Here is a 144179-nt window from a genome sequence, read left to right on the forward strand (position 1 = left end):
CTCAATCCTTTGGGTGAGAGAGGAGCTGTAAAGCAATTCCCCAATGTGGGTGGCAACTACATATTACTTTTCAAATTTTAAGTATTTTTGAATAAACATTACATTCTTTTTTTTTTCTTTTTTTTTTTTTAATTCTTGAGAGAAGCAGAGACATAATGTGGGTGGGGGGGGAGAAGCAGGCTCCCTGTGGGGAGCCTGATGTGGGACGTGATCACAGGACCCCAGGATCATGACCTGAGCCAAAGGCAGACACTTAACCAACTGAGCCACCCAGGCATGCCTGTCATTAACTTTCTTTTGTTTTTGTATTTTTAAAAGATTTTTATTTACTTATTCATGAGAGACACACACAGAGAGAGAGAGAGAGAGAGGCAGAGACACAGGCAGAGGGAGAAGCAGGCTCCATGCAGGGAGCCCCAAGTGGGACTTGATCCTGTCTCTAGGATCAGGCCCTGGGTTGAAGGCAGCGTTAAACCACTGAGCCACACGGGCTACTCCTTTCTTTTGTTTTTCCAGGGATAGTGAAGTTGTACATGAGCAAACACATGTATATGTTATATTTTGTAGTCCTTTTAAAATTTGTCTTTTCCTACTCGACAATGACTCCTTGAGTTCACTCATATCAGCTCATAAAGAATGTCCTCCCAGGGTGCCAAGCTGGCTCAGTCAGTAGAGCATCTGACTCTTGATCTTAAGGTTTTGAGTTCGAGCCTTAAAGATTACTTTAAAAAAGAGTATTGGGGATCCCTGGGTGGCACAGCGGTTTGGCGCCTGCCTTTGGCCCAGGGCACGATCCTGGAGACCCGGGATCGAATCCCACGTCGGGCTCCCGGTGCATGGAGCCTGCTTCTCCCTCTGCCTGTGTCTCTGCCTCTCTCTCTCTCTCTCTCTCTCTCTCTCTGTGTGACTATCATAAATAAATAAAAAATAAAAAAGAGTATCTTGGGGCAGCCTGGGTGGCTCAGTGTTTTAGCACCGCCTTCGACCCAGGATCCAGGCCCACGTCAGGCTCCCTGCATGGAGCCTGCTTCTCCCTCTGCCTGTGTCTCTGCCTCTCTCTCAGTGTTTCTCATGAATAAATAAGTAAAATCTTAAAAAAAATAAAAATAAAAAAGAGTATCTTCATGCTTTTGATAGCTGCACAATTTTCTATTGAGTATAAGGACAACTTCTATTTTCAAACCTTGCCCAGAAGCCTGGTGCCTTTTATTCCCTGCCAGACTTCTCTCTGCCCCCAGCTGGCACACCCCCTAGGTGGGCTGGGTGGGAAGCAGGGCTTTGAGAATTGGCCTTGGCCTGATGGGGGAGTCAAGGAGGCTGGTTCCTGGAGGCCCCTGGGAGACATCCAGTGGCCCTGAGGCTGTTCCCATTCTGTTGTTTCAAGAAGCTGCCCTGGCTCATTTATAGTCCTTTCCTCCTTGTTCTTATGTTTAAGTGGGTCAGCAATTGACCTCAGTGCCTTCTTGCCCACACTGATCCCCCTTCCATGTGAGCATCCAGTGGTCCCATGGGTGTCTCAGAGCCCCCAGGCCTGTGCCCACATATTCTGGCAGATAAGATCACCCTTGGTCATGGACGAAAGTACTCATTTAATGAGTACCTACTATGTGCCAGGCTGTCTGGTAGCCTTTGCAAGTTAATTCTCGTAACAATCATGCCAAATATGTACTGTCATTCCCATTTTAAGGATGAGGAAACAGTGTCTGATAGGGAAAGCCAGAGCTGGGTAATGATACAGCCTGGATTTGAACCCACTGATGCCAGACATCTTGGTTATCCTTGTTTATGTTTGGTTATTCATTAAGAAGTAATCCCTCAATGTATATGTGCTGACTGAATAAATGAGTGAATTTGGGAGATGCTTCCTGAGTAGATCCTGTACGGGTATTGTCTAGGGGCTAAGGATTGAACAATGAATCAGACAGCCTTCTCGGAGCTAAAATTCTAGTGGGGAAGACAATCTAAACAAATAAGTAGGCAAACAAAGATAAGATAGTATTTGATAGTAATAGGAATTTTGGAAGAAATAGGAGATACTGGGCAGTGCCTGGGGAGAGTGAAGGTGGGCGGGTCAACTTTGGATAGAGACTATAAAGAAGTGAACTTTGGACTAGATCTGAATGGCAAGGAGAAGTAAGGTATACAAATATGTGGTAGGGAGGAGAGGACTCCAGGCAGAGGAAACAGTATATGCAAAGGCCCTGGGGTTGGGTCCATCTTGGTGTGTTTAGGGAATAGAAAGAATACCAATGTGGCTAGAGCAGAATTACAAAGGAGAGTAGTTGGAAGTGAAGTTCAAGACACAGATAGGGGCCAGATAATCCTGTGGCTTGTCAACAACATAAAGCCTTGGAGAGTTTAAGTAGAGGAATAATATTTTCTCAGGTTACTGTGTGGAAAATAGACTGTGAGGTGGTAAGAGGAATCAGGGGGCATATCGAGGAGGCTGCTACAGTCACCTGGCCTGAGAAGGTGATGACCTGGACCAAGGTGGAAGCCAAGGAAACAGAGTGGAGATGCATTTTGGAAGGAAAGCCAACAAAGATCGCTGATGAATTATAGTTGGGTGATGGGAGAAAAAAGAAGAATCAAGGATAACTCCTTGGTTTCTGGTTCCAGCAGCTAGGTGAATGGTGATGGAGCCATTTCTTGAGATGGGAGGACGGGGATAAGTAGGTTTCAGTGGGGGTGGGGAGAAAGAAAAGAAATGGAATTCTACTTTGGACCTAGGAAGTGTGCTCTGCCCATTAGACATCCCAGTGGACATATTGGTTAGCAGCTGGTTAATGAGTCTGGGACTCAGGGGAGAAGGCAGGGCAGGAGACTGATGAATCATCACGTTGGTGGTATTAAAAGCCACAAGACTGGATGAGATTGTGTGGGAGTGAGTGAAGACAGATCCCTCTTCAAGAGACAGGAGAGTGATGATGCACGTCATCCAGGGTGGGGGACCAGCTTCTAGAATGGTGGTGGAACACCCAGCGAGCCACTCAGCCTCAAACACAGAGGTGCCCCTAGGGGCTCTGGCTGGGGTGGCTGGGGTGTTCTGGAAGTAGATCTTAGATGCCATCCACAGGGCCTTTGACCCTATGTTTCAACACCCTCATTCTGAAGGCCCTCAGACAGCATTACCTGGATTTGCTGTTTACTTAACGCCTTCTTCCAAGAACTTCAAAAGCCTGGCTGGGGTCCCCAGAGAGCTGCTCTTCTTCCCTTAGGGCCTTTGGCAGAATGCAGGCCAGGAAACTAGGACAGCAAGTACCTCATTCAAGGTCACAGGGGTGGAGCTGCCTGCAGAACCATGGAGGCAAATCCCTTATCCACCCACATCCACATTGGTTTGGTTTCTCACAAGGCTTCTGTTTTGCCAAGTGGGATATGAAAATAAGACAGAACTTCCCAGAATAATTAAGATGTTTAGCAGTGGTAGAGTGGGAGAAGACTTTCCAAATAATTGAACTTGAGGAGAGAGAAGTTTAATATAGAAGTTTGGTAAAATTTGGCTTGTAATATGTAATATAATACTCTCCTTAGTCTCTATGGGGAACTTCCGCAAAATCTGTTGTGTATTAGGCTTTGGGTCTGAATTTATGGCTTGGGAGTGGAACAATGTGGTGCTAAAACGGGTTTCTGGAAAGTCTTGGGGTCTGAACCATATGTGAGTTACATTTGGGAGTAGTCTTAAGGGGGCTGAGGAAAACCACGGAATGCTTCCTGCTCCAGACTGGAGCTCCTGGAGGTCAGGGGACACACACCAGCCACTTCTGTGTCCCCATCAACCAGTACAGAGTAGGGGATCAGGAACCGTTTATGGGAAGAATGAATCAAGAGAGGAGTAGGTGAGTGGCTGAGTGAAGTGTAAAGAAGGTTGTGAATAGAAAAAATAGGGAAGAAAAGTGGATGACACCACTTTCTTGTGATAGGCAAAAAAATCAAAAGTCTGACCATGTGGAGTTTTGGTAGTCAGTCCCGAGGACAAGCCCCAATAATTCTCACCTCCTGATATTCACTCTGATACTAATTTTCTATTGCTGTGTAGCTAATTGCCATAAATTCAGTGCTTAAAACAACACTTGTTTATTGTTAGGTTTCATGGGTGAGGAGTTCTTTGTTCAGGGTCTCCCAAGGCCAAAATCAAGGTGTCAGTGGGGATTGTGATCTCCTAGGTCTCAGAGATCTCTTCCAAGCACATGAGTGGTTGGCTGCACTCCTTTCCTTCTGGCTATGTGATGGAGTGCCTTGTTTTCCTGCCAGTTATCCACAGGGCAACACTCTCAGCTCCTGGTGGCTATTCTCGGGCCCTGGCCACATAGCCTTCTTTACAGGGAGCTCAAACATAGCTATTTGCTTCTTCAAAAATCAGTCTGATCTCTTTGAAGACCTCACCTGATTAGGTCAGCACCATTCCCAGAGTATTTCCCCTTTGATTAACTCAAAATCAACTGATTATGGACCTTAATTACGTCTGCAAAATGTCTTCTGGCCTATAACGTAACATAATCATGAGTGACTTCCATTGTATTCACAAGTCCCAGTCACACTCAAGGGGAGGAGATTCCACAGTGCAGCCCTGAATATCACAAACATACACACACAAAGGAAGAATTTATTAAAAATACATGGGATGGGGTGCCCAGGTGGCTCAGTCAGTTAAGCATCTGCCTTTAGCTCAGGTCATGATCCCAGGGTCCTGGGATCAAGCCCTGCATCTGACTCCCTGCTCAGCAGGGAGCCTACTTCTCCCTCTCCCTCTGCCACTCCACCTGCTTGTGCTCTCTCACTTTCTTTCTCTCAAATAAAGAAATAAATAAAATCTTTTAAAAAATCCGCATTAAAAATACACGTGGGGTTTCTGTCACTCAGACTCTGGCATTCAGAGCTCTCACAGACCAGCTTTGTAATCCTAAACATCCATTCTCCTGATTAACACCATTCAGGCCCCAGGGAAAAGCTTCTCCACATCTCTTAGGTGATGACCTCAAAATAACAGTTGTGTCTGAATGCAATGTCATGGGTTGTGCTGCTGCCAAATTGAAGATGGGCATTCCAGTTCTGGTTCTAGTGCAGGGATAATGGAGAGTTGCAAGCACTTAGATAGGAACAAAGACAAATGAATTAACTTACAAGATCCTTCCTCTCCGACAGCATAAATGCCTAAGGAACTCAGGATGCTTTTTTGTGTTCCATTTTGTGGTTCCAGAGGTATTCCCAAATCAGCGCAATCTTTGTAAAAACCACACACAGCAACTCTAGCTAGCAGATTCTAAAATGTCCCACATAATTCTCACCTTCTGGAATTCAGACTCCTGTGTAGTCTTCTCCCCTTGAGTGTGGATGGTCCCCGTGACTGCTTTTAACCAGTAGAATACAGCAACAGTGATAAGATTTTACATCTGTGATTGCCTTGCATCAGGTGTAACTGCTGTTTTGCTTACAGATTTTCCCTATTAATGCTCTCCTTCACTAGCTTTGAAAACTGAGGTCAACCTCCAGCCAATAGCCAGCAAGGAGCTGAGGCTCTGGAGTCAGCATCTATAAAGAATTGAATACTAGACTACCACCTGGAAGCAGATCCTTTCCCAGCTGAATGTCTAATGAGATCTCAGCTTTGGCCCACACCTTGCCTGAAACCTTACAGGAGACTCAGAAGCAGAGGGTTCAGCTCAACCATGCCTGGATTCTTGACCACAGAAACTGAGATAGCAAATCTGGCTTGCTTTAAACTGCTATGTTTATGGTAATTTGTTACACAACAATATATAACCAACACAGCAACAGAGGATCATTTTGAAATATTAAATGATTCATATTACCCCTAGATTTGAACATATGTAGATCTGGATTTAAAAGGCTTGAAGCAAAAAAAAAAAAAAAAAAAAAAGGCTTGAAGCATAATACATTTCTTTACGTTGCTTGAAATCTAGGAATATTAGTTTCATTTTTGTTTATCTTTATTTATTAGAGAGAGGTGGGGGAGGGGCAGAGAGAGAACGAGAGAGAATCTTAAGCAGGCTCCATGCCCAGTGAAGAGGCTGACATGAGGCTCAGTCTCACCAGCCTGAGATCATGACCTGAGCTGAAATTAAGAGTCAGAAGCTCAACCATCTGAGCCACCCAGGTGCCCCATTAGTTTTATTTTTAAATATTTATTAGGACTTAATTAAAATTTGAAAATTAACATTTAAAGCTTTATTTAAATATTTTATTTAAAAATGTTATTTTAGTTTTATATTCATGTTTTGCTTCTTGACTTTAAAAGATAATTTGAATTTAAAAGAGAATTTCATTTTAACAGAAAAAATGAAATATTTTAGGAGAAAAATAACAAAAACAAAATATTTTAATTTGTTAATTTTTTTACTTTAATTTACATTTCTGATGAAAATGTATTCAACCACCGTATGCTTTGATAGAATTTCATTATATATATATATATATATATTTTAAGATTCTATTTATTGATTTGACAGAGATTGAGAGAGCACAAGCAGGCAGAGTGGCAGGCAGAGGGAGAGGGAGAAGCAGACTCCCTGCGGAGCAGGGAGTCAGATGCAGGGCTTGATCCCAGGACCCTGGGATCATGACATGAGCTAAAGGCAGATATTTGACTGAGCCACCCAGGTGTCCCTCATTTTATATTTTATTCCTTTAGATTCATCACTATCAAGAACACACAAATTCTGTTAAAGTCTTTATAATAACAACATGATGAGCAATTTTGCTAAAATGAAAGCAAGAAAAATATACGTAGTAAACATACATTTATTTTTTAATTTATTAATTATGTATGTCTTTTAAAATTATTTATTTAGACAACATTGGTACATCAATACAACATAAAGTCATGCATAATCACAATTTAATCCACTCATCATTGATATTTTACCAATTTTAGGACATATAAAAACCATAGCTTTACACATATTCTTTCACTTTGTTATAATAAAGGTATATTTGTTAAAAGAAGATGTTAGATTGTATTTTATTTGACAATTTGGAAGCTTGATTTATACCATGAAGAGTTTTAGACACTGCAAGTCTCCATTTGTACTCTTGTCCTGGGTCCTGTGGATGTCAGATCAGGCTAGTTCAAGGTTGCTCAACTGGTAAATGGAGCCAAGTTTCAAACTCCTATCTCCTTGGACTCCAAGGCCTGGGTTGTGTAAGTTGTGACCTTCTCTGAGTCAGCACCCAGACCAGGGGAGAAGCTGTCACCTCAGGAAGCCACAGAAGTGGGGATATTCAGTGATCATGGGCAGGAGAGACTACAGAATTTGTCCCAGGGCAAAATGAAAATACATAGTAATTCTAATTACCAAATTATTAAGAGTTTCCAAATGCTTATAGTTGAGTACTGAATGTAAGCAAGAGGTCCTTATAAATGCAAGGTCCTGGGATCCCTGGGTGGCTCAGCGGTTAAGTGCCTGCCTTCAGCCCAGGGCGTGATCCTGGAGACCCAGGATCAAATCCCACATCAGGCTCACTGCATGGAGCCTGCTTCTCCCTCTGCCTGTGTCTCTGCCTCTCTCTCTCTCTCTCTCTCTCTCTCTCTCTCTCTCTCCCTCACACATGAATAAATAAATAAAATCTTTAAAAAATAAATAAATAAATGCAAGGTCCTGTGCATCTGCATGTTGCATGCCATTGGTTGGGGAGCTTCCTGGAGGAGCTCACACTGGATTACCCTCACTCCCACTTGTCATGGGTATGGTTGAGTGTGGCCGAAAGAAGAGGCATGAGCAAATGGGAATGATGAGGACCATCTATTTATAGCACTTTCCTTTAAAAACAAATTTATTTAAACAAAAATGTTAGTCATTTAAAGAAAACAAGGACATAAAAGCATATGTTATGTGTAGATATGAAAAGAATTGTGATGAGTCATTTAAATAACTGGAGCTTGGGATATTGCTATCTGGGTGTGTGTTTGTCTATAAGCATGTAATTGTGAGTGTGTACAAATGAGTCTTGTGTATGAATCTTTGTATCAGTGAAGATGAATGTGAGTCTTTGAGTGTAGGTGTGTGATGTATTTTTTAAAGATTTTTAAAATTTTTATTTATTAATGAGAGATACAGAGAGAGAGGGAGAGGGAGGCAGAGACACAGGCAGAGGGAGAAGCAGGCTCCATGCAGGGAGCCCAACGTGGGACTCGATCCCGGGTCTCCAGGATCAGGCCCTGGGCTGAAGGCGGCACTAAACCACTGAGCCACCGGGGCTGTGTGTGATATATTTAAATGTGCGAAAGTGGATGTGTGTCTGAGCATGTGTATTGTGTGAACGTGTATTAGGAGGTCTGCGTGGATGTGTGCAAGTAAAACTTTCTTATCTTGAACATCTACAAGGAGGATATACAACTGTGGACTTGTTGGGGTGCCTGGCTGGCTCAGTCAGCAGAGAAAGTGACTTATGATCTCTAGGTGGTGAGTTCAAGCCCCAAGTTGGGCATAGAGATTACTTGAAAGAATTTTGTAAAAAATATTTTATTTATTTGAGAGAGAGAGAGAGAGCACAAGTAGTGGGAGCAGCAGAAGGAGAGGGAGGAACAGGCTCCCCACTGAGCAGGGAGTCAGACTCGGGCTTGATCCCAGGAGTCTGGGATCATGACCTGAGCCAAAGGCAGATGCTTAACTGGCTGGGCCACCCAGACACTATGGTAGAATTTTTTTAATTAAAAAATTTGTAGACTTGTTTACACTGGATGCATTTCTGATACCTGATACCAATGTGTCACCTATTGTCCCAATAACACTGTGTCCCAACAACAAATAGGGAAATGGGAAAACACCACTGATGCAATGGATAGGAGTTTCCTTTTGGGAGGATGAAAAATGTTCTACAACTGATCATGGTGATGGTTGCACAACTGTGAATATACTAAAAAAATTTTTTTGAATTGTACTATTTAAATGGGTGAATTTTCTTGTACGTGAATGATGTCTCAATTCAGCTGTTCAACAAACACAACAAACGTTAATTTTCTTGCTCATTGGTCTAACAGGTGAACGGGGTTTGGCTCCTGGCTACCGTTGAGTTCGGGTGAATGTTCCACATGTTTTATCCATGTGTCTTCATCCTGTTTGGTTAGCAACTGCTCAGGCACGTTCCTTTCATGGTGAAGAGCAGAAGTGCAAAGGGGTGAGTAGACATACATAAAGTTTCTTAACATCTTGGCTCAGAACTGGCACTAGAACTAATCACTTCTGCCCACATTCCATTGGCTAGGAAAAAAAATCATATGGCCAAGTCCAACATTGACAGGACAGGGAAAAATATTTGCCTCACTATCACATACTTCAAGACCAAATGAGGGAAGAGAGTGAAGCATCGAGAATGATAATCCAATCCACCACACATGTGTAACATGCTGCTCTTGCCCCGTTAGAGATTTGGTTAAATGTGCCATAGACCCAGGTGTGAGGCAGCCTAAGATCTCCCCACAATTTCTGCCTGTTCCTATATTTTATTTCTTCTTGCTTCCCTCTTTCCCATGAGTCTCCCTGTCTCAGAGCTCTTGTTCCTGTGCGAGCTATCTTGCTTCCACCCTAGGCAGAGGTGAGAAGCACAGCCTCATCACTAATTTTGAGAAGAAATGCAATCACGCTCAGCATGTAGTACTTTTAGGAACTTTGCTGAAGATTTTAAGGCTTATGGAGAAGGATCACATAGCACATTGCATAAACATCCGTTGTATTTATGGCTCTACCATTTTCCCATCTCTGCCTGGACGCTTCAGGGAAGACTTCCTAGAAGAAGTGACATTTGACCAGATCTTAAAGGCTAAAGAGGAGTTGGGCCCAAGACAAGGACAGGAAAAAACATTCCAGGGAGAGGGAATAACACAGATAATGTGAGGAAACGTCCTTGAATGATTCCATGGAGCAGAGACTCTCCCCTCTCCTGCTTGCATACGGTTTTGACTTGAGAAATAGGACTTTACCGGGTTAAGCCAGTAAGACTTGGGATTGTTTGCTACAGTGGGTATCCGAAGTTAACAGGAGCAACCAACTCACCATCTTAGCCATAACCTTTTACCACTTGTACCATTGTTGCTTTAATCACTTAAAAGAAACACAATTTACTCTTTGTATGGTCTTACATGTATTTAAAAAGAGAACTTTGTGTTACTATCCATGAACAGAAAAGAAGCATTACTCGCGGTAGAGAGAAGGTGATAGTGAAAAATAAATACACAGAAAATCAAACAATGATATAAAATTCTTGCTGTTTCCTATTCCTACCAAGGGCTCTGGAACCTGAGACCTGCTCTCACTTTGTCATAAAGAGAGATTAATGTGTGTTTGATAGGTATTAAAGACAGGCTTGTACCAAAATGAGACTTTCTCTTTAATGTGCATGAACCACCAGGGATAATCACACACGCTCTATGAAACTATTCGAACAAAAGAAAGCGGGACAATTTTAAAACATATCTTCTTATGGAAAATTGCAAACACACACACATGAATGCAATGAGAATAGTAGGGATCCCTGGGTGGCGCAGCGGTTTGGCGCCTGCCTTTGGCCCAGGGCGCGATCCTGGAGACCCGGGATCGAATCCCACATCAGGCTCCCGGTGCATGGAGCCTGCTTCTCCCTCCGCCTGTGTCTCTGCCTCTCTCTCTCTCTCTGTGACTATCATAAATAAATAAAAAATTAAAAAAAAATGAGAATAGTAGTATAACCCCCATGTGTGCATTACTCAGCTTCAACAGCTATCAACCTTTTGCCATTCTTATACATCCACTATCCCAAACGCACTCTTCTATTTTTCTCTGGTATATTTAAAAATAAAATCCAAACATTATATAATTTCACCTACTAATATTTTAATACATAGTTCTAACAATAATGACACATTTAAAAAGTATGTTTACAGAGCGATATACGATGTTGTACTTAAAATTCCGTGTGTTCAATTTTCCCTAATGACCACAAAAATGAAGTTTTATACTTGATTTGTCTAAATCTGGATCTGAACACAGCACACATTGCATTTGGTTGATAGGTACATAGTCTCTTTGAGCTCTCTGTTGGACTGATGTGCCTCTCTGCATATCTACCACCTTAGCAATGTGGCTTTGCAGTTTCTTCTACTGGGAGGTAGAGTCAGTCTATTTCCCCTCCTAGGAATCTGGGCTTGACTATGGGACTTGCTTTGGCCAATAGAGTGCAGAAGTGATGCTGCATGACTCCTGGGTCTGGCCAGTGAGATATCTTGCATGACCCCACTTATTCTCTTTGACCCCTGCCTCAACCAGAGAACAAGCTCAGGCAGCTTGCTGTGGGGTAAGAGAACTTGTGGAGGAGGACTTTCTCAGATGAGGCCATTCCAGACCAGCTAGTCTTCATTTGACTTGCCAGCTGACCATAGATACATGGACAAACCTAGCCCAGATCAGCTCAGTCTGGCCCACACCAAAAGAACTGCCCATCTGACCACAGACCCTTGAGAAATAATAGTTATTTTAAATCACTATGTTCTAGTGTGGTTTATTATTTAGCATTATTGTGGCAAACAAATAACTGATACAAATCTACAAAATTTCCCCTCCTTTTAAAAATGTTATTTACTTGCTTAAGACACTACTAGGTCATTGGTTCTTTAGTTTTTGACATTATAAGACTTTTTCTAATTGTATCCCGTTTGTCATTTAATGTTAGTTCCTGTGTTTCTTGTAAACTGGTAGTTAAACTTGAGTATGAATGCAATTCACATTGGTTTTTGGCAAGAATACTTTCTAGGGATATGTCCTTTGCATTATGCCAGTAGGCACACAATATCTGGTTATCCCACTTTAAGTAATGCTAAGATCTATCAGTGGGTTCAATAAATAATTTGAAGGTGGGGATACCCACATTGGGATACCCTGTGGTATGCAGGATTGGGATACTCAGGGAGACTTCCTGGAGGAGTAAGGCTTGAGTTGGACCCCTTTGGAGGACAATGGGATTTATAAAGGCCAACAGAAGTTGGCCAAGTAAGGAGGGAAATGTGGATAGCATGAGTCAGAGAGTGTTCTGAAAATGTAGAGCAAAGACTGGTTAATCCTCCCTCATATCAACTTCCATTGTTACCCTCTGGTTTAGAGGCCAGAGCAAGAACCAGATTTTATCTCAGATTTTAATTCTAAAAAGTTGGTAATGGGTGCATGGAGTACTTTGTTCAGACACATTATGAAATCTCATTCTTACTTAGTAGAAAAGATTGGTGGGATCAACTACTACTGTCTGTCATGGGTCTGGGATGCTGAGTAGTGGTATGATTGCTGTGAATCTGCCCTAGATCAATGACTCTGCCCTCATTTCAGTATCTTTGATATTGGACCCTAGAAAAAAATAAAGGCTATATGGTATACCTGATGTGACTTGTGGTAGACTTTGTTTGGTTGCTTACCGACCTTCATTCACCTTTTTGTCTTTTCAATGGAATCTTATATATTGGTTGGCAGGGACCAATTAAGACAAACAGTGACCTAGTTCTGCCCCAGGAGAAACAGGGGGCATCTGCTCCTTGGCTTCCTGTAGAATTTTTTTTTCTTCCTGAATTAAAAGAAATGTGTGAAGAGATGATTCCCACCCCAAGTTCTTTGGAGATGATTGTATGAGGACATGATGCCTGGAGCAGTGGCAGCCATCTTGTGACTATGGAGACACATGACCAACATGTTAGGGACAGTGGGACAAAAATTGAACAGAATCAGGTTCTTTTATGAAGTTGTTGAGTTATGAACAAACTCTGGAACCACTCATTGCTAAATCTGTTGTTATGTAAAAAAGTAAACCTCTATTATTTATTTAATCTGCATTTACTCAGGCATTCTTTTACTCACAGCCAAAGACAGCTCAAAGGACACATTGCCCATATCCATGCTTCATGGGCATTGTTCAGGCTAGCATTTGCAAACTGGGTGTAGCCCAGGCTAGCATTTTCATGACTGAGTCATGAAATCAATTTAGTGGGTCATGACCAACATTTAAAAAATGAAACAGAACAGATAATATGAGAATGCACAGCACAGAGAGAGGATAAATATTGTTTTCACAGAACTCTTGCTTTAATTATGTGCGTGCCAGGTCAGGTTCTTCAAGGAAACAGGTCCTGAGACAGAATTTAGTGTTTGGGAGGTTTATTAGGGAGTATTGTTGAGACCAATGCCTGTGGAAGGGAGAGGGAGGAAGCAGGAGTGAGCAGTGGAGAGAAGTCAAGTCAGGATGGAGGCCCTGCAATGACTTTGACTAACCCTACAGGGAATGTGGAGTGGAAATGACTCTTGGGAATTGGCCTGAGCTTGGCCAAGAGAGCCAGGCCTATACCCTCACCACTCTGCAATCAATCACTGGACTTTAGCATCGCCTGGAAGAGGGTGTGACCTTGGGCAAGGTGGCCAGGTGGCCCCGTTCAGGTGAGGGAGGCAGGGAGGGACTCAGTCCAAGAGCCTGACAGCTGGAGGCTTTCTGCTTTCTGTAGACAGGCTCCCAGAAGTTAACAAAACCCTCCTAAGGTGGCGCATTTCCTGTCCATCAGCGTGTGTGTGTGTGTGTGTGTGTGTGTGTGTGTGTGTGTGTGAGAGAGAGAGAGAGAGAGAGAGAGAGAGAGAGAGAGAGAGAGTAAACCAGACTGCAATGTAAATGTATTCTTTACCCTAGGTCCTGGTCAAAGTGGTTTGCAGGCCTCTGCCCAGGTTGTGTCTCCCTTCCACCTGAGTTGTTTTCCTCCTAATTACCTTCTAGGGTGTAGTCACTTTTCCCGAGGCTCTGTTTGTAAAAGGCAGCCCTGTCTCGGTGAGACAGCCCCCTGGCATATTTGAATGCCAATGTTGAGCTGAGCTGCTGCCAATGTCCCCAAATGAAAACAACTAAGGAGGATTAAAGCCAAGCAATGTCATTACCCTGATGAAGCACACACGCAGGAGCCCTCTGCTCCTCTAGCCCCCCTTTATCCTGCCTTGGCAGTCTCCTTTACCCTTCATTCATTTCTATCTCCCTTCCCCAGCAGCTTGTCTTTAGCAAATTGTATTTTTTATTATTGTTTTTTAGCAAATTGTATTTTAAGTCATGAAATTATAAGTGGGTTCGAGCTCAGAGCAAGCCCTGCTCTGAGTCTGGAGGAAACTTTCATGCTGTTGGTTTGCAAAGCCCCCCCATGAGTGGCTCTTCGGTTGTTGCCTGGAACAGGGGGAAAGGAGGGTAAAAACCATAGAAGGCTGTGCTTCTGTCTTGGGATTCAGAAAGAAGGCCCCAGCTTTTTACAGAGCTGGGATTATAGTCAGGCTTCCTGTGTGCCAGAATCCTGGGTGGTGGTTTGTGTGTGTGCATGTGTGTGTGTGTGTGCACATGCACATATGTGTGCACTGAAATGCAGATTCCTGGGCCCTCCTTAAGATCCAGGAGTTGGGCTTTCCAGGAGGATGTGACTCAGAAATTTGCATTTTAAAGATATTTTATTTATAAAGATTTTATTTATTTGAGAGACAATGACAGTGGAAGAGCAAGGGGGAGGAGCAGAGGGAGGGGTCAAAGGGAGAAGGCGATAATCTCAAGTAGGCTCCACGCTGAGTGTGGAGCCCCATGCCAGGCTCCATCCCTGGACCCTAAACAGAAACCAAGAGTGGGTGCTTAACAGTCTGAGCCACCCAGATGCCCCTCAGAAATCTGCATTTTAAAAACTTTTCACTTTGAAACAATTCCACTCTTACAGAAAAGTTATGAAACGAGTGCAAAGGATTCACATATCCCCCTTACCCCAATTTTCATCACTTTCTTCTATCATTCCTCTTTCCATATAGAAGTATGCACATTATTTCCTTCAGAACCAATTGAGAAGTTGCAAACGTGATGCCTTTTACCTTTGCTTATCTTCTAAGAATACTGAAGTTGTCTTAGGTAACTGCAGCATAATTATCAAATTCAAGATATTTAGCATTGATATAATACTATAATCTACAGTACATAGCAAATTTCTTGAATCATTCCCCCCTTTTTAATAATCCAGAATCACAGAGTGCTTTTAGTTGTCATTTCTTTATGTCCCTTTTAATCTGAAATTTTCTCAGACTTTTTTTCCCTTTTTTTTTGTCGTTCATGACCTTGACATTTTTGAAGTGTCCAGACCAGTTGTTTGGCAGAAGGTCCCTTGGTTTGTGTTTGTCTGGGGAAGCTGTATTGTTAACACCTTCGTTGACCTTGAGCCCTCTGAAAAGATTGGGCAGCTCCCTCTAAGACGCAGATGCTCAAAACTCTTACCTCCCAATAATGCCCAGGTCCAGAGGATTTTGAAACACTAGCTTTGTAGGACACCAGATTTAGCTCCTCAAGTAGGGTTTTGAGTTTGGGATTTTTTTTTTTTTTTAAGATCCGATTTTCTCAGAACTCAAATCTGAGAGATTTCTTTAATTGCTTGCATTGTTAAGCTGGGGAGTCTGAAGGGATCCCGCTGGGCTTTTAATTTCTCTGACTTTGATCCGCTGGAGGTGGGAGGGTTCTGGCAAGGGCAGCGAGGAGGCTGCTGGTTTGTGGTGGGAGGTGGGTTGGTGGGAAGCAGCAAGAGGAGAGACTGGTCAAGACTGGTGGGAAGAAAAACAGCAACCCTAGGCTCCACGTGCAGATGTGCAGCGACCTGCAGGTGCTTGGCTGGATTTTCCCACCGGGTTCTCCCAACCCGCCTGGGGTGGAACTTCATTTGCTCCATTTTGCAGACGAGCGACTCAGGCTCCCAAAGGTGGCTTCACATACCCCTCAGTGCTAAGTTAGGCAGTGGCCGAGCTGGGATTAGAACCCGAGTCTGTCTGACTCCAAAGCCTGTGTGTACTGTGTACCTAACCCTTCAGACCCCCAGGGAACAATACAAATGAGATTGAGAGAGCTTTGAAAGACACCCCAAGTCTGACGCCCAGGCGCATGCTATTTGACCCAGCCACTGGCATAGCTGAGGCTATCGTTGGTTCGTGCTGGGTCTCTGTCCCGGTGTTAGGTGGTCTTTAGACTTCACCATCAGTAGCTGTCTGGATATGAGCTGGAGGCAGAGAGCCTGCGTTCCAGTTCTGACTGCTGTTAACTCATGGTGCACCCTTGGGCAATGACAATTGTCTCTTGGTTGCCTCTCCGGATCTATTCCTCCCTCCCATCACCTGCTTTCTGCACCCAGGAGGCAGTAGGCTCCCTTGCCCTCTGCTTCTGCTTGAGTTTGGCCAGTGGGAGCCTGAGAGGAGGTGGTATTTATTTTCTTAACTTCTGGTGGGGACACCTTGCCTTCTTCTACTTAAGGCCACCGTTTCAACCAGGCATCTCTCACGGCCAGGACAGCTGCCTTGTCCAGGTTCTGTAGCTTCCTCTTCCCCCTTGGCTCAGGACTAGGGTAGAAGGGGCTCCTCCTGTTGCTATGCCCAGGTTATTGCCTTGGTCTTTACAAGTGTCCCAACCCCTGCCCACACCTGTGCCAATGGACCCTTTATCAAACTCTTCCATTTTACTAATTTCTCTCGGAAGAAGACAGAGGCAGGCAAAGACTTCCCAAAGGAGGTGCTTCTGACCAGACCTGGAAAGATGGGTGGGCTTAAGACAGGCAAAGAAGGGGGAAAGGTATTCTAGGGAGAGGGAATAGCATGTGTGGAGCCACTCTCAGGCTAAAAGCTACTTTCATTGAGGGCTTACTGCTAGCTAAGGTGTGTGCTAAGCCCCTGGCATGTACCAACTCCTCATAATGATCTTATGAGGTTGATAGGAAACTAAGGTACAGAGAGCTTAAGCAACTTGTTACATAGCTGGAGAGACAATGAGACTCTGGGACCCAGGCTGGAGCCACTATCCTGTCTCTGGGGCACGAAGACAACTTTGTAGTCTGAATGGGAATTCATGAAACAAGAGGGCAGGACTGAGTGGGTCCGCCCAATCCTGATCTTGCGATGAGAAGCCTTTGGGGCTTTGGCTGGCTGGGTGGCAGGATACTAGCAAGAAGCTCGCTCTGACACAATGCCCAGGATCACCTGCTCCTATCCCTGCTCAACCACTTCTGTGCCTTGTCACCTTGTCAGGTTGCCTAACCTCTCTGTGCCTTGATTTTCTCTTCTATAAAATAGGGGTAACCACATTACCTGTCTCATAGGATGGTTGTAAAGATTAAATGGGTTAATGTAGTAGAAGCACTCAGAACAGCATCTGGTAAACTGCATGAATTACGTCATGTTTGCTATCACATCATCACTTTCTTATCATCTGTTGCAAACCCATGGGTGTGCGGAGCTGAAAGAATTGAGCACTTTTGGCGAATTCACTCTTCCCCCTGCTGCCTGGGTCTGAGCTTGTCTCTGCTAAGTCATTTTATGTCTCTGTCCTTCTCTTACCCCAACTCTCTGGCCTTCGGAACCTCTCAGAAGGAGGTCAACCCTGTCTAGCCTTGAGAATTCTGAGTTCTTATATTTCAGGATTGAAGGGAGAGCTCTTGTTAACTGCCATCATCTCCAGGAGGGAAGGCTGGATCCAGTTCACTGCCATAAGCAGTCGTAACATCGCAACTTCTCCTTCACTCACACACTCATTCAGTGCTTTTATTGAGCACCTATTGTGTGCCCATCACTTTGAAGGATACAGGGGCAGGACTGTAGCAAGGAAAATAGGAGACAAGGTTCCAGCTCTTATGAAGCTGACATGCTAGAGGTGGTGAGAGCAGGGAAATAAATAACAAATAAATAGCAGAGAGAAATAAATAATGGCAATGAAAATTAAAAGCAAGCAGGGAAAGGTGCTAGAGAGCCACTGGCAGGGGGTGGGAGGAGTGGTGTATGAGTATTTTAGATTCAAGGAAGAGCTTCTTTCCAGGATGCCCTGGGATATTCTGGGATACCTGAGATGTCTAAATAAAGCTCCTCTGGGAATTTGTTGCTGATACTGCCATCATTCCTAAGTGGTCTCCTGTCAGTGACTCTCGCCCCCGCCAATCTATCCTCTACACTGTGGCCAATGTGGTCTTTCCAAATTTGATCACATCACCCACTTGCTTCTCACTGTGCCTAGGAGGACTCAAATCCCCACTCAGCCCATCAGACCTGTCTTGTCTTGTCTTTTCTATCTCCAGCCTCAATTTTAGTCATGCTCCCTCCCATGGTGGGGCCCAGCCATTTAGGCTGTCTTCCTCCCACCTGACGGAATATCCTTCCTTCGGTTTGCCTCAGGAACACTCACTCCTTCATCTTGAATGTTTCTTCCTCCAGGAAGCCTACCATATCCACATCAGACCCCCCAGTTATAAACTGCCACCACCTCCTGGAACTTTCCACTAGAAACTCACCACAGTTGGTAATTCTATATCTGTATGTCATTTTATGAATATCTGACTTCCCGTTAGAATATAAACCCTCTGAGGACAAGGAACTGGTCGGTTGTATTCATAGCTATATCCCCAGCATGTAGGATAGTGCCTGAGATTTAGTAGGAGCCTTATAGATGTTTTCAAATGAAAGACTGGAGCTACAAAGAGGAATCAAGGAACCATCATGCAATCACCAGCAAACAGGGGAGATAAGAGAATAGTTCTGGTACAGTCTGATAAGTATGAAAATAAAGGTACAGTATGCCAGGTGCTGAGTAGGGATCCAGAAGAGGTAACAAATAACTCTGCTTGGCAGAGGATGGCATTGGGCATTCGATAGGAATCATGTGATTCATCCTGTTTTCACCTTGCCTGCCTGGAGATGTCTGCCCATTCTTCTCAGTTCACTCATCTTTCTTTTATCTTTTTATTGAAAGTTGCCTCTGAGCCCTGATCAAAGATAATAGGGGCTCAAATGAAATGGAAACATGCATAAGGATTTCTCTTGAGGGAGCTACTATACTCCATACCTACCCCTCTGGAAACACTCGCATGAGCGTATAGAGACGGATGTATAAAGATGTTCACTGCATCACTGTTTATAAATACAAATAAGTGAAAACAGCTGTCCATCAGTAGAAGCTGGTTAATAAGGGTGTATCTGGCATAAAAAAGACTCAAGTAGATGTACTCCCACAGTTCTTAAATTTTAGTGTATAAAAGCTTTACCTGTAGGTGTCTATAAATGCAGATTGCCTCTCCCTTGAGTTCTGACTTGGAACTTTCGGATGGGGCCTAGGAACATGCATTTTAAATGAACATTCTAGGGGATGTGATGTGGAGAGACAGCAGCCCAATCCTGAGCTGCTGATATTGATATGGAAAGTGGCTCAAGACATGCCATTGAGTGGAAAATCAAGTGTCAGCCTGTTTATATATATATAAACATATATATATATATATATATGCAGGGAAATTTTGATTGAGCCTTACATAGGCCAGCCCTTTGCTAGATTTTTCTATTCCAATGGCTCACCTAGGAAGTCGGAACTATTATTATCCTCATCTTACAGATGAGAAATGAGGCTCAGAGAGGTGACATTCCTAGCCCATGGCCTGCAGCTGGTTAGTGACAAAACTGTGATTTGAACCCAGGTATATCTGATTCCAGATACAGTGTGCAGACCCCCACCTAGATTTACCACCTTCAGACTCTTCCCTGTTTCAAAGAGGCCAAATCCTGCCTCACCCAGGCTCCCAGGAACAGGCTGGAGAAATCACGGATTGTGCAAGTTAATTCAAGGGCCGCCTTGATCTTTGGCCTCCTAGGAGCACAGATTGGTCCTGAGGAGTTTGGCTCACTTCCTGGAGACAAAAGGAGACACTAATTTACCTCTGACTGCTCTTTGGGTGTTAAAACAGGTCCCAGTGTTCTCTGGCGGCAGGTGCCTGTCATTTACCGAGTCAGTGAACCTGACTGTGAATCTGGGCACAGCCCTCCTTGGCACAGAAAACACTGGCTTCTTTTTCTTCCCGTTTATTTGCTACCAGGATTTTTTATTTTATATCACAATCTCGCTAACAGTTATTGCCAATTTACCAAGCTCTTTATCCCCAATAATGGGGATAAAGGACCTGAGGGGCAGAACCATTGTTACCCCCAATGCACAGAAGAGCAAACTGAGGCCTGACTGCTGTGTGTCTCCCAACGTCCTTTGCAAAGCAGAAGAAATCCAGCTGTTAGCAGGGAACATGGCCACCTGGAATCTCCTAGCCTCCTTTGTGGGTAGGTGGGGACGTGCAACTGAATTACGGCTAAAGAAAGTGAGGGTTCTAGAGAACTCTGAGAGATAGTGGATGTGCTCCCTTTCCTGTTGCTTCTTTGTCTCTTCTTTTACCTGCTGTCTGGAACACAAATGCCACCATCTTGGACCATCAGGTGGGGCCCCCCGTGGAAGTGCATCTGGCTGGGAAGACCTTGCATCCCTGACCCTGCTGAACACTATCACCGGGCCTGGCCTGGGCTTTTTCTTTTTCTTTTTTAAAGTTTTTTGTTTTTTTGTTTTTTTGTTTTTTTGTTTTTTGAGAGCACAAAAGTGAGTGAGATCACAGAGGGAGAGGAAGAAGTAGACTCCTTGCTGAGGAAGGAGTCCAATGTGGGCCTCAATCCCAGGACCATGGGATCATGGGCCTGAGCCAAAGACAGATGTTTCACTGACTTAGCAACCCAGGCACCGCTGGACTTATTCATCAGAGAGAAATAAGCTCCTTTCTTCTTTAAACTTTTTCATTTATTGACCCAATCTCAATATGAAACACAGTGGCTGAGCTGGGATTTGAGCCTTTATCTGCCTGACTCTTAGCTAACAGAATCACAGTTGTGGGGGTCCATTGTATAACCATGCAAAACAGGTACCACCTTGGTAGGGGGAAATCAGGAACCAAATTCCACATCATCTCCTATAGGCCCTCTCTGCCTGGCCCATGTGATGTGGAATCTGGGTGAGGATTTGAGGCCATAGGCAGTGGAGGCTAAGGGGATCTACTCCCTTATTTCACAGATGTTTATGAGAGCACACTGTGAGCCAGCCCGTGTTCAACGCTGGAGCCTTCTGGGTAAGGGGCTTGGGGATTGCAGTGTGGTGCCCAGTCTTTTCCATCCCTATATCCTTGGCATCGTGGCATTGCTGTCCATCCTGTCAAGAAGTGGAGTCTGGGCAGCCCAGGTGGCTCAGTGGTTTAGCACCGCCTTCAGCCCAGGGCGTGATCCTGGAGGCCCAGGATCGAGATCGAATCCCATGTCGGCCTCCCTGAATGGAGCCTGCTTCTCCCTCTGCCTGTGTGTCTGTCTCTCTCTGTCTCTCTCTATCTCTCTCTCTGTCTCTCATGAATAAATAAATAAAATCTTAAAAAAAAAAAAAAAAAGAAGTGGAGTCCATTTCTCCTGCCCTCCGGTCTGAACTTGGCCATGTGGGTTGCTTGGGCCCATCAGGACATTAGTGAACATGAGTCAAGCAGAGGCTTGGAAAGCAGTTGTGCTTTGGGGATTGTCTCTTGTGCTGTGAACCCTGTAATCGCCACTGTGCGAAGGAGCTGGGCTATGGCTAGCCTGCTGGCTGAGGGATGCATGGTCATTGAGCTCACTGCTGAGCATGTGAGTGAGGACCTCCTGGATCCTCCAGTCCCTGTAAGCCACCCCAGGCCACAGCTACCCAGAGTCATGAGACGTAGTAAATGTTTGTTGTTTTAAGCCACTAAATTTTGGGGTGTTTTATTATTCAGCAAAAGCTAACTGGTTTAAGGAGTTTCAGTGGGCATGCTCTGGTTACAAGTTATGATAGGATTCATCATCTCACAGATCCAGAAGTTGGAGGTGGATTGGGCAGTGCCGATACAGCAGCGCGATGATGCAATAAAGGGCTTATGTTTTCTCTGTCTAGCCGGTCATCTTCAGTGGATTCCCTTACACCCTAACTTGGCCCCTCATGTTGTCAAGGTGGCTGCCAAGTGCCCCACACCTCATGTCCTCACAAGACAACATCCCAAGCGTGACGTTGTGACTCAGTGGGTGAAAGCCTTCTTTTTGTGCAGCTCTTATTGGATCTAAAAATATTTTCTAGAAGTTTTCACCTTTAGTTCATTGGCTAAGACACGTATCTGCACCTAGAACAATCATTGGCAGTGAGAAATAGGATTGGCACATTGACACTAAGCACAATTTGTCCCCTGAGATTGGATATATTGCTACCTAAACAAAAACCAAGTTTCTTCTAGCAAGTAAGTTGTAGGGAGTGGCTTCTAGGGACAGTTACTGACACACTGGAGACATGATATGAACAGGGTTCCTGTGGCTAAAATGTGCAATGTGCATCCAAGAAAGTGGCAAGCAGGCCAGTGTGGTCAGAGGGAGGAGAATCAGGACCTGGAAAGCATCCCAGAGTCACTGTCATGGGGGTTCCATGATGTTAAAACAGGGTTCTGTGGTCAGGTGATTTTAAGAAAGGTTGAGTGGTACAACCCAGTTTGTGTTGCTGTCACTGTCTCAGGCCTTCTGGAAGCCTTGAAAATGCTAATAGATACCCTGAATTTCCAGGGACAGGAGCAAAGGAAGTGGACTGTACGTCATTCCTAACCTGGCCTGTCCATAGAAGGTTGTTTTCTTCAGAGCATCTTCTGGTACTTCCGCTCAGGGAACAAGCTTTGGGAACTGCTAAGGGCTAGTGAGTATGGTGGTTCTCCACCAGGTGATGGTGTCCCTCGTGGGGCACTGGGCAATGTCTGCAGACATTCTGGGTTGGCATTGCTTCAGGTCGTGGAGGGCGAGGGCAGGGATGCTCCTGAGCATCCTTCAATGTACAGAACAACCTACCACCCTTCCCCTGCCAAACAAAGAATTATTTGGTTCAGAATGTCAATAGTCCACACAAAAACTTGTTCATGTTTATGGCAGCATTATTCATTTTTCAAAACGTAGAAACAACCCACATGCCCATCAACCGATGAGAGGACAAACAAAATGTGGTCTATCTCTACGATGGAATATGGTTCAGCCATAAAAAAGAATGAAGTATTGATCCATGCTCCAAAATGAATGAACCTTGAAATCATTATGTTAAGTGAAAGAAGCCAGACACAAAAACCACAGACTATATAATTCCATTGATGTGCAGTGGCCAGAATAGGCAAGCCCATGGAGATAGAAAGTAGATAGTGGCTGCCAGCAGCTGAGGAAAGGGGGGATGGGAAGTGACTGCTAAGGGGGCCTGGGGCTTCTTTTGGGGTGATGAAAATGTTCTAAAACTGTGGTCATTATTACCCAACTCCAAATATACGAAAAAGCACTGAATTGTATACTTAAATGGGTGAATGATAAGATATGAGAATTATATACGAATAGAACTGGGTTTTTTTTTAAGTCAGTAGTGAGAAGGTTGACAGACCCTCAACTAGTAGGTAATTAGGTAGACAGAATAAGGTTGGGGATCAGGTGGGGACCATGAAAAGCAAGCTAAAGAGTTTGAACTTCATTGCCACTGATGGGTGACAAGATTGGTGGAGTCATCCCTGAACAAACATCCATATTTCAAAATCCTTTGAGTGCCTACTCGGTGCAGGCATTTTCATGTACATCATCATCCCACGTAATGTCCATGATGAGTTTGTACTTAGGTCTGCATCCCACTGTAGAGATGAGTAAGCTGAGGCTCAGAGAGCCTTGACAGACTGCACAGCTGGTCAGTTGTAGAGCTGAGGTTTGAACGGATTTGGATTTGCCCTTGAGCCCAGGGGCTTTCCATTGCTCTGTGAGGACTCTTGGGGAGGGCAATGACCCAGGGGGTGGCACGTGGGTCATCTGCTTTGGCTCTCTCTTGCCACAGCCCTGGCTGGAGCATGAGGTCTTGGGGGCACCCCAGGAGGCCCTCCCTGGAGTGCTGACGATCCTCTCTTCCCATCCCTCTGCCCATGCTAAGGCTGGCATCTGGATGAGGGTTGGTTGCTTAGCAACATGGATAGAGATTCTGCCCTGAGCCAAGGGAACCATCTTCTCAGTCTTGGCTGTGGGAACTTCAGGGAGAACAGCCCCAGGAGAGCCCCCAGGAATGAGTGGGGAGGGCAAGGATAGCTATGTCACTGGGAGGTCCTGGGGAAAAGGACACTTCTTAAGGAAAAGACCCAGCTTCAGGGGTCAGTGAAAGAGAATCAGGAGACTTGAGTCAATCATAACAATAGTATTGTAACCACAGCTACTCTTCTTGAGCATTACCTGTGTGCCAGGCACTATGGTAAGTGCTTTACATTCCACAGTCCTCCCCAAACACCATGCAATAGGCTACTATTCTTATGTCCTCTTTGCAAATGAAGATCTGGGACCCATAGAGGCTAATCAACTTGTCATGCAGCCAGACAGTGGGGAAGTTGGGATCTGCACCCAGGTGTCTCTGATACCTGTCTCAGCCCCCATTATAGCTCTGGCTGGGAACTTGAGAGAATCCACCATGTGGCTCCCAAGACCCTGTGTGACCTGTTCCACTCTCCTTGTCACTCTGTTTGTCCCAGATATATTTTCCTTGCTTCATTTCCTCAACACTCCAACCTCTAGCCAGCCATAGGGCCTTTGCCCTTGCCGTTCCTTGTGCCTGGGATGCTTTTCCATCTATTCTCTTCACTTGGTTTACTCCTTCTCATCTATCTGGTCTCCAGTGGAACATCATTCATTCATCCATTGATCCCAACATAGTTATTGAATTCCTCCTGGTGCCAGTTAAACATTAGTGAATAAAGCATACATGACCCCAGTCCTCTTGGAGCTTTATAAACTAGTAGAAGAGACAATTAATGGACGAGTCACAATTGCATGGGAAACATTCCCTGACTCCTCGGACCTTTGACAATAACCATTAATTGTCAGTAAAATTACTTATTTAGTGCTTGTCTCCCTTCCCAGGCTATAGGTTCTGTGAGGCCAGGAACTGTGAGGCTGTGTTGTGAGGATCAGTATTACTATTATCCACATTTTATAGATGAAGAAAGTGAGAGAATTTAAGCAACGTGCCCAAAGTCCCACAGCTGGTAACTGGTGGAGCTGGGATTTGAACCCATGGCTCCAGGGCCCAAGTTTTCTAACAGTAGGCTATGAGGAAGGAAGGAAGGGAATAAGTAAGAGGGGGAGGGAAGGGAGATGGGGAGGAAGGGAGGAAAAAATAGGCAGATAGGAAGGAAGACAGACCTCACCAGTAGTCATGCATTTCGTGGCCAGCCTGATCCTGCAGGAAGTTATCTGTTTCTGAGCCAGGCCCAGCCTCCTGGGTCCCAGCCTTCCCAGCAGCTGTGCAGCAGCCTAGGGTTGCACAACACGCTGGGAAGCTCCTTATATAACATACCACCCACCAGCTTGTTTTGGGCCACAGGGAGGGGGCAGGAGAAGACAGCTTCGAATGTCAGAAGAACGTTTTGGTATCTGCATTCCAACCTTTGCTTCGTAGTTGGGCAAACTGGGGTCTCAAGAGTACAATCTTCTAGCTCTTGAATCTAGTCCAGCGTTCTAGAAAATACTCAGTTACTCTATCCGTTTTCCAGAAGGTGCATTTTCAGCATCTATGAGCCAGTAACCTGGGCTTTCTGGGGCCTTCTATGTTCACATATCAAGGAAAGATTCTAGCCAGAGAGACAGAGAATAGTTTTATACAAGGCTGGGGCCGGGGAACAGAGCCAAGCCCTATTTATACAAAAGAAGCCTGATGTTTTTGAGTTTGAACCATGTGTCAAGCAGTGTGCTAAGAATTTCACGTGGATCCCTGCCTCCACTAGCATATAGCGAAGGAGAACTCGCTGTTTCTGTTTGACATAATCTTGTTCCCTTACCAGCTGTGTGACCTTGCGCAAGTCCCTTCATTCTCCTGAGCTTCCATTTCTGTTGGACATTGGCAAGATCAAGGGATTCATTCAAAATCCCTTGCTAGTAAGAAGGAAAGCCAGATTTCTCCAACCACCAAAAATTGCCGATGTATGAAAACTTGCTACTATTTTGAGGCAGAGAGTAGGCAGGGCCGGTGAAGGCTGCACTTCTGCTCTCAATGAGATTACAGTCTTGAGAAGGAACAGCAAGCGTGGTTTTTTCCTTGACAGATTGCTTGAATCAGTAATGCCTGCAGACCTGGGCTGCGGCTTGCTGGATCTGGAGGACCATGTGCCCGGATGGATAGTACTGTCTGCCTCGGGACCAGCGGCGAGGAACTAAGTGTCCGCATTTGGGAGGCAGCACAGGTACAGGTTGGAAGGAGACTGCTAAAAACCAAGTGAGGGTCTCTATGAAGCTCTGCAGGGGTGGGGGGTGGAAGGAGTTTGCACTTCAGGGAAAACTCTGGAGATGATGACAGATGCAGGGAAAGACGCGGACGTGGCTGTGAAGACGGGTGGTGTAGCAGCTTTTCAAACTGGAGGTCTTCAGACAGGACAGCAGCCTCAATAGCTCACAGGCTCTGGACAAGAAGAAACTCTGAATTCAAATCCTGGCTCGGTCGCTTGTTTAATGTGTGGCCTGTGACTTATCATTTAACTGCTCTGAACCTCAGTTTCTTGTTCTGGAAATCGGAGGGTGGGGAGGTTATTGGGATGATTGCTGAGTGCTCATTCTTGCTGGGTGCACCCGGACAGCAATGATCCAGGGAGATGGTGTCAGCTGCACTCCCTGCAGGACTCCGCGGGTGACACTCACTCTATTGTCTGTGTAAATGGCGCCCCCTGGTGCACCAACGTGAATGATGTGTCCTGGAGTTAGGCGACCTGGCAGCCTGGGTCAGGAAACAGGCCCAGAGAGGTTATATCACTTGCCCAAGTCACACAGCTAGCACATGGCACATGGTGGGGATTTGGGCTCGTCTGACTCCACAGCCCAAGCCTATAACGCCATGCCTTCCTGCCCACCACTGGTTTGTCAAATATGGAAAACAGTTCAGTGTCCATGACTGAACTTTGGGAGATTGCATGAGCTGTGGATCTTCCCCACGTGGGATTTTCTCACAGGGATACATAGCAAATGAGCTCATGCCCGCAAAAATCCTGAGCACAGCACCTGGTGGGCAGTGAAAAGTAACTCAGAGTGGGGCACCTCTGTTGCTCAGTCCACAGAGCATCCAAATCTTAATCTCAGGGTCATGAGTTCAAGCCCTGCATTGGGTGTGGAGCCTAGTCAAAAAAAGAAGAAGGAGAAGGAGAAAAGAAAAGTAACTCAGAGTAGTGAACAAAAGGCTTGCTGGGGAATTAAACCCCTGTGCCCCCTCTGCTTGCAGCTATGTGTCCAGGGGCAACCTGAAAGCAAAAGGGTGGCAGCAGTGTTTTCAATGAAAGGGAAGCAGATGAGTCCCTTGGACTCAAGGCAAAGAGATAGAGGCGGCTGAGAAAACAGATTTGAGCATGGGAGGGGAGCTTAGATCCCAAAAGAGCCACTGGCATACCATTTCCAGGTACAGCCAGCAGTTAGGGTCTCACAGGGGACAGGAGCTGGGCTGGAGGTAGAGGAATGCCCCATGAACCAAGCCACCTGCATCCAGGCAGCATGGGGCAGCCCCCCACCCCCAGCCTCACATGCTGAGTGGGAACAGGGAAATTGGGATGCTCTTCCCAGAAGGAAGCAGGAAAACTCAAATACGTTCATCACATGGATGATTTGAGAACATTCTGGTCATGCTCAGATTTTTTAGTTTGAGGACTTTTGACTCGATCAGCTTTTGTTTTCTGGGTCTTTAAATGATGTGGAATTTGGTGGGATTTTCAAATGATGCCAATTTAGGGTGGGGAGCTGAGAGGCTGGGGATGAGGGGTGAAGAGATGCGTGTTTAACTATAGCCCTATCTTAGGTGGCCTCTGGGTTCAGGCCATAGACAGTCCCAGAAGGTGAAAAACACGTCATCCCCAACTCCCTGCTGTTATTAATCAGCAAATGTCTCAGGAACAGGTGTGCCTGAGTGAATTTTGGGGTCATGGCAGGTAATCCGGTCTGGCTAGGCTGAAGCAGGTGACCTGATTGTCCGCCTGATCCTGAGCCACCGAATAAGGGGATTAATCTAAATCTCTCCGAGGAGAGGACGATTTTTGAGAAAGCCTGGGACCCAGAAAATGAAAGTTGGACACAGTGGCCTGAGGCTTGCTTACTGGGGTCATTTAGAAAAGCTGCCACTGCAATGGAGACACCCCAGAATGTGGGGGCAGAAAACCCAGAGCTCAAAGGGGTCTGGGAAAAACAAAAATAGAAAGTTGCTGGGAAAAAAAAAAAAAAAAGTTGCTGGGGAGCAGCCTGGGTGGCTCAGCGGTTTAGCGCCATCTTCAGCCCAGGGCATGTTCCTGGAGACCCAGGATGGAGATCGAGTCCCACATCGGGCTCCCTGCATGGAGCCTGCTTCTCCCTCTGCCTGTGTCTCTGTGTGTCTCTCATGAATAAATAAATAAAATAAAATCTTAAAAAGAAAAAAAGAAAATTGCTGGGGGGAGGGCGGGTCGTGCAGCCTGCGTGAGCTGGGAGTTCACACTTTCCTCAAGGAGTCCGTTAGGACCAGTGCTAGCTGATGGTCACCCAGACCAGGGGGATTTGAATGCTGGCTCTACTTTTTCTTCATTGTTTGACGTTGGGCAGGTCATTTCCCCTCCCTGTACCCCAGGTTTCCTTATCTGTAAAGATGAATAGTAATAGTACCCACCCAGGGGTGCCTGGGTGGTTCAGTCCATTGAACATCTGCCTTCGGCTCAGGTCATGATCCTGAGGTCCTGGGATCAGGCCCCACGTTTGGCTCCCTGCTCAGTGGAGAGCCTGCTTCTCCCTCTCCCTCTGTGCTCTCTCTCAAATAAATAAATAAGATTTTAAAAAAATAATAGTACCTACCTCATAGAGATGTTTGAATGAATGTTTGCAAATGCCTAGCACGGTGTCTAGCATGTAGTAAAAAGCACTATATATAAATGTAAATATGTAAATTCAAAAGACTTTAGAAACTGTGTTCAGGAACCAATCTCCCAAATGGTAGAACAAAAGATGCTCCTGGTGCTCTTATCACTTAGGAAATTCCAGGGGTTAGGAGTTCTGTGCCAGAAACTGGGGGCTAAGACCAACACAGCTGTCTACTGAACAATGTTGGGGTAAGGAGCACTGATCCTCCCCCAATCAAAAATCCCCATATATGGGGGATCCCTGGGTGGCGCAGCGGTTTGGCGCCTGCCTTTGGCCCAGGGCGCGATCCTGGAGACCCGGATCGAATCCCACGTCGGGCTCCCGGTGCATGGAGCCTGCTTCTCCCTCCGCCTGTGTCTCTGCCTCTCTCTCTCTCTCTCTCTGTGACTATCATAAATAAAAATAAAAATTAAAAAAAATCCCCGTATAACTTTTGTCTTCCCCAAAACATAACTACTAATAGTCTTTTGTTGACCAGAAGCCTTGCTGATAATATAAACAGTTGATTAATACAATTTTATATATGTATTATATACTGCATTCTTACAACAAAGCAAGCCAGAGATAAAATGTTAAGTCATCAGAAAACACTTGAATAGTACTGTACAGCCACTTATTTAAAAAAAAAATCCACGTATATGTGGACTCCTGCAATTTAAACTCGTGTTGTTCAAGGGTCCACTGCATGTATATTTTTTATTACTTCACAGGAGGCCACATGGGGAAGCACCAGGATCAGGCAGGAGGTAGAGGGAGTGAGGGAGAAACGTGGGCAAGAATCTTTATTGTGATTTCTGCAGGAAGGAATGGGCAAGCTGAAAAGCTTTAAGATTGGCTCATTTGAATGATTACCAAAGGCTCTGGGGTGCAGGTTCTGTCCCTGGTTGGTTGTCGCTGCCTGGCCCTGGGGTGACTAGGGCAGGGGCAAAGTAGCTGGCCACTAAGAGCTTGATAAAGTAGGCATTGGAACTGGTGGGTTTGCATGTGAAAGGTGCGCTCACTGGTGGGTAGTTAGCTCCCTCTGGGCAGGGGCTAACCTTGGGAAAGGCGGTTCTTTCCAGCGTCAGCAAGGCCCCAGGATGCCAAAGCATCAGAATTAAAAGACGTGCTTACTGCAGTGACTACAAGCATCCGCTCACCCCACATCTGTAACCAATCTGCTATACTCATTGGAGTGACCTCGGCAGCTAGCACCAGAAGAACTGATTAATAGAGGCTTAAGAAATAAGATGCTTAATTCAATCTGACATAACAAGAGGTCTTGAGGTGGAGGCTCCCCGCTTTAGCTTGTCAACTCAACGGTATCATCCAGGACACAGACTGTTTCTCTCCTTCACCTTTTTTTTCTGCCCAGCACGTTGGTGATGTCTCTCCCTATGGTCCCAAGAAGGAAACAGGCTTCAGTTACTGTTGCTATGTGACCATGCCAGAACTTAGTCCTGTAAAATGATACAATTATTTTTTGCACTCTGCAGGTTGACCCAAGTACAGCTGGATGGTGTTTCTGTTCTGCACAGTGTTAACCAGGGCTGTCCACTGAGCTGCCTTCAGCTGACGGCTGTGCTAGGCCGGAAGGTCCAAGAAGGCTTCGTTCACGTGTCTAGGGCTTGGGTGCTTTTCTGGGTGCTCCTATCCCATGGCTAGCTCAGGCTTCCACACAACAAGGGGGTCTCAGAGTGATCAGATGCTCACTTCTACTGCATTCTTTTGGTCAAAGCAAGTCACAGGCCAAATCTAATTCGAGGGGAGTTTTTAGAGCTGGGCACCTGCCACTCCCAGTAAAAAATAAGAAAAGAAAGAAAGAAAGGAGAGAGTGGATTTGGTGAGACAACTGGTGGTATCTGCCACACTCAAACTTCAATGTCCCTTAAAGAGGAGGCCAGCCAGAGGTGATCTTTCCTGAGAGCAGCTGAGTGGTATGGCAGGTATTCATGCTTCTTGGAGCACCAGGCTAACTTAGTGCATCCAGAGTCTTCTCTTTCCCTCTCTCCTTCCCTAGTTCAGCGCATTCTACCTGTCATAGCCTCACCTGAACATAGTAAGACCACAAGTGGGAGAGGATGATAACACGTATGCAAAGGGGGGAAGGCCCAGTTATTTCAAAAAGACAGAAGCATTTGGCCGCCAAATTGAAATTAATGCTGGCTTCAGTCCCAGGCTGGTCTGCATTCCCTCCAGAGGGCAAAATCTCTGCAGCATTGAACCCAGGAATGTCACTTGCTTGTCACAGGGGGAGGGACCCCAGAAGAAAACTGATGCCGACTCAGGTGGGTCAAGGGACTTCTAAAAAGAGACTTCTCTCAGAGTGTGGACAGGGTTAGGGGTAGGAGAAGGGAGATTGATGCATAGAGATTGGCAACAGAGGGAAACGAAACCATTGCTACCCTTAATAAATGCTTATGAAATAAGATGCTTAATTCAATCTGACATAACAAGAAGTCTTGAGCTGGAAGCTCCCAGCTTTAGTTTGCCAGCTCCATAGTTGGTAGGAAGATAGGAAGGAACCCGAGCGATTGAAGCCCAAAGAGGGCTGGGGCTGGGGAGATAGCTATCCAGACATAAGCTGTAGCCAGATGTAACTCAGTTGGTTAAGCATCACCTTTGGCTCAGGCCATGGTCCCGCAGTCCTGGGATCAAGTCCCACGTTGGGGTCCCTGCTCCGCATGAGCCTGCTTCTCCCTCTTTCCCTCCCCCACTCATGCACCTGCACACACACTCTCTCAAATAAAATCTAAAAAAAAAAAAAAAATTATGGCAGAAGTCAGAATTCCATCAGACTGTCTGACCCTTATCTTATGGATTACTACTGTTTTTATTTTGAATCCATAGGTGGTGTGAAATATTTTACAATCTTTTTAGGCTTCTAGGTTCTCAATTTGGTCCTGGCAGTCTCAAGAAAGTATGGATCAGAGAGGTCAACTGACTTTCCTAAGGGCACACAGCAAATCAGTGGCTGAGCCAGGACTAGAACCTAAGTATTTTAACAATTTGTCTAGTGTCCTCTCCACTATAATACTGCACCTTCCCTGCCTGGTCCCTCTGTTTGTGAGAGTTACTTTCACAGTTCCTACAAAGGAATACAATAACCCCGGTATTCATATAATTTAGCATGATTTTGCCTGCAGTAAGAAAATTTGTTAATTCTTATAACAAGAAATACAGAGCAAGGTGGATATCAGGCACGGTATAATCCTGTCCAGCTCTATGTCACTGCAAGTCTTTCTAAGCTCCTCCCTCCATCCATCATGTTCCCTCCATGATGTGTTGGCTTTGATCTCACACTGGCTTCTGTCATGGTTAGAAGAGGGCTGCTGTTAACAACAGGGGCAACCGGCCTCCTTGTTCCCATCCGTGGAGCTAGAAAAAGCATTTCCATTCCAACCCTGGGCTATAAATACTTCCTTTCTGCCTGATTAGGCCACTGTCAGTTCTGTACCGATTCTTTTTTTTTTTTTTAAGATTTTATTTATTTATTCACAATAGACAGAGAGAGAGAGAGAGAGGCAGAGGGAGAAGCAGGCTCCATGCCAGGAGCCCGATGTGGCACTAGATCCCGAGACTCCAGGATCATGCCCTGGGCCAAAGGCAGGCGCCAAACCGCTGAGCCCCCCGGGGATCCCTGTACCGATTCTTGAATGGGTTGCAGGTTCCAGGAGAAGGTTCTGCACTGATTGGCTTGCATTTATATTCCTGGCCCAATCATTGGTAAGGAGGATGGAAAGGACTGGCTAACGGTAATCCAGATCTACCCTGGAGATACATGTGCAAATCAACGTCGGTTCCTTAGGCTGCATGGGAGAAAGCTGGTTACCTGAACAAATTGGGATCTGCTAGGAAGGAAATAGGGGGAACAGATGCTGGAGATGGGGGAAAAATAATTTTGAGCTATTTCGAATGGATTTCTGATCCTTGCAGCCATAGAGTCATTTGGACAATCAACTTCCTGGTCTGTAGCCAAATGCCTTTGCCCAGCTCCTCTGCAGCTTGATTCTAATTTCCTCCTCCATCCTGTAGACTCTGCTATCGCCAGCATTTCTCACCGCTGGCTCATTGCTTTGGCAAGCTGGCATCTCACTCTGCTCCAAGCCCTACTGATGGAGCTGAAGATCCCTTTAAGCAGAATCAATTCTGGCGTGTTCTAATTTAAAAAGCCTAGCACTTCTCTGCATGGGGCTGCTGAGATCTGTGCCCATAAAGGCAGGGAGAGTAAATCCTTCTGAGGAGAGCCTATTTTTAACAAGTCATGAATCTAATTGAACTTAATTTTTCAGTCATTGACACTCGAAATGTGTGAGTCACTAGGCTAGGTTTGGAGCTGAAGGCTACAGTGGTCCTTTAAATATCAAAGAGATGGTAGCTATCAGCTTCCAGAAGAGTTGCTAGGGTCTGGGGCTGTGGTTTCACTCAGGGTTGCCCTAGAGACAGACAGACCTGGATTCAAATCCTGGCTTCTCAACAGTCACTCTCTTTCTTCAAGCCTGGTTCCTCATCTGTAAAATGAGGATGGGAACACTTGTCCCAAAACACTTCATATGAATCAAGGCCTAACATAAGGCTACTCAAAATCTTTATTTTACTTGGCATGAATATTCATGTTTCCTTGCAGAAATGTTAATGTGTCTGATTATGACATGCTGCCCAAACCCCATACATGATATACCGTTACACTAACTTTCCCCATGGTTACAGTGTGGCTGCCAGGAACATCACAGACAACATGTTTCCTTGTGCACCATATTACCTTTCTGAAACCAAAAATGTGATAAGTTCTAAAGCACATCCTGTCCCAAGAGTTTAGGTATAAAAAGGTGGAGATCTTAGTATGGCTGAGCTACAATTATTCCACGGCCTTATGGGTGAGGCGGAAATCCCATGGAATCAAGATTACCCTAGAAAACCAGTACACCCCAATCATTTGCCTTGAGCAATGCGGCTGCTTCTTGAGTTTAGCTCCCACAAGAAGTAGTCGGCTTGTGTTTTGGGGCCATTTGTAGGAGAAATGTTTATCTTTAAACTACCAGACTCCATTCGGCCTGTGAAAAATGCTCATGCCAGGAGTGGGGGGTGACCTGGGTCAGACCAGGGTTCCGGGTGTCATGCTTACAGACAGCCAGTCTTAGAAGAGCATGAATGGAGATGCCAGCCAGGAGGGAGCACCGCAGTGGCAACCGACTGGCAGGGTTAGTGGCTGTGACTCGGTGTCCTGAGGGTGCGGCTAGCCCGGGCAGGGGTCGCTGACAGGTGTGTCGCGCCCCCGCCCTCCACCTGGCCATTCGCCTGGGTCCTCTTCCAGCGCCTTCCAGGGGAGAACGCCCCTCCGTGCGGGTCACAAAGGCGCCGGTTCCAGGGGTCCGAGGATTCCCAGACGCGGCGCTGGGGGTCGGCGCAGCGGGGCAGCGCAGCGAGCACTCCTGGGGCGCCCGCACGCCGCGGCCGCAGGTGGGACACGGCGGGGCCCGGCGGCCCCCGGTAAGGAAGCCTCACCCCGCAGGCAGCCGCGCCTGCTGCTCCGCAGCTCCCCCTGCTGGTGGCTGCCCCAGCCCGGTCCTTGAGGCTGCCCCCAACCTGGAAAATACCATAATTATGCCCCCGCAACTAAACGTGACTTACAATGTGGGCAATCACTTCAAGAAAGTCCAACAAACTTCCATTTCCCCCTAGAACGATCCCGATTTTTTAAGATTGTTATGTTTCTGTACCCCTACTTGGCTAGTGCCCCCAAGCATATCTTTAACTTACTACCAGGTTAGGCAGCCCTGGGTCAGGTTTTACAGGCTCCTCTTTCAGACCTGGCATTGTATAACCCATGTAGTCATGGGTCTGGTTTCTCCTTTAATGACAGATTGTAAAAATTCGGCAGCAGGGGTGGAGCCTGCCTCCCCCTACACCAGGTAATTAAATGTTCGTTGGTAAAGATGATCTCTTCCTTCATTCAAACACTATTTGCTAAGAGCTTATCATATGCCCAGGACTATAGATATTGTAGTGGATGGACTGAGGCCCAGGGAACCGGAGGGCATGTGCCTGAGGGCAAGCTTTGAGTTTATCCTCAGGAATTGCGAAATCAAATTCCTGCCAGCTCCAGGCAGTTTCAGGGAGTGTGGAACTTGGAGAGAGGAGGCAGGTAGGCACTAGGGAGTGAAGTTGGTAGCCAGGAGAGTGAGTACACTACCCACAGGCATGTTTTATTTATTTATTTTTTAAAAAAAGATTTTATTCATTCATGAGAGACACAGAGAGGCAGAGACATAGGCAGAGGGAGAAGCAGACTCCCTGCAGGGAGCCAGATGCAGGACTCAATCCCAGGACCCCAGGATCACGCCCTGAGCAAAAGACAGATGCTCAACCCCTGAGCCAGGCAGGTGTCCCCACATGCATGTTCTAAAACACTGATTGCTAAACAGGACTGAAGGTAGCTTGAACCTACCTGTGGGCCTCAAGTTTGAGGCCTGGGAATGAGAGGGTATTGAGCCAGGGCTATGATACAGGTGGGGCTCTGAAGGCCCAGCTGTGAGAATGGGGGTAAATCTCTCTGGAGGGAACAGAGTGGGCCCGGACCAGTGGGCACAGACAGGGAAAGGCCTATGTTGGCATCTGGAAGCTGGAGAGAACCAGGGGAGCCTGGCTCTGTGTGTGAGTGAATATCAGCAAAAAGGTGGGAAGTTGATGGTGCCTCCAGCTCCTAGGGAAAAACACTGGAATTTACACAACCAAATAACTCAAGGGCAAGATACACTGATACTTGACAATCCTGATTCACAGACAAGGTATATTCATCACTGTTATGTGCTAGGCACTGTGCTGAGAGCTTTATAAAAGTTTATGTTAAAAGGTGAGTGTGGGTATCCCCATTCTACAGATGAGGGGACTGAGGTTCAGAGAGGTAGAATCAGGCTATCAGTGAGTGTCTGGTTTACCTGAGCCCTGCTTTTAAAAAGGCGTATCACAGGTTCACTTAGGTTCAAAAAAGCCCTTGAACATAGAAAAAGCTCCTTGGCAATACGAAATTAGAGCTGCATAAAACTCCTGAGTAGAGTGATGCCTGGGTGGCTCAGCAGTTGAGCATCTGCCTTCAGCTCAGGGTGTGATCCCAGGATCTGGGATCGAATCCCACATTGGGTTCCTTGCACGGAGCCTGCTTCTCCCTCTCCCTGTGTTTCTGCCTCTCTCTGTGTGTCTCATGAATAAATAAAATCTTAAAAAAAATAAGAAACTCCTGAGTACAAAGATGTCCTTTGTCTAAACCTCATCAGTCAAATAAATCCCGCTACAGCCTTTACCCCCACCTTGAGATCTCTTATACACTGATCTTATTACATTATTGCTTTTAAGGAACATCCAGGCTTTTCCAGACTTCTTTGTCAGTCACTTCCTGCTGGATGCTGCCACCTATACTAGATCACACATCATTCTCTGAATACTCCTTTCGTCCACTTTCCTCTCAAACTTTGCCCAGGCAGTTCTCTCTACCCAAAATTCCTTCTCCACTTTTCTTCTCTGCTTGTTGAACTCCTATTCATGCTTCAAAACCCAAAATAAAACTCACCTCCTTTGTGGAGTCTTTTCCACTATTTCACCCTGGACAGAATTCATACCGCCTTGAAGGCTGACTTACCACTGAATTCAGTAAAATGTTTAGCACCCAGTAGGGGCTTAGTCTGTGTGCTAAATGGATCCAAACACCTTGGGCATGAGAACTCATTTAGTTAAAAGTGACAGAAGACTTCTCTCAGATTGTTTTAAGGGAATATGTTGATTCATGTAATTGGACATGACCCAGAGGTATATTCAACTTGGTTGAATTCAGGGGTTTGGATGGTATCACCAAGTTTCATCTCTCACCATTTTGTCTTCTCCATCTTAGCTTTTTTCTCAGGCTCCCTGCAGAGGCAAGATCGTTGCCAGCCACTCCCTACCTCATTCAGTAGGCTCCAGAGCAGCAGGACGCAAAGTCCCTCTCTTCTGAGTGCTCAAGCTTAAACCCCATTATTCATCCCACTGGGATGAGTCAGGGTCAAGCTCCCATCCCTGAACAGATCACACTGGGGTGGGGAGGATGGAGTGGGGGATATTACGCAGATTAGCTAGGGATCTGGCACTCTGGTTGGCCCTTCCAGAGTCATATGCTCCAATCTGATAGGGAGGCGCAGGGTCAGCCCCAGGGAACAAAAAATGATCAGGAGTGAAGGCAGAGGCAGTTTTCCAAAGCAAATCAAGGCATTGTTACCTGGAGATAGAGGAATGCCGCACACTCCTCAAGCCCTCACAATCAGTTATTACTCATAAATAGTATGAAACAACCTATGCGATACCGTATCATATTGACCTGCTTACTGAGCACTTACTATGTGCCAGGCTCAGTGAGGTGCCTGACGGCTTCCCAACCTGTGAGGTGTCTTCTAGAACTTCTCTTGTTTTCCAAAGGAGGAAAATGAGGCTCAGAGAACGGAAGTGACTTGCCCAAGGTTAGTAAGTGGAGGAGGAGGAATTTTTGCTGAGATCTGATGATTGACACAACCCATGCTTTAAACCACTGGACTGCAGGACCCCTCAGTGGTTGGCAAATCTAGAAGTTTCTGCTTTAGGAATCTAGCCCGTGACATCTGCAAGTCGGGGTGCAGTGGCTCTCATAACCCTCTGGGGTTTGTGGGGCTAACACAGGCATCCCCTCCTCTGAATATACAGGCCGGATGAAGTTCAAGTTATGATTTGATCAAAGTGCCTCTTGGTACCACTGGCTCTTGCTTTGAAAGGCAGGTGTGTGTTCTATCCTTAGCTGAAACCGAAGGTAGACTAATTGCATTTTAACCCCATCAGAGGACACATTGCCCTGAATGCCATTTGCCCCCTCTTCTCTGGGAACACGGGGGGCAGGAGGGTAACTGACATGCCAGAACTATCTGCCTGGCTCCTAATAATAAATTGTGAGAGGAACAGGTTTCAGGCAACCATTGCTTATTTAAAAAAAAAAAAAAAATTAAAAAAAAAAAAAAAGGCGGCTCTTCTCACACCCGGGCAGCCATCTGCTGTGTCCTCCACATGTGCCAAGTGGTGGGAGGAGGAAGTGACTGCAGGGGAGTGAGGGGGGAGAAGGTGCCTCTGGGTCCCACCCTGCCAGCCGGGGGGGACGGGGTGGGGGCCTCACACATTTTCTTCCTTTTGCCGCTGTGGACAGGACATTGCAGAGAGAAGAGAGAGAGAGGAGCACTCACTGGCTTTGACCTCCCTGGTGTCTGAGCATAGGGAAAGCACAATTCCTTCAAGATGCCGATGGTAGGTACTAGCTGCTGTGTCTGGAATGCTTGCGTGGGTCAGGCACTGTGCTAGCTGCTGTACACACATCAGCTCATCTAATCCCAACAGCAAACCTATATGCATCCATTTAACAGATGAGAGACTGGAGGCTCAGAGACCTTAAGTGATTCACCCAAGATCACACAGAAAGGCTGCCTCTGCAGTATGCAATAATGAGGCCCGGCCCCCTCTCTACCCTGACACCCCAGCAGGTTTTCCACGTAACAGATGAGCAGTTGACATCACCAAGGGTGGTCTCCCACCTGCAGCCCTGCCCCCACCCCTCCCACCCTCCCACCCTCGGTCCTTGAGCTGCAACGTGAGCTTCTCTGGTCACCTAACCCGTGGCTCAGTGCCTCTCTCCGTCTCACCCAAAGAAGCACAGGAGAAAAAGCTCGGCAAGAATCCAGGAACTTTCGGAGAAGGTCAAAGAGCAGCGGGCTGAGGCTGAGCTTCGGAAGCTGAGGCCGCAGTTCAGGAAGAGGGTGGAAAGTCCGAAGTCCTTTAACTTCCGCTCCCAGCAGAAAATCTCAAACCAGCAGTAAGTGATGGTCAGAGTTCTGTGCTGAGTGAACGTGGGCAAAACTATGGATTTGGTTTCACCCTGTGGCCTCGGGGCGGGGACCCCATTCTGAACCCGATCTGGGTACCTAGGTGGGATAGCTTCGGGTAGCAGGGCGTCCGTGTTCTCAGAATCCAGGGTGTCCTCAGGACCCCAAGGGGCAGAGGACACCCATGTCTCAGGGAAGCGTCCAAATGAAAAATTCTGGTTGCTGTTTCTTTGCGTACTTGGGTTTTGTTCTTCCGTGTCCGCATCTCAGCGTGGGCTGGTGGGAGACGGCTGCCCCAGCTCGCGAGCCACCAAGGACCACACCGAGAATCCACTGGGAATCCGGTCCAAGCCCAAACTCCCAGGGAAGGGGAGATCTGATTGGCTCAGCTTGGGTCAGGTGTCCGCTCCTGGTCCAATCAGCTGTGGCCAGGGGGCGAGGTCTGGGCCATAAGCCACGGAAGGGCTCGGAGTGTGGAGCGCATGGTTCTAGCAACCCGGGTCGGGGAGTTCCCAGAGTAGGGGCAATCATCGGGCTGCGGCGGCCCCAAAAGATGTTTCCTGCTCTGCGTCCTTATGGGATCTGCGAGAGCAAATATTTGAAATGGGGTTGTCCTAGAAATTATGATGTGGATTGCTTCTTTAGACAATAGAACAACGTTCCCTGGGGTTGAATAAACAAATATCCTTAGATTCCCTCCAAGGGAATGTAATTCCTTAGCTGTATGCATAACGTTTATACAGGCAGAAACTACCCATTATTAGAAAGAAAATCTTCCACTGTTTGATGATGTGTGAAGTTCAAAGGATAGGGGAAGCAGGGTGGTTCAGATTTTCTATGGATTTAACTCACACCGACCTAGTTCGTTCGTATGGGATCTTTGTGGGAATTAGAAAAAGGCACCCTTTCCCAGGACACTTGACTGCCATCTGTTGGAAACATTGTCACTATGTAGGGATTTTGTTAGAACAAGGTGAAGCCTTAGGAAAGTGTAAATCAAGAAAATCAATGATTGTTTTTCAAGCGGATAGAGCTCCCGTGGGCAGTGCAGTCCACAGCCTGGACATCTGTGCCTGGCAGCCCTGATTCACAGCCTACCCCTGATGGACATCAGGAAAAACCTCCTTCCTGGTGGATCTCTGACAGTTTTTCTGGACTCTTACCCTTCATCCTACTTTTACCCCAGTCCATTTCATTTGGTTTCACTGTGATGGACCTGAAGGGGAGGAGGAAGGGAAAGCAGAGATCTGAGATTCTTCAAGTGAAACACCTGTAAATAGAGGCCAGGACTGAGTTGAGCTGAGTGAGATGCCCCGGGTGTAATAGTTAAGGAGTGCTTGTCCTATACCTGTTCCCTCCTGAGAGGGAAGGCCTCCTTAAATTTGGGGCCATCTCACTCCCAGTCCCAGCCTTGCCCATGAGACTACCTTTTGCTTTTACTGAGCCCTCTGAATACCCAAGTCTGGTGGACTGTTGGGCTCTTTTTCCTCTCCACCTTAACAAAGACCCTCCCCTCCCAAGACAGACTAAAGTGGGGGAGAAAGGTCCCAGTGGCCAGGGATAGAAGACAAGCTGCTCTAGAATTAGGGGTTCAGGGCAGCCCGGGTGGCTCAGCGGTTTAGCGCCGCCTGCAGCCCAGGGTGTGATCCTGGAGACCCGGGATCCAGTCCCACATCGGGCTCTCCGCATGGTCCCTGCTTCTCCCTCCGCCTGTGTCTCTGCCCCTCTCTCTCTCTGAATAAATAAAATATATATATATTTAAAAAAATAGAATTAGGGGTTCACTCCCACATGTGGCTATTGACATTTGTAGTTGATGAGATAACATTAAAATTTCAGTCCTTCAGTTACACTAGCCACATTTCAAGTGCTCAATAGCCTTGGTGCCTGGTGCATGCTACCGGACAATGCAGAGAACATTCTCATCATTACAGAAATTCTGTCAGACTTGTTGCTTTAGAACAGGGGTCTGCAAACCATGGCCAGTGGGCCATTCTAGTTAGCTGCCTGTTTTTGTAAATAAAGTTTTATTGGAGCATGGCCACCCCTATTTGTTTATGCATCTCCTGTGGTTACTTGTTGAATAGTTGCAGTAGAGACCATCTGGCCTGCAAAGCCTAAAAATACCCTTTTGACCCTTTATAGAAAAGAGTTTGGAGACCCCCACCCTAGAACATTTTCTGTTCTAGAGCAATGCTTCCAAAACTTGAATGTACATATGAGTTATTCAAGGATCTTGTTACAAAGCAGATTTGGATTCAATAGGTCCTGGGTTGGGGCCTGAGCTTCTGCATTTCTCCAAGCTTCCAAAGGATGTCAAGGCAGCTCGTTTGCAGACTGCACTGTGCTGCCCTATGGGGTGCCCAGACTTGGCCAGAAACTCAGCCTCTGTGCCATTTCCGGTTGTTCAATTGTTGTGTCGTCACCCGAGCCATTTTCTCCCCTCAAAATCCCTGTTTGCCCACACTCCTTCTCTCCAAAGCAGGGAGAGGGGGAGAGAGGAGGAGACTCATGTCAGCCGATTTAATAAATCATTAGGACCCTGCGCAGAGACACTGGGGGAGGTTGGAGGTTACTGCGCATCTCTGTGTTGATGGGAAATTGAAAATGCCTGCCTGATGGGCTTGCCTCTCATTACCCGAGATAATTGGCTGTAAAGTCAAGTCTGGAAGGAAAGTCAGCAAAATCAGATGCCCATGAGCCGCTGGCAAAAGAGAGAATCTGGGCGCCCCCACCACGACTAGGTAATGGGTTTTGACAGGCACAGCTGCATATTGCTCCCTACGAAGAAAGGGCCGCCTGGAGAGGGGCAGGGCTGTGGCGTTGAAGCCGGTCAGAGTTCTAGACCTGGACCTGAGACCCGAGACCTGAGACCAGCCCCCGCCTGCCAGGGTGGGAAGTACCTGGCTGCGTCTCCTTTTCGCACTAAGGAGCCTGGAGCTTCAGAGCAAGGTAAACTCGGGGGTGCTTAGGGTTAATCACATGCTGCTTTCCCAACAGCAAAGAAATCAAGGCCCTGCAGGGAGAGCAGAATGAGGTCACTCTGCTTTCGAGTCTCAAGTCCTCAAAGAACTTGGCTCTGAATGAGAAAAACTATATGGAGCTGTGTTTCCTGCTGCAGACCAAGGAGTATGAGGCCCTGATTAAATCAATGAAAGTGCTGTTGGCCGAACTGAATGAGAAGGTGTGGTCTTTCCCTTAGAGGGTTAACCGGAGCACTGAGCAAGGGGAGGAGGAGGTGGGGAGGAAAACGCAGAGGAGGGGGGGAGGGGAATACCCATGATGCCTTAGGGTCAGATCTGACACCCCATACTCTGAAGGTGACTGGCATGCTCTGCAATCTTGTGACACCCCCCCCCCCTCCAGTGCTACTGGTCCGTTCCTCCATTGTGTTTTCCAGCACCTTCCCACCAAGAGTAAATTCTCAAACCCTTATTGTGCCAGTCAGGATCGGTTAGGCTATGCTGTAGTAACACCACCGAGTGGCCCCTTCAACGCAGTGGTTTAAAACGATAAATATTTCTTCCTTGTTCATGCTGTGTCCCTCATGGATTGGCTATGGGCTCTTAATATCTTCTCATCCTGAGGCCAGGCTGATGGGATGTTTACCATCTTGAATATTGCCAGGTGTTGTGCAGAGACAGAGTTCTGGAAAGTCTCACACTGGCAATTGAATGCTGCAGCCTGGAAGTGGCATGTCACTTCTGCCCATGAGCCATAGGCTCAAAATAGTTTACCAAATCCATATGTACCCCAACTGCCCAACCACCACCAGTCAACTCTACTCATCCACAAAAAGGTTTGGGAAGTACACGGTATCCAGAAGGCAAAGAGCTAGAGACATTTGCTGCACAGTGTTAATGGTCATATCCCTTACTATGGCTCGAAAGTCCCTCCATGTCTAACCCCTGCCTGCCCCTCTGTCTTCATCACATGTCATTCCTTCCTTAACTCATCTCACCTAGCTGCAGACTTTTTTTTTTTAAGACTTTATTTATTCATGAGAGACACACAGAGAGAGAGGCAGAGACACAGGCAGAGGGAGAAGCAGGCTCCCTGCAAGGAGCCCAATGTGGGACTCGGTCCCAGGTCCCACGATCACGCCCTGAGCCAAAGGCAGATGCTCAACTGCTGAGCCACCCAGGCATCCCTAGCTGCAGACTTTTTTTTTTTTTCAAATATGTGAAAACGGTTCTTACCTCAGAGCCTTTGGACATGTTCTGATCCCTGCTGCTTGTCCTTTATATCTCAGCCTAAATGTGACTTTCTCAGGGAGGCCTTTTCTTTTCTTCTTTTTTTTTTTTTTTTAAAGATTTTATTTATTTATTCATGAGAGACACACACAGAGAGAGGCAGAGACACAGGCAGAGGGAGAAGCAGGCTCCATGCAGGGAGCCCAACGTGGGACTCGATCCCGGATCTCCAGGATCAGGCCCTGGGCTGAAGGCAGATGCTCAACCACTGAGCCACCCAGGTGTCCCAGGGAGGTCTTTTCTATGCCCTTTCTCCTGTTGAAAATATATCCCCTTGCATTAATTAGCTTCCTTGACAAAAACAAATAGTACACTCAATGAAGTACTTTGAGATGAGTTGTGTTTGTTTTTTTTTTATTTTTGTTTTTGTTTTTAGATTTTATTTATTTGAGACAAAGAGCATAAGCAGGGCCACAGAGAGAGAGAAAAAGAAGCAGACTCCCCGCTGAGCTCCGTCCCAGGACCCTGGGACCATGACCTGAGCCAAACGTAGATGCTTAACCAATTGGGCCACCCAGGCACCCCTGAGAAGAGTTTTATGAGGCACTGTTTACAAGGGTGTGAGCATAGAGTAGGGACATTGAAGCACTGTGGGGTTAGCCACCATGGGCAGGGCAGGCACTGTGGAACCTGAAGACAGGGAACAAGCCAAGGGGAATAAATACTCCAACCCTCTCTTCTCACTCATGGACCCCCAGTGCAAGGGACCCATTGCAGGCTCCTTCCAGGTCAGCGTCCCAGGGCACAGAGCAGGGAGGGTGGAGCAGAGTGGAGAATAACCTCAGGGGGCAAACAGGAGATCTCAGCACCACCACCCCTTAACTCCTTTATGACGCCCCACGGCACCTCCCTCATAGCACTTCTCATGGTAGTAATTATACTTTAACACAGGTGTCATCCGTCTAAAACCTGTCACCTCCAGGAGGGCAAGGACCATATTTTGTTTCGTTCCCTACCCATCCCATGTCTATCTCAGTGCCTGGCACACAGTAGGTATGTGAAAGAATCTGGAGTCTCATTCCATCTTTCCTCTGCTCCAAACCCTTTAGTAATTTCCTATTGTTCTTTAGATAAGGGCCAAGCTCCCAGGGGTGGTTTGTTAACTTGGCTGCACTATGTGCCTCCAGCCCCTCCCACCTTCTCTCCTGCTACTCCCCCCTCTGGTGTTCCATCCACACTGGCCACCTTCATGAGCCCACAGTGCTCTCTTGCTTGCAGGCCTTTGCACCTGCTGTTCCCTCTGCCTGGATTGCCCTTCCCCATCTTCTCTGCTTGAGGAGCTCCTATTTATCCTTCAGGTCTCAGCCCAAATGCTATTTCTGCCAGATGGTTATCCCTACATTTCCTCTCCAGATGCCCCTACTGTACATTTCCAAAAAATCATGTATCTTTTCCCAGGACTGTGTTTCGTAGCTTGTTTCTAGTTCTAGATTATAAGTTGGTGTCGAAGGCAGGAACCATCATACTGTCTTGATTACCATCATGCCCTTGTTGTCTGGAACAGAGCAGGTGTTTAATAATCATTGATGAACAAACGAATGAATATACAAATGCATGAGGAAGGCAATAACAGTGAAGAAAGAGGAGAATTGGAGAAAAGATGGGGATGTGGGTCCTCAGAAACAACTGGAAAAGGCAGGTTACTTGGGAATCCTCAAAAGAATATGGCACTGACTGCCCTGTACAAAAACCTTCTTTCCTCAGTTCCACCCCAGGGCAGGTAGGTCCCAGAATCCCCTGCTGCTGTGCCCACCATACAACGTCCAGAGCTCCTTCCTTGCAAGAGGTCACTGGAGGCAGGGACCTCACACTAGCCCTGCTTGGCCTCAAAAAGCCAATAAGCCTGTGCCTTCATGCTGAAGAGAGCACCTCAAGTAAGCAATCCATTCCTCTGTTGGCGCAGCCATGGCTGTGTCTCCCATCGGGCTGAGGCTTAATTACTCTCAGTGTCACAAAAGCAATGTCTGACATGAAGGTGCCAAAGGGAAAAGGAGGCTGAATTTAATCACAAGAGCCATGGGGAAGTGCTGACACATACCTGCCTTTGACAAGGAGCTGGATGGAGCCTGATGTGTCTCTCGGTCAACTCGGGCAGGGGCGGGCCTCCTGCAGTCCAGGCAGTACTGCGGTCTGGAGAGGCTGCCCTCCTGGGTATCGAAACAAGTTTGTGTTAAGGGTGCTGACTATGCATAGCACAAGAGCGGAACACCAAGTAGGACAGGGGTCTGACTCGACCTGAACCAAAGCCGAGCTGCTAGTATCACTCATAGACAGCATTCACGTGCCTTACAAGTTTGTGTGAGACCCGGCGGCTCCCTTGATGCCTGATGGTCTGAGCTGTCCTCTTTCTTGATGTACCAGTGAGGATATGTTGGGCTGCAAGTAATGCAATTCTTGACTAGAAGTGGCTAGGAGAATAGGATTTTGTTTTTCTCACGTAATAAGATGTCTATCTGGAAAAAGGTCATCCTAGGGATGGTTTAGTAGCTCTGCAAGGTTGGGTTGGCCTTTTTCTCTCTGACCCTCTTGGTTGGCCACCTCTCATGGTCCCAAGATGGCTGCCAAAGCTTAGCTGGTATAGCTTCTCACATCATCACATTCAGAGATATGAAGAAGGGATGAGGGGCTTATTCTTACATGATCTCCTCTCCTGTGAGGGGGAGAATACTTCACAAAATGTCTCTAGCTGATTTTCCCTCATTGGCCAGGGCTAAGGCATATACCTACTTCTAGGCCAATCACTGGTAAACGGAAATGAAATTCTTATCATTGGTTTGGGATAGACCAGGGGCAGCAAACTGTAGTGTAAGGATCAAATCTGGTCTGTTTATGGCCCTTCAACAAAGAATGATTCTTACAGAGAAAACAGACTATCTCCTCCTAGGACACTTTTTTTTTTTTTAGGATACGAGGAAACTTTTTCCAGAAGCTTCTCTAGCAATCACACCTTCTCAATTCAGAGGCCCCAACTGGTTTAGTCCAGCCCATCCCTGAATGAATAAATCATAGGCAGAGGGGCTAGAGTTACCATGGTTGGCTTGGATTAGTCTTCTTGGGTGAAATGGGTGTTGGGGTTCAACCACCCACCATGTCTACCATAGTTTCGGTTGTTGTTACCTCTTCCAGCACCTGGCTCTGGATCCCTCTTCTGTCTTCTGCTTGGCATCTCTTGCTGCCTAAAACCATCTTTCATCAGTCTACTGTGGTCCCTTCAAGGCCTTAAAATGTGGATGTAGACCAAATTGGTGGTCTTTAGGACAGATGAAACCTGACAACATGAAGGCTTGGCCCATTGAGTGATTACATTTATTTTAATTAGTTAACATGTTCACAATTGAGAGATTTCATGTAATAATATAGATATCTGGCTTCTCTTAAAAAAAGACTGAGGGATGCCTGGGTGGCTCAGCAGTTGAGCATCTGCCTTTGGCCCAGGGCGCGATCCTGGAGACCCGGGATCGAATCCCACGTCGGGCTCCCTGCATGGAGCCTGCTTCTCCCTCTGCCTGTGTCTCTGCCCCTCTCTGTGTGTCTCTCATGAATAAATAAATAAAATCTTAAAAAAAAAAAAAAAGGACTGAAAGATCTGGCAACATGGGGCCTGAATTTCCACAGGGCAACTGTATTTAAATAGTGTTGTGGTGACACTACAGCTATTTATCCACTCTACTCCTTCCTCTCTAACAGAGACTCCTAAAGAGCTATGTTTCCCATCCTCCCTTGCAGCTAGAGGGGGACAATAAAATTTAAGGGGGAGTCTGTTGAGGGTGTCCGAGAAAGTTTTGCTTTCTAGATTAGATTCTACCCCTTTATCCATATTGCTTTTTCTATCTTCCTCCCTGGAATATGACTGTGAAAGCTGGCACTATGGCAGCCATTTTTTGACCATCAGGGAAAGGCCAGGTGAATGACAGAGATCTTGTGTTTATTTCCTTGGGTTACTAGACTTTAAGCCAGCAATGTTTATGGAGAGAAAGATAAACCATAATTTTTTTTAAGCCATGAGGCATCTGGGCAGGTCAGTCAGTTAAGCATCCAACTCTTTTTTTAAAAAACATTTTTTAAAAGATTTATTTATTTATTCATGATAGACATAGAGAGAGAGAGAGAGAGAGAAATTAGCAGGCTCCATACCGGGAGCCCGACGCGGGACTCGATCCCAGGACTCCAGGACCGCGCCCTGGGCCAAAGGCAGGCGCTAAACCACTGAGCCACCCAGGGATCCCCAGCATCCAACTCTTGATTTCAGCCCAGGTCATGATCTCAGTGGGGGCTCTCTGCTCTTCTGGGAATATGCTTGAGGATTCTCTCTTTCCTTCTTCCCCTCTCCTTGCTTGTCCTCTCTCTAAAATAAATCTTTGAAAAATCTACAGTTTAGTTGCACTTTCTATAATTTGTAGTTGCATGATATCTATATACTCCACCATCTTGTATTATCTTATAATAGGCCCACATTACTCTTTTATGCCACCTGCTTGGCCATAGCTGGTAACCTCTAGTATAGATTTTTCTCTCAATGTCCCATGGTCATAGCTGAGACTGTACTATATAGACTTCCTGAAGGTTTGGAGATAACCAAAGAAACTAAATCTTAGGGATGCTAACACAGGACCCCAGATGAGATTGCTCCCAGAATTCATCAGCTCAAGCTCAGCATACGGATACTTTCCCCTCAGCTAGAAGCCAGCTTCCATGTAGCTGACAAACTGTATATTTCATTAAACCAAGCATTTAACCTGCCTCATGTAGAACTTCTCACTCTCATAACAGGAGCTGGGCTTTAGATTGTGAATTCAAGCTACCACTTCCAGGCAAACAGGGACATATCAAATTACTTAAAATGACGGTGTACCCACCCTTTATGCACCAGGGTTCCAAAAATAGTCTTAGAGATTAGTCTTAGCCCAAATCCTAAGAAAATAAAGTATCTCTGACACATTAGGACCTGGCACTCACCAAGATTTATGGGTACTTGTCTTCAGGTAATAGTTCTATATCTATAAACTTCTCTAGAACCTGCTAGGATTTAGCACTAGCTAGCTGCTTCTAGATGGGGCCAACTATTGGACAGGTAATATGGATGGATATCTGCCTGGAATGAATGACTTCATCCATACAGCAGGTTGGTTATGCACACTGTTGGCAGTGTGAAGAAATGGCATGATCTGCTGGTACTTGTATGAAAACTATAGAGTGAGCTCTGTGGGAAGGTGATAGCAGGGGTGGCAGGTATATTTGGGTTTGGAGAACTTGGCTGGAGCTACCAGCATAGAGAGAAACACCAAAATTCTTTCCTACCAACCATGGCAAGAGCGTATTTAACTTACTGGAAGTCAGAATCAATTACCTGGTGCATAAATTGCATGATGTGTTAGGAATGCTTTTGGCCACAGGTGATGTGATACCCAACCAAAAGAAGCTTGGGCCAAAAGGTGAGTGAAATTCACCTGCAAAAACTCTAAATTGCCTCATTTTACCCCAAACTGGCTAAGATTAAGTTGAGTTGAGCATGTATTCAAGAGAGAAATTAGAATTCTATTTATAGGAAAAGAAAGAACGTCGCAGTTTTTATTTTAGCACACTTAAGTTAGTGAACTGTAGAATTTTTACCCATGTTCATTTAACACAGCTGGGGGTTTCTGTCTTCCTCTCTCTCTCTCTCTCTCCTTTTCTTTTCCCAGATTGTTCAGATGGAAAAGAAAATTATAAACCAAAAACAGATCTTCGCAAAGATACAGGAAGCCAATAATCCCCGGAAACTGCAAAAACAGATCCATGTTTTGGAAACCCATTTGAATCTCGTACGTAAGGTGTTCTGTGCAGCTTTGCAAACAGCTCTGCCTTCCCTTGCTCAGAGTATAGAGTGATGTCTGTGGAGCCATTAACAGAACATAACAATCTTGTTGCTTGACTCAGGAGAAGGTGAACTAACGCTGTTCACACAAGCCAGGCAGCCTTTTGGACTTACTGCCCACTCTGTTCCACCCACTCGGTTCCACCTACTCTGTTCCATCTACTTGGTTCATTGTTACCCAAGGTGCCTTTCTCCTTGCTCTGTGCACTTTATGCACCATGCTTTTGCCCCCACCCCATCCCAATCCCCCACCCTCCCCCCAGGATGCCTATTTTTAGTGTCTTAACTTACAAACTCTTGCTCATTTTTTTTTTTTTTAAGTTTTTATTTTTTTTTTATTTTTTATTTTTTATTTTTTTTTATTTATGATAGTCACAGAGAGAGAGAGAGAGGCAGAGACACAGGCAGAGGGAGAAGCAGGCTCCATGCACCGGGAGCCCGATGTGGGACTCGATCCCGGGTCTCCAGGATCGCGCCCTGGGCCAAAGGCAGGCGCCAAACCGCTGCGCCACCCAGGGATCCCAATTCTTGCTCATTTTTAAGATACAGCTCAAATAGTGCCCTTCAGCAAGCAGAATTAGTTAGACCTTCTTTCTCCATTTCAATCTGCTCATGCTTCTATTAGACCTAGTGCTTTTTGGTTGTTGTTGATAATGTCTCTAGGAAATATTCCGCACAGACACACATAACTTGATAAAGAGAAAAGTGATGTTTCCTGATCACTTTCAATTTATAGTGACTTTTGCACTAAGCAGGATTCTCTAAATTGCAAACTGGGTTAAGCAAAAAAAGAGAATGGATTGGCCACAGAATTGAAAATTCTGGGGGCAAAGGTGGGGCCTTCAGGCATAGTTGGATCCAGGTGCTCCAAACGTGTCTTTAGGATACCTTCTCTGCCCATCTCTCCTTTGGATGGAAATTACTTCATTCTTGGACAGCCCCCAATGTGAACAAATACCAGCAGAAAAGGACTCTCTCTTTCCTAAGAGTTCAACTGTAAGTCCTAGGGAGGGTTCCCATTGGCCATCTTGGGTCAAGTGCCCATCCCTAACCCAATCACTGTGGGCAGATGAATGGAATAGATGGACTTGAGCCACATGACTGCCCTTGGATCATTCCCCCCACCCCCAAGTCAAGAGAGGACAGCCCTATCCAACAATATGGATCAAGAGCTGAGAAATGGTTCTCCTGGAAAAGCAAAAAGAAAGGAAGAAGGAATGCTGAGCACATGCAAACACATTCCAGTCTGATTTGTGAATTTACAGTCCTCACAACATAAGCCAAGAGAGGGGAAAGTGAATTAAATTGATTTGAAGGGAAGCCTGTCAGTGCCTCACTATTCAATGCTCTTAGCTTCCCCCAAAATCTGACCATGAGGTTTTAATCAGGCGTGGTTGAATTTAATTGGATCTGATCTCTGTCTCCCAGTAACCTGGAAGTGGACTGAAGGCAGGGCAATGCCTTTTTAATATCCATGCACAGTGATTTGTACCCATGCCTCAGAAGGCTTAGGATGTGTGTTAAAATGCAGATTCCTGCTTTTGAATCAAGACCTGTAATTCTCCAGATTCACTGGTTTTGAATCATAACCCATAAAGCTTAGACCCAGGCATTTGCACTATTATCCCAGTGAAACTGAAGGTCCCCTTGGTTAAAAATCATTACTGCTCAGCATAGTGTGAGGCTAGGAATAGGTACTTAGCAAACATCTGTTGATTGATTGATTGATTGATTGATTGAACACACGCATGATTTAATGATGATTTGTCTATAGAGGTCTGCTTTTTTTGTAATAGGTCTATTCAGAGTTGCTATTTCTTCCTGAGTCAATTCAGTAGTTTATTCCTTTCTAGGGATTTGTCCATTTCATCTAAGTTATCTTAATTTGTTGGTATGCAGTTGTTCTTAGTACCTTGCCTTATAATTATTTTTATTTATGTAAGGTCTATAGTAAAGTTCCCTCTCTCATTTCTGAGAGCTCTGCTCCTTTGCTTCTCAAACCTGTCCCCTTTTCCCTTCCTCCCCTGACCAAGTCTGCCTATGCCTTTTAGTAGATTTGATAGCTATCTCTAAAGGTTATTTCAGGGTCCCAGGATACCCCATAACCCTAAAGCCACCTTCACTTACTCAGTGGAGCCTGAGAGTCCTCCCATTTTTATCCCACAATGAGAAGATGGGTAGCATGTCGACCGTCCTGGAGTAAAATTCATACTAAAGTGCAAATGACTGATAACCAGTATCTTCTTAAGGGTAAGTAGAAGACACAGAAAGAATGTGAATGAGAATGATTCTGTTCCTGGATTTCCTTCCCTTGTATGGTGGCTACTGACATATCCTACAGAGGAACCTAGGGAGGGCCAGGACTAGCCTGAGGCAAGTGAAGAACCCAGTGTGCAAAATTTAGGGGGCACTCACCGTCAAGCTCATGGAAATGCAGGGTTGACCCTGGGAGAGGGAATACCTTCTTAAATTTTGCATCCTGGTGGTCTCCCTTGCCTTCCTCCTACTTAGCCTTGTAGAAACCTAAAATTTCTTAGAATCTGCTTTGAAAACCTCTGATCAAATCTACTTTATATTTATTAGGAATATTTTCTATAATTGTTTCTTTTCAGTGTTTATGGGAGCACTTTGTATAAAAAAATTCTTTATTAAGATAAATTTATTAAGACTTGCAGAAAAATGGAGGGAATAAATAATGATCACCCACATACCTATCATTTAGATTTAATAATTGTTAACATTTTACTATATATATATATATATTTTTTTTTTTTATTTATTTATGATAGTCACACAGAGAGAGAGAGAGAGGCAGAGACACAGGCAGAGGGAGAAGCAGGCTCCATGCACCAGGAGCCTGATGTGGGATTCGATCCCAGGTCTCCAGGATCACGCCCTGGGCCAAAGGCAGGCGCCAAACCGCTGCGCCACCCAGGGATCCCACATTTTACTATATTTGTTTTACCCTTCTTTCCCCTGAAGTATTTTAAGGCAAATTACAGACATCACAATATTTCACCCCTAAATACTTCTATTTGCATCTCTAAAGATCAAATGTTTCATAGCCATGAAACTACATCACACCTTACAAAATTAATACTATTTCCTTAACATTGCCCACGCTAAAATTTCTCTGGCTGGCTCCAAAATATCTTTCAAAGTTGGGGCCAATCAAGGTTCACCTGATCGTTAGGTCACTTAAATTTCTTTAGTCGACAGCAGTCGTTCTCAAGCAGAGATGATTTTGACCCCAAAGGGACATTGTTTCCAAAAAGAGACATTTTTGCTTGTCACAGCTGGGTTAGGGGCTGTGCTACTGGCATTCAGTGGGTAAGAGTAGAGATGCTTCTTTTTTTTTTTTTTTTAAGATTTTATTTATTTATTCATGAGAGAGAGAGAGAGAGAGAGGCAGAGACACAGGCAGAGGGAGAAGCAGGCTCCCATGCAGGGAGCCCAATATGGGACTCAATCCTGGGACTCAATCCTGGGACTCCAGGATCACTCCCCTAGCCAAAGGCAGATGCTCAACCACTGAGCCACTGAGGCGTCCCAGATGCTTCTTTAATACCACAAAACACAGGATAACTCTCCACCTCAAAGAATCATCTAGCCCAGAACAGTGTGGAGAAGCCCTGCTCTACAACATCCCCATCCCAACTTTTCCAGATATCCACTTACTGAGGAATCTGGCTCAGCTGTCCCATAGAAAGTTCTGCCTTCTGGATTCTGTTGATTGTTTCCTCATGGTGTCATTTACCTTCTCCCCCTCTCCCCTGTCATTGCTGAAAACTGGAAGTTAGATATAAAAAGCAGCTGAGAAATTTAAAATCAGGAGTGGGACAGAAACTTGCCTAAGACCATTTAGCCATTTAGTGGCCAACTCAAGCCCTTCACCCAGTGCTTCAACCACTGTGTTGTAGACCTGTGGCCGGAGGTGGGGAAAGATCTTCCCACCCTCCAGCCGCCTTCTGGAAGTCTGTCTCATGCCCGGAGGGAGCTCGCTTTTGAAGCACAGCCCCGCCCACAGGTCACCGTGCACTTTGATAAGAAGCTGACCGCCAATGCCAAGCTCCGGAGGGAGATTGAGGACCTGCGTTATGAGAAGGCTGCTTATGACAATGCTTATCAGAAGCTCCAGCGACTGCTGGAGCGACAGAAGCTCTGCTTGCTGATGCAAAAGAAAACCAGGAATGTGGCCATCGAGCAGTCTGCCCAGGCCAATGAGCAGAGGTGGGCTGGGGGGAGACCCTAGGGGCAGGGACGTCTCTTCGCTTCCTGCTGAGCACCTCTGCCCCCCGGCTTAGGTATTGAGGGATCTTAAATCATCATCATAACTCTGAGCACTGACTGCTTGCCAAGCATGATGCTGGGGGCCCTGGGTATTATTTCAACCCTCACAACTGCCCCTGGGGTCGTTATCCCTATTATATTACAGACCAGGATCCGAAGGCTTAGAGATGCTGAAATACTTAAGCTGACACCGAGGTAAATGGTGGATGTGGTAGGGCTGAGATTCAAACCTCTCTGCTGTGTCATCTCCTCTGGGTGCCTCTGCCTTTAGTCCTGGGGGGTCTCAGTCTGGGTCATCTCCTGGCCTCATACTCACAGGGGCAAGAGGCATATAGTTGGGCTGCGAAGAGCATAGGTTTGGGATTCAGAGAGATCGGAGTTTGAATCCTGGTTCCATTGCTATTATTGTAGGTCCGCTTCAGGGGTTGGGGGTAGTGAGGATTAAATAGTATATGTATATAGGGACCGGCCACGCAACAGTAACCGACTAGTGGTGGTGATGATGATGGTGATGGTGGTGAAGTTGGGGGTGATGACCATAACAGAAAAATCATTTCCTGGGGGTAGTCCTAGAGCTGGCAGTTCCCGTCATTTAGGTAAGAAGGGCTGTCCCTCCACTCCCAGAAGCCTCCCTGATATAAAGAAGTGATGGTCACTGGCAGCAGGTCCCTCTGGCCTGGTAGGGGGAGGGGAGGGAGGGAGCCTTGGGACACTCAGACCCCGCCCCTGCCTCGCTCAGGCTGGAGGCCGTGGCTCGCTTGAAGGACCGCCAGCAGAAGGACATTGCTCAGTACAACCTGGAGATCCGAGAGCTGGAGCGTGTCTATGCCCACGAGACCAAGCTCAAATCCTTCTTGCTGATCAAGCTGAATGATCGTCTGGAGTTCGAGGAGCAGGCCAAAAAGGAGGAAGGTACGCTCTGCAGGCACTTTCCCTCTCCCTCTCAACTGAGGGGGTCCCAGTCCTTCTGGAGTGGGGTTGCCAAATTTAGCAAATAACATTGCAAGATGTCTCATTAAATTCAAATCTTAGGAAAACGGTGAAGAAATTTTTAAATGAAATAAAAAGTTATTTGTTGGCTATCTACAATTAGGACATAATTATACTTGAAAAAATATATTGTTTGTCTGAAATTCAAATTTAACCGAGCATCCTGTATTTTATCTGCCAACCCCCAACCTCTTACTCTGAGGTTTTCCTTCCGTTATTTTAGGGGGAGGAAACTTGGGTGTCCACCCCCGGGTTTGGTGATTTGCTAGGAGGAGTCACAAGATACAGCAGATAGTTACCTCTGTGGCCAGGCCTAAGTCAGGACACAAAGCACACTCAAGCATAGAGGAAACCAGGCACAAGCTTCCAGAGTCTTCTCCCAGGGCAGTCACACAGAACATGCTAATTCCCCCAGCATCTCACTGTGACACCTATGAAGGGTTATCTCCTAGGGGATCTCATCACAGCCTCTGTGCCCCAAGATCTTACTGGGGGCTGGTCACATAGGTGTCCTCTCCCTCGTGCGTACCACAATTCTAGCCTCCCGGAAGAACAGCGGGTGTTCAGCATAAACTACACACTCACACACACACACCATCTGCACAGCCTAGGTGCAACGAGCCACTCCCAGCATTTAAGGACAATTTGATATTTGTGTAGAGAACTGTTTACCATTTAGGTGCCCAGGTGCACACTTGATGGGATGAGCACTGGGTGTTATTATACTATATGTTGGCAAATTGAATTTAAATTAAAAAAAAAAAGTGCCCAGGTACAGCCACTGGCCGACCTTGCAAGAAGAGCCCTTTCTGAGGAGAACAGTGTCAGTGCTGTTATTTTTTCACTCTCTCAAACAGATTGAAAAATCTGAGCTCTTCAAAGAGCCCCGGGGCAGCTGCATTTGTTCTTTGTTCTTTTGGCATCTCCTGTCTCTTCCTGCCTTTTTCATTTGGGACTGTGTTGCAAAAAAGTGTGTGTTTGGGAGAAACTCCACGTCTCACTCTCTAAAATAAGACGTAAAGGAGTCACACGGCCAGAATGTGCATAGGAAAATCTAGGAAGATCTTTGTGGTGGCCATTTGGAGGCTAAATCGGAGATGAGACTGAGTTCAGGAAAGGTGGAGCTGTTGCAGGCATCAGGCTGGAGAGAACAAAACTTGGAGAATTTTCTTGGTTCTAGTTCCTTGAATTTGCCAAGGTCTGAGCCTACCAACAGGATTCCCTTGACCTTCACCCTGCTCAAATGCCACCTCCTTTGAGAGGCCTTCCTTGGCCACCCAGCTCCCCCTGGCCACCACCTGATGCTCCTCCATCACTGAGCCACGGTGATCATGTATTTCTTCTTCTGTTTACGTGGATATCTCCTTCTCTCCTTCTGTCTGATTCTTCCGATGGGGCCGGGATTTTGTGTCTGCAGAGCCCAGCCCAGTGTCTGGCACATAGTAGATGCTCAGTTAGGTAGCTGTGAAGGGACTCAGGAGTAAAGCTCTTGCGCCCTCTCCTGGAAGAATCTAGCCTCCTCCCTAGGGTGTGATAACATCACTGCCCAGCTCTCTCCCTACCTGGCACTGCTCTGACTGGCTTCCTTTCAGACTCACAGTTGCCAGCTTCTCCTTTCTAGCTCTCAAGGCAAAGAAGCACAGGAAGACGGGCAAGGGTGAGAATTTCGAGAGCTACGAGGTGGCCCACCTCCGGCTGCTGAAGTTGACCAAAGATGGGAACCTGAATCAGCTCATTGATGACTTTCTGGCCAAAGAGGAGAAGAACTTTGCTCGGTTCACGTATGTCACGGAGCTCAACAATGACATGGAGACCATGCACAAGAAGACCCAGAGAATCCAGGTCAGGGCAGCTCTCCTTTCCTAGGCCTGGGACCGGCACACTCTCACAGCAGCCTTTCTCAAAGTGGGTCCCCCAAAACACTCCTTGAGATGCTCTATAGAGTGTGCCTCAAGGTCTCATTGGTTTGGGAAACACTATTTTCTTCCAGGGCTCCCCCCCACCTACATTTTAACCTTTCTGAAATTGATAACTGTTTTCCAGTTGATGCAGACACATAATGTGGTCCCGTTCCCACCCCACCCCCCATGGTGACATTTATAATCCATGGCATGTTCTATAATCAAGGGTTCAGTAAACTATACCCATGGCCAGATACAGCCTGTGGTCCGTTTTTGTACAGGCCATGAGCTAAGAATGGTTTTTACATTTTTAAAGGGCTATAAGGAAAAAAAAAAGGATAGATCATATGTGGCCTGCAATGCCTAAAATATCTACTATCTGGCCCTTTGCCTTAAGAGCCTGCTGACCCCTATTAATCAACAGCTTCACAGAATGGAGGAGAGATTGTCAATCCATCTTGAAGAGAATTGATGTGCTTAGCATAGTAAAGGCTCTGACAAGTCCTGCAGTAAAGAAATCTATTTACTTTTTTGTTAAGCCTGTAAGTTCCCAAACTTAATTGGCTCCTTGGGCTACTTACTTCCCAAACACACATAAACAGCCTTTGGAATTGTCTGCATAGCATAGAATCTAAATTCCTTGGTGTGACACTCCGCCTCTTTGAAAATTTGGCTTTAACCTGCCTTGACAAGTTCAGTTCCCCTCATGACCCCGAAGGTGCCCTCCTCAGCTATCCTGTGCATTTCCCTCTGCTGAGTCTTCCCTTATGCCATTTTCTCTCCCACCTCCTGCTTTGCTTCTGATGAAATACTGCTCATTGGTCCTGACCCTGAACAGAGGTCACCACCACTGGGAATTCGTCATTCCTCCCTCTGAGGTCTTTGTGCTGTTTGTATGTTGAAGGGAGCCACTTAATTGTGCAATGTCACTGCTTCCTGAATATGGAGCAGGTGCGCTGGCCATGAACAAGTGACTAGTAGCTGGAATATAGATAAAAACATTGTAGCTTACCAGTGATGAGTTCATTTTTATGAGGATTCGGACAAATATAGCTAGCAAACTTGTGATTTAATGGATATCATTACTTAGGGTGATAAATCATAGTAACAGTAAACAAATAATGGTACACATAATAAAATGAACACAATTTGGCTGATTTCAGGAAAACGATTAATAGACATTCATAGGTAGTGATAGATAATACAGGCGGTATGTGAACATGATGGGAATGAAGGTGGTGGTATCAGTGGTCAGAGGAAACAGATGGCATGCCCCAAGAGGGTGAATCAAGGTGAGTTTTTTTTTTAAAAGGGATTATTTACAAAGGTTTAAGGAAATTATAAGGAGAGAGTGCAGGAGCAGCATGGGAGGACTCCAGAGCAGGTGAGGGAGCTGTTTCTGGAATCAGGATGAGGTGTGTGGAGGAAGATGTGTCTGTGTCTCTCCTGAAGGGATTGTGGCCAAGCTAGTGACCTTCCCAGGTGGTGAGGGGCTGGTGGGCAAGTACCCCCAACCTCTTTCCAACCACTAATCTCCAGCTGGTGCATCCCATTGTCAGGGAACAACCCAAGCCAGGAGACAAGGGAGCCCAGAGCCCTAGCCCCTGGGGTCTGAGGCAGAGGGTGTGGAAGTGGGGCAAGTGGATTTGTGGGGAAAATGGAGAATATCCAGCTCAGTGTGTCGTGGGGGTAAGGTGGGAGGGATGAACTTGAACAACCCTCTGTCTCCCTTCTGGAAAGTGATTTTTCCAGGGGACTGCAATACCCAAGAGTGTATTCCCTCTGCTTTCCCAGTGCCCAGGCTGGCCCGCACACAATAGGAGGCACCAGGAAATGGCTCTGAAACCATAACTGACCTCGATCTTGCCATTGACCACGATGATAGTGTCCTTTTGTCCTTTGACCATGCAGACTGTCTCTGTCAGGAAGGTGTATCTGATGACAGATGGCCACTCCTGTCTGGGCCTCACTCTCCACATCTGTAGAATGACACACTAGGATGAGAGCAGTACTTTCCAAACTCTTGTAAAACAAAACAAAACAAAACAAAAAAAAACTACAGAACATTTTCATTTAAACACAGGTTGTAAGGAAACACAGTATAGAAAACAGGTAAAACGGAGCAGTTTGGGGTGAAGGGGGTGGGAATTGGGAGGAGGGGCTGGCGGGGTTGCCTGGACCCTTACCTTTTTGTCTTTTTGTGGAACTTCTGCTCAAAACTATGGTTCAGGTAAGAAAAATGCATAAATCCATTGGGATTCAAAGAACTGACTTCACCCTTCTGGAGGACACCGGGGTCAGAGGTTGTAACTGGTTGAATCCTGCTCTCATATTTCTTTTGCTTAGTCTCCCCTACCCCCCAAATTTAGAAATTATTAGTTGCCAACATTTAAAAATCAAGATATTCCACATGAAAACCTGGATTTCTGGTTTCTTTTGGAAAATCTGATCTGACGACTATGGCCCACCGCCCTGCTCTTAGCTGAAGGCTGCTGGCCCTCATCCACCCACACCAGCGGGGTCCGATCTGCTGTCCTGTCCCAGGCGCGCTGGGACCCTGGAGGGCCTTTGAGGTTTCTGTCTCCGACGTAGGCGCTTCGCCACTGCCCTCAGGTGGCCACCCTGCAGCATTGCATGGAAAGGTTTTGGACGCAGACATCCGAAGGCCTGAAAGCTTAAGGATGGAAGGATGGATGGATGGTTCATTTGGGACCTGGGAAGTGGACAGGAGCCTGATTCCCATTTTCTAGGAGACAGCACCTTAATAGTCCCAGTGGGATGGCAGGGACAGACCATAGCAGAGGCATGTGAGGATGCTAGTTGGAAACTGAACGGATCAAGAAATGGTTACTAAACAAAATTGCCCTTCATCTTTCCCTTTACGTGATGGTACCGCCTCTCTAGGCTACACAGCCTGTCTCTGACCTTAGCAGGAGGGTGTCTGATGAAGCATAGGCAGGTCCATGATCTCCCTGGGCTTCAGGCTCCCTGTTTGTAGAATGATGTTTGGACCAGAACAGTAGCTTCTGAGTTTTTCTTTGAAGTTACAGAACTGTGCCTTTTGAGGCTTAACAGAGCTGCAAATGCCTGCTGAATAAGTCCTGAAAACACTCGTTTCTAGTGAAAATGCTTAATATTTAAAAAATCTTAGAAGGATATGCTCATTATAGAAAATTTGGAAACTACCTAAGGATTAAGTTTTTAAAATCACCTATTATCTCATTCCTTAGAGATAATCATTGTTGATATTTTGATCTATTTCCTTCTGATTTCTTTTTTTGGGGGGTGATGCTTTTAAAACTTAACATAGTCATTACCATATAGTTATATAGGGACTTACATATTCTGATTTTTTTAAAAAGTTCTTTTGGTTTTGTTTATCAAGCAGATATTATTGAGCACCTACTATGTGCCATGCACTATTCTAGACACTGATTATGAGACAGAGTACAAAATGACGAAAAGTTCTGCCCTCATGGACAGAACTTCTGTTCTGGTAGAAAGAAACAAACAATTAGCAGTAAGCCTAATAAATACATAAATTATAGAGTATATTAGAAAGTGAGAAGTGGTGTAGATAAGAAAGATGAAATATAGAAATATAGAAGGTCTGAAGTCAAGAGAGGGCACGGGAACTTGAGAAGCTAAGATTTGAGCAGATTTGTAGGTGAGGGAATAAGCTATGTAGGTCTCTGGGAGGTTAATGTTCCAGGCAGAAAACAGCAAGTACAAAGGTCTTGAGGCAGGAAAAGTGCCCATTTATAGTCCTGGGATCATTCTAGGCTGTTTTTAAACTCTCCCTCCCCGCAAATTCATCATACACCTCCCAACATCTTCTATGTTCCTTTTATGGCTTCTGGAGACTCTGAATGCTCTGTAGCAGAATCATAAGATACTTAAAATGCAGATTCCCCAAGTGCTATCCCATAATTTACAAAGCCAGATTCTCTGAGAATAGGCTAGGAATCTGCATTTTTAACCATATTTTTACTTAAAACCCATTCCTCTCATGATATGAATGTACCATCATTGATTTAACTGGTCCGCTATCAGTGGACATTTCGGTTGTGTCTACCTGGGGGCGATTATAAGCAATAACATGACAGATAGCCTTGAGCAGCCCCTTTGCCCACTTGTCCTACTGTTTCCTTGGGATAGGTTCCTAGAGATGAAATTACTCAAAGACTAGCCTTTTCTATTTGTTCTATCCCCAGGGTTTCTCAAGTCTGGTCCCTGGGTCAACGGGAGCAGCAGCTTTTGGGAAATTTTGAGAAGCGCACATTCTCGGGCCCCACCCAGACCTACTGGACCAGAACCTCTGGGAGAGGGGCCGAGCAATCTGTGTTTCACAAACCTCTAGATGATTCTGATTCATGCTAGAGTTGATAAACCCTGCTCCAGGGGCACCTGGGTGGTGCAGACGGTTAAGTATCTGACTGTTAATTTTGGCTCAGGTCCTGATCTCAGGGTCTTGAGACTGAAACCCATGTTGGGCTCCGTGCTCAGGGAGGAGTCTGTTTGGGATTCTCTCTCTCTCTCCCTCCCTCTCGCCCTCTCCCCCATTGCCCCTCCTCTCTCTCCCTCTCTCAAATAAAAATAAATGAAGCTTTTAAAAAACCCTAAACATCAGAAAGATCCTCCATGGGCATAAGGGGGGCCCAGGGACTCAGAGGCTCCTTGAAACAGATCATTTAAATCCTCATCATCTCCTCAAGGCACAGGCTTAGTTTTAGGTATGGTGGGGAGTACCCACTTTTCCTTATGGTCTGGTTCTCTCATGTGCAGGATGAGATCATCTTCCTGCGATCCCAGCAGAAATCATCCCATGATGACAACCGCTCCGCCCTGAAACAGTTGGAGGTAAGACCAGGGTTGGGAGAGACATGGGAGTCTTTGTCAGGCGGCCTGTCTGGTGGTTCTCAGGAGGAGTACAATATCTGTCCTATGAGACTCCCCTGGCTTGGCTTGTGTCTCGGCATGTCCTGAGCCTTTGTCTCAGGCCACCTCTGTTACAGATATTTATTTGCTGTAGAATTTTGTCCCTATAATCTCTATGTCCCTTTTAAAGACTCCCTGACTTCAGGGAGCCTAGCCCAGGCACTTGCACCTATAATTTCATCCAGACTGGCACAACCCAGAGCTCTCTGCCTGAGAATTTTTTTCTCTCCCCCTTGTCCTGGCTGTGGCCTGCTTGCAGTCAATTACAGTTATTATGAACATTATTTGAGCAATTACTACCTACCAGACACTGGGCTAAGTGCTGTTCTTGTACTATCTCATTTAATTCTCACAACAGCCCTATGAGGCAGATACTGTGATCTTTATATTGTATAGATGAGGAAACTGAGGGATCCCTGGGTGGCGCAGCGGTTTGGCGCCTGCCTTTGGCCCAGGGCGCGATCCTGGAGACCCGGGATCAAATCCCACGTCGGGCTCCCGGTGCATGGAGCCTGCTTCTCCCTCTGCCTGTGTCTCTGCCTCTCTCTCTCTCTCTCTCTGTGACTATCATAAATAAATTAAAAAAAAAATTTAAAAAAGATGAGGAAACTGAGGCTCAGAGAGGTAAAGTCACTTGGCCAACATTGTGGAGCTGGGATGCTATATAAAAGCTTTGCTTTGTATTTAGTTGCTAGTCACAAGGAACCAAAGTAATAATGGCCTAAATGAGGTAAAATTATTTACTTTGTTAAGAAATGTTTGGAGATAGGTCCTTCAGGCCTGGTCATGATTTCATCGGTGACCTAGGCCACTCCCATTTGCCATCTCTAGCATGTGGCTTACATTCCCAAGGATGCCTCAGGGTTGTATTGTGGCTGCCAATGATCCAGCCATCAGATATATGTTCCAGGCAGGAAAAAAAGTGGGGGGAGGCAAGAACAAACATAACAACTTTGCTGATTGTTAGGCAGCTTAAAGTTTCTTTCTGTGAAGACTCAGCCAGTGCCTTTTGTGTTTACATCTCACTGGCCATCTTTATTGCAGAGGAGGATTGGAAAATATAACTTTCAGCTGGGCACATTGCTGTCCCAAATACAATCAGGAATTTGTTATTAAGGCGAAAGGGGAGAATGGATAGCAAACTTCTGACAAAGGTATGAACCCAGAGAGTTTGACCGCACAGCCCTGCTCTATCCAGTAGTTCCCTGCGCAAGGAACTGGGCTCCTGGGTCATTTTCCTTTCCTTCTCTGTGGCCACTTGCTGGCAAGCATCTAGTTGGACTGGGATGGCGGTGCCATTCTCCAGTGGGCCACTAGGGGGCAACAAAGCACAAGACACTCATTTTGGGGCTCAGGCTCAGGGAGGCCTCTCCCAGGAGCCTAGATATGGTGAATTAAACTCCCAGGTAGGGCCCAAGTGCAAGGAGACCCTCCTCAAGCTAAGCACATGCTTGGGATCCCATGCCCTTGGTTCAGGGCCACCCAGTGTCCAGATGCTTCCTTGGGCTTGGGGCTGGTGCTATTCTGTATGTTGGGGTTTTGAAGGCCGAGGGTATCCCAGGGAGGCTGACAGGGCAACCTCCAGCGTTTCTCCCCCTCTGAAGCCCTTCCATCCCCTCTTCGTTCCTTTGGTTGCAGCGTGCCTTCTGGAGGCCTCTCTTCAAATGCAAATACTCAAAAAAAATGCAAATACTCCCAAGCAGGAGAATTTGTCATAAAAGCAATGCGGTCACAAGAGCCCTTTTTTCTTTCCCTTGCTAAAGATCAGTTTCCTTTGCTCTATTCTTGGAACCTTCCCACACATCTTCCATTACATCATCTCCTGCCCCTCTGGGAGTAGTGGTGGCATCTGTCCCTTAACAGGAGGGTTTTGCAAGGAGTTAGGCAGCCAGGCCCTAACAAAAGCTTGGGAACAAAAGCTTGCATATGACTCTCAGAAAAGTCACTTCCTAGCTGTGTGACTTTGAGAAAGTGACCTAACCTCTCTGAGCCTCTGTTTTCTCACCTGTAAAATGAAGATGATCATCATCACTGCAATGGGCTGTGAGGGCTGGGTCAAGTTATCTATGCACATGCTAGGCCTGCTGCCGGGCAGACAATTCTAGACATAGCTATCATTGTGGATATCGTGTGAGTCAATAAAACCTCAAAATCACTATCACCTTGATACTAAATAGAGAGGAGGAACCCCAGGTAGGGTACTTAGACTACTCAATAGATAGAAGCTAAACATGAGTTTGCTTTACTTGTCTGACCTCAGTATTCCTCATCTAGAAACTGAAGCCATTGTGAGGAGGTGGAGGTGACATGTGTGAGGTGCTGGACTTGTGCTGTCACCATCACATTAGGCTGTTTAGCTGTGGGATCTCTTAATGTGGCTGTAGAACCAGAGGGAGCTGGGGGCAGAGGAAGCTGACTGGTTCAATGGTTGAGAGACAGCTTAGACCTTAGACCTCTCCTGACTGAGTGCTTTGGATCCATCCTTGGAAAGTGGGGATGTGGATCGGACTGACCCTTTGGGACTGTCATTTGGGATGATGCATATAGAGCCACGCGGAATGGGGGTGGTCCTCACAGGGCCTGGTTCACCTCAGCTAGCTGAGAACTCAGAGGGAGAGATGGGAAATGACTGGAAGCTCCCACCCCAGAGCAGGGATTCTCGGCCTAGGGCTGCAAATCAGATTCACCTGGGAGGCTTTAAAAGTCCTGATCCCCAGGTGCACCCCAGACCAAATCATCTGAATCTGGGGCTGGGGTCAGGGCCACAAGTGTTTTGAAGCTCCCAGATGATAGCAATGTGAAGCCAAGATTGTGATCCAGTGGACTTGCAGGATTTTTCTAACTTTACTGTGCATCAGCATCACCTGGAGGTTCATCAAAAGCACATTGCCAGGCCTATCCCCAGAGCCTGATTCAGGGCCTGGACTGGAGCCCAAGAATTTGCATTTCTAACAAGCTTCCCCATGGAGCTGATGCTCCTAGTCCTGGGGCCCCATGTTGAGAACCACTGGGCTAGAGTGATCTGTTTCCTTTTTTTTAAGATTTTATTTATTTATTCATGAGAGAGAGGCGAGACATAGGCAGAGGGAGAAGCAGGCTCCCTGTGGGGAGCCTGATGCCAGACTCTAACCCAGGATCCTGGGATCATGACTTGAGCCAAAGGCAGACTCTTAACCACTGAGCCACCCAGGTGCCCTGAGTGATGTGTTTTAAACTGCAAATGGTAAAATCAGTCTGTTGGATCAAACAGCATTTAAAAATAATGAAACAGAACAAAATTTTAAAACACACAAAGTATTGATTTGTGGAACTTTCACTTCATTTGATAAGATAATACATATAAACACACACCAATATGCACAAGTATGTATGTATGTATGTATGCATGTGTTGGGCTGCACTGTAAAATGTATTCCTTTCTGTGGGCCACAGTTTTAAAAATATAAGTCATCAGCTTTTAAAGGATGTTATAATTCTGAGGTACCTAGGTGGTTCAGTCAATTGACCAAGTTGGCTCTTGGTCTCAGCTCAGGTCTTTATCTCAGGGTTGTGAGTTCAAGCCCCACTTTGGCCTCCATGCTGGATATGAAGCCTATTTTTTTAAATTAAATATATTATAATCCAGTACACATATAGACACACACATGTATATGTGAGGGAAACAAAATGTACATTTAACAATATTTACCCTGCAATATTTACCAGCAATGCATACTAGTATTTTCTCTTCCTTTTTTTTTCTGTTCTGTTTACTTTTTTAAAAGATCTTATTTATTTATTTGATAAGGGAGGGGGGCACAAATAGCCAGAGTGGCAGGCAGAGGGAGAGAGAGAGAAGCAGGCTCCCTGCTGAGCAGGGAGCCCAGATGTGGGGCTTGATCTCAGGACACTGGGATCATGACCTGAGCAGAAGGAACACACTTAACCCACTGAGATATACTTTCTTTCTTTAAAATGCTGATTAAGGGGGAGCCTGGGTGGCTTAGTCAGTTAAGCATCTGCCTTGGGCTCAGGTCATGATCCCAGCACTTGATTCCTGGGATCAAATTGAGCTGTGCTCAGCAGGGAGCCTGCTTCTCTCTCTCCCTCTCCCTCTCTCCCTGCTCATTCTCACTCTCTCAAATAAATAAAATCTTTAAAAAATAAAAAATAAAATACTGATTAAGGCTTAGAAAATTGATTTTGAACCCCCTCAGAGGTTTGAAAACCTGTGGTTCAGAGACCCTGTTTCCAGAGAGTCCCGAACTCCCATCTACATTCAAAGTTCTCACGGGTGGGCTGAGCCTAGGGTGGCAGTCTGGCTGACCTGGGATGGGAATTGGGGTCTGTCACCAGGAGAAACTGAAGAAAACCACAGAGGAGGCGGATATGTATGAGAACAGCTACAAGGAAATCAACAAGACCTTGGAGTATCTCAAGAACTCAGTGGAGAATCTGTTTAAAAAGATTAATTGTGATGCCACCGAGATCCTGGGGCATTTAGGGGAGACAGGGAAAATCACTGACAACAACCTCCCACAGTACTTTGGTGAGTTACGCTGGGGCCTGTTGGACCCTTAGGAACCATTTCCAGAGCTTTCTATGAGCAGGCATGAGCACTTGTTCTTTGGGTGGTGGTGAGGCTGGTGGTGAAGCATGTGGGCACTAAAGCCAGCCTGCCTGGGTTCAAATCCTGGTTCTATTCTTACTAGCTGTGTGCCATTGGGCAACTTTCTGAACCTCTCGGTAGTTTAATTTTTTCATCTAAAAAAATGAGGAGTAAACCCAATATCTACCTCATAAGGTTGTTAGGAAGATAATATTTAATTTTAGAGTAAAACTATATGATCATATCAATGGAGAGTAGAAGCAGCATTTGACCAATTCAACATCCATTACGATAAAGGCTCTTGACAAACTAGAACTGGAAGGAAACTTTCTTAACCTCCAAGGGTGCCACTACTGAGGGCACCTGGGTAGCTCAGTCGGTTAAGCATCTGCCTTTGGCTCAGGTCATGATCTCAGGGTCCTGAGATCAAGCCCCATGTTAGGCTCCCTGTTTAGTGGGGAGTCTGCTTCTCCCTCTCCCTCTGCCCCTACCCACCCCACTTGTGCTTGCTCCCTCTCTCTCAAATAAATAAATAATTAAGAAAAGAAACCCACCTACTATACTTAACCTATACTTAAGGGCAAAAACCAGAATGTTTTTCCTCTTGAGATCAGGAACAAGGCAAGAATATCTGCTCTCATTGCTCCTAAGCAATGCAATAAGGCAAGAAAAAGAAATGAAAAGCAAACAGATTGGAAAGGAAGTAATAAAGTGTACAGAGCAGTGCCTGGCATGTAGCAAATTCCTAATGAACGAAAACACATTTCTAACCATAGGCCTGAGCTCAGGATAGAGAAAGAGGGATGCACCTCCGTGGATCATGACAACTTGGAATGAACAGCTTGCATTGCTCTGAGAATAAAACCTATGGTTCTTAATACAATCTGTTTGGGGGCTTCCCAAGATGCTCCCTCCTGCCAAGTTCAGTGATTTGCTAGGAGGGCTCACAGACTCAGCATATGGTGTTACTTGTGGCTCTGATTTGTTTCAGCAAAAGGGGAAAGGGTCATGAGGTGAAGTGGAGGACTACTGAGCTGCTATTAGTAAATGATGATGCTATTAGGAACCTTCCGGAGATCCAAGTTCCTTGATGCCAGCTTGGGGCCATGCTGGGAAGCAGGCGTTTCAAAGAATAGCAGTCAGGACTGCTGTGTTAACTCTTTCCTGCACACAGCCTATCAGGGTTCTGCACAGCCTGGTCCCTGCTTCCATTTCTCATCTCCTCTTGTCCTGCTCTCTGTCTTTGTCTGCCACCTCAAGTCACACTGTCCTGTGTATTCTTGCAACCCTCCCTTCAATTCATTCCCACCTCAGGGCCTTTGCACAAGCTGTTCCTGGAATCCTTATCTCAATTCCTCCTCAAACTCAGATCTCAGTCTAATGTCCTTTCTCTGCAAGGCTTCCCTCCACTGCCCCACCTGAAGCTGGCTTCCCCTCCACACTTTTATTCCCTTTCATGGCAATTCGTTTATGTACTGGGTGAATCTATGAGGCTTTTGAGATCTGATAGTTCCAGATGCAAATATTTTTGGTCCCTGATTTTTATTTTTATTTTATTTATTTTTATTTTATTTTATTTTTGTCCATGATTTTTAGAAAGAAAAGCCACAGTACAGGTAGTGTGAGGTTTGTTTAAAACATTATCCAAATCCAGGAGTTACAGAATCTAGATAACGAGCATCTGGATAGCAAGGGATATGTGTACTTATTTGTTTCCTTGTTGAATTTGTCTTTCTCTCCATCTTCCTCACATATACTGAAGCTTATGAGCTTAATAAGGTCAGGGATTGCATCTTTGTTGTTACAGTTATTGTCATTTTGTTTTTCCTCCATGCATCCATGGCATCCAGCTCTGAGCCTGGCATGGCAGGTATCCGATAACCATTTGTAGGGTGAGTGAATGAACACACGACTCTGGTGACTACAGGAGCTATGAAACACAGAGGGAGACCTCCTTCCCCTAGGCAGGTCAGAGGAATACTCCCGTAGGGTGCGGAGCCCTGATCCAAGTCTTAAAGCACCAGCAGTCATGATTCAGGGAAGGGTGCACGGAAAGGCATTCTAGGCAGAAGGATCAGCATGAGCAAAGGCCCAGAAGCCTGAAACAGAGAGCACACAGGGGAAAAATCAGTAGTTTAAAAGGCTGCCTGGGGCTCCCAGTTTTTGGTGAAACCCAGTGTTTCTCAACCTCCTTTTCTTTCTTTTTTTTTTTTCCATCCTCCTTTTCATTATTGCCTCCTAAGGAACCTTTTCAGACATTCTTTTCCTAATTGTCCTTATGCAATTTTCACACTATATACACTATGTAGTTGCTTATGTTCTGCACGTTTATCTGTTTTATGTTATAAAGTCAGATTTTGTTTGTTTGTTTTCCTTTTGCTAACCAACGACCAAATTTTGCCCTCTGAGTGATACTGCCCCCTGGAGAATGCATGGTATAACTCTCGAGAGAGGCTTGGTCCTGTTCCTTCCCTTCCTCTCCAGCAGGGGGCGTCACTCCCAATCCCTCCCTGTCTCCCCCACCCCCGCCCGCCTCCGCACGTCCAACCCTGGGAACCAGGTCTCTCTGCTGCTGTCTTGGCTCTGATCGATTTTTTTCCAGCCATCGTTGAGAAGAAGACCAACGATCTGCTGCTGTTGGAGTCCTACAAGCGGATCTTGGAGCTGGAAAGGGCAGAGACAGACATCCCGCCGCCCTTCGTCAACCCTTTCTGGGGTAGCTCCGCCCTCCTCAAGCCTGCAGAACCGGTCAAGGTCATCCCCCCAGTGCTCGGGGCTGACCCCTTCAGCGACAAGTTGGATGAAGGTGAGTTCTCATTCTCCCGTGATCTGCCGTCTGCGCTGGTTGCTAGGAGACCTGTGCTGGAATGTGCGGTATAGAGCCTCAGTTTCCCTTTATGAGCCTCATGGGTCCATGTGTTCCATTGGGTTCCACCTTGGCTGTGGCCCTTGAGTTGTTTTGCCTGGGGATGCTTCTCCCTACAGCACAGTGAAGATCCCAGAGTTTAGTGATCCTGGATATATATGTATTTTTTAAATCACTACTTTGTGGCCATTTAAAATGAACCTTAGGGGGGGGGGCCTGGGTGGTTCAGCCATTTATGTATCTGCCTTCAGCTCAGGCCATGATCTCAGGGTCCTGAGATCAAGTTTCTTATTGGGCTCTCTGCTCAGCGGGGAGCCTGCTTCTCCATCTCTCTCTGCCACTCCTCCCTGCTCCTGCATGCTCTTTCTCTCTCTCAAATAAATAAAAATAAAATCTTTAAAAATAAAATAAAACGAACCTTAAAATGTCCACAGTTTACAAATTGGCAAGTTGCAGGCACACAAGGTTTCCTGATCCCATCTGTCACTCTCACCCTATGCCCCTTAGTCTTACTCAACCCATGACCACCTCGGCCGATGCCAACTGTGTCCCCCAAACTCATGGTTGAAGCAGGTGCAGCTAGGTTGGGGGCAGTAGCCAGATGCCTAACTGTGGCCTTGCAGCTGGCTTGTTGACCTTCCCTCCTTTCGGGGCCAGAAGCTCATGACACTCCCCTCACTGGGGCAGAAAATCTGGAGCTGGGGAAAAAATCAGCCCCACCTGGGTTTTGGAGGGCAGTTTGGCCACACATGTGATAAGCCTGAGACATGGGTATACCTGTTAGGCCTGTAATCTCTCCTGTGCAAACCAGTTCTTTCTTTTTTTTTTTCAAACCAGTTCTTCAAGAAATATTTATTCAGGGGTCAAAGATGAACGTAGGACAGCATTCACTGCATCCCTAAACTGGAAATGACTGAAATACACACCCATTAGAAACTGGTCTGGGAACTACAGTTCACCCATCCATGTGATAGGAATACTATGCAGACATGGAAAGGAATGCAATGGGACAATATAAACTCTCACACACAGGGTATATAAATTATATATGCAATTGTTATATATATATATATATATATGGATTATATAACGTGTGTGTATATATATATATGGCTTGGCAATTATATATATATATATATATATATATATATATATATATATATATATTTATTTATTTATTCAGTAGTTTTCAACCAGGGTGATTTTACCCCTCAGGATTTTTGGCAATGTCTGTAGATATTTTTGGTGTTACAACTGGGAGATGGAGGGGGGGCTGCTGTTGGCATCTAGTGGCCAGGGATGCTGTTAAAAATCCTACAATGTACAAGACAGCCCTTGACAACCCTGAGATATAATAGGGAAAGAGATGTGTATAGAGAGAGAGAGAGAGAGAGGAGGAGGGAGGGAGGGAAGGTTAGAGGGAGGGAAGGAGAAAGGTATGTTGATTGTGCATACAAAAACAAAGGATTTATAGGCTGACTTACAGTGGGTACTTTTAGGTGGTGATTTACATAGAACTTTGCATTTCTAAGTTAAATAATTCTGTATTGTTCAAATGTTTCTTTTACAATGATCTTGAGCAACTTCAGTAATCAAAGAAACCTAGATTTTTAAAATAATCTGTCCCGTTTCTCTAAACAGCACTTCAAGTGTGCAGGCATGTCAAAGATGGAGGGGGAGGGCTGGAGGAAGATTGCCAACACAGGTGCACGCACGCACGCGCACACACACGCCCCTCCTGTCTGACTTAGGTCTAGGCAACTGAAATTTAGCAGGAGTGAAAGCTGGGTCTGGTGTTAGCCACCTTAGCACAGTCTCCCTTGACCCTTTGAGTTCCTAAAAGAGGAGGGTGGCAAGGCATAGCTTCTGGTAAGCTGCCCCCACATAGTCAAGAACTTGTAGATGATGTGTCCACTTTTGCTCAAGGGAATGTTGATAAACATTGGTTTCTCTTAGCTCACTAGTCACTCTGGTCCATAGGTGTGAATTAGAAGAGGCACTCCCCCTGGACAGATTGAGAAAAGGTACCCCTTCTGTGTAGAAATGGTTTGGCAATCAAGCAGGGGTTGGATTCCAGCCCATCCATTCACCATCTCCACCAGATGTCTGTGCGGTCTACATCCTGAACAACTGCGCATGGTGGCCCTGTCTCTTTGACATTAAACTAAACTCACCTTCACATCCTCTTCTGGGAGAAAAAAAAAAACAATTATTGTCTGGGTGTCCCTGTGCAGTGCATCTCTACTCATGCTCTTCCTCCCTGAACCTCAAGAATGCTCACACTCTATTCCCACCAGTGTGGAGGGACCCCCAAACCAGGCTTGGATATCCTTGCCTTAAGCATCCATGAACGGGGCAGAGGGACACTGTCCTTGGGAAGGGAGCTACCTGTGCCCATCCCATGCTGCGTTTGCTTTCCAAACTCCTCACACCAGTCCTGTCTTTGATGCAGTGGATCAGCCCCTGGACCACAGCAGCCTTCAGCAGCTGGTGCTCAGCAGCCAGTTTCGAAGCAGGGAATTACAGTCAGACAGCGTACCGGTAAAGGGGGACGATCTGAGGCTCAAGAAGAAGTTAATGGTCTGAGGCGGATGGAGGTACATTTGTACTTTAACCAGAATAAATGTTTTGTTCTGTAACCTCAGTGCCTCCTCACACTCATTACAAAGGGACTCAACTAGGGTTCTGGAAGCCACCCTGGGATGAGGTAGAGGAGTTAGGAGGACATAGGAGCTGACACAGGAGACAAGAGTTGTATGAGGTCACCATGGCTCCTGAGATTGTGATTGTGACCAGGACAAACAACTGCTATGTCTGAAATTAGAAATTAACGTCTTATAGTTAATGGGTATGATTTTTTTTTCCAAATGAGCCATGTTTTTAGCATGTATGTGAGGCCTCTTCCTCTTAATTTATCATGGGGCCTAAGTGCATCTATGGGAGAAACATTCCAATAGCATCCTAAAGGAGAGGATGTCATGGAAGCTAAGCTCTACAGTTGCTTGAGCTCTTTGAAAGAAAGGGGTGTGGTCCTCTAGTTAACATTCCAATAAATTGTGGCCCTTGATAGAAATAGTTCTGAGTGGCTGTGAAGGCCTACTGCAAATAAAGAGTTACTAAGATTCAATAATAATGACAGCAGGGACATCACTCACTCATACTCTCTGGGAACTAGCAAAGGATCTTCATTATCCGAGGCACTTCTGTCAGAGAAACACCATGAACAAATAGACAACCTCTCATTTATTTGAACACAGCTTCTGGATGGATTTCCATCTACAGGATATATGGCCACGTGGTATCTATATGCCACAGAGGCTGCAAAGAAGATGAAGGTGGCTAATGAGGCAGCCACACGACTAACGGGCCGGTAGCAGGGATGGCAGCATTACTGGGCAAAGTGAGAGGAGGGCAGGGACTACATCCCCACCAAAGACAAGCCCAGGGTTGGTTGGTGAGCCCCCTCAGTCCTTCTCTTCTCCGTGGGTGATGATATGCACCAGGTTCTTATAGTCCAAGTTGCCAGTCACATCAGGGGGGAAGGCGGCGAACATCTGGTCAATCTGCAATGAACCAGCCACATGTGCTGAGCATGACAGGAGGGGAAGTAAGAGGGACAGCTGTGTGTGGGGTGAATCCCAGTGCAGAGGCGGCAGGGATTCAGTGGGCATGGAGACATGACACTCAAGTCCCCTCCAAGAAGGCCTTGTCACCCAGCTGTTGCAGAGGGCTGCCAGCCCCAAGGTCATGGCCTTCCTGGGCCACCCACAGCCACCTGCTCAGTGTGGGGCCTAACTTGGGACCTCTTAGAAGGGTATTCTATCTCCAGAGCTCCCTAGGGTGGGAGGGTAGCCAAGATAGTCTATGGGCCTGAAATGAGGTTCAACACCTCCCCCCATGCCTCCCTGCTTTCTTTCCCTTCCTTGCTCTTCTGCAGGTGCTCACCCCACGGGCCATTCTGCAGGGATATTCTGGGAGCCCAGCCGGCAGCAGGGAAAGCAGGGATCGCAAACACGGGCATACAGAGGGGCCAGGCAGGTTGTGTAAGGGAGCAAAGGGGGCCTAGCAGGGACTGTGGCTCAAAGCAGACACACACCCCATTTACAGAGGTGACAAGTGCCACAGGGACAGCCCAATGCAGCCATGTGCACATGTAGGTCAGACTTTTTGAGGGAATCTGATTCTTTGAGGGAAGCTAGAAATGTAGATTTTTAAAAACATGTAATTTCTGCATTTTTAAAAAAGTATTGACTAGTTATTTTTAAAAATACATATTGGCTAATAATAGCCAACACTTACATTGTCCTTATCACATGCTCCAGCACTTTGCACGTATTAACTTGTTGAATCCTCACAGCATACTACCAGGAAACTTTTATTACCATCTCCACTTTACAGATGAGGAAATTGAGGCATAGTGAAGTTAAAGAGCTTGTCTCAAGTCACCAAGCTGCTAGGAGGTGAAGGCAGGCTCTTTTAACTGCTTGGGTTTTAGGGGAAATCTAAATAACATTTTTAGTGAAATGTGAAACCTAATGGAATCAGGCCTGAGAAGGGACTATTTTAAATATTTAATTAATATCGACAGGACCATTGCTTATTGATACAGGGCTTTTGGCAAATTAGCAAAAGTTCCCCTTCTTCCAGGCACAGTACTACCACCTGCCAGAAAAGTCATATATACAGTTTAAAAAAAAAAAAAAAAAAAAAAAAAATTGTAACAGGACACTTTACTGCCATCTGCTGGAAAACAATTGCAATAAATGGATACTCTACAGTGTATCTTATGAGTACAGCATCTGGAAGAATTGCTCAGTGTGGAACCTACATGACAGTATGTGGTACCCTGCAAGCCACCCTCACTCCATCAGGAAATTGGTGCTCTAACCGGGGCTCCATACATTGAGAGGAAGGTAGACCTGGTGTCAGACAGATCTGGGTTTGAATACAGACACGAGCAATTAGCATTGTGGTGTCCTTTTAGGCAAGTGACTCACATCCCTAGGCCTCAGTTTCCCCATTTATAAAATGACAGCAATGCTAGTCTCTACCTCATAGGGTGGTGGAGAGAATGAAATGAGATGGGGGCTCAGTAGCAGGTTCTCTGTCAGTGTGGGGCGGGAGTGTTTTAGGAAAGAGGGTGAGGTGGGGTGTAGTTACCTCCTCTTTGGAAAATCTCTCTGCCTGTGTGGTCAGCATCTCCCGAACACTGTGGAGAGAGAACAGCAGGTGTTGGCACCAAGTGTGTGCACAGGAAGCAGGGAACCCCCATGTCCTCCCCCACACATCCCACTCACTAATCAGCCTTGAGCACCCCTTTGCCTTCAGGGTCAAACACTTTGAATGCGTTGAGAATGGTCTCCTCGGGGTCTGCCCCTGAAACAGAAAATGGTTGCATCAAACCACCGGTGGCTGGGAACCCATGGTACCCCAAGAGGCAGGGCCCAACTCCCCCCCCAGATGGAGGGGCCAGAGCAAGGCTGTTTTGCTTGCTCTGAGCACTGACTCTTGGAAGGAGTGAGCTGAGAATCCAGTCATTTCTGAACAAACCCAAGCTCGAACATGGATCTAGATTTAGAAAGACTAGGATTCGAATCCTGACTCGAGCATTTGCTAGCTGTGTGGCCATAGGCAAGTGCTTTCCATCTCTGCGCGGAAGACTGGGGATAAGAATAGAACCAGCCTCCTAGATGCTAAATGAGGTAATGCGTCCAAAGGCCGAAGCATGAGGTCTGGCTCAGGGTCTGCCTTGGAGCAATGGTAACTGCTGCTTTTATTCCCCCCCCCCCCCAGTGTTACCCTGCCTTCATCTTCTGCCAACCCTTGTCTGCCCTCATGGTGTTTTAATTCATGCCCAAAGATGACACGTAAAGATACACACACAGGTGCACAAATGCAGCTACACATACGCACATACGGGCATACACGTGAGCTTACCCTTAAGTTTCTCCCCAAACATTGTTAGGAACACAGTAAAGTTAATTGGACCTGGAGCTTCCTTGAGCATTTCGTCAATTTCCTCATTTTTCACGTTCACACGCCCTAGGGCAGGAAACACACAGTCAGGGCCCCCTGGGCTGGGGCAGAAGCAGCTGTCAGGACACTGGCATTTGCCCTTGTAATTCCACTTGAGGGAATCCAGTCTAGGGACAATCAGAGATGGAGAGGGTGGGGCCAGATTCACTGGAAAAGATGGTCTCCACGGTGTTATTTATAATAGCCAGACAGCTGGAAAAAACCCGAACATCCAATGTGGGGAGGGGTTAGCTATTTTTATAATAGTGCCTTTAGAACCTGGAACATTTTAAACAGATATTTTAACTTTTTACTTAAATGGAAAATGCTCATGCGATAAATTATCCCTCTCAGTTGGAGGTGAAAAAGACAGATCAGAATCACCTGAGGGAACTTTTTCAGATTATACCTGCTATAATCTACACAGCCTTGGAGATTCTGATATACCGGTGCTACCCAGCCTCTGCCACAAGCCCATGTAGCATCTTTGTGCAGATTTTTAAAAGACACCTGTTCTTAAGACAATTTGTTTTAAATATAAAAATCTACAGTGGCTACAGACATGAATAGTTATCTATAGAACTGTATAGTGCACAACCTGCACAGCTGTTCATGGTGGCCCTGAGTTCTGGGAGTGGGAATGGACGGGGTGGGAGCAGTGGCAGGTTGGACACATATTTTGCAAAAGCTCAATATACTGGTGCTCACACTGTTGAGATGTTAAATTTAAAAAGGTGATTCCAAAATAGAACGATTCCAGGCTTAAAACAACAACAACGACCCTACAAAAAAACCCAGATGTATCTAGAAAAGACTGAGAGGCTGACATGTTACAGTGGAATGTGGCCTAATGGTTGAGTTTTCTTCTTTATACTTTTCTGAATTTTGCAAATTTTCTATTATGAGTTGGCATTCCATTCAAAATCACAGAAAAAAAAGTTATTTTAAAAGAAAAACAAAAGGTATGTGAAGACACTTAAAGCCTAAATACTAACTTCCGAAGTTTGTCTTAAAGGCCAATCATGATTGAGCCATTTCTTTGAAAAATGACAAGCCCTTGACCTTTGCAGTGGTCCTACCTTTCACCCCTCAGGAGGGCGGGATAAGGAGACCCTCCTGCAGGCCTACCGGGGTGCGTATGGGGGGTGGACATACCAAGAGCAGCAAAGGTGTCCCTTAAATCATTCTTGTCGATGAAGCCATCCCTGTTCTGGTCCATGATGGTGAAAGCCTGTGGAAGGGGGCATTTGGCTGGTCAGCCCAGGAGAAGTTGGGTGGAGGAGCCCAAGAGATTGGGCTATGAACAGGAGGAAATGGGATTCTGGGATTCAGGGAGCAGTGAAGGATATGTGATCAAGAGTCAATGATTGCAAACTGGCCATTCCTCAAAACTAATATTAGGCATAGAGTTACCACAGGATCCAGCAGTTCTACAATTAGGCATCTACCCAAGAGAATTGAAAACATCTGTCCCCGTGGAAACCTACGCCTGAATGGCCACAGCAGCCTTACTTATAGTGGCCCCAAACTGGAGACAGCCCACGTGTCCATCAATTGGTGGACGGATTCACAAAATGTGGTCTAGCCACGTAACAGACTCCTACTGAGTAAGAAAAACGAAGGAGATCCTGACACAGGCTACAACACGGATGAGCTTTGGCACGTGACACTGAGTGGAAGAAGCCAGGGCAAAAGGCTACATGCTGTAGGATGTATTTCCATGAAATGGCCAGACCAGGCAAGTCCCTAGGGACAGAAAATATTTGGGTGGTGGCCAGAGGCTGGGGGAAGAGGGCAATGGGGAGTGATGGCTGAGTATGAGGTTTCTTTCTGGTCTGAGGAAAACGTTTGGGAGTTAGTGATGATGACTCTACAACTCTTGGGACTAGTAAATAATCACCGAACTGTAGTTTACAAAGGTGAACTTCAGGTGTGTGAATTACATCTCTATGAAGTGTTCATTCAAAAAACCAAGTTAGGGACGCCTGAGTGGCTCACTGGTTGAGCGTCTGCCTTTGGTTCAGGTTGTGATCTTGGAGTCCTGGGATCGAGTCCCATATCGGGCTCCCCACAGGGAGCCTGCTTCTCCCTCTGCCTGTGTCTCTGCCTCTCTCTCTGTGTCTCACATGAATAAATAAATACAATCTTAAAAAAAAATCAAGTTAATAATTGGGGGTCTCATCCTCCCCAACATCCCCCCCAAAGCCCAGTTATCTGCAAAATGGGGCCAATCATCTTTCCCAGGTAGTGTCCATGAAGACTCCCAACAGCTTTGTCAATACCCAGGTGTCTTACAAATGGCTTTTCATCTCCACATTTTTTGAGTTCTTTGCAACTGGTTCCTGAAAGTATTTGCACCTCCTCCCCACACCCTCCAGATGCTGATCTCATTCTAGAGATTGGGTGAGGGGGAAGGGGCGGCGTGGTCTTGTGGTCTTCTCCCTGGAAGGTGACAAGTTCAAGATATATTTTGTCTAGGAATTCTTTCCTTGGTGGCATGTGGGACACAACATTCCTGTGATCTGAACTTTTGTGAGGACGAAAAAGTACAAGTGTTCAAGTCCTGAATGGTTTCCCCTTTGATACAGAACACATGGGCCTCTGCAGCATACTTTCCTCTGCAGGCTCAGGTGGGAGTGTGGATAACTCAGTGTGAGCCATCAGGACTCCTGGAAAATTAATTCAGAGTGTATCCTTCTAAGCCTGCGGGCAGTGGCTTAATTCGGCCTAATTGGTCCTCAGGTTTACTTAATAAGGCACTCCTGTAGAATGCCATGGGATTTCCACCTGGCTTGTGCTCAACAATGGAGGACTATATAATTTAAAATCTAAGAGATACTCTTTTTTTGGCTCTGAGTTTGGTAGAAATAATATTTTCAGCTATTAATACCCAATGTTGATGGAGATATAGGGGGAAATTGCGCTCCTTCCCTTCGAGGCTGATGGCAGTAGGTATTAATTAGTACCACATTTCTGGAGGGCCAGCAGGTCTACTGGTTTTTAGTTCCTTTTTTAAAGTTCTTTTCACCTAGCAGTTCTGCTTTTAGGAATTTACCCCGAAGAAACAAGCAAAGATGTGTTATTTATAACTGTAAAACAATCTGAGCAAATGTCACATCCGACCATAGGAAGTGGTTTCAATAAATGATAGAAAATGATGAGGAATTGGTCAAAGAAAAATAGCAGAAGAGTTTAAAAGTGTATCCACATAGCACAAAAATGACTTGAAGCGTGGATATGCGGAGCACCTGGGTGGCTCAGTGGTTATTGCTGTTGGCTCAGGCCCTGGTCCCAGGGTCCTGGGATGGAGTCCTGCATCAGGCTCCCCCCAGGGAGCCTGCTTCTCCCTCTCCCTGTGTCTCTGTCTCTCTTTCTCTGTCTCTCATGAATAAATAAAATATTTTTTAAAAAGCATGCATATCAAAATGTACACTTACTATCTATGGGTCATAGAATTATAGGTCATTTTTGTGTTCTTCTTTGGGGTTTTCTTGAATTCTCTCCCGACATTTTCAACAAGAAATATGCTTTACTTTGGATGATGGGCAAAAATCATGAAAAAATAATCTCTTAAAATGGCTCACCTGGTGATGTGAGGAGTACTGGGTATTAGACTCTGTTGGCAAACTGAATTTAAGTTTAAAAAATTAAAAATAAAATAAATGGTTCACGCACACATTGAGACTGGATTTGGGTTTGGAGGATAGAAACATCTAGCCAAGAGGTCCCTGTGGGGAACATGGACCGAGGGAGCGTTCTCTCTAACAGGTGGGAATCTCCATCTGGGTAGATGGTTCAACAGCTGCACCCACCTCCTTAAATTCCTGGATCTGGGTCTGTTCAAACATAGAGAACACGTTGGAATTGGCGCCTTCTGCTCTCTTCTTGGCTTTCTTGGGTGCCTGGAAGTGGTGGGAGGCAGGGGAAAGCATCGATTAAGAGTCAGAAGCTGGAAGTTAGAAAACTAGGTCAGGTCCCCTCTCTGAGTGAGCCTCAACTGCTCGTCTGTGAAATGGGGGTAGGAGGCTGACACTCGTCTCAAAACGATGATCCTAGAGGGCTAAGAGGACCTGGAAGGAATAGCGTGTCTCAAAGGCATCCTGGTTCTGGTGGGTCTTCAGAGACTGTGGATCTTGCAGCACCTCCTTTGTAAAACTGGGGGAGGTGGAGCTGCACCTCTGGGGAAGGAGGCAATACTTTCAGATCAGCCCCAGCAGGATCTGACCGCCTGTGTTTCAGTGCATTTCACAAAAAAGTTCAGTAATGCACAGAAGGAGAATTGATTGGGTGGTGGGGGTCAGGGGGGAATGTCAGGCTCACTAAACCATGAGGAATACCTTTAGGAAGTGACACTTTTTCAGGATGTTAAAACCCACTGCTCCCCCTCCCCAATTCCCAATTCTCCTTTGATCCAAATGGCAGTGAAATCTCCTCTCTAAATCTTCCGTCCTTGCATAGGCAAACAGTGCAGAGAAAAGCAAGTTAACCTTTGGCCCCACCCCATTTCCCTCTGACTTTAAATAGAGCAAACCACTTGAACACCGTACATACGTGATTTCATTTAATCCCCCTGTCAGGTAAACGCTACTATTACCAGAGCCATTTTATTGGAAAGTCACGTAGGGCTCAGAGAGGTTGGGTCACTTGCCCAAGGTCACACAGTCACGAAAAGGCAGACCCGGAATTGCACTTGCGCAGTCTGACTCCAGAGTCTGTGCCCCTAACCATTCCCCAGGCTCTCCCTGACTTGGTGGCTTCTTGCTCTAGGAGAGGGACACCTAGCCAAACAACACAGGGAGAAAGGTTTTAAATTTGCAAGTTCAAAAGGTGAAAACAAAAAGATTCTTTTCCCCAGCTGCCTGAACAAGAGAAAAGAATTACAATTTGATCCTTAAAAGCGTTCAATCCCATTTTGCAAGCCCTGGGAGTTATTGATTCCTCGAGAGGTCAGTAGACAAGCCATAAAAAAGCCAACTCTCTTATTTTGTTTTTGCGAGTCCCTGGGAGCTGCTGTTATTTGTGGCTTATGGGGGCATTGATTGGGGTTCCTCTGCGCACACACAGCAAGCACTGCTTTTTTCTCCAGGGTCTGGGGCCCTCAAAAGCCACCTTTCTTCCCCTCCCCTCTGGTCCTCTTCTCATAGGTGCTGTTTCCTTCCCCCCACTGCAGCATCACACCTCCCAAAGCCCTCGCTTACTCACCATGGTGGAAAGGACACAGAACTGCTTCACCAGAAGAATCCCTGAGGCTGCCCCTCTCTCTTCTGCTCAGAACAATAAATACTTCCTCCCCATGTTTAAAAATAACCCCATGACCACTTTTGGCAGTAATAGGTGAGGCGGACACCACCTAAGGCCCCCCCACCCCATGCCGTTCTTCTGAAGTAAGGGGAGCTCGCTCGCCACTCGGTGACACATGAGACCCAAAAAGGCATTCAAGGTTAAAGAGACAGGCGGCTGGGTCACAGGGAGAGATGCTGCACACTTATTCAGCAGCACTTGGGCGGGCGGGAGGCACTTGTGCTTGTCAATTTTGAGAAGGAAAATGGCAGAGAGGAGACTGTTAAAATTCTCCAATGTGATCAGGGTCCCACCCCAGGGCCTTTGCACCTGCACTTCCCTCTGCCTAGAGTGTTTTTCCATCAGACATCAGGGAGGCTTCCTCCCTCACCTGCCTCAGATCTTTGCTCAAATATCACCTTCTCAGTGAGACCTCCCCACCACCCTGTTTAAAATAGCCACTCACTGTCTGCCCTCCAGAACCCCTTCTCTGCTTTGTTTTTCTGCAGAGCACTTATCACTTCCTGACATACTGTGTAATTCACTTATTTATTTTGTTCAGTGTCAGTGAACAGTCAGCTTGGGAAAGCAGGGTCCTTTTCAGTTCTCCTCGCTATTCTTTCCCTGGCTCCTAGCTCGTGACTGGCACACAGCAGCTGCTCAATGAATACTTGTTGATTGAAGAAATAACATATTTCACTTACCGAGCACTTGCTACGTGCCAGGCACCATGTACACATGTCTCATGCTCATATATAATTTTCCAGACACCCTGTGGGGTAGAGACCACCTTCTCTGTGCCCCCAACATTCATCCCAGGCACTGTGTTAGTATGGGGGAGACTGCTTCCCAGTGACAAACTCCCTGCCCTCAGAAAGCTATGTGTCAGGAGGAGATGAATAAAAATAAAGAAATGCATGACCTGGATAATTTCCGGTAGAAACAAATCTTACATAGAAACGATAGAGAGGTGTGGAAGTCCTGGGCGGGGAGCTGCCTCCCGGCTCAGGGATCGTCTCTGAGCAGAGACTGGCTCCTAGCAGCAGGACAACAAAAGCCTCAAAGGAGGGTGAATTGGCTTTTTTGAGGGGCAGAAGGACCTGTGTGGCTGGAGCTGTCAGGGCATCAGGGGCACAAGGTGAAGCCAGCAAGGCAGGCTGGGCAGATCACAGCCTTGGGATTTTATTCCAGACACGAAGGGAGTAGGGGAGTTCAGAGCAGGACACCCTTTGTCTAACCAGTCCTGGGGGGCTGCCCAGTGCCCAGGGACCTCCTGATTTGGGAGCAAGACCAGCAAGCACTATTCTTGGAGATCCTATCAAGCCAATCAATCCACAAATATGTTCTCAGTTGTTCTGATTGCTTGAACCTTCTAACAAGATCCTCGGCTCCCAGGAATGAACAAACTAGCTAATAAAGGACTTGGGCAGACTTTGCCCCCCTGGCCTGAGTGGGGATTATTAGTCTCCATTCAACCTGAGGAGGTTTGAGGCAGGAGAGTGGAGGGATTTAGCCCTGAGGCTGGGAAGTCAGATAAAGTTGCATTTGAATCTGAGCTCTGTGTGACCTTGGGCAAGTGACTTCACCTCTCTTAGCACAGAAAGTGGGAAAAGGATATAAAGACCTTTATGAGGCTTTCTGCAGGATGAGAGGAGATGAGGCCCAGGTAGGCATCACTCACCTCCCCTCTCAGGTGAAAACAAAATTCAATTTTGAGGGCGCAAACCCAAGAACCATCTATTGCCATGACAAAAAAAGATGCTAATTTTTTTCCTCTTTCCAGTCATACGTGGGTTAGAATGGCCCAGAGCATCTTCCAACAGAATCTTTAATAACAAAAGGTGTGTTTACATGCACATCAGAGTGGATGGACACACACATTCATGCACAGACAAAAACATATCCATATATTCGTGCACATACAGCACATAATACACACACACACTCATGTGCATACTGGCCACATGCCCATGCATACTCACCAACCCATGCATGTGCTCACAGATCAGTCAAGAAGAGCTTTTCTGTCCAAGATTGTCTGACAACACCAGAATAAATGTTTCCCTAGCTAATAGGTGCACCATGGATTTTCGTTAAAACACTTGTGTGAGCAGTCAGTAGCTATAAATGGCCAAGCAAAATAGTTGTTGCAGCCACAGTGGATGTGCAGAATGAGTGGTGGGGGATGGGGAGCCCCTGGTTCAGAGGTGAGTATGGGCTCAGGCCCTCCAGAGGCAGGTAGGTATATAAGTGTGCCCCTAAAGGGCACCCATACAGCTTGTTCCCCTGAGGACATATTTTATTCAACTGGATCTTTGGGTGGGGATCCTGGGAGAGAGTCCTGGCTCAGTAGCTAAAGGTACAGGATCTCAAACAGGGCACTAACCTCCTGGGGCTTCAATCTCTTTGTCTGCAGATGAAGACCATAATACTGCAGACCCCAAAAGGCTACTGGGGGCAGTGAGTGAAATTATGTGTGTCAGACAGATTCTGGGAACATGGTGGCCTGAGTAGCATGGAGCCTCATGGCTGCCAGGACTTATAGCCCAGGATGTTCGTCAGGTCTTGGGCTCTGTTGAGAGAACTGGAGACCCAGAGGCACCCCTCCCTGGCCAATGGACTGGGACACCACTGAGGAGCCCCCCAGAGACCTGGGACAAGATCCTGGGAGTGGAGAATCTAGAAAGACTGGGGTTTGGGTTTATGGAGACTTTCAGGGGTATGTTTCAGCATCAACCTCAAGAATGTATTGAGGAGAGTAGGTGGGCTGGAGCCTCTTTGTCCTCAAGGCTGGGATGGCTATATCTTACCTACGAGCCATAGGCTCACAGGGCCGGGGACCTGCCTCGAAACCCTCTACCTTTCTACTGACTGTGGGATTCCTATGGCTGAGAAGTGTCCCCCAAACCACACAAGTCCCACGGAGCCAAAGAGAAAAATAACTGTCTGCCTGAGGTACTCAGAAGACAAAGGGAAGAAGGCTGGGCAGGCCAATCAGAATAGCAACTTCTAAAACAATCAGAAAACAAACCTGGTGTGTTAGTTTCCTATTGCTACTATAAAAATATTATCATAAATTTAGTGGCTCAAAACAGCACTAGTTTACTATCTCACCATTCTTGAGGTCAGAAATGGAAACTGGTTTGGCAGGGCTGCCTCCCTTCTGGAGGCTCTAGTGGAGAATCCTTTCCTTGCCTTTTCCAGAGCCTGCCCACATTCCTTGGCTCACTTGGTGGCCACATCACTGCAGTCTCTGACTCCAGATTCTCTGATCCTCTTGCCTCTCTCCCATCTTCTAAGGATCCCCTGTGATTATATGGGGTCCACCGGGATAATCCGGGATACTTACCTAATTGTCAGATCCATAACCATATCTACAAAGTCCATTTTGCCATGTAAGCTAACATATTCACGGCTTCCAAGGTTTGGGACGTGGACATCTTTGGGGAAATTCAATGCTTCCTGCCTACCACACCTAGAGAAACAGAACAGTTGGAGAAAACAGATCAACTGCCGAGTAATATTAATTACAACAATAAAATTTAAGCTACAATTCATAGAACTATACACCAGAAAAAGGTCAATTTTATTGAGTGGTAATTTAAAAAAAATTGCCCATTGACAATATTAAAAGAAGAGGTGAGAAGAGGGGAAAATGTAAGTAGTGCTTGTAGATGTACTCTGTTTTTAAGCAAGAATGGTTTTGATCCCCAATTCAAAAGGTATTGATTGCCTAAGTATTTATTGAAGCCTTACTATGTGCTGGGCCCTGTTTCCAGGGCCAGATATGCATCAGTAAAGCTTCATCCAGGTATAGGCAGACATGCATGTAATAAGTTTAAATCTGAGAAAAGTGGGTATTTATGTTCAATAATTCTCTTTTGAAAAATGTGGCAATGTATTAATTTGATTACTTTTTAAAAAACCAAGTATGTGGTTTACTCCATAAAACTAAAACAAAAACAAAACACCTAGGGAAATTCAGGTGAATCTCTGAAGTGACTTCCTGGAGATTTAAGACCTGATTTCTAAGCTAAAAATTAAGTAGATGAATTGCAAAAAAGAATGGTCCCTATTGCAATCCAAATACTGACCTGGAAATGACTTGCAGGGAGTACCTCAGGGCCAAATAATGAAGAGGTACAAATGATCACCATTTCAGGAGGAGAGGCTGAAAATACGTAAGTGATACAAGAAATTTTTCTTCTGCTGGGGAAAGAGCCAAATCTGTAGCTTGAAAGAATCCCCAAGCTCCATGCTGGATGGATGTAGAAAAAAACACACACCAAGGTATATCCTGGTGAAATTCACAAACTCGCAAGATTAAGAGAAAATCTGACTAAGTCAGCATCAGACTCTTCTTGGCGACACTGGAAGCAAGACATCAGAGAACAGAGAGAGAGCCCGTGGATCCTAGGTCCTGCAGAGTCTTGGTCATCTGACTGATTGAGGACAGCAGGAATATTTGTTTTCGATTTTCCTCAAGGTGTCCTGGTGTGGTGGCTCAGGGTTTGGGAACTGGATGAATCAAGGTTTGAGTCCAGGCCAGCTGTATGATCTTCTGCAGTTTCTTCTTAGTCTCAATTTCCCCATCTGTAAAATGAGAATGATAATAGCACTCACTTCACAGGGTTTTCATGAGGCTTCAATCAAGTAGCTCATTGTGAGCACCCCAAAAGTGTTAGTTGCTGTGATTATTTTGGGGTACTTGACAGTTAGACCCCCCCTACTTGGGGCCAGGAGGTTTCCAACCTTTTCCCAGGCCTATAGGACAGGAATCTTTGAAAGGGAGACAGTCTTTTTTCCGTTGACCATTAGGAGCCTTGCCATGGAACACCATGGAGAATTTCAGGGTCAAGGACTCCATTTGAATGTGGATTTAATGCCTTTGCCTGGGTTGACTGTTTTCAGTGGGTAGAAGGGAGACTTAGAATAAGGGAGACTGGTAGGGAACACTATATATAAGGCTTTGATTCCCGCTTTGCTAATCACTGCCCCTGATGTTCTTCTCTCTCTTTTTTTTAAAGATTTTATTTTTTATTTATTTGAGAAGGGGGGGAGAAGGGGGGGAGAGAATGAGCAGGGGGAGGTGCAGAGGGAGAGGCAGGTTGCTGAAACGGGGCTCTCTTGATGTTCTTCTCAAGTAAACAAGTTAAATCAGAATTTGAGTAACTGGGGGCTTGGGGGGCACAGGGAATATTCTGTATCTTGACCTGGGTGCTGGTTGCCCAGATATACTATGTTTGGGAAGATTAGTGGAGCTGTACGTCTCTCTAAGTACTCTTCTCTTTGTGCACGTTACATGTCCCTAAGAAGTTGAATCGATACTATGTGAACGAGTACACTCTTAATATAAAACAATTTGAAACATTACAGAAATATATTGACTTAAAAGCTTCTGTTCTACCATTGCGGCCAAACACTCCCTGAAGGGGATGTTTTTTGTGTGTTTAATGTAAAGTCTTCCAGACTCTATGTTTTTGTGTTTTTATGATTTTTTTAAGTTAATTTTAATTCCATTGTAGCTAACATAGAGTATTATATTAGTTTCAGGAATACAATATAGTGATTTAACAATTCTGGATATTGCTCAGTGCTCATCATGACAGGTGTCCTCTCAATCCCCTTCACCTCTTTCACTCATCCCCCCACCTCATCTCCCCTCTGGTAACCACCAGCTTGTTCTCTCTATATGGTTAAGAGTCTGTTCTTTGGTTTGTCTCCTTTATTCCCTTTGTTCATTTGTTTTGTTTCTTAAATTCCACTCCATATGAGTGAAATCATATGGTATTTGTCTTTCTCTGACTGGTTTATTTCACTTAGCATTATAGTCTCTAGATCAATCTGTGTTGTTGCAAATGGTAAGATTTCATTCTTTTTTATGGCAGCATAATATTCTGGCATATAATATATAATACACATGTATACATATACATATATATATAAATATATATATATATACACACACACACCACATCTTCTTTATCCATTGATCTATCAATGGACACTCAGGTTGCTTCCATAATTTGGCTATTGTAAATAATGCTGCGGTAAAACTTAAGGGCGTATATATCTTTTCAAATGAGTGTTTTTGTATTCTTTGGGTAAGTACCCAGCAGTGCTATTGCTGGATCATAAGGGAGTTCTATTTTAACTTTTTGAGGACCCTCCATACTGTCTTCCACAGTGGCTGCACCAGTTTGCATTCCACCAACAGTGCACCAGCGTTCCTTTTTCTCCACATCCTTACCAATACTTGTTATGTTTTCCAGATTATATTTTTAATTGTTTGATTTTTTAACTTGAGATGCACTTGTAGCAAAGTGCGTGTCTTTTAAGTGCCCAGGGCAATGAGTTTTTGCCTATGTCCACGCTGTGTCACCACTCAAGTCAAGACAGAACATTCTAGCTCTCAAAGCTTTCCCTGCTGCCCATCAACATCTCCCCCCTCAAAAGTACCCCCTCATTTTTTACCTCTAGCACTGTAGATTAGTTTTTCCATTGTAGAACTTCATAGAATTCCTTCTAGACTTGCTTGAAATAAACTTTTAATTTTAGAACTTACAGAAAAGTTGCAGAGTTCCCATATACTCCTCACCCAGTTTCTCCTAATATTAATATCTTACATTACTGTGGGACACTGGTACATGACTATTCACCAAACTTCAGAGTTTATCTGATTTCTCTGACTTTTCCACTGTTGTCCTTGCTTCTGTTCCAGGATACCACCTTGCATTTCCTGACTCTTTCTCTCATTTGCACATACAAATATACATTTTTTCACGTTGATATCATACCACACACATACAACACCTACAAATACACTTTGTCACACACTGGTAACACACAGACAAACATGCACACCCCACCTGGGCCTTTCCATTCCAGGATCCGCCTTGGAGACGTTTAGAGGAGTCCCAGCCGTCACCTCGCTAATGAGGATAGAATGCATGTCTTCCCATTTCAGCCAACCGAGAGGCTGGTGGCAGAGCCAGGTCACGCAGCAGACACACTTAATACATGCTCTTTACAGCACCAGCTAAGCAGAGGTGCCAAGAACAAAACAAAGAAAAACTCCATAAACTTTTTTTGGGAAAGGATTAGATATATTTTTAAAAAGGATTAAAATAGCCGTCGTGGGGAAAATCAGAACACCGTGGGATGTTCTTACACTAGTTTGACCATTACGAACTGTTTTTATCTTTCATTTCACATGAGGCAGTGGGAGTCAGTGTCTTTTCCGTTTTTAGGTATTTTAGAAGTTTTAATCCAGCCCCAGCTGGGGGCATTTTAAAATTAATTTCTCCTCTCTAGCTCCTGGATTTCAGATCTAAGCTGTTATATCCCACTTTGCAAAGTAAACAGGAACCCCTTCTCCATAGAGTTGTTTTATAAAATTCTTCAGCAAATCAAAGGAGTTTGTATATTGATATCAGTAACCTAAAGTGTTAATCTAGTAACACATTAATATCTAGGACAGAGCCTGACTCAGAAAAGTGCCAGATCTAAGCACTCACTATGGTACCACTGGAAGTTACTGGCTTAGCGGGTCAACTGGCCTTGGGGTGTCATGCCCCTTTAAGGCGGGTGGTGAAGTCAGCCATCTCCAGATAGAACAAAGGCATACCAGGCCCTGCCAGCCCAAAGCCTGGTGGCTGATAGACTGTCATCAAGTGATAGCGCCTATCTCCCTGTGTCAGGGCCCCCAGGCGTCAGCAGGAACCACCAAGTGGGGAAGGCGGCTTCTTCAGCAAGTCGGACTGGATGGACCAGGCCTTGTGCTTAGTGGAGACAGGTGGGCCACATTCATGGAACACTTGCTGCGTACCCAGTGCCATCTGGGCAAGCAATGTCAGCTCTGCCTGCCTTGGTTTCCTCATCTGTGAAACGCGGGTAATGATGGCCCTTTAAACATTCTTGGGAGGTTTGAATGAGTGAGTATAGTTAGCTAATACTTGGGAAGTGCAAGGACATTGCCGGGCACACAACGAATGTTCAGGAACCGTCAGTTCCTATTCTAGGCTGTCACCTGGGTCCAGGGAAATGGGAATCAAAGAATAACATGATCAAATATGAATTCATTTTTTTCCTCTTTCTCTCCCAAACTCTTTTTTTTTTTTTAAGATTTTTATTTATTTGTTCATGATAGACACACATACACACAGAGGCAGAGACAAAGGCAGAGGGAGAAGCAGGCTCTATGCAGGGAGCCCGATGTGGGACTCGATCCCGGGACTCCAGCATCACGCCCTGGGCTGAAGGCAGGCGCTAAACTGCTGAGCCACCCGGGGATCCCCTCAAACTCTTTTTCTAGTAATGATTTTACTGCTCTTTTTGGCACCCAGACCAAAATCCTCAGCCATCTCGATTCTGCCCATTGGTGACAAAGTCTATCTCTTCTGCCTCCAGGATGTCTTTATTTTTTTTTTTTTTTAGGTTTATTTACTTATTTGAGAGAAAGAGATTGAGAGTGCATGAACAGGGGCAGGGGCAGAGGAAAAGAGAGGGATGAAGGCAGACTCCTCGGAGCTCTAGGGAGGACTCCATCTCACAACCCCAAGATCATGACTTGAGCTGAAATCAAGAGTCGGATGCCTCTAGAATGTCTTGCAAATCTACTTCCCCTAGTCCTGTCCCATATCTGGCCCATGGTAAATTGGTTTGGGGCCTGTCTTTTTTTGGGGGGGGGGGCTGTCTTTTCATGACTTTCTACCCCTATTTTTCACATACCCCCATTCTAAATACTTTCCTCCATGCCTTGCTCTGATGATGACCCACACATGTCCCAGAACCCTCAATGGTTCCCTACTATGTCAGGAAGAAATCTCCCCTCCTTGGCTCGACAGTTAATATCTTTTAGCACTTGACCTTGACCTACCAGAATGGTGCAATGATTGAAAGCTGGGTTCCAGGTCAGCAACTCCACTTTCTTAACTGTGGGACCCTGAACAAATGACTTAGCCACACTAAACCTCAGATTCCTTGCTTGATAAACAGGGGAAACAATGGTGCTGACCCCAGAAGGTTGTTTTTAAAATAAAACTAGAAAATTGTGATACTAGTGATAGCAGCTAACATTTATTATGTACTTACTCTGTGCCAGGCACTGTTCCAAGTGCCGTCTACACAGCAACTCTTGCAGTGTGTATGAGTGGCTTTATATAGTGCTGGGCACACAGTACATGCATCATGAGTGTGTGCATGTGTGAACATACATATGTATATGTGTATGTGTATGTGTGTGTGTGTGTGGTTATTATGGTTTATCTTTCTAGGCTCATTTTCTATTCCAGCACGCCCCTCACCTGCTAGTCCCCTCATGCAAAGCTCTTGAGAGAAGATGCTCTGTGGCACCTGGCAAATATGATTCATGTTTTAAAAAGATTTTATTTATTTATTTGAGAGAGGGAGTGAATGAGTGAGAGAGCACAGCAGGAGGATGGAGAGAAAGAAGCAGATTCCCCACTGAGCAGGGAGCCTGACACAGGGCCCAATCCCAGGACCCCGAGATCAGAACTTGAACTGAAGGGAGATGCTTAACCAACTGAGCCATCAAGGCTCCCCTCATTTTTTGTGTTGTACCACTTTTAGTCACAGCTTTATGGTGAAGAAAGACAAACATGAGCTGGCTGAGTATAGCAAGTGTGTGTTGGCTCCTGGAGGGGTTATTAAGTCTGGTGGTGGATCCTTGGAGGAAAGCAAGGACTGGGGATAGTAGGCCTGCCATCATGGCTACCACCCAGCCACTGCCCCTTGAGCTTGCCAATCTGAGGTCCCCAAAGAAAACCTGACTCTCACTTATCTAGAGCTTCCTGTGTAATAGGCATTGCACTCGGTGCTTTACCCACCATCTTATTTCATTTTCAAACAACACTGTGAGGAAGGTACTAATATTAGACCCATTTTCCAGATGAGTAAACAGGCTCAGGGAGGAGCAGTCAGTCTGCAGGGCCGCGCTGCAAGTACCTGCCAGATTTTAACCCAGGACATCAGATTCTACCCCTGGGCCTGTCCCCACCCTGATATTCTGATCATAGGGCTTGGGGGATCTGGGCCCCAGCTCTCATCACTTGCAGGGAGCCCAGAGGTCGGATCCAGCCCCAGGCAGCCAGACAACCCTTCAGTGGCTTTTTCTTTCCTGGTATTTTTAGCTCTTGGTCATCTGCCTTGCCTGGGTGGGAGACAGAAGCACCCAGACAATTCCATTTTTACTGGTGCCCTTCAGATGCCCGCCTGCCCACACCCGCCCGCCCCGCAGGCTCAGCTGTCTTCGTGGTGTGCCTGGCGTTCCAGGGGGCATTGTTCCTCTTGTGAGGCCCAGATTCCAGCAGCAGCTGCTGCCCCAAATTCCCCCCACCAGCTTTTCCGCACCCTCCTCTGCTGGCCTGTCAGAGCCCCTTTGCTGAGGCCGTGGCACTGTGACAGCCAAACCTGTCACTATTGCCCTGCACTGGAGCTATATAAAGGTCTCACTCCTGGCTCATTAGTCATCCGACCTGAGGTTCTCAGGTGAAGGACCTTTCAGCATACTGTCAGCTAACACACAGATTTGCAGGGCCGGGGCCCCTGTCCCTTCCCAGTGCAGACATGGCTGTTCACAGGGCTTTGATTCTGGAGGATTCTCAGCCTCAGCTCTATTGACATTTTGGGTGAGATAATTCTTTATTATGGGCAAGGAGGCTGTCCTGGGCATTGTAGGATACTGAGCAGCATCCCTGACCTTTGCCCAGTAGATGCCAGTATGCCAGTAGCAACACCCCCCACACCTACACACACACATTAGGACAACCAAAAATGTCTCCGGATACTGCCAACTGTCCCCTTAGCAGGGAAATTATCCTGGGTTGAGAACCACTGACCTAGAGATGAGAGAACCACTGACTAGGATGAGAGAGAGGGGTTCCCTGCTGGTAGAGAGTTTGAGGGTGGTTTAGGGGTGCTGAATTCACCGACCACCCTTTGCCCTTCCCCCTGGTATCTCCTGGCCTACCTGTAGGGAAGAAGGGGAAATTTACAGCCAGGTCTAGGACAGAATGCTCCCTCTGCCACTTGCTAGCTGGATGAGGGAAGGCAAGTGGCTTTTCTTTGTAGAACCTTTCTTTTCTTATCTGTGAAATGGGTTGGGTAAGAATACTGACCCCATTGGGGGAGTTGTGAGGCTGCATTAAGATAATGTTGAACAGCAACAACAACAACAAAGATGATGTTGAACAAAATGCAACTTTGTTTTTGCCTTCCTGTTTCCCAGAGTAATCTAGTCTGCCCTTAGATAAAAAGGCAAGACTTTCCTGCTCGTGGCTTTTCTGCTCACTCCTATATGGTCATTTAATCCCCAACACAATCCTAAATCAGTATTTAGAATGGTCATCCCCAAATGGAAGCCCAGCTCAAAACATATTCTTTGATTTCATGTCCAGTCTCCTATCCTCCCTCAGCTCAGGCCTGCAGAGAGTGTACAACTATCCTGATCAAATCCCTGTAACCACCCACCTGGATGACTCCAAAAATCTCCCCAAGTACCTCCCTACTTTTAGCCTTTGGCCTTCTGCAGACTGTCACCACATGGCCGGCAGTCAGAGGGAACTTTTCGAAGTTGGTTGTCACCACTCGTACTTTTAAATGACCACTCACTCCCCTAAGATAAAGACTCTTCCATCCCTCCTCTTTATAAAGGAATCCCTCCTCTAGATAGAGAGAGGAGGGACCCTTCTTCCCTGCTCTCTTTATCTAGATCAGGGTTTCTCAATGTCATGGTCATGCCATGCGTGGCCCTAGAACCTTTCTTCAGGTCTCTGAGGGAGGGTACCTACAAAGGAGGAATAGCAAATGCAGTACCACTGCCTCATTCAGTGCCCGTGGCATACATTGCTAATCAATCACAGCACTCTCTAATTGAGCCAGGGTGGCCATGTTACATTGGAGTTGGCAGGGGAGATGAGCTGACATCTTTGACCTCTCCAACATGGTTGGAGGTGGAGGATAAAGGGTGTTGTCATCAGCACTATTGACATTTGGGGCTGGATAATTTTTTGTTGTAGGGAGCTGACCTGCGCATTAGAGGATATTCGGTAGCATCCCTGGCCTTTTCCCACTAGATGCCACCCAGTTGTGACAATCCAAGATGTCTCCAGACATTGCTACATGTAATGTAGCAGGGTACATGTAATTTTACAGGGTAAAATTGCCCCTGTTAGAAAACCACTGGTCTGCTCATGGCTTTTTTGCTGGCTTTTAGGTAAAAGAATGCTTAGGGCTTTATCACACATGTTCTGGACTCCCCCTGGGACTATTCCCAGTCTTTTTTGAATTCAATTTCATTAGTCTATAGTGATCACCTATTATGTGCCAGGGCCAGGAGCCCCGGGGAAGATGAATGAATCCTGGCCTCTGTCCTGGAAGGTTCTAAAGAAAGGGACAGACTAACAAGATGATAAAGCAGAATGCAGTGAATGATGCAAGAGGGTGTCATTCAGTCACTCAACAAATACTGAGTGACTACTCTGTGCCAGGTGCTGTGTTGGGTGTTAGGGGATAATGATGAGCAAGACAGACAGTCTTTGCCCTCTGGAGCTACAGCCCAAGCAGAGTCACGCTCATCAAATAATCAGACAAATAAATATGAAATGCAACTGTGTTAAGTGAGGGAGGGAGGGGACTGGTGCTTGGAGACCTTTATCTGGGAAACTGGGTAAGAATAAATAACTGGGAAACATAAATAAGCTGACATCTTTGATGGTCTACTTAATCTCCCCGCCAACTCCAATTTAGCCTCGCCATTCTGGCTCAATAAGAGGGAGCGCTGTGATTGATTAGCAATGTCTGCCATGGGTACTGGATCGGAGAGTGGTGGTGCATGCCATGTGCCATGTGTTTGCTATTCCTCCTTTGTAGATATCCTCTGAGACAAGACAGAAAAAAAAAAATCTGGGGCTATGTGTGTTAGAAGAACAGAGAATTTGGAGGTTGGGACACATAATGGAACAGTTCTATTTCCTCAGGAAAAGCCAGACAGAAAAGCTAGGCTTGCCCTGTTCTCCTAGGTGACTTTGGACAAGGGAACAGGAGCCTAAGGGATTAAGGGGGAGTACATGCTAACATTTCTGTATCCCAGCCAGGGTCCAGGGCATTTGACAAAGGACAAAAATAGATAGGGGAGACGAGAAAGACAAAGAGGGATGGATCACAGAATCTGTTCTGGAATGAAGGTATGAGGCCAACTAGGGCCTCTGAGGTGAGTCACGGTCTTAGAAGAGGAACAGGTCCCAGGGAAGGGAAAGGTTCTGCTTGATACAATGCCCAGAGACTGTCCTCAGGGTGAACGAGTGAGTGTTAATACAAATTAAGGGAGAAAACCAGGCTAATCTTTCTTCTGAACATAGAGCTGAGACCCCTGGATCAGTGAGGAATGCTTTGGGCTGCAGGTGACAGAAGACCATTAGCAGCAGCTTAAACCAAGAGCGAATTATTTTTCTCTTATAACAAGGAGTTTGGGAATAGAGAGTCCCATGGTAGTTTGGTAGCTGGACACGATCAGAGATCCTATTTCTTTCCCTTAATGCTTCCAAGAGAGTGGCCACTGATCCAAGTAGCCTGTCGCCTTCTTATCAAAGAGGGAAATATATTTTCCAGAAGCCTCTAGGGAGTTCTCCATACATTTCATGGGCCAAAACAAGGTAAGATGCCCATGTCTACGCCAAGCCTGGCCATTTTCCTTGAGATCAAAGGCTCTTTGGCCAAATCCTGAACATGATTGAAGTTCTGTTAGCAAGAAAAGAAGTGGCAAATGGATTTGGGGTAGTACCAAATACAGTCTACTCACCCCATCCCCTACGAAATAGCTGAAGTAATTTCTCCCAGAAATTTATAGTGGAATACAAGATGTAATGTTAACCAGAAGCTTCTCTAGCCAGAGTCTAATTAAATAAGTTCTTCCATTATAGAAGTTCTCAGAGCCTTTTAACAATAGCAATTAGTATGTATTGAGTACTGACTACTTGTGAAGCATTAGTTGCCTTATTTCTATTATCTCATTAAATCCTTATAATAAATCTATGGGCCAAAGGATGTGGGAACTAAAGAAGATGGAGCCAGGACTAGAACCCAAGATTCTGATGCTAGACCACTGTGCTAAACCGTATTCCATAGAGCAAACATTTACTAAAGTGGGCAAATTATTCCTCTTTTGGGGAATGCTTTGCCAAGGCTGAAAGCCTGGAAATTTCCTTCATCAAGAATGCTGCTGGCTCCTAGGAGAAAAATTCAGGTTTAAATACCATGTTCTCATATGGACCTCTCCAAATCAAAGCCTACCCCTGCTTCTCTTTTTCACAACATCCTGTTCTCTCCTTTTAGATCACTTACTACAGTGTTTTAAGATTTTATTTTTGTATTTATTCATAAGAGACCCAGAGAAAGAGGCAGAGACACGCGGAGGAGAAGCAGGCTCCCCGCAGAGAGCCCAATGCGGGACTCAGGACTCGATCTGGACCAAGGATCACGCCTTGAGCCAAAGGCAGACGCTCAACCAACCACTGAGCCACCCAGGCATCCCACTGCAGTGTTAATTTAGGTATTTGAATTTATTTATGGGCTAAGCATCTGTCTCCCCACTAGAATATCAACTCTGTGGTGTCTGAGATTTTTGTCTTTTTCTCTATTGTATTCCCAGGACCTAGCATCATGTCCAGCCAACAGTGACTGCTCCGTAAAAATGCCGAGTCACTGAATGAATCTGGCCAATCCATTTACCCTTCCATAACTGAATTGGCATTTTCGTTGAAAAGTCTGGGTAAGGGGCACCGTGGTTGGGTGTCTGCCTTTGGCTCATGTTGTGATCCAGGGTCCAGGGATTGAGTCTGTATCGGGCTCCCCACAGGAAACCTGCTTCTCCCTCTGCCTATGTCTCTGCCTCTCTCTCTGTGTCTCTCATGAATAAATAAAATAAATAAAATCTTTAAAATAAATAAATAAATTTTTGAAAGTCTGGGTAAAAACTGGGTTTGAAATTTTCGTTTTGTGGGGTGGGTTGGATAAAAGAATACACGCTAAACACAAAACCGGAGGAAAACTCTGGACTTGAACTGACTCTAGAGAAACCAGAAGTTTGAAAAAAAGACCACTGGAGGATTGACTTAGAATTAGGGCTGATTTCCATCAAGGTCAGGCCAGACCAAGTTTTTCAACAGGAGAAATCCATCCATTGTGAGCAATGAACTCTGTCTAAATTAGGACTCGGAGCCAAGGGAAAGGGCCTCAATTCCTTTTTTTTTTTTATTTTGTTTATTTATTCATGAGAGACACAGAAAGAGAGAGACAGAGACACAGGCAGAGGGAGAAGCAGGCTCCATGCAGGGAGCCTGGGACTCTGGGATTATGTCCTGGGCCAAAAGCAGGCGCCAAACCGCTGAGCCACCCTGGTGTCCCTGGGCCCCAATTCCTTCTCAGCCCCCCTTCCAGTCTGAAAGGCCTCCAGAGACTTATCTGGTTGCCAGAGGAGAACCTAGGGGCCTCCTCCACCGGGTTACTTTCCAAATTCCCAGGTTTAATTCTTAGAAATGCATCTGGGCCATCCACTGAGCATCGCAGTTCATCACACTTTCCCAGCAGGGGGCGGTGTGACTTTAGGGCTCAACCCAGCTGGGGCTGCTCTCTGGCAAATTCAGGGAGCAGGAATCTAGAAGGTGAGAGGGACATCTTTTCTCCCCACTGTCCCTCCCAGGCCTGCCAGATCCATCTCATCCACACCCCTTCTGAAAATCAGAAGGGTGAGGATGAAAGTTTTTGTAAAGGAAAACCATTTGCTTGTTTGTTTCATTCATTTGTTCATTCATTCCTCCAGGATTTATTGAGCTCCGACTAAGCTCCAAGCAAGCCTTGTTCTAGACTCTCAGAATCAATAGGGAACAAAATAGACAGAAATACCTGCTCCGGGACCTGACCTGGGTAGGAAGAAGATGGGGAGGAGATCGTAGGTGATGACCATAATAAATAAGCAAATTACATATTAGGGTAGAAATTGTTACGTTCTTCTATGGAATAAAAGGAAATACCATATAGTAAGAAGAAAGTGAGAGAGAGGTGTGTGTGTGTAATTTTAAATAATGTGGTCAGGAAGGGTCCTGGAGAAAATGACATTTGAGCAAAGACTTGGAGGAAGTGGAGGATAGCTGAGGGAGACTATTCCAGGCAGAGGTACTGCCAAGGTCAAGGTCAAGCTGTTTTAAAAAGTGCAAAAGTTTTAGAAAGTGCAAAGTAATGTCTACCTACTATGGGAAAATCATATATTGAAAAAGAAAATGATTACTTGTAATCCCTCTTCTCAGAAATAACTTGGTGTATATTTTTGTGGTCTATTTTTAAGCACATACACATACAAATGTACATATATGTTCTTTTTTTTAACAAAATGAGTTATTCCATTCATACAGTTTGCTTCATAGCCACTTGTTTGCTCAAGAATATAACCAGAAGATGATTGCATGTCACTAAATATTGATCTACATCATTACTGTACCAGCTGCAGAATGTCCCATTGTATGGATGCCCCATATTTTATTTATTCATATCCTCTTATAATGGGCATTTTGACTATTTTCCATCTTTCTTTATAAATGGTGATACAGCCACCATTCTTGTAACATTTTTATATTGTCCTAGTATCCAATTATTTCCTTAGGATGCACTTTTACAAGTGGAAATGCTGGCCTTAAGTTGTGCACCTTTTGAAAGCTGTTATACATGGGATCTATGTATTTGTCAAGAAGGCATATGAGAGGGCTTCAGGGGGACCCTATGGTGGCCTGAAGATGTGCTCCTTGGTGTGAAATCGCCTTTTCTGAAGAGAAATAAATATCCTGCAGGAGGGTTTGTCTCCAGGGGCTGGCCATATGGGTAATTTTTATTTTAATTTTCTTCTTTACACATTTCTATATTAATTTTTTTCTATATTGGGCATGAATTGCTTTTTATATTAGTTTTTCTCACAAAAGCAATATTTGCTTCTTATAAAAACCAAACACAGGAGAAGTGTGGAAAGTAGAAAGGGAAAGGTCCTATCTCTGCAGAAGTCGCCACAACCAGTTTTATGGGTCCAGCTTCTAGACAGGGTCCAACCCTTGTTCACATTTCTGATTCTACTGACATATCTCTCTCACCTGTGCTCACTCCGTTCTAGTCACTCTGGCCTTCTTGCTTTTCCTCAAGGACACCAAGCTCATTTGGCCCCAGGGCTTTTGCACCAGCTTTTCTTGCTGTCTGGAGCCCTTCTCTCAGATCTTTGCATAGTTAGCTCTTTGTCCTCAACACATCTGAGCCCAAATGACCCCTCCTGAGAGAAAGGCCCTCCTGACCCCCAGAGTAAAGAAGTCCTCCTCTGACTCTGACATCACCTTGCTTACTTTCTTCTTCTTCTTTTTTTTTAAGATTTTATTTATTTATTCATGAGAGACACACACACAGAGAGAGAGAGAGAGAGGCAGAGACACAGGCAGAGGGAGAAGCAGGCTCCATGCAAGGAGCCCGATGCGGGACTCAATCCTGGGTCTCCAGGATCACACCCCGGGCTGCAGGTGGCGCTAAACCGCTGCGCCACCGGGGCTGCCCCTTACTTTCTTCTTAACACACATGGGAATCAGAACAGATCTTGTTTTATTTATTTATTTTTTGCTTCCTTATTTTCTGTCTCCCCTGTTAGACTAGAAGTTCCTTATAGGCAAGCATTTTTGTCTGTCTTGTCTACCATGGGACAGTGGCTGACACACAGAAGGTGTTCATTAAACATTTATGAATGCTATTGAATGAGTGGACATACATAAACATGCATATGCTGAAAAACTAAATGGAGAACTCTTACAACTCAACAACACAATGATAAATAACTCAATTTAAAAATGGGCCAAAGACTTGAATAGACATGGCCAGAAGCACAAGAAAAGATACTCAACATCATTAGTCATTAGGGAAATGCAATCAAAACCATAATGAAATCCCACTTTACAGTCATTAGGATGGCTATTAAGAAAAAAGAACCCAGAAAAGAAAAAGTGTTGACAAGAACATGGAGAATTTGAAACCCTTGCAAATTGTTAGTAGTAATGTAAAATGGTATATAATTGCTCTAGGAAACAGTGTGGCATTTCCTCAAAAAGTCAAACAGAATTGCTATGTGAACCAGTCCCACTCGTAGATGTAGACCTAAAAGAAATGAAAACAGGTACTCGGACAAAATCCAAACACAGACATTCGTAGGAGCTCTACTTGCGATAGCCAAAAGGTGGACACAGCCCACATGTCCAGCAACCGACAAGTGGACAATGTGCTATACCCAGACAATGGAATATTATACAGCTTTAAAAAAAGAATGAAGCACGACACCCTCCATGGATGATCCTTGAAAACGTGATGCAGAGGGAAGCCAGTTATAAAAGGTCCATACTGTGTGATCCCCTTTATATGAAATCTCCAGAACGGGAAAGGTCACAGAGACAGAAGGCAGATGGGTGGTTGCGGGGGGCTGGCGGCGGGAGTGACCAGTTACCAGTGCGCGCTTCCTTTGGGATGATGACAACGTTTTGGAATTAGACAGAGGCAAGGATTGCAACAACATTGTGAGTGTGCGAAATGCTACTGAGTTTTTCCACTTTAAAAATGGTTAATTTTATGTTTTGTGAATTCTACCTCGTTAACAAAGAATACTGTCATAACAATAATCAATCAATCAATCAATCAAATTAAGATCATGTTACACATTAAAAAAATCACACAGACTCATTTAAAACACGTCTGCTCGCTTTCTTCACTTAATATATCTTAGATATTGTTCTCTAAGGGGCTCCTTTGGTCTTTGTAATGGAGATTTCCATTGTGCCGAAGTCCTGAGTTATTGATTTGATCCCTTGTGGACGGACAGCCGGGGGTTTTGCCATTAACAATGATGCACGGAGCATTTTCTTGAGGGCACGGTCAGACCGAGCATGGCTGGGAAGGTAGCCGACTTCAGCAGCAGCCCTGCCTGCGCGCTCTGAGTACCTAGCACAGGGTACAAGCCTCAGGGCTTGTCCAGGAAGGAGGGACAAAAGGAAGAAACGGGCCAGAGAAAGGCGTGAGATGGGAGACGTCGGGAGAGGAAGGACAGAGCAGACCGCGGTCCCCGGGGGGCCGTGGGAGATAGGCAGCCTGGGCTTGAGCCCGCTCTGTACCTCCTTCCTCCTACCTCCTACCTCTACCTCCTACCTCCTACCTCTGTGCCTCCTCCCTGTCACACTACGGGCAGCACACTTAGCCTCTTGGAGCCCAGGTGTCCCTATCTGTCAAGCAGGTGCAATCACCGTCCCCGCCTCATGGCATTGTGAAGCTTAAGTGACCAAGTTCTGCAAGGGCTGGACACGTGGTAGGTCTTTAGAAGTAGCGGCTAATATTCATGTTGGTGTTATTTCTAGTACTGTTGCTATTTTACCTCTATGAGTGGCGAGGGAGAAGTCTAATATACCCATTTTACAGATAAAGAAGTTGGAGGAAAAGGCCACCAGCTGGGTCACATAACCTATAACACACACGCGGCAAGGAAGAACTCATTCAGGAATGCACCACATTCCCAGACTCCTTCAGCTTCTCCCACAACATCCTTCCTAGCCTATATGATCTACCCCAGATGTCCAGGATGGGAACTCCCAAGCTCTCCTAGGCAGCCAGCATCAGGTATCCAGAGAACAAAGAACCAGGCTGCTCAAAGAAAGTTGGCATCTGGAGGCATGGCTTGACCATCTCTACTCAGGGGAGTTGTATGTCACAGGTTTGAGGCTTGAAGAAGCATCAGAAAGCAGTGGGGCAGATGCTCTAGCAGGAGCCCAGTGCCATGGATAGGCAAGGCAAGGGGCAGTGAATGAGATCGTGGATCCTCGGGTACCTTACTCCACTGGCCCCAGATGCTGGAAGACCTGAGGAGGGCTAGTAAGTGAGCTGTGTGGATTACAGGACTGTGATCCAAGACTCTCCTCCAAGGATATTTCTGGACAAGACAACTTTGCCCAAGACAACTTTAGGGTCTGCCAAGACTTCAGCAGATGTTTCATGATGTGTTTTGAGATCCACAGATGAGAACAGCCGTGGGATTCATAGGAGTGTTTTCATTTTCCAGCCAGAACTACATCTGTGATTTTCTGTAGTTGTAAAAAAAAAAAAAAAAAAAAAGGTTTGCCTAAAATTTTCTGATAGGAGTAATATGTAGCCAAATAAAGGTTAGAAAACGCGGATGAGTCTAAAGAAGAAAAAAAGTTGTCTTGAGCTCCCCCACCCAGAAATGAGCATGGGTAACATTTCTTCTAGACCTCTAATGTATTCAGACACATGCACTCCTCCGCCCCCATACTGTACATACACTTCTTATTCTGCATCTTTTTACACTTAAAATATGTCACGAACACCTCTGCATGTCAATAAATATAGCAGAATGTATCCTTTTTAAAGGTTGTACTGTAGTCTATGGATGTGCCGGCATTTCTTCACAGACCCCCTCTTCCTGGACCTCTAGGCTGATACAAATTTTTGCCTGATTATAAGTCATTCTCTGTTGCTATCCTTGTATCTTATCTACTTCTTTAGAATTAATTCCTAGTAGTACAATTGTGGGGTAATGGCACTTTCTAAAGGGATTTGATGCATAGAACCAAACTGCCTTCCAGAAAGATGCTAATTTACACACTCACCAGCTGTACGTTATCCCACACCCTCACTAAAACTGCTTACTTGAGAGCTTGAATATATTTCCAAAGTGCTTTTTAGCCATTTTGATTCCCCTCCTCCTCTTCATCCTTGTTGTATTGCATTTCAGGTTTCTGTCACTTTCCCACATTAAAAAAAAGGCAATATATTACAGTTATTTTTTCCAAATACATTGCAAATATTTTCCCAGTTTTCTGTGTCTTTATTTTATTTCATTTTTATTGTGGTAAAATATTCATGTATAAAATTTACCATTGTAATCATATTTTCAAAGATTTTATTTATTTATTCATGTGTGACACAGAGAGAGAGGCAGAGACATAGGCAGAGGGAGAAGCAGGCTCCCTGCGGTGAGTCTGATCCAGGATTTGATCCCAGGACTCCAGGTTCACGAGCTGAGCCAAAGGCAGACACTCAACCACTGAGCCACCCAGGTGTCCCCATTGTAACCATTTTTAAATGTGCAGCTCAGGGGCATTAAGTGCATGCATCCACATGGCTATGCAGCCATCTCCACCATCCATCTCAGGAACTTTTTCATCCTTCCAAACGAATCTTTATACCCATTAAACACGAACTCCCCATCCCTCCCTTCCCTCAGCCCCTGGTAACTTCTATTCTTCTTTCTGTCTCTCTGACTTTGACTACTCTAGAAACCTCATATAAGTGGAATCATACAGTATTTGTCCTTTTGTGACCACATTATTTCACTTAGCATAATGTCTTCAGGGCTTATCCATGCTGTAGCATGTGTTAGAGCTTCCTTCCTTTTTTTCCCTCCTTTTTAAGTAATATTTCACTGTATGGATACACCACACTTTGTTTATCCTTTCATGCATCGGTGAACTTTGGTGGTTAGAAATAATGCTAATATGAACATGGATGTAGAAACATGTGTCTGAGTCCCAAACATCTGTCTGCATCCCTAGCTTTCAGTTCTTTTGTATATATGCCCAGAAGTAAATGTCCTTAACTTTTAACTTTGCCTCTTAATTGTATGACTTTTTTTTCACATGCAGAAGTTTTCCATTTTGAAGTATTCAGAAGTATTTATCTATTAAACTTTTCTTATTGCTTTGACTCTATATTATTTTTTAAATACCTCTAGGTAAGGACTCTGTTTATTCATTACTATATAACAAACTACCCCATAATGTAGGGAATTGAACAAACAGTAATCATTTATACCACTCATGAATCAGCAATTTGGACAGGACCCAGTGGGGTTAGCTTATATTTGCTCCAAAGGGCTTCAGCTGAGGTAGCTCATTGGGAGGTAGGCAGATCCACTCCTAACAAGGCTCACTCATATGGCTGGCATCTTTTTTTTCTCTTTTTCTTTTTAGAGGGAGATTGAGAGAGAGCAAGAGGGAGATTGGAAGGAGAAGCAGACTCCTCGCTGAGGGAGCCCAGGGTGGGGTTTGATCCCAAGACACTGGGATCATGACCTGAGCTGAAGGCAGATGCTTAACCGACTGAGCCACCCAGGTGCCCCAGGGCTGATGTCTTGGTGCTGTTAGCTAGGTGCTCAGTCAGGGCACTAGACTGAAGATGTTGATTCCTTTCTATATGAACCTCTTCAAGCGCCACTGGGACTTCCTCACATGATGGGCAGGGTTAAGGCCGGGCTTGGGAGCCCAAGAGATCAAGGCAGAAGTGTATGGTATTTCAGTGACTTAGCTTCAGAAGTCAGTGTCATTTTTGTTGTACTTCATTTGTCCGGGTAGTCCTAAGGGGATAGTTCAAGGGGATAAGACATAAATTCCACCTGTTGAGAGAAGAGTTGCAACATTCTAGAAAAGCATATGAAATGGGAAATATTATTGCAGCCATTTTTGGAAAACATAATCTTCCAGGTTTGCTCTCGGGCCACAATAATTCACATCCCTCTCATATGCAAAATACATCTCTCCAAGATTTCCCAAAAGTTTTATCCCATTACAGGGTCAGGCTCAGTACCAAGACACAGGATCTTGTTAGCTTAATCAGGTCCATGTACAGATGAAACTTCCCAAATATAACGCCTTGGGTACAGCTCCTTGAGTACCTTTCTTTTTGGCCTGTGAACTAAAAAGCAAATCATCTGCCTCCCACACCCAATATACAATGGGGGGCAGGGCAGGCATAGAATAAGTGATAGGACATCATTGTTCAAAGAGGAAGAAATCAGGCCTTTCACGAATATGGTGCCAAAGGTGAAGAAGGAAGCCCCAGCCCTTCTCAAAGTCAAAGCCAAAACAAAGGCTTTGAAAGCTAAAAAAGCGGTGCTGAAAGGCATGCATAGTCACAAAAAAAAAAGAAGAAGAAGATCCATACATCACCTACATTCTGATGACCCAAGACTCTGCATCTCCAAAGGCAGCCCAAATATCCTCAAAAGAGCGCCCCTAGGAGAAACAAGCTTGGTCACTATGCCATCATCAAGTTCCCCCTGACTACTGAGTCAGCTATGAAGAAAAGAGAAGACAACAACACACTTATGTTCATTGTGGATGTCAAGGCCAATAAGCACCAGATCAAACAGGCTGTGAAGAAGCTCTGCAACACTGATGTGGCCAAGGTCAACACCTTGACAAGGCCTGTTGGAGAGAAGAAAGTGTATGTTTGACTGGCTCCTGGCTATGATGTTTTGGATTTTGCCAATAAAATTGGTATCAACTAAACTGAGTCCAGCTGGCTATAAATCTAAATCTAAATTTTTTTCACCATAAAAAAACCCACAAAGAATGAGAAATTGGGAGGTATATAGCAATCCATAGCAATTCTGAATCCAGCTGGGCAGATGTCTCCAATTCCTTGATTAGGACACAGTATTGCTTGCTGATGGCTCAGTATGATTCTGAGCCATCCTTCTTTTTCCATAAAATATAGCCCATGTTTGCAGCTAAGTGGTTTTCTCAGCTTGCTTCCTACCCAAAGAAGGTTTGGAATCCAAAGACCTCATTTTATTTTGCACTGTTTCTGTTCCTTTTAGTCCCAGCTGGCACTGCTTCCACCAGAACAATTCTATTAAAAACTTTGTGGGTTTTCTACAAATCTTATTGAGAGTCACACCATTAAAGAAAAGCCAAAATAGCAAATCACCTCAAGATAAATCCTTCTTTACTTTGGGCTCCCACTGAGGCCACTGCCTTTAAGGTTCTTAGACGCCTAAGCTTTGCTCAGTGTCAGTATTGTAGCCAATGAGGTTTTTCCAAGGAGTGATTATTGCTAATTCAAAGATTCTTAGAAGCCTAATTGTACAGAGAAAAGTATCTGGGAGGCACGGCCTTTATCCCTAAAGGGGTTCTTGTCTACTTGAAAGGTTCTATAAGGTGCTGCTTTGTATCTTTCTGGTGTCTTAACCAAGGAATTTATAGTCCCAACCTGGATTTGATATTTGGTTTGAGGCTCTTCTTTTCATCTTCCCTCCTTCATCCCTTTCTTTTCATTATTCCTTTTTTTCTTTACTACATCTCTTACCTCTCCTTTTACTAAGTCAAATTTATTGAGGTGTACTTTACATATAGTAAAATCCAGCCTTTTTTAGGGGTACAGTTGTATAAGTTCTAATAAAAGCATACAATTATAGAACTACCACTACAATTCAAGTAGAGGGTATTTCATCACCCTAAAAAGTTCTATTACACCTCTGGAGTTGCTTCCATTACCCATTCCAGCCCTGAAATCCCTTTTATCTTTTCTTTGTATTTTTTAAAAGATTTTTAAGTATTCTCTACACCTACCATGGGGCTCAAACTCATGACCCTGAGATCAAGAGTCACATGCTCCACCAACCAACCCAGCCAGACATTCCATCCCTCTTTGATTTTCTGTCCCTCTAGTTCTGCCTTTTCCAGAATGCCATATGATGGGAATGATGTCGTATGTAGGTGAGTAGAATTCCATTGCATGGATATTCCATGATTCTTTTATTCATGCACCTGTTGATGGATATTTGGCTATTACAAATAAAACTGCTATGGCATTAGTATGCAAGTTTTTGTATCGATACGTGTCTTCATGTTGGTTTCCTATAATTGCTTTAACAAATTACCACAAATATAGTGGCTTAAGACAACACAAATTTATTATTTTATAGTTTTGAGGGTCAGAAGTCCAAAATGGGTTTCACTAGGCTAAAATCAAGGTGTCAGTAAGTCTGTATTCCTTCTGGAGGTTCTAGAGGAGAATCTGTCCACTTGCTTTTTCCAGCTTCTAGAAGCCACCTGAAAAAAATTTTTTTTTAATTTTTTTTTAAAGCTCATTGGCCCCTTCCTCCATCTTCAAAGGCATAAGCACTACTCAAGTCTTTTCACATGGTGTCACTCTGACATGTACTCTTCTGCTTTGCTCTTTCACTTACAGTGACCCTTGTGATTACATTGGCCCCACCTGGATAATCCAGGCCAATCTTCCTGTCTCAAGATCCTTAGCTTAATCATACATGTAAAGTACCTTTTGATACGTAATGTAACATGTTTATAGGTTCTGAGGATTTGGGTGTGGACATCTTGGGGCAGAGGATTATTGTGCCTCCCACAGCTTTCTTTGTTTTGTTTTGTTTTTCTTTTGGGTAAATAGGGGCAGAATGGCTGGATCATATGGCAGGCGTATACTTAACTTTTTAAGAAACTGTCAAACTGTTTTCCAAAGTGGTTGTACTATTTTACATTCCCATCAGCACTGTGTGAGAGTTCTGGTTCCCTCTGCATCCTTGCCAACATTTGGAATGGTCAATAAATTAGATTCCAAAGGCTTCTGTAACAAATTGCCAGAGGGACACCTGGGTAGCTCAGTGGTTAAGCGTGTCTGCCTTCAGCTCAGGGCATGATCCTGGAGTACCTGAATTGAGTCCCACATCAATGTCTCTGCCTATGTCTCTGCCTCTCTTTCTGTGTCTCTCATGAATAAATAAATAAAATCTTAAAAAAAACAAATTGCCACAAACTGGGTGGCTTAAAACAACAGGAATGAATTCTCTCACAGATCTGGAAGCTAGAAGTTTGACATCGAGGTGTCTTTACATGGCCTTCTTAAGGACACCAGTCATTGGATTTAGGGCCTATCCTAATCCAGTACGACCTTGCTTTAATTAATTATATCTTCCCAAATTAGGGCACATTCTGAGGTTTCAGTGGACATGCATTTTTTTTTTGGACATGCATTTTTGAGGGACACTACTCAACCCAATACAGTCTTTCGAATTTAGCCATTCTAATAGATATTGTAGTAGTGTCTCACTGCGTTTTTAATCTGCATTTGCCTAACAACTAGTGATGCTGAGTATCTGTTCATGTGCTTATTCGCTATTATACATTTCTTTAGTGAAATGTCTGTTCAAGTCTTTTGCCCAGTTCAAAAATTGAGTGGTTTATTTTCATATTATTTAATTTTGAAAGTTCTTTGTATATTGTATATACAAGTCCTTTTTCAGATATGTGACTTCCAAATATTTGCTCCTAGTCTATGACTTGCTTTTTCATTCTTTTAATGCTGTTAATCAAAGAGAAGAAATTTTAAAATTTCATAAAGTCTAATTTACCAATTCTTAAATGGTTCACACTTTTAGTGTTATATTTAAGTAATCTTTGCTTAGCCCAAGGTCACAAAAATGTCTCTTTCTTCAGGACATTTTATAGTTTTATATTTAGGCCTAAGAACCATTTTTAGTTATATATATATATATATATATATATATATATATATATATATATATATGATGAGGTATAGAATGTCTTCTATCACCTCACTATTTCTATTCAACTTTGTACTGCAGGTTATGCTTTGATAAGGCAAAGACAAGAAATAAAAGACATTATATTGGAGAAGTAAAATTTGCAGATGACATGATCACCAACATAAAAAAATCTGATGGAAGCTTCCAAAAAAGCTGCTAGAACTGGTAAGTTTAGCAAGGTTGCAAGATACAAGATCATTATACAAAAATCAATTGCATTTCTTTATACAAGCAATAAACAGTTGGAAATAGGAATTTTAAAAAACATGCCATTTACAATAACATCAAAAAATAAGAAATAGTTAGGGATAAATCTGATAAAAGATGTACAAAGCTCAAACTGAAAACTGCAAAATACTGCCAAGAAAAATTTTAAGAGACCTAAATAAAAGGAGAGATATAGCTTGCTCATGGGTCAGAAGCTTCAATATTGTTGAGATGTCAATTCTCAAATTGAGCTATAAATTTAATACAATCCTGATCAGAATCATAGCAAGCTTTTTGTAGAAACTGCCAAGCTGATTCTAAAATTCATATGGAAATGCAAAAGACCTAGTATAGTCAAAATAAGGTTGAAAAGGAATAACAAAGTTGCAGAACTAACATTACCTGATTTCAAGACATAAAACTATGGTATTGAAGACAGTGTGGTATTAGTACAAAGACAGACACAGAGATCAATGAAACAGAATAGAGTCAGAAATAGACCCATATATAAATGCACAAATGATTTTTAACAAAGGTGCAAAAGCAATTCAGTAGAGAGCAGATAGTCTTCTGCCCGTTCTAAATTGTGTTGTTTGTTTTATAATAAAATTGAAGTTTTTAAAATAGAGTTTCAAGGGATCCCTGGGTGGCGCAGCGGTTGAGCGCCTGCCTTTGGCCCAGGGCGCGATCCTGGAGACCCGGGATCGAATCCCACGTCGGGCTCCCGGTGTATGGAGCCTGCTTCTCCCTCTGCCTATGTCTCTGCCTCTCTCTCTCTCTCACTGTGTGCCTATCATAAATAAATAAAAATAAAAAAAAATAGAGTTTCAAGAATTTTTTTTAATTTTTTTTTAAAAATTTATTTATTTATGGTAGTCACACAGAGAGAGAGAGAGAGAGGCAGAGACATAGGCAGAGGGAGAAGCAGGCTCCATACACCGGGAGCCCGACGTGGGATTCGATCCCGGGTCTCCAGGATCGCGCCCTGGGCCAAAGGCAGGCGCTCAACCGCTGCGCCACCCAGGGATCCCTCAATAATTTTTTAAAAAATTTATTTATGATAGTCACACACACACACACACACAGAGAGAGAGAGAGAGAGAGAGAGAGAGAGGCAGAGACACAGGCAGAGGGAGAAGCAGGCTCCACGCACCGGGAGCCCGACGTGGGATTCGATCCCGGGTCTCCAGGATCGCTCCCTGGGCCAAAAGCAGGCGCCAAACCACTGCGCCACCCAGGGATCCCCCTCAAGAATTTTTTAAATCCACTTATCCTGGTTATCAATTCTTCTTAAGATGTTTTTTGCAAATACTTTTTCCCGGTATGTAGCTCCTTGGCTTTTCATTTTCCTAACAGTGCCTTTGAAAGAGCAGAAAGTTTTAAATTTTGATGAAGTCCAGTTTACCACTTTTCTCTTAATGTGTGTTTTTGTGTCCTATATAAGCAATCTTAACTCAAGTCACAAAGATTTTCCCTGCTACCTTTAGGTTTTACATTTAGGTCTATGGTCTATTTCAAGTTAATTTTTGTATAGACATGTGCTGTTTTCTTTTTTCTTTCTTTCTTTCTCTTTCTTTCTTCTTTTTCTTTTTCTTTCTTTCTTTTTTCTTTTTTTTTTTTGCATGCGGATATCCAGTTGTTCTAGCACTATTTGTTGAAAAGACTATCCTTTCTCTATTGAATTGCCTTTGTACATTGGTTGAAAATCAATTGACCACATATGAGTGGTCTATTTCTGGGCTCTCTATTCTGCTCCATTGATCCATGTGTCTGTTCTTTCACCAGTACCACACTGTCTTGATTACTGTAGCTTTATAGTAAGTCTTGAAATCAGGTAATAAAAGCCTGGGGTCTTTTCTCAGTTGGAGAATATTTTTTGTCATCCAGAGAGGCTGGGAACGAGAAATGCTTTTGTTTGGGGGCCCAGCAGGCCCTGGATCCTTTATATTTATATATTTTTAAAGATTTTATTTATTTATTCATCAGAGAGAGATAGAGAGAGGGGCAGAGACACAGGCAGAGGGAGAAGCAGGCTCCATGCAGGGAACCCAACGTGGGACTCGATCCCAGGTCTCCAGGATCACATCCTGGGCTGAAGGCGGCGCTAAACTGCTGAGCCACCAGTGCTGCCTGCTCCTTTATATTTAATAGATTGTTCTTTGGACATCTTTCTCCTTTTACATTTATTATAGGTAGTAAGAAAAAGCCAGATGACACTTTCAATATTCTGCTCTACCATGGAGATCATTACATACATTTTCTCTTTTCCACATTACTGCAGGTAACCATCTTTCTGCCACCACAAGGTTTCCCTTTCTCTCAGTATCAAACGACATTTTCTTCAAGTTCTCACTGACATCCTCCTCAAAGCTCTATAGGCTTTTAGTATCTCCAAGGCCCTGGGAAGATCCCATATGTGTTTTTGGGCTCAGATTCTCTTGTGCAGCTGAGGTCAAGAGGAGCTAGAGCTGGGCCAGCAGGAGACATTTCTCTCCTCATCATGGAGTCCCAGGGCCTCTCCATGTGGTCTCTCCACATAGGCTGGTTGGGACTTCCTCCCTGCATGGCTATCTTAGAGCAGCCAGACTGCTTGAGAAGCTGAAAGTTCAAGCGTGAGTGTTCCACCTCCCAAGGAAGAAGCTACACTATCTTTTATGATCTTGGAAATGACCTGTGGATAGAAGTCACTTTACCATGGTATATGGACCCAAACTATCACAAGCTCCCCCAAAATTCAAGGGGAGAAGACTGACTCCACCTCTTGATGGGGCAGTGTTGAGCTTCTAGAAGACATCTGGCAATAAGACATATTTTTGTGGCCGTCTTTGCAAAATACAATCTGACATAATAAGGAAACCCCTCATTGATGAAAATTTCTGTGTGCCAAATTAAAAAAAAAAAACCTCTCATACCTGATAATTATTTAATGCATTTCCTCATTTTGTCTTTCTTGAGACTTCCTTTGGGGATTCAGGTATCAAAACCAGTGGGATGTTGGAAGTAGCTTACACGAGCTCCTAAAAGCCAATTGTAAAATTTTCAGGAATTCTGCATGCTGGTTGTTAAACACAGCAATTATTTTAAATTACATTATATAATCTCACACTGGAATAGATTAAATTAAAAACAGGTAAAAAATATGCAACCCTCATTACTTTCTAATTATTTTATAAATTTTTCTATTATCCATGCTCTTGAGGTGAAGTAGTCTGTTGTGTCTTCACTGCGGAACCACTGCACAACAATGTGCCAGTGCACAGTCCATGTTCAGTGACTTTGCCCTGGTAGCTTGCCTTTGGCCACAGTGGGAACATTTCCACCACGGAAATTGGCAGTTGCTACAAATTAGGGCTTTGTGTGTTTGCTCGCCTACCCCTAAAAAGAGACAGAGAAAATGTTAGTGCAGGTTAAACTTTGAAGTGGGTTGTGTTGGGGGTCCCTGGGTGGCTCAGCAGTTTGGCGCCTGCCTTTGGTCCTGGGCATGATCCTGGAGTCCTGGGATCGGGTCCCACATCGGGCTCCCTGCATGAAGCCTGCTTCTCCCTCTGCTTCTCTCTCTCTCTCTCTCTCTGTGTCTCATGAATAAATAAATAAAATCTTAAAAAAAAAATAAAGTGGGTTGTGTTGTATGCACCAAAAACTGGGAGAATATTCTCCTGGTATTCAAAAACTATTATTTAATGTAGTTGCTTAAGTCATTGATGGATGAATGAAGTTCTAACATCTGTGTTCATTGTTCCACTGTCATCTCATCCATTAATGTAAATGGAAAATCAACGAACATTCATCTCAGAACTACATTCATGCTGGAGTATATACCACTCCATTTGTCAGATCATGATGGATTTACAGCCTCAGGTGGACAGTGGATACAGAGTTTGGCAAAAATCAATGAAATGTTTTCATTTATGACAAAATATAGTATATGTTACAAATATTATCAGTAACTTTTGTGCTACACATCCTTTATATTCATAAATTTTATTATTAAAAATGCACGTACATGCATGCATATATTATTTTAGGAGATCCTGTTGTCACCATCTACCACTGATCACATCCTAACATGGAAAGAGTAACTTTCAGTAACAGAGAAGTTGGTGTCAGAAATTATAGCAGCTAATGTTCATTGAGTGCTAGCTCTGTGCCAGGTGCTATTCTAAGTCCTCCAAGTGTCTTATTTCATTTCATCCTCACGACCCCCTGTCAGGGGGGCACTATTTTAATATCAAACAACTAAGGCAGAGAGAGAGGCAGAGTGACTTGCCCAAGGTCACACAGCTGACAAATGACAGAGCCAGGACTTGAAGCCATGGAGACTGGATCCAGAGCCTGTGTTCTTACTTCCAGCTCTCTGCTGCTTCTCCAGGGGCAGGGAGCTAAGTGTCTTGGAGAGTCATAAAATCATTGTAATGATTCCAGTGACAATACCAACAGCTGACTTTTTTCAGAATCAAATACTTACTTTGTACCAGGCTTGATGCTAAGTGATTTCCATGTCTTGTCATGCAATTCCCAAACATCATCCGATTTCTGCTGTCATCCCCATTTTGTAAGGGAGGAAACTGAGACACAGAGATTAAGATCTCTTGACCAGGAATTGGTGGACTGGGACTGGAAGCCCGGGTCTGTGTGAATTTAGGGCCTGGGCTCTGTACCACACATTGTTAGCCCGATCTCAGGCTGTCTAAAAATGATACACCCTCAAATAGAAAAGCTGGAGGAAACATCAGAGAGCTCAGAATCCCATTTCAACCTTGACCACGGTTCTGGGATGCATTTCTTTTTTGGAACATCTGCCTGTTGGGGTTAATCTGGAGCAGAGGCCAGGCTTGTGTAACAAAATTGAGATTCAGTGATACAGAGCTTTGGTTTTAAGAGCTGCACAAACTCAGCCAGGTCCTTCTGTCCACTGTCTCCGTCTCCAGCTGCCTCAGTGCAAGGAGCAGTTACACAGTGGGGCAGGGCCACAGGGAGGCAAGGTGAATCTCAGCGCAGGTGGGGAGGGCTGGAAGCAGTGAGGCAGAGAGAGGCGCGAGCCTTTATTAATTAATTAAGGGAGGGATGTAAAGTAGGACGGAATACACAGAGGAAGCCAGTGCTCCGTCTTGAATTTATGGGTCACTTTTCTGGTGGCAGTTCAGGTTGCCCCAAAGAGAATAGTACCTCGGTCCATTGCCTCCTGACAAGCAAAAGCGGCCTCCAAGGCAAAGTGGAATGTGCCCCGTCCTGGCTTGTAATCAAAAGAATTCCCTCCCCGGATTCCATGGACTGGCCTCAGCTATGTGGAGTGGTCATGGTGGGCTGCTCTGGAGCCACACTGCTGGTTCCAATCTTGACTGTGCTGGTACCTGCTGTGTGACCTCAAGTGAGTGAGTTGACCTCTCTGTGCCTCAATACTTCCCTTGTGAAATGGTAATAACTTCCTCATAGGTTGCAATAAGAATTAAATGCTTGAAATGATGCCAGATGTGCAGTTAGCATTCAACAACTGATGGTTATTATGTACTAATAAAGGATGGGGGTCTTGGTGCTGAGAAGAAGAAAGGTGCCTCAGTTTACCATGGATTCCACATTTGACCAAATGCCAGTTGGGTAGGGAGAGGCAGTGGTAGTATCAGGTGCCACTAATAAGAGAAATGTTGTGGGGGGAGTTATGGCATGCACTTGGCTGCCGACTGACAGCACACCTCTCTTTTCTTCCTTGCAAGAGGTGACCTCTGAAGGATTCTGGGAAGTTTATCTTCCCTAATAAGAGGAAAAGATGTTATAGAAGAATCTCTCTGCTCTAAGACTTTAGTTCTTTCCTCCTCTGAATGCAGTTGTGTGAGGATGTGATGCTTGCAGCTGTGGCAGCCATGTTGTGACCATGAGGGGAAGACCAAGAAAATAACACAGACACTAGTCCAGAGCCCTGAGTATTTGCCATTCTCCAAACCAACCCTGGGAGCCTTCGTCTCCAGATTCCTTGTTATATAAGAAAAACCAACCCCTGTTCATTTAAGCCAAGATTTGGCAAATGTTTTCTATAAAGGACCACACAGTAGTTTTTTTTTTTAAAGTAGGCTCCATGCCCTGTGTGGAGCCCAATGCAGGGCTCAAACTCATGACTGTGAGATCAAGACCTGAGCTGAGATCAAGAGTTGGACACTTAATTAATGGAGCCACCCAGATGCCCCAAACATATAGCTATTTCAAGTATGAATTTGTGGGCTGTATGGTCTCTGTTGCAATGATTCAACTCTGTTGAAACATGAAATCAGCCATGGACAGAACAAAGGGATGTGACTGTGTTCCAATAAATCATTATTTTCAGAATTTCACGGGGGCCACAAATTTACCCTGTGAAGCCAACCTCTATTTTTATCCATGTTTCCTGAATTTACTGTTCTTTGAACCCAAAGCATTTTTTTAAATTTTTATTTATTTATTTGAGAGAGAGAGAGAAAAGCAAGCACAAGCAGGGGGAGGGGCAGAGGGAGAAGCAGACTCCCCGCTGAGAAGGGAGCCCAATGTGGGAGCCCAGGACCTCAGGATCATAACCCAAGCCAAAAGCAGACACTTAACCAACTGAGTCACCCAGGGGCCCTGAACCCAAAGCATTTCTAACAATATATATTAGTTGCCTTGGAGGGTAGTCTCCCACCCCAAATGCAGCTGTGTTCACAGGCCTTCACTGCCACTTGTACTTACAAGTTTCTAATAAACTTATTTGTATATCAGTTAATTTTCTTCTACCAGTATTTCTTCCTTTCTTTCTTCCTGCCTATCACAAACATCTGTTGAGCACCTGCTACATATCAGAAACTGTTCAAATGCTGAGGTTACAATAGGGAATGTTGGATCCTGGCCTTAGGGACCTCTTTCATTATATAACAATGGGAATCCAGAAAGGCTTCCCAGAGGAGATGCTAATTTAACTCCAAAGGATAAGTAGGAGTTGAAAAAGTGAAAGGCAAAGAGAGCATGTGGGGTTGGGGAAGTAGAACATTCTAGGCAAAAGTCCTCAGGTAGGAGGAGACCTGGCACACACATGGCTAGAATGGGGAGAGTAGAGACTGGCAGAGAAGAGCCTACAGAGGTCATGTGGGGCCAGTCACCTGGATCTGCAGGCCACTGGCTTTCATACTGAGTGGGATGGAGCTCCTGGAGGCCTATGAATACAAAAGGACAGCAACTTATTGATGGCAGTTTAAGCCAGGAAGGGAGCAGGGGAGATGGAGAGGAGATGGCCTTAACAGGTCTGAGAGTAGGTGGAACTTGAGAGAGTGGATGAAGGAGGCATCAAAGCTGACAGGCAGGGCTCCGATTCTTGACCATTTGGTTTCATCTCTAAGGAAGTAGTGATACAGTAGAGGGGAATTCAGAAAAGCGTTTTTGAGACCTTTATGTAGTGGCTTTATCAGAAGGAAAGAAGTAAGCAACAGAAAGGAGCTCAGGATTCTGCTGTATTACCAAACTTTGACTTGTGTTTGTCCTGGAAAGTTAACTGAATTAATTGGACTTCAGCACGATTATCTTAATTTACAGCATTAGGGAAAATCTATAAATGTCAAGATGTGCAGTACAGGAATGTAATGGGGATTGTCAAAGAGGCTACTATATCTGCAGTATTCTCCACTATCCATCAGAGAGGTGCGCTGTCCAAAGACTCCGGGAGGACTTAGCCCAGGAGCTGTAGGAGAACTAGAAAGGGATCAAAAAATGACAGGAACCGTGTGTGTGCCAGGCAATCTCTGCAGCCAGTTCCAAACGTTCTACCTGTTTTTATTTTTTTTAAGATTTTATTTATTTATTCATCACACACACACACACACACACACACACACACACACACACAGAGGCAGAGACACAGGCAGAGGGAGAAGCAGGCTTCCAGCAAGGAGCCCGATGTGGGACTTTATCCCGAATCCCAGGATCATGCCCTGAGCTGAAGGCAAATGCCCAACTGCTGAGCCACCCAGGCGTCCCCCTACCTGTTTTTAAATTTAATTGTAATGATTATCAAAATAATGCAGATACATTGATGAATAGCCCTTATATCTGCTATGGATTGCACATGACTGTAAATGACAGAAAACCTAAATGCTGGTAACATTAACTGGAAGAGTTGATTTAAATATTTTAGTTGTTCACAAATATGGGTCCAGAGGTGAGCAGTTCGTTTTAGTGGCCCAACTGCATTAGGACAGATATTTCTTTCATTTCTTGGCCTTTCCTCATGACCACAAAATGGCTGTGGCAGCTCCTCAAGTCATCAGTTACATCTGTGTTCCAGGCAGAAGGAAGGTGGCAAAGTCCTTCCCAGAAATCCCCAGCAGGTTTCTGATTATGTCATTGGCCAAAATTGTGTATTTTGATCCCTCCTAGCTGCAAAGGAGTCTTGGAGGTGAGAGTTTTTCTTTTTTAGCTTTTTAGACTCTACAGAAGAAAGGGAAGGAGATGGAGGTTGGGATGAGTGTTGGATGGGTCAACCCTCAGTGTCTTCTGCTACAGTCTCTGTCCCATCACTTCTCACCCTGAACTCTCATTTCCCTGAAGCAATTATTTTCAACTCTTTTAATGATTTCTTTTTCCTCTGTGTTTTATCTGCATTTTCCTGAATACAATATTTATTCTGTCATTCCTCGATTTTTTTTTCTAATCAGATACCTATTATCTCTCAACTATAGAAGGTAAAGATTTATTTTTATTCAGTCCTGCCCCTAGAATATTCCACATACCACAGACACATATAGACTTCTCCACTTCATATTCTAAGTATAGTTACAGTACTATTTTATTTTTAAAGTTATATTTTTATTTTATATTTAATATTTTAAAAATAACACACACTGTTTCAGTCATATGAGCAAGGTCAATATCAGCAGTGATAAATCATGATGGTAGTATGTACCCTTGATATGATATGATGAAAATAGCACTTTATCCCTGTGGTCTTCCTCCCAACACCTATAACCCAGTCTACTCATGAAGGAAGTATCAGACAAACCGCAGCTGAGCAACATTCTCTAAGATATTTTATCAGTACTGCTAAAACAGTCAAATCATCAAGAATAAGGACAGTCTGAGAAACTGTCACAGTCAAAAGGAGCCTAAGGAGATGTTGATTTCAACCTAATGCAATGTTGATTTCCTGGAACAGAAAAAGACATTAGGTAAAACTAAGGAAATCAGAATAATCTATAGACTTTAGTTAATAATAATGTATCAATATTGGTCTATTAATTGTAACAAATTTATCAGACCAATATAAGATGCTAGTGATAGGAGCAACTGGGTATGAGGTATAAGGTAATTCTATAAACTCTCCATACTATCAATTTTCCTGTAAATCTAAGATTCTTCTAAAAAATAAGTCTATTAAAATATTGAATTAATATTCAGTGTTTATATTATGATGATTGCTTATATTGTTCACAACTAGTCCTTATATACTAAGTCTACAACACTTCTGTTTTCCCTAGAGTTAGTAATTGCCTCTTTTTTTCTTTTTATTTTCTTTGGGGGGAGAGGGTCTTTTTGTGTTTTTATCAATAATCTCTACACTCATCATGGGACTCGAACTTACAACCCCAAGATTAAGAGCCGCATGCTCTATGAACTGAGCCAGCCAGGTGCCACCAGCACTCCCCTTTTTGACTGAGGAACAACAACAATAATCATAGCTACCATCTGTTGAGTGCTGTCTGGGTACCAGGCACTGTGCCAAGCATTTATATCCAGGATCTAATGTGATCTGTAAAACAAGTCAGTGAATTTACCTTGAGTGGGACACATGCCTTCTCCAGTGAAGCACCACCCCCAGGATTCTTGTTTCACATCTATTAACTTTATTCATTTACTTCCATGTCTGGCCTCCTAAAAGCCATCTAAATTTGGGACCCCAGAAACTCTCCACTCCAGGTAAGGCTCTGTTTCCAAGTTCCAAGGAGAGATGATCTGGCCTCAATCAGTCCTTGTGGCCTTGTACAGCAGCTAAAGCAATCACTCATTTTGCAGGACTCTGCCCTCAGCTCCTTTTTCCTCTTGCATGCTGGGTGTGATGACAGCTGTCAAGAGGGGTCAGGCATTCAAAGTGGGAAGTTTTCCAGACCCAAAAAGGGGATTAGTATTTGCAAGTTTCAAGGCTTGCCTTGGGGCTGACTTCTCTTGTAATCATTTACTTTAAGAACCACTTGGGACACCTACTGTACATCTGGCACTTTGTCAGGCATCAGAGCTTCCACCCCACAAGGTCAGGTGCCTCCGGCATCTTCTCTCTTATGTGTTTCCTTCCAGTTAAGGCCCTGCTCCTGCAGCCAGGGCCAAATGCCATCTCATCTCAATCTATACATCTTTAGTGAGCACCTACTATGTGCCAGGCATCAGGCATTATCTTGGTGCTTCTCCATCTACAGTCACTGAAATTCCCCTTCATGGTTTTTGAAAGTTCCATTTGTACTATTTTTGACTTAGTATTTTTCTTTAAATTGGCCGTCTTTTTTATTGCAATAAATTTTATTTGAAAAGGAACTTTAGATCACTGCCATCAATGAAAAACCAGGATCAGTTGCCAAAAGCAGACAGTAACCTTAAAAACAAAAACAACTATTAACATAAAAACTGTCAATGCGATCCAACTTATAACTACCTCTGATACCTGGCAATCATGTGTATAGCCAGGGTAGGACTTTATCTCTTTTATAGCTCACCATGCCCCCATAAGATGGGTTCCATCATCATCCTCATTCTACAGAGGTAGAATTGAGGCTCAAAGAGGTGACAGACTTGTCTAGGAAAGAGGGCTGGGAAATGATGGGACTGAGCTTCAAATCCAGGTCTCAGCCATAAGGCTTGGGGTCCAACCAAGGCCCAGTCCTGGTTCTTGAGATTCCTACATAAGCCTATTTCAGTTTTCTTGGCTGTCACTGTCATAAGAACTGAACTTCCTTAGAGCCATGAGGAAGTCCTACTTTTACACGCTTCAGGCATTTATCCACACGTATAAGAGGCAGAGGTCACCGAGAGAGCTTCCTGATGATGTGGGAGAGCCTTAAAGGTTCTACCTCGCATCACCTGACCCAGCCTAGTTCACCACCCATTCCCCTCAACTGCCAATTGCACTAGTCTCTCCAGGGAACCCTCTAACCTGGGATTACTGTAAAAGCCTCCTTTTCTTTAGTTTCAAAGAGGTGGTACTGGTTTGGGGTGTATAGAAGGTTGCATCACTCATGACTTCTTTGATTACAAGTGACAGAAGCATAAAACTCAATGGCTTATATAAATAAGAGGATTTATTGATTCATGTAACTGAGAGGTCCTGGTGTGAAGGACTCAAGCATAGCTGGATCCAAACTTTACACCAGCTCATCTGGACTCAATCTCTCTCTCTTTCCTGCTGTCCTTCACTCCTCTCTCCACTTGCTTCCCAGCTCTCCTTTCTTTCTCCTGTGTTGGCTTATTCTCTTGCAATGGCAAAAGTGGCCATCAGCAGCTCCAAGCTTAAAAATTATTAGCTCAATGACTCCTATAGAAAGAGAGTGCTTTTTTCCTAATAGCTCTAGGAAAAGTCCCAGGCCAAATTTCAGTGGCCCTAGATCAAAGGCCCCTCCCTGAAACCATTACTATAACTCTAAATGGCTGGGCCTGAGTCAAGACAAGAAGATCACCAATGAACCACATGCAGTAAGAGTGGGAGGGGGTAGTCTCCCAGAGGAAAATAGGCTGCTTTTACCAGAGGAGGGCAAGGAGATGTCCAGGAGGCCAGACAACGGGTATCCCCTATGGACATAAATTTGGTATTTGCAAAACAGCAGCAAGACCCAGATATTCCTATCACTGGAACAGCAAAGAGCTGGATCACCTCACTTCGTTGGACTCCTGTAGTGTTTCTGAGGGAAGGTTACCAGGGCCCAGTAACTGTGACTTCAGCCCCTCTTCCTGGTGCCCTGAAAGCATTGACCTCTATCCTCTCCAGCCCTTGCCTCTCCCTATTGGGAGGCAAGGAGACTCTGTCTGGGTGTGCCACCTTTTAACTGATTAACCAAGAGATTTTGAACAGGTTGCTTCTCTCTCACCACAAACCGTCATCCAGTAGACAGCCTTGGGGCAAGAAGAATTTACACCGAGGCCAGAGGCTAGCTCAGGGCAGAGGGGCTAAGAACAAGGGATTGGCAAAGAGATGGTAATTCTCCCCTACCTCATCCCCCTCCTTGCCCCCCCACCCCATCTTCTTTCCCCTCCTCTTCCTTCCTCTTCTCCATCTCTGTCTCTCTCACTATCCTCTGCACCCTAATTCTCTCTCTTCCCATGCACATGGCCCTACGAGGTTTCCCCACTGCCCTGTTTCCTCTTTTTCAGATCTAAGCACAGCCCGAGTAGCTCCCCTAATTCTGATTTAAAAAAAAAAAAGACTGTATTTATTTGACAGAGAGAGCAAAAGCAGGGGGAGCAGCAGAGGGAGAGGGAGAAGCAGGCTCACCACTGAGCAGAGAACCCCATGCGGGGCTGGACTCTCCCACCCTGAGACCACAACCCCAGGGGAAGGCAGACACTTAACCCACTGAGCCACCCAGGCCCGCCCCGATTTTTGGGTGAGAGGATCTGATTGGCCCAGACACGGCCAGGGAGCTCCAGCCTGAGCCAATGTGATCTCAAGCCCTACCCGGAAGAGAGAAGGCCAGGTTTCTTAACACAAGGTGGTGGTAGTCCCAAAAGAATCCACCAAAATTCACCAGCTTAAATCTAGTGACTTCTTACATTTTATTTTAAAAGCAAGCCTTTCTTAGGGTATTGGTGAGGTGGAGGGCATGAGGTGTGCCTGGTTAAAGATTTCAGGACCTTGTCAAAATTTCCAAAGACTATACATGCAAGCACCCTTCTGGGAAGACCAGGCTGCGGGAGGCACTGCGCTCCTCTGCTCGGCACTCCTGGGCCTGAGATAACATTTATTTGGGCGCTTGCATCACACATGTGCCACATGACGGATTGCTGGACGTTGACAGCATGGCTCCGATACTAAAAACATATGACTCCATATGGAACGCCGTGGTGTGGGGTGGAAATCCTGGACGGCTCGAGGCTGCAGATGGCCATGTATAATTCACGGGATTTGTAAGACTCTGCATCTGCTCCGTTGCTCATTCTTCAGTTGTCAGACAGACATAATCCCGAGCCTCTTATTTTATAACACAGATCTGCCAAAGGGAGTGGGGAGGGGAGGCGGGGGAGGCAGAGACGCTGCCAGGAGAACTCAGAAATAATTTGGGGGAGAACATTCGGCGTGTCAGCAAGGACAGAAGCACACATCGCAGGAAGCCCAGGCGAAGTTGGTAACCGGCTGCTGGCTCCCTGGTCTCTCATAGGAGGCCAGGTTCCTGAGGAGATTTCTGGAAGGAGATATGTTTTGATCTTGTCTCCATCCTGGAGCCCCACTATGGGATTTTGGTTCAGCCTGGATGGGCCTTGTGGATGAGCCAGCAGGTCAAATGTCAAGATATGCAGGCGGTTTACTACACCAAGTCAGCCTTTCTTACACACTGTCTCATGTTGTCAGATTGCGGCATTCTGTGGCAAAAGGAGGGTTGATTTTGCATCAATTCCCTCGGAAGCCTCTTGAACCCTTCTTCACTGGATGAGGTCCCTGTGTGGCAGTGGTTGCTGGTGCATAACTCCTCCACCCACACGGGGCTCATCTGCACACATATCTGGTGTGAGACAAGGGTGTCTTGTTTTGGGACTTTATTTTGGATAAAGTCCTGCTTGGTGCAGGAGTAGGATAGGCCAGAGTGTCTGAGAGGTAATGCCCCCCAGGAGCTGCTCTCAACCAGCAAGGGAGGAGAGGTGGTGAATAAATATCCCACTCCTCACTCAGGTAAGGCAACTCTGAGCTGTGTTCTGCATGGTTCTCCGGAGGGCCCCAGGCTCCACTGGAGGCGCAAGGTGAGCCGCTGTTTCCCACTGTGTAAAACTTATTACCATGCCTTTATTAGCACATATTCTGTCCCCACTGTATCTTCACTTTTCCACCTACACCTCCTGGAACCACCTCCCTCAAATTTATGCGCTCTCCAGTGTTGCCTCAGGATCAGCTTTTGGGGAGCTGAAATTAAGATCGAGACCTTCTTTCATGTTTCCTCAGACTTTTAGATTTCTATCATATTATTGTTCATATTTGGTTGCCAACACCTGATAAAATGTCTACTCCCTCTTACTTACTCCAGGGGAGCAGAGACTATTTCTTTATTTTATTCTCCATTGTATCCACAGCCCCTGGCACCTAGTAGGTGCTTAATAAACCTTTGTGACATTAACACTGTGAAATGCTCCTGGCTTCCCTACTCACCAGCTGTGAGATCTTTAGCAAATCACTTTACAACTCTCAGCTTATCCGTTCTCTCATTTGTCTCATCTGCTTCCTGGAGTTGTAGTGAAGATTAAATTAAAATATCATGGAGGAATCACCGTAGGTTCTGAAATGCTCAAAGTAATGACCCTACCAGGTCTCAATTTCTAAAAGTATAACCCTCCTCTGGTTTATATTGGTCAGTTTCAGACTTAAAAGCAACTTTATTTGAATAATTACATATTTACTTTAATTAAATTAGAAAAAGACACAAGTAGCCCATCAAACTTAAATGTATTAAATGGGGATGCCTTTGACTTCAAATAACTGAAAATTCAGTCAACAGTGGCTTAATCAAGTGAGGAGTTAAAATTTTTTCAATCATCAGCATTTTTGAACATCAACAGTCCAAGGCTGGTGCAGCAATCCAAGGATGTTGTGAAAGATCCAGGGTCCTTCTAATTTCCTGCTTTAATCCTCAGCCTGAGGCTTTTATCCTCATGGCCTCAAAATAGTTGCTCTTCTCCAGGCATTGCACCCCCATTCCAGGCAGGAAGAAGAGAAGGAAAGGAAGGGAAAAGGCTGTACAGCTGAGTCTGTCTACCACCACCACCAATGCCAGCCCCGCCACTACCATCATTATCATCATCAGTTTTTAAATTAGGAAGCAAAGAGTTTTCTAGGAACTCCACCCAATGGACTTCTGCCTACATTTTATTGGCTAGGACTAAGTTCTCTGGCCATTTCTAGCTACAAGGGAGTCTGAGAAGGCATTTTTAAAAAAGATTTTATTTATTTATTTGAGTGAGAGAGCATGAGCAGGGGAAGGGGCAGAGGGAGAGGGAGAAGCAGGCTCCCACTCAGCAGGAAGTCCGCTGTGGGGCTCCATCCCAGGACCCAGGAGATCATGACCTGAATTGAAGGCAGACACTCAATGGGCTGAGCTACTCAGGAACCCTGAGAAGGCATTTTTAACCGGGCATAGTGCTTTCCTGACAAAATTGGTAAGGGCATTGTGACTTTAGAAATAGCTTAGTAAAATAACAGGAGTAGGTTTAAAAACAAATATCAAATAGACAGTAATGCTGCTGGAACCAAGTTTGAGAAAGATCTACTCCCTTTGCTCCATTTCCCTGTACTTACCTTTTTTACTCAGAATTATACTGTGTTTAGACTCTTTCCTTCTGGCTCCAGTACTTGCTGGCTTCTTGAGGGGAGGGCTGGGTTTTATTCAACATTGTATCCCAAGGTCCGAGCACATTGCCTGGCATGGAACAGGTACAGCACATATTCCTAGTCATTGTTTCATGTGTTTGTTATTTATTATTCATTGTTCTCAGCAAGGTGCTTAAACATGTTGAACCAAATCTTATGGCTTTCTTAAAACCCAATCAAAACTATTATATTGAGTGAAAGAAACCTTATACAAAAGGGTATATACCATATGATTCCATATACCTGAAGTTCTAGAACAGGCTAAATTAACCTATGTTGAGAAAAGTCAGAATAGTAGTGTCCTCTTGGGCAAGCGGGTGTGGGTATTGACTGGAAAGAACAGGCGGGAATTTTCTGGGCTTGGTGATCATCTGTACCTTATAGGGGTTAGGGCTACATGGTTTAGATATTTACCAAAACTCATAAAGTGACATACAAAAGATTTGTACATTTCACTGTATTTCAATTTCACCTAAAAAAGCAAAAACAAATATAGACTCTAGTTGATGATACACAAGTTGAAGTGTTTAAGAACGAAATGTGTGATGCCTGCAACTTACTTTGAAGACAGGGAGATAAAAGGGTGAATGGCTAGATGGGTAGAAGGATGGAGAAGTTGATGGCCATATAATGAAACAAACCTAAGATAATGTTAATTATAGAATGTGGGAGATGGGTACATGGATGTTTGCAACTCCTACTTCTCTGTGTTTGCAACTCCTACTTCTTTGTGTTGGAGTTTTTCATAATAAAATATTGGGGAGGAAAAAGACCAAAAAAAATTTCTGACAACACCAAAATAGGACTCCAGAAGGGTGCTGTGTTAGTTTGTTAGGGCAGCCGTAGCAAAGTACCACACACTGGGGGGGGGGGGGGGGGGGGGGAGTTCTTAAGTAGTGGTTCAGGCCTCCAAGCATGAGGACCTTTTATGACCTAGCCTCAGATTTCACAGAGCACGTCACTTCCTCCAGACTCTGTTGGCCAAAGCAGTCACAAACTCATCCAGATTTAAGTGGAGAGGACAGAGGGACACCACATCTCAATGGGAGAACCGCCTAGGAATTTGAGGTCATGTTTTCAAACCACCACCCATCTAGAAAGACATTATCTGGCCACCTATCCTGTTTTCTCTCAGGAGAGAGAGAGGAAAAAGAAGTTTCTCATCTCTGCAAAGAGAAAAATTAAATTGGGCCATAACTCAGTAAACACATTGCTCTGTGACTTGCTTTTACTGGACCAGGGAGGGCTTCCCTTGGCACAAGCCACAGCTAGGACAGCCAGCAGACACCAGGTCACCCAGCATTGGACATCACAACAGCTGATTTTCCTCTGTCTCATCTCAGTTCCTGACCTTTTGACTTTGAGTGTACCACCCACCCTCCTGTATGGTCTCTCCCCTCCCTGCACCGCCCAAACCTCCCGCCCTCTGTCTCCAGACTGAGCCAACTCTCTTACTTGGGAACAATGGAAGCCTTCATCATCCTTCCCTTCCTCGGGGTGGGCCACCATCTGTATGAGAATCCAGATTACCCTTGCAGGCTGTACTGGAGATTACCTCTGAGAATCTCTTCATACCAACCTCTCCTGGCAGGCTGGGGGAAATCGGGGCTGCACAAAGGGAAGAATGTTATCACGGTAAACCAGGACGGGCCCCGCTTGGCTCTGTTGCAGAAAACACACTTCACTCATGCAGAACACGCCAAATTGAAAAGATTGTGGGTTAATCAAATCCTTTTCTCCTCTGTTTTTATCAAACTCAAGAGGGGCTGGCCTATTAATTAGAAACGCTTTTTCATGTAAAACACGGGCACTTTGGAGATAAGGAGGGAAGACCCTTGATTCTACAGTCACAATGATGTTTTAGTTATTTCATTACAAGACGCCTCATTCACCGCCGGCCCCATGGACACAGCGCAGACCTCCCATTGCTCTCCTGGAAAAACTCCCTGAGACTCAGAAAGTTTCCTTGCCAGCAGACAAGGGCAAGAGTTTCTTTTCCTGAAGTCAAAGCATTGAAGACCTCGCATTTCTATACAATGCCAACAGAAAAATTTAGCAGGCTTTTATGGTAGCCACTAGCCTCATGTGGCTACTTAAATTAAAATTAATTAAAATTTACAATCTGCTTTCATTTCAAGTGCTCAATAGCAACATTGTAACTAGTGGCTTCTAGACTCGACAGCGCAGATAGAGAGTATTCCCATCATTACAGAAAGTTCTATTGGACAGACAACAGCGCTTCTCTCAATGAGCTCACAAAACTTCCTATTTGTCATTTGGGAGAAATACGAAAAGAATGTCAGGATGGCTCAATATGAGCCGTCTCCTCTACTGGAAAAAGACAAGACTCTACTATATTTCTGTAGTGACACTTGTTGGCACTTCCTGCCCAGCACTATTCCCCTTCTTTGGGAAAAGCACCCTGATTCCCCCCCGCCCCAGACACCGCTCTGCTACCTGCTACTCAGGGGCTCCTATGTGGTTCAGGTGGGGCTGACCCCACTGCCTAGCTTCAGCAGAAGTTCCCAGGACATAAGCCTGAACAATTGGGATACTCCTTTTCCTTGTCCTTGGTGATCAGTTTACTCATATTGGCCTGTCAGGAGTAAACTCTGGAACTTTGGCTGGAATCAGTGGGAAGGGGCACTCTCTTCCTGTTGGAATTGCCAAGGTGGTAGGATATAAGCCAGAAACTGCAGGTGGCTGACAGACCTTATCCTGGAAGTCAGTCCATAGACGACTCCTCCACATAAGAAGGCAGAACAGAGAGAAAGACAGGGAAAGAGTCCTGGTGACACCGTCAGATCTTTTGGATTCAGCTGTATTTGGTGATAGATCTAGCCCTAACCTCCCCGGGTCACGGGAAGCTATCACTATTAACACCTTGGTGCTACTGATTCGTCCAAACCCTCTTTCAAATCCTCATGCTTAGCCTGTTTAAACTGATCTTCCGTCACTCACAACCAAAAAGATTCTGGCTAATCTGTGCTCTGAGAATGCAGACTCATTTACGAAGGATAAGGAGGCGATTTTTTTTCCTCTATGGATGCATTTCTAGTCTCAAGCTAGTATTAAGATCCACTTCATATGATCGGAGTGTATTTGTTCCAGATGGGTTTCCCTGCCCCTACCTGGCTCCAGGTAGGCCCTAGTTACATCATGAAGCTCCCTGACCTGGGGGAGCCAGTGCCTTAGGCTGAGGCAACACCAGCCAGATTCCCTCTTTCTTAAGAATTTGGATAACGTTGAAATAAAAACTGCGTTCATGGTGGGGCCATGTCAATTGGGGGTTTATAATGAAAGGTGCCAGCTTCATTTCTCCATTGCAACTCAAAGTTAAGGTTTCTTATCGCTTACTTTGAAAAGCAGCAGTTCCTTTACCCTTGCCCCAAACTGCACGTTTTACTTCTGATATGTTAACAGAATAGAATTAAATATTGGAAAATGGGGTGGAACTGAAATTTAGACCCACGGTCTCTTGTACTGCTGAATAGACATTATAGTCTACTCAGAGTAAGCTTATGCTCATTTTGGAATGGCTGTTTACATCTATGCCTTCAGCAGCAAACAATCAGTGCCCAACACTGACTTTCCCTGGTAGAGAACAGTCTCAAGTAAAAGCTGCATATCACTAGCAATAACTGAATTGAGTGGTTATATTGTATGTTTTAAGACTTCTATATGCATTGCTCTTTCCAAACTCTGTATAACTTTTAAATGGCTGGAACTACTCTTGTATGGACTAAGACTGTATTTTTGACATGCACATATTTTTGTGACTTGAAAAAAATAAAATTTGCCTTGTGACAAGTTAAAAAAAAAAAATGACCACAGACTTCACACTTTGGCTGCTGGAAGCCTTTCGGAACTCTGTTCTCCCCTGTGCCTGAGGCAAGCATCCTTTCCATAACACCCCTTGCACTTAAGCTAGTTCAAGCAGGGGTCTGTTCTCCACAACCAAATATGCCTAATTAAGAAAACATTAGAAACTTGAAAGGTGCTGTATTTGGACCAAGCAATTCTACTTCTAGGAATTTATTTCCAGAAGGGCCCAAAGTATATGTGTAAAGATTTAGCTTTGAGGATATTTAGGGCAGTGCTCTTTATCCAGGTAAGAAGCTGGGAAGAACCTGCTTACAATATTAGAGGCTCAGCTAAATACTTTCTGAGACACGATTTTAGGCACTCAATAAATATATCCCGAGGGAATGAATGAAATACTAGGTAACCATAAATTTCTGTTGGGGAGAGGAACCACTTAATGTGGAATATAGTTGTGATATATTAAATTAAAAAATGCTAAGAAATGATATATATACTCTGTATGATCTCATTAAAAAAGAAAATCACCATATGTTTGCATATGCACAGAAGAGGGTTTGGAAGAATCATTAGCACCAAGGTGTGAATAGTAATATCTTCTGAGTAGGTGCAACTATAGTTCTTTTTTTTCTATTTATTTTTTAATTTAAATTTTAATTTATTTTCTTTTACGTTTGTTTTTATTTAAGTTCGATTTGCCAACATATAGTATAACAACCAGTGCTCATCCCATCAAGTGCTCATCACCCAGTTACCCCATCCCCACCCACCTCCCCTTCTGCAACCCTTTGTTTCCCAGAGTTAGGAGTCTCTCATGGTTTGTCTCCCTCCCTAATTTTTCCAACTCAGTTCACCTCCTTTCCCTTATAATCCCTTTCACTATTTCTTATATTCCACGTACGAGTGAAACCATATGATGATTGTCCTTCTCTGATTGACTTACTTCACTCAGCATAATACCTTCCAGTTCCATCCACGTTGAAGCAAATAGTGGGTATTCGTCCTTTCTGATGGCTGAGTAATATTCCATTGTCTATGTATGTGTGTGTGTGTGTGTGTGTGTGTGTGTGTGTATATATATATATATATATATATATATATATATATGTTTGTGTATGTTTATTTTTTATTTTTTATTTTTTTATGTTTGTGTATGTTTATACACAAGTCACAAGCACATCTTCTTTATCCGTTCATCTGTCAAAGGACATCATGGGTCCTTCCACAGTTTGGCTATTTTAGACATTGCTGCTATGAACATTGGGGTGTAGGTGTCCCAGTGTTTCACTACGCCTGTATCTTTGGAGTAAATACCCAGTAGTACAATTGCTAGGTCATAGGGTAGCTCTATTTTTAACTTCTTGAGAAACCTCCATACTGTTTTCCAGAGAGGCTGTACCAGTTTGTATTCCCACCAACAGTGCAAAAGGGTTCCCCATTCTCCACATCCTCTCCAACTTTTGTTGTTTCCTGTCTTGTTAATTTTCCCCATTCTCACTGCTGTGAGGTGGTATCTCATCATGGGTTTGATTTGTATTTCCCTGATGGCAAATGATGCGGAGCATTTTCCCATGTGCTTGTTGGCCATGTGTATGTCAAACTTCTTTGGTGAAATTTCTGTTCATGTCTTCTGCCCATTTCATGATTGGATTTTTTGTTTCTTGGGTGTTGATTTGATAAGTTCTTTATAGATCTTGGATACTAGCTCCTTATCTGGTATGTCATTTGCAAATATCTTCTCCCATTCTGCAGGTTGTCTTTTAGTTTTGTTGACTGTTTCTTTTGCTGTGCAGAAGCTTTTTATCTTGATGAAGTCCCAATAGTTCATTTTTGCTTTTGTTTCCCTTGCCTTCATAGATGTATCTTGCAAGAAATTACTGTGGCCAAGTTCAAAAAGGTTGTTGCCCGTGTTCTCCTCTAGGATTTTGATGGATTCTTGTCTCATATTTAGATCTTTCAACCATTTTGAGATTATCTTTGTGTGTAGTGTAAGAGAATGGTCTAGTTTCATTCTTCTGCATGTGGCTGTCCAATTTTTCCAACACCATTTATTGAAGAGACTGTCTTTTTTCCATTGGAAATTATTTCCTGCTTTGTCAAATATTAGTTGACCATAGAGTTGAGTGCCCATTATTGGATTCTGTATTCTCTAGTTCTTGTTGTTTCTGATGTAGTCTTGCTTGTTTGTTTTGTTTTCATTTTGATTTTTGGTAGTGAATATTGCTCTCCTTGTATGATAGTACCAGCCTTCTTTTCTTTTATATAAAATAGTCAAATGAAAAAAAAAATAAAATAAAATAGTCAAATGGTGATGTTTCTTTTTTTTTTAAGATTTTATTTATTTATTCATGAGACACACACACACACACACACACACACACACACACACAGAGGCTGAGACACAGGCAGAGGGAGAAGCAAGCTCCCTGTGGGGAGCCCAATTCAGGATTCAATCCCAGGACTCTGGGATCATGCTCTAAGCCAAAGGCAGATGCTCAATCACTGAGCCACCCAGGTGTCCCAAATGGTGATATTTCTATCAAAACAGTATTAAACCTTCAAATGAATTTAAGTTCTGGGACTCCAACCAAGGATTCGTACTTGTTCTTGATAATCACTGGGTGAATGTCACTCTACGATTCCTAGATATATACCCCAAAGAATTGAAAAAAGACTCAAATGGATACTTGTATGCCAGTGCTTACTGCAGCATTATTCACTGTAGCCAAAGGGTAGAAACAACTCAGATGTCCATCAACTGATGAACAGATAAACAAAATGTGGCATAGCCATACAATGAAATAATCTTCAGTCGTAAAAAGGAATGAAACATTGATGCCTGCTACAACCTGGCTAAACCCTGAACACTTGATGCTCGGTGAAAGTAGCCAAGCCCAAAAGACCACATACTGTATGATTCCACTTATATGAAATGTCCAAAAATAGGCAAATCCAAAACATAAAGTAAATTAGAGGCTATCAAGGATTGTGGGGAGGGAGGAAATTATTGCTTAATGGCTACAGAGTTTTTGCTTGGGGTGATGAAAAAGTTTTGGAAGTTGATAGTGGTGATAGTTGCATCACATTGTGAATATACTTAGTGCCACTGAAGCATATAAACTTAAAAAGTGGCTAAAATGTCAAATTTCATGTTACACATATTGTACCACAGTAAGATATATTCTTTTCTTATTCCTTTTTTAAAGATTTATTTATTTATTTATTTATTTATTTATTTATTTAATCTCTTTTAGAAAAAGAGATTACTAGTGGGGAGTAGTGGATCAGAGGGAGAGGGAGAGAATCTCAAGCAAACTCCCTACTGAGTGGGGAGTCCCATGTGGGGCTCGATATCATGACCCTGAGATCAAGAGTCAGATGCCCAACTGAAAGAGACATCCACCTGCCCTCACAATAAAATATTTTTCAAAAAAATGGAGTGAGGGTGAGTTCTGATTGCTGAATGCCTGCTTTATTTTTTTTTTATTTTTTTTTTTATTTGTTTATGATAGTCAGAGAGAGAGAGAGAGAGAGGCAGAGACACAGGCAGAGGGAGAAGCAGGCTCCATGCACCGGGAGCCTGACGTGGGATTCGATCCCGGGTCTCCAGGATCACGCCCTGGGCCAAAGGCAGGCGCCAAACCGCCACGCCACCCAGGGATCCCCCGAATGCCTGCTTTAAACAACTCACACCTTCTCTTTGAATTTAACATCCTATTTGGTGACCAAATCAACACTGATTGCCAAATGCAATGAGCCACATTAATTTACCCCCAAATCAGGCCCTAGGACCATGTCCAGGGGTGGAATGGGGCAGAAATGAATGTTTCTATCTCTTCATTCGGTGCGATGTTTATTGAACATCTACTACGTGCCAAGCACGAGCCAATTTGTGGAAATGCAGTGACTTGCACCCTTTGTGGTCTTCTGGAATTTTTAAAAGATTTTATTTATTGATTGATTCGTGAGAGACATGCAGAGAAAGGCAGAGACATAGGCAGAGGGAAAGGCAGGCTCCCTGTGGGGAGCCTGATGTGGGACTCAGTCCCAAGACCCCGGGGATCACAACCTGAGCCAAAGCCAGAAACTCAACCGCTGAGCCACCCAGGTATCCCTGCCCTCCTGGAATTTATGTACTAGGTAAAAACTACTACATAATCACTTTGGCCTTAGAAGAAGTACCAAGAGCTCTGGTAACCTAGAAGAAAGTTACTAACCTTGATGGATGCAGGGTGTAGTCTCAGGAGGTTTCCTGGGGGGAGTTGCATTTACTCTCAAACCTGAAGAATAGGGATCCCTGGGTGGCGCAGCGGTTTGGCGCCTGCCTTTGACCCAGGGCGCGATCCTGGAGACCGGGGATCGAATCCCACATCGGGCTCCCGGTGCATGGAGCCTGCTTCTCCCTCTGCCTGTGTCTCTGCCTCTCTCTCTCTCTCTCTCTCTCTCTCTGTGACTATCATAAATAAATTAATTAAAAAAAAAACCCCTGAAGAATAAAGAAAACTACTCAGAGCCAGAGCCAGAAACCAAGTAAGGTTAAGACCTTTACCTCAGACCTAAGCATGGAAGAGATGATGATGGGAATCTATGTAGGGCTCAAAAGAAAAAGAATACTAAACAGCAAAATAAGTACAGGGGAACTCTAAGAAATGTGATTTCCTCCATGTTCAATGCTTTTTATCAGAGAAAGATAAACATTTAAATTATTTCAAACACTTGGAGCATCTGCTTTACTGGTGCCCTATGCATGAACTGAATCTTCACGACGATCAGAAACGTATTCCAGACACAGGGAAGAGTAAGTGCAAAGGCTAAGAGGCAGAGTGGGCAGGGCTTTTACTGGGAATTTTCAGAACTTGAGCAATGGGATCATAGCATGGGAGGGGTGAGCAGCCAGGAAAGCAGGAACCCAATCATGAAGGTTTCTTGTGGGTCATTTGAAGAATTCAATTTGATCTTTGAGATCATGGGAAGTCAGTAAGTTTAAGCTGGGAAATGACATGTCACAGTGTTTTTAGAAAGATCTTCCTTCAGAGTTAACAAAAATGAGATATTATTAGCTGTAGTGGTTAGAGAAATTGCTTTAAAAAAAAAACAACCCTGCAGGCACAATTTTTAACTTGACAGTGTTTCATAGACATTCTGGAGTAGGTTTTTTTTTTTTTTTAATTCATTATGCTGACACTAACTATCAAACCCCATTCCCTTGAGCTCAGCTGTGTTGTAGCTGAAAACTTGTTCAGTATGTTTACTCCACACACCACCCAATTTTCCAAATCTCTGCAAATTTGCCCTTAACAGTAAAATACTGGGTACAGAGCATCTTCCCACTCCACCCAAATTATCCCTTTTGGCGTGTGCTAACAGTCTGATGCTATGATAGTTGTTACGATGGGAAAGATTGGAGCCCTGTCTTATTTGTGAGCTTTTCTGGAGGAATTTGTGGGCATCTCCTGCTGTAACTTTGTTGAAACACAGCATGAGGTCATTGGCAATTTATTGGTCCTCTGTAACAGGAGAGACTGTATACTCTGCCATAACAAACATCTCCTAAGTTTTCACAACTTCCAACAACACAGGTTTACTTCTTGCTCAAGTTATGTGTTGATCATGTGTTGATTATGTGTTGTGGCTCTGTTTCATGTCTTTTTATTGGGATTCAGGCCTATGGAGTGGCCTCTATCTGGGACATCACTGGGCTTGTGGCAGAAAAGGAAAAAACAAACCATATTTTGTTTGCACTTAAAGCTTCTGCCGAAAAGAAATGTGAATTCATCATCTCCCCATCCTTTCACTCTCCCTCCATTGGCTGTCTTTTAACCATTGTTAATATTATCCTGAGTAATTATAATGATGATGAAAATAATTATACTAAGTCTCATTTACTGAGGACCTAATGAGTCCCAGACGTTATGATAGTGCCTTCTGGGCCTTATCTCATTTAATCCTATGCAACAAGTGCTCTTATTATCAGCAATTCAAAGATAAGACAGAAAGCTTTGTGAAGTTAAGAGACTTGTCTAAAATCAACAGTTAGGGCGGCCCCAGTGGCGCAGCGGTTTAGCGCCGCCTGCAGCCCGGGGTGTGATCCTGGGGACCCGGGATCGAGTCCCACGTCGGGCTCTCTGCATGGAGCCTGCTTCTCCCTCTGCCTATGTCTCTGCCGCTCTCTCTCTCTGTGTGTCTCTCATGAATAAATAAAATCTTTAAAAATAAATAAATAAATAAAATCAACAGTTAGTGGGGAGCTTGAGGGAGCTTGAGTGGCTCAATTGGTTAAACTTCAGGCTCAGGTCATGATCTCAGGGGCCTGGGATTGAGCCCTGCTAGCAGTCTCTGGGCTCAGCAGGGAGCCAGCTTCTTCCTCTCCCTGTGCCCCTACCCCCACTTGTGCTGGCTCCTTCTCAAATAAATAAATAAAATAAAAAAATCAAGTCACATCAAATCAACAGCTAGTATATGGGGAGAGTTTGGGTTCAAGCCCAGGCAACCTCATTCCAGAGATGATATTTTAGGTGCCATGCCTTTGCTTCCTCCTTTTCATCAACTCCTCTCCCCTCCTTGATCTCTACACCCTTAGGTCATATTATTTACAGCCCCTATCACCTAATTTCTCTACTATTGCAAGCCCTAGTACTTTTTGCCTGGGCTATTGCAGTATCCTCTTAACTGGTTTCTCAGATTTAAGGCTTTGCCTCATCTTAATCACACTGCCATATTCCTCTTTGGGAAGCTTGGATTTGATTATGCTCCTCTTCTGCTCAAAACCCTGGTGGCTCCCCATTGTCTGCTACAACAAGCTATAGCTTGGCATCCAAGCCCTCCATGTCTGACTTCAGTTTCATGGATCCCAGTTTGTTCTTCTTCTGTTCCAGCTAGATTGGACTAAATTGTTCTGAGAACATTATTTGAACTCTTACATTCATTCTTAGAGATTTTCATCACCACCACTCCCTAATTCCCATTGAAATTCTCCATTATTATTACTTGAGTATGATTTCTAGCTTCTCTTCTTGATCTTGAGTTCTACGGGAGAATCATGTCATGATGCGGGGAGGGCAAGTTATAAAAGTAACTTAACAGTGTTCCATAAAAATAAGTTGACAGAAATAAAGAACAACACTTCTCTGCCAATAAATCAAAGCCAATAGGATAAAAGACAGCAGAAGATAGAGAAGTTTTATACTAACTTGCATTAGAGAGAGACTAGTCATCGTGTATTTTTTAATTAAAGTATAATCATGTAAAGAGCACATATCTTGACTATCCAGTTCAATGAATGTTGGCAAATAGATACCACTCTATAGCCACCACTCAGCTCAACATACAGAATATGCACAGCGTCCTGGAAGATTCCCTCACCTCACTTGCCCTTTAATACCCATTCCTGCCCCACCAGAGGGAATCATTATTTTAACCTTGGTTCATTTTGCCTATTCTTATCCTTCACATAAATGAATTCATACAGTGTCTGGCTTCTTTCACTCAGCATAATTTCTGTCTCTCATAGTTTTGATTACTGCATAAAGCATAAAATGATTTGCACAAACTTAAGAGAAAAAGTTAACATTGAAATGATGGTTTTCACCAAGAAAGAACATGGAGAACCCAAACCAATTTAGACCAATGAATCCCACCCCTGTAGCAAGATGGTATGATGATGGAAGGAACCAGAAGTTTGGCCCTAATTTAACCCTCAGCCCTTGGGCAAAGAGCACATTAGCACATTAAAACTTTTCCAAGAAGGTTAAGGGTGAGAACTGGGTGGAAAAAAGAAAGGGGACAGAAGAAGGAGGGGTGTGTAGTTTTATGTAAAGCATGCATATTTGGGTCTTTTTAAACACTACATACAGGCCGGTAACTTTTCTCCCTGGCTCTAGGTAGGTCAGCGCTTGTATAAATCACCAAGTGGCCCACGTGTCTGTAGGATCTAGGATTGGCCTCCTGACCACTGCATCATCCTGGACAGCGGGAGGAGATGGGCAGCAGAAGAGGCTGACAAGCTTCCTGGGGGTGTGGAAGGTCTCTCCCAGCTTTGCTGCACCCTCCCCAGCACATGGCGCATAGCACATGGGCTGTGTGACCTCTAGAGGGAGGAGCCAGAGTACTTATACTCCCATATCACCATTTGTTGGTTAAGAGCTTTATTTGGGATGGGGCATGGAGAGAGAGGAGAGGCCATATAATAAATTCCCAAGTACTTTCACCTCTTCATGTACCCAAGCTGAGAGATTTCTGGAAGCCTGCAGGCAGTCTTTGGACAGAGAGAACAGATGCAGGCTGACAGGAGTGTAAGCACAGGGTGAGGCTGTATGCCTAAAAATGGAGGAGGTCTCTGAAGGTATACAGGTGGGGCACTGGCAGTGTCTGCTCCATCAGGAAAGTGGGAACACAGCAGCACCTGCCTCACATGGGAGCCTTGAGGGTCACATGAAAGCCTGTTTATAGAACATTTAGCCAAAGTCCTGGCATGCAGTAAATGCTTGGTAATGGACAACTGCTACTCTTTACACCATGCACTGAACTGACGATTTGCAGGAGTGGCACCCCCAGCTGGGCCCGTGAAGGAGGTGGATGTGAGGTAGGGCCTGGAAAGGAAAGCATATAATTCTCAAGTACACTATGCTGAGCAATGACTGAAATAAGGACAGAGCTGTGAGCCCCTGACCAATGGCTGTTCCCACCTCTACTCCTCAGAAACACATACCTCTCCTGCCTCCTGATGATAGGGTTGGCAACTCTGTCAGTTTCCTTTGAGGAAGCTTCCAGGATGAAGAAGAAGCTGTCCTGATCCAAACTCCTTTGAGACCTGGGACAGGACAGTTCTCTCTCTGAGCCTTTGTTTCCTCCTCTGTAAAATGGACATTGAGGAACCCAGTCCCTGAGTTCTCCTCAACTCCCTATCTTACACTTGACCCACTTTATCCAGTAACAATTCTCTTGGCCCCTAAAGGCATTCTGACCTGGGACCCCAGACCCAGAGACTTTGTAGTGTGCTTTTTTCCCACTGCTCAGTGTCCAGGTGTTATTTCTGAGTCCTGTAGAGATAGACATCTGATTGCTGACAATCCACATGATATCTTGAGATACATGCAAATAGTAGAAGCAGTTCTGCAGATTCTATAGCAGAAGTTTTTTAGCCCCCATTTATTCTTGATTAGATCATCAGCAAATATCCTGCAGCTTTGTTATTTGTTATTTGGAAATACTGCCATGAAACAGAATAATTCTGATTCCAATTCAGGCATCCTCTGGTTGGGATTCACTTTGTGGTTGACTGGAGTGTATCTTCAAGTAGCTTTCTCAAAAAGCTCACATGAAAGTTGTATTTTCTGAGCCTTTGATCATCTTAGAATGTCTTTTTGTCACCTTTTAACACAAGGAATAGTTTGAGTATAAAATTACTGGATCATGTATTATCTCTTCCATAATTCTAGGAATGTTGTTTTAGCATTTAGGGTTGCATATGAGGAATCTGATTTTTATTTTTCTCAGGTAATCTGTGTTATGCAACCTGGATCCTTGTAGGTTTCTCCTTCAGATGTTGTCAAGGGTATGTCAGTGCGTATGGGCTTGTTTTTAAGATGAGCATATCAATCCCTTCCTTCCTTGTACATACATCTTTCCCAGATTAAGACGTAGAGTCTCTTCCTTCCTCTACTTCCTTGATATGGCCAATGGAGCAACGTGGAAAAGACTTTGTGACATCTGAGGTTAGGTCCTAAGAAATCTTGAAGTTCTAGTTCAAAGCCTTTAGGTTGTTCCCTCTGGAGGATTCAAGCCACCCTAGTCTAGTAAAAAGAAGTCTTACTAGAAGACTTCTAAGTCTGAAGTCTAGTAACTGATCGAATCCATTCCTTGCCATAAGGAACTAAGGGAGAACATTAAAAACTGCAACCCCCAGACACCCTCTGTCTCCATTCCTCCCTCACCTGTAACACTCCTGGAAGCTGTTCCTCTTGGGATACAAAATGCTTTGGACATTCTTCCCTCCATTCCAGACTCCCTCCCCTGAATTTTTGCCTTCTGAAAACTTCAGTCTCTAAATGGTGGAAGCATGGGCCAACAAGAAGGAAGAGTACTCTGCCTACAGAATTGTCCCCCAGACAGTGGAGAAAAGTCCCTCTTTCCTTGCTTACCCTGATTTTCTGGTTGGAACAGACTCTGGCTCTCAGAGTCTGGGGTTGCAAGTGGGGAAGGAGTTGAGTATTTCCTCCCTCCTTTTGTCCTGGAGGGGTGCCCTGTTTCAGACAAAAAAACTTGAATAGGTTCCCAATTATTTATCTCAACCCAGCTCCATCTGCCTTATATTTATGGAAATTCCTCCCAGATTCTGGCAACAGGCGCCTGTCAGTCTTGGGTGTCAGCACTGTGAGCTTTCAATTCTTGCTGCCTTCTTAGGTATTTTAGTAGAAAGCTGGGAAAATATGTCTCAGGGGCTGCTACACTGGTGCCAGTTTAAATCAGTGACACCCAACCTCTTTCTTTTACAGTTTCACCTACTTTTTCACTCATTCACTCATTCAGTCAACAAACGTTCATAGAGTGCCTAAAATGTACTGGGTATTGTGTCATGTACTGGGAATAGAAGGTGAGTTGAAGCCTCATCTTGCTCTTGAAAAGGACTGTCTTTTGGAGGAAGCAGATTCATAATTACAGCCTTAGTCCTAGAGTGATGTGTGATGCTGACACCTGTATAAACCAGAGTGGTCTGGTTACCTATGCAAGGCTGCATAGTAAATTGGAACAAGATCCAGAGAAGAGGCTGGTTCTCCTGGTTTTCCAGTCCACATTCCTGCCACTGTGCCTCTTAGGCTCCTCCTTTCCCAGGTGTCGTCCTCACCCCCACCCCAACCGCCACCCCCTGCTGCCAAGATAACCCATAGTCATTGATCCCTTCCTTTTTTTTTTTTTTTTAAGATTTTATTAATTCATGACAGATACACACACACACACACACACAGAGAGAGAGAGAGAGAGAGAGAGGCAGAGACACAGAGAGAGAGGCAGAGACACAGGCTTCATGCAGGGAACCTGATGTGGGACTTGATCCTGGGTCTCCAGGATCACACCCCAGGCCGAAGTCGGCACCAAACCGCTGAGCCACTGGGGCTGCCCCATTGATCCCTTCCTTACAGGTATTTATATGTGGAGCTCTATCTTCTCCCTACTCTCACCCAGTCCTTGGTCTTTCTTACTCTAGATCACCTTCCAGGCCATAAACATCTCGTTCTACAAATTAGAGAAGGCACCTATAAGTCTCTGCTATCCCCTCCCGATTTGGTGGCTTAACTCCTTTGCTTTTCTGTTTTGACCAGAAAGTCCTTAGAGCTCACAGTGTGAAGTCTGTGACTTTGGTATCCAGAGAATCTGACTCAAAGCACTCTCTGCCACTTCTTTGCTGTGTGCCCTCAGCCAGGTTGCTTACTGTCTCTGAACCTCCCATCTTTACTTGTAAAATGCGAATAACACTAGTGTCCTTCTGAGATGTTTAAATGAGCTTGTTTAGGGCAGCTCCAGTGGCTCAGTGGTTTAGCGCCGCCTTCAGCCTGGGACGTGATCCTGGAGACCTAGGATCTAGTCCCATGTTGGGCTCCTCCCTCTACCTGTGTCTCTGCCTCTCTCTCTCTGTGTGTGTGTCTCATGAATAAATAGATAAAATCTTTTTAAAAATAAATAAATGAGCTTGTTTAAATAGGCCATTTAGCATGGTATCTGGCATTATAGTAAGGGCTCAATAAATGATACCTGCTATTATTTGTATTATTATTTCAAGTGTTCTCCATGTTAGACTGTCTTCTCCTGGAGGGCAGAGACTGCATCTTTTGCAGGATGCCTCCCCAGCACTGACAAAGTAAGTCACTGATGAATCAGGTTTTTTGGGGTTTTTTTTTTTTTTTTTTTTTTTGTTGTTGTTATTTTTCTTTGAATCAGTGTTTTGACTGACATATTAAAGTCCAGTCGAGGTGATTAGACTGCACTCTCAATTGTAAGAAAGTTAAGCTTGAAAAGGAAGTTGTAACCTAGCAGTTCCTAAATCGAGATCTCTGAAACCCCAGTTCTGTAGCTTGCTCTGCGGGAAAATGGTTCCTTGCACAAATCAACTTGGAAAACACTGATTCCTCTATCTCTTTCTGGAAAAGTCAAATGAACCTTAGGGTTTTAAAGGCTCTGATAATTCCTGCATGAAAGAAACCTGTGGAACTTTGTTAATCCCTCTGTTGCCCAAACTTAACTGACCCAGAAACTCTTTTCTCATGAAACATCTATTATCAACTGAGTCCCTGATGCATACCATTCCTGAATCCCATCCTGTAGCTACCACCCTGGAGGAATATACCACCAATCTGCCTGCCTTTGGAATATTTGATAGGGGCTAAGTTCAGATTCGATGAACTGAACTCCATGGGGGAGTGCTACAAAAAGCTCTGCGAAAGTCTCTCATGAGGCCAGGAACCTGTGGGAAAACCAAAGGCACTGTGACTTCTGTTTTAATTAACAACAGAGTAGTTACCAATTTGTTATTTTTTTAAAAATCCTCATTTTTTTTGTACAAATCACAATGCATAATTGGTTTTCTATAAAGACGGAATGGAGATAGCTCATGCACGCTTACCAAAGGTTACTTGGAACAATGGGATATTTGCAAGTGACCTGAAAACTTGCTCTTGTCACAGTCGCTTTCAAAACATCACATACATTCAAGTTCCTGGTAGAATGACTATTTTCCTTGTCTGGTAAGAAATATGACATGGAAACTACATGTTTATTCTTTGCAGTAAATGTTATGGTCGAATGAGATCTGAGGACTCCCAGAATTCCTCCTGAGCATGTTAAGTCGGATCAAGAGAAAGGCTCATTCCTCCTTTTCCTCTCCTTACGCCCACAGGCATCTCCAACCCAACCAAACATTTTTCAGTTCAGGCCTGTGCCTTATCTCCACCTAACTCTCTGCCTTTGCCATCACTGTTGCCCTTGCCTTGAACACCTTTCCCCTCACAGCAATAATAACTACCATTGTATGTTTATCACGTACTGTGGGCCAGGCTCCGCTAAGATCTTTATAGCTATGACCTGATTTAGTGGAAGTTTAGGAACCCCATTGGAAGACGGGTAAACCGTGGAACCAAGAGGCTACATAACCTGCCCCTCTTCATACAGATTTGAATCTAAGAAGTTGGGGTCCAGATCCCCGACATTTGCCCCTAAGTGTTCCTACTTTTTACTGAGGTGAACTTCACACAATGTGAAAGCAACCGTTATGAGGTGCATGATTCAGTGGCATTGAACGCATTCAGTGTCATGCAACCACCACCTCTGTCTAGTTCCACGACATTCTCAGTACCCCAAAAGGAGACCCCCTTTACCCTCCCCCACCCGGCACCACCCACCTGCATTCTCCTAGTTATTTTCCCTGTCCTGCATCTAATTCCCACTGGAACAACGCCTCCTTTTCCTGTGGGGAAATCATTCTTTCCTCATATACGCATAACAGCCAGGATGTGGGATCCTACAGGACAGTGACTGGATCTTGCTTACTTCTACATCCCCAGTGATCATCCCTGAGCACAATGCTTATTGAGACAACACGACCTGAAAGTCTCACCTCGTTTCCAGTTTTTCCTTGTCATCTATTGAATTTATTGAGGCCCTACCATGTGCCACTGTGTGAATCCTTGGAATACCTCTATGGGGATGCAGGAAAGATTATCCCTGTCATACAGATGAGGAAAGCTAAAACCATTTTTTAAAAAAAGATTTTATTTATTTATTCATGAGAGACACAGGGAGAGAGAGAGAGAGAGGCAGAGACACAGGCAGAATGAGAAGCAGCCTCCATGCAGGGAGCCTGATGTGGGACTTGATCCCGGGTCTCTAGGATCACACCCTGGGCTGAAGGCGGTGCTAAATCACTGAGCCACCTGGGCTGCCCCTAAAACCATTTTTTATCTTTGTTCTGTGCCTTTGGAACTATCCCCTTGCCTTGAACACCCTTCCACCAGAATTTTCTGCTTCCAATGCTCTTGCCGTCTCTCCCCTGTTTGTTTGGGCTCTGGGCTTGCTCCTATGTTGAAAAAGCAGAAACCCAACACACAAAGGAAACTGATGCATTCATCTTTCATAAAGCCACTCGGGCTACTTCGGATCCCCAGTTCCTCTGCTTTTGGCTGAGATTCTCTCAGCTTCAGGTGCCTCCTGCTAATCGGAAGCCCTGGTCTGCAGTTTGTGTGCCTTTGATGAATAAAAAATGGAAACACGAATTAATTATTACTTAATAAATTCAGTTTGGTTGACAAAAATCTTTCAAAACATAAGGCCCCCAGGTTGGAGCCAGCCCAGGTGTCCGTCAGCAGGTGGATAGTGAAGTAGGTGATAGCATGATGGCATGCCGGGAAGTAAGAGCTACGGGCACTGATGTGGAAGTGTGGCTAGGATGTAGGGTTAGAAGGGAAAAGAAAATTACAGAAGAATTTGGACAGCACAAACTTATTCTCATAGAAGAGAAGTACATATGTGTGAGAATGTAGACAGATACATTCACGGGAAAAAGACCATTTTTAAAAAAGATTTATTCATTTATTTGAGAGAGACAGAAAGAGCACACGTGTGTGGGTTGGGGAGGGGCAGAGGGAGGGAATCTCCAGCAGACTCTCTGATGCAATGTGGGGCTCGATCTTAGGACCCTAAGATCACAACTTGAACCGAAACCAAGAGTCAGACTCTCAACCGACTGAGCCACCTAGGCTCCCCAAGAACACTATTTTTTAATTGTGGTAAAATACACATAAAACTTGCCATCTTGACCGTTTTTAAGTATGCAGCTTAATGGTATTACATACATTCATGAGGTGCAACCATCACCACCAGCCATCCTCAAAACTCTTCAGCTGTAAAACCACAACTCTGCCCCATTAAACAATAACTCCTTGTTATCTCCTTTACTCTCTTAGAGTAAAATAGAACCCACTGTTCTATTTTCTGGCTCTATGATTGTGACTACTCTTGAGTACCTCATATAAATAGAATCATACAGTATATCTTTTTGTGTCTGGCTTATTTAACTCAGCATAATGCCATCAAGGCTCATTAATGTGATAGTATGTGTCAGAATTTTCTTCCTTTTTAAAGGCTGAATAATATTCCATTATATGGCCATGCTACATTTTGCTTATCCATTCATCCACTAATGAACATCCGCATTGCTCAGCATTCTAGCTACATGCTTCTAGAAACAGGGAAGAACATTTTTTTTTTAACAAAACTAATCTTTGGGGGTGCCTGGGTGGCTCAGTCAGTTAAACATCTGCCTTCGGCTCAGGTCATGATCCTGGGGTCCTGGAATCAAGCCCCACATCAGGCTCCCTATTCAGTAGGGAGCCTCCTTCTCTATCACTTCTGCTCTTTCTTGCTATCTCTGTTGCTCTCTGTTTCTCTCTCTCAGATAAATACATAAAATCTTAAAAAAAAACTAATAAAAAAAACAACTAATATTTGGGTGGGAGAATAGAATTATGAGGAATTTTTACTTCTTTTCCCTCACTGCAAATAATTTAACTACCAAATGTACAAAAAGACCTAAAATCTAAAGAAAGCCCTGACCCCCATATATGTCTTACAGAAATATAGCCACAGTTTGAGGTATATTCTTTCACATGTTTTTCTTTGCACATGTGAAGCTATAATATACATATAAATACTTTCAGAAAATGAAAACTGAATTAGTTTTGTAGAATGACATACCTTGCTCTGTCTGTGGACATCGTATCGTGGGCATCTTCCCAAGTCAGTTCAGGTAGATTGACTTCATTCTGTTCAACTGCTTCTTAATATTCCATTACTTACTTATATGCTCCAAGTACATTTAACCAGTCCTTTATAAACTTAGCGTTTCAGTTGTTTCCAGTTTTTTGCTGTTATAAACTATGTTGTCATGAATATCCTTGAACAAGTATCTTTGCACAGGTGAGAATAACTGTTGTAAGACAAGTGATCAGAAGCAGAGTTGTCACTCCATAAAGGGCATACACTTTCAAAATGTGGATACATATTGCTCAGTTGTCTTCCAAAAGAGTTTGTTCTGATTTACCCCCATCATCAGTGTGGATGGGGAATACCTTTCCAACTGACCCCAGATAATCTCTCACTTTTTAATTTAAGAAAGATGAAGCTTCTTATGGTTTCAATCTACCATCTTCAATTATGAGTGCATTTTAATTCTTTTTAAGTTTAGTGGCCGGTGGTTTTTCTTCTGTGAATGTTTATATGCTTTGCCCACTTTTTGTTTAAGGGGGAGGCTTTTCTGTTTCCTTAAGGCTTTCCCTTTCTACATGATGTCATTTGATTTTTTTTTTTATTACAACTAGCAAGTTCAAGTCTGCAATGCCTTATCTAAAACCTTTGGGGGAGATGTATTTCAGAATTCAGAATCTGTTTGGCTCTTGGAAAGACATCGGGGTCCATGTGGCTTATCTAACACTCCCAGGAAGTCTGGGGCAGCCCCCTTGTACTCAAACACGTTAATATTTCTGCAGTGAAAAGGATAAACATTCCCACAAAGTGGGATGAATAAAGAATATAAATAGCCTCACATCCTTTCAATTCAGGTTTTGCCACCAAATGTGTTAGCAATAAAAACTCACAGTTTTCATAGTTTTTTGGACTTTAGAATTTTGGCTAACAGATTGCGGACCTGTTTGTATACCTTGTATTTGCAGGAAAAAAATAGTAAAGATTACTTTTAAATTAAATAAATGGAGGCTCATGCAGGGAAATTAATGGCGAGGGACAAGATCAGGATTCCTCCTTCGATCTGCAGGCTTTGAGAGGATCTGGGCAGGTGGGACAAGTCACAAATGTTGACACTTAGCCCAAGCTCTTAGGGACAGGAACACCTACGTCCCTGTTACTGTCAACTTTACCTGGCTAGCTTCCACCTTCTAACTTGCATGCTTTTTCCTTTTCCGGCCCAGTGGCCCTGATCTCACTACACCTCCCATATCTCTTGGGACTGCCTCCTGCGCTCAGCCCAGCGTGGACCACCTTCCCAGCAGCCCCTTCTTTTGTGTGACTGCTATATGCAGTTCCTTGTGCGCCACACCTGAATGCAGATGAAATTAATTCAGTCCCACGAAGTAGCCTAGCTGGAGATGATCTCCCCTTCCCGCCATCCAAGGACGTAAGTCAGTGATTTCCATGAGGAAGCCCTGATGCTAATTCTTCCCCCAATATATAAAGCCAGGTGCTTCCAGGAACTGTAAATATGAATCTACTTTAGGCTTTTAGAGCTACTGTGGAATTGAATAATCATAAAAGATACTTCTTCCATAGAGATTTATGCCCTCCACGCACCCCCTCCCCCAGTTCCCAACCGATAAAAAAAACATATTTTACCAAAATATATCTCCCATCAGTGGTCCTGGAACACCTCACTAACTGACTATATTTATTGGGAAATGATTCACATTAATTTCAGGCGTCATCCTAATATTATATTTATGACAGACTGTGTGAGCTCCGGCAAGGGCCCTTGCCTCGTTCCTGGCATACATTCTCTGTTTCTGCAAATACATATTGTAAACACTGCCTGGAGAGATAAAATCATAAAACCAAAATAGGTTATCTTTGGAAAATCTGTTAATCCTAATCAAATAAGACAGCTGCTTGCCTGATTTGAGAAGCCGAGAGGCTGTGCCCAGGGTCTGTGGGAGTATTTCTCTTGGAACTTCCTTATTCCAAATTTCACTGCCCCCCCTTCCCCCATTCCCTCACCCCCCTGCCCATGTGATGTGACTTTTTCATGGAAGGGAGACACTCACAGAGAAAGAGGTTTGACTTACAAATCTTGCCGGTGAATAGTTGCTCAATGCACAGAAGGAGAAACCAAAAGGAGAGAGGAGGGGATCCCTGGGTGGCTCAACGGTTTAGTGCCTGCCTCCGGCCCAGGGTGTGATCTTGGAGTCCCGGAATCCAGTCCCACATTAGGCTCCCTGCATAGAACTGCTTCTACCTCTCTCTCTCTCTCTCTCTCTCTCTCTCTCTCGCTCTCTCGCTCTCTCCCTCCCTCCCCTTCTCTCTCTCCTTCCCTCTCCCTTTCTCTCTCTCTGTGTCTCTCCTGAATAAACAAAATCTTAAAAAAAAAAAAAAAAAAAGAGAAGAGTCCTGATGTGGAATAAAATGGTAGCAACTTTGTCCAGTGAATCCATCTTAGGTGGCCAGATGCAGGCGTGTGTGGGTATGGACCCAGATACTATTTGGACAAACCAGAGAAAGCGAGGAACAGGAGCCATTCTCTAATGCTAGGAGAGAAAGATTTGAGGGTTTATAAGAATAGATACCTAATATTTAATTTTAATTGTCCGTGCAGCATGATGTACACACGTACCCACACCATTGCAGCTGTCATGTCCAGTAAATGCCACCATCCAGGACAATCTCTAGTGGATGATATTTTGGGAAAAAGGAACAAGGGGCTTTGTGCCACTTTGGGGTTGTTGTGGTCTGATGCAGCTGTTTCTGCCTGTCTTCCATACATTCCTGCATCCAAGAACAGCACCCTTCACCCCTCCCTCATCACAATCCCAGCACTTGATTGAAGTCCACCTCA

At 44.7% G+C, this 144179-nt stretch overlaps 2 protein-coding genes across 2 annotated transcripts; one reads left to right on the forward strand and one right to left on the reverse strand.

The window, feature by feature from the left end:
- Positions 1 to 38012: 38012 nt before the first annotated feature.
- Positions 38013 to 70859, forward strand: CCDC63 (coiled-coil domain containing 63). Its single transcript, XM_026018849.2, has 11 exons — positions 38013 to 38021; positions 38420 to 38583; positions 41594 to 41777; positions 48528 to 48647; positions 52728 to 52930; positions 53730 to 53902; positions 55602 to 55822; positions 60667 to 60741; positions 65155 to 65347; positions 68010 to 68213; positions 70726 to 70859. The coding sequence occupies exons 1-11, from the start codon at positions 38013 to 38015 to the stop codon at positions 70857 to 70859; spliced, it is 1680 nt and encodes a 559-aa protein (XP_025874634.1).
- A 639-nt stretch (positions 70860 to 71498) lies between these two features.
- On the reverse strand, positions 71499 to 79689 carry MYL2 (myosin light chain 2). Its single transcript, XM_026018896.2, has 7 exons — positions 79491 to 79689; positions 78101 to 78190; positions 75444 to 75519; positions 74211 to 74315; positions 73571 to 73649; positions 73434 to 73482; positions 71499 to 71836 (listed from the first exon to the last, which is right to left on the reverse strand). Exons 1-7 carry the CDS (start codon positions 79491 to 79493, stop codon positions 71738 to 71740), a joined length of 501 nt encoding a protein of 166 aa, XP_025874681.2. The 5' UTR covers positions 79494 to 79689; the 3' UTR covers positions 71499 to 71737.
- Between the last annotated feature and the right edge of the window lie 64490 nt (positions 79690 to 144179).

This window comes from Vulpes vulpes, chromosome 10, assembly GCF_048418805.1.
Source record: "Vulpes vulpes isolate BD-2025 chromosome 10, VulVul3, whole genome shotgun sequence".
In the NCBI taxonomy this organism is placed as follows: domain Eukaryota; kingdom Metazoa; phylum Chordata; class Mammalia; order Carnivora; family Canidae; genus Vulpes; species Vulpes vulpes.

Excerpts from the sequence above, each read along its gene's own strand:
- CCDC63 (XM_026018849.2), top strand. Across the intron at positions 48,648-52,727 it reads TGGAAACCCATTTGAATCTC|GTCACCGTGCACTTTGATAA; the intron begins GTACGTAAGGTG and ends CCCCGCCCACAG. Across the intron at positions 53,903-55,601 it reads GCAGGCCAAAAAGGAGGAAG|CTCTCAAGGCAAAGAAGCAC; the intron begins GTACGCTCTGCA and ends TCTCCTTTCTAG.
- MYL2 (XM_026018896.2), bottom strand. Across the intron at positions 73,483-73,570 it reads GGGGTGCTCAAGGCTGATTA|TGTTCGGGAGATGCTGACCA; the intron begins GTGAGTGGGATG and ends CTCTCTCCACAG. Across the intron at positions 71,837-73,433 it reads AGAGATTTTCCAAAGAGGAG|ATTGACCAGATGTTCGCCGC; the intron begins GTAACTACACCC and ends GGTTCATTGCAG.